The sequence below is a fragment of the Lissotriton helveticus genome, chromosome 7 (assembly GCF_964261635.1).
Source record: "Lissotriton helveticus chromosome 7, aLisHel1.1, whole genome shotgun sequence".
Taxonomy (NCBI): domain Eukaryota; kingdom Metazoa; phylum Chordata; class Amphibia; order Caudata; family Salamandridae; genus Lissotriton; species Lissotriton helveticus.
The window spans coordinates 629,922,123-630,066,301 of NC_136068.1; the positions used below are offsets into that span (position 1 = coordinate 629,922,123).

Here is a 144,179-nt window from a genome sequence, read left to right on the forward strand (position 1 = left end):
GGTCCTTCATTTCCTAATCTTGCAAGATTAGCAGTGTTCACATAAAGGTTAACTCATTTTAATAAGAGCTACCTAACGCTGCAGTAAATTGCTAAACAGCAACGGAGCACTGTTTTTAACCCTAACTCTAAAAGTGTTTACTAGGGGTAGTAGGGACAAAAAGAGCTTTCAGAGACTTGCCTGTTATTGTTGTAAATTAGGTAAAATGTGGGATATTGGAATGCATGCGGGAACGCCTGTTGTCAGTCAGACCAGGGCTATATTCAGGGCCACTGGAATTATGCAGCAAGAGAGGACGAAATTATGTGGCAGGCTTGAGTATATTATGCAGCAAGAAAATGCAAAGTATGTGACATAATTCGGCACAGTTTGTAATAGTATTGGTTTATTATTTCATCATTTTCAAACTTGGTAACACCCTGTGGGCATTGGTTGCAACTCATTAGTATGAGGTGGACATCCAAATATAGCAATAATCAACAGAAAGGTGACCAGTCCGGCTTTACAAAGAGGCTTCCACTGCGCGGCAAAACGCAAAGTGGCATTTTTAGTAACTTTTTTATCGTTTGAGCTAGAAACAAATTTTGCAGCAGATGATGGATTATGTGGCAAATACTGCGGACGTTCGATCACAATTCCAGTGGCCCTGGCTATAGTCATTGTGAGGGCCTGAGGTCGCATCATGTAGCAGATGCTAATGGATGGCATTTCTACTGACCTAAAGAAATCACCCCTAGTCTAGCGCCCCAGTGCTGCTTTAAAGTCATGCTTGGCACTGCACAGAACAGCATATAAAGCCTATCAGCTTCAGGTGCAAGATTTTGGTGACATCGTATCACAGACAGTAAGGTTTGGCCTTTTAGTTTGTGGTAAACATATCACTGCAAACCTGACTTCTGGCAAACTCTGCCTTGCCCCTTCTGTTTTCTTTTTCTGGCCTCCAATTCCTGTGTGCTGGTGAAGGAAAAAATGCAGAGCCATAGGGCAAAGAAAAGAGCATAGTGGAGACACTGGTTTACAAATTAGAGGGTCGTGAAAATGAAAGCAACAGGGGTGGCCTGTGGGCTGCACGAGAGCCCCGCAGGGAAAGCAAGGTGCTTTAATGTAGATTTGGTTGACACTAAAGAGGCTGAGACTTCAAACAGACAGCAAGCAATGTGCGCAGAGAGGGGCCCAAGAATTCCATGACAAAATAAATCCAAGCACCTTAATGCAAGCCTCGGATGCGAGGAGAGGAGAGAGGAAGGCAGGGGAGGAGGTGAGAGGAGCGGAGGAAAGCGATCTGGGTTCAGCACAGAGGCCCAAGGGTGCAGCCAAGAAAGGGCAGCATCAGAAGGGTGAATTAAGTTTTAAAAAAAAAGTCAGGTAAAAGCAAGGAGCAAAGAAGCTTGTCTCCTACCTGCCATTGCTGAAAGTGTTCTCCAGCTGCAAAAGCTCCATGTGGAAAATTCTGTGCTAAACAAAGTTCATGCTGTGCTTTACTCTCTCGACTGCCCAGGCGGGCTACATAAACAAAAATAGGCTCCTCGGCTTCCTGCTATAAATTGTGTCATGACTCGTGTGCCTGGGTTAGGTGATTACACTGAGGACGAGACACGGACTGCTAATTTGAAGAGGTCTGAGGATAGTTTGATCTCTGTCCATAATTTACAGTCTACTTGCCCTTCGGACAAAACAGTAATTAAAACTTCTTGCCCTTGCAATAAATCTTAATGTCTCGGGCGTCGGGCGATACAAATTACCCATCCCTGCGGTGTAGGCCGCTCACAATGTCAGCATCAAACAAGCAGTTTACGATGCCCTCCGGGGGACCGGGCTCAGTCCAGGGCCAGCGGCCGTTGTTGATCAACTCCAACCCGGATAGGCTAGAAATCGAGGCCCCGGCTTCCACACGATGTTAGGCCGAGAATGGGAACACGGCGTATCTTTGGCATCCGACAAGATAAAAAGCTCAGGATTACACCTTTAGAGGCAGGAATACTTCACGAACCCGGGAGACTGGTGCGAATTCAGGATTGAGAACAGGATATACGAGCTGCTGGCGGAGGTCGGCGGAGCCGGGAGCTTATGCGGCCATCTTGTTTGCTGGCGTAGCTCCTCCTCCGCCAAAAATTAGAAGATACTTGTCACACATGGCCTCCCCAAAGAAATTTGAACAGTCAGTGGGGTGGTATTTCACAGAAAAGTTTGCTCCTTGCCTACAGTTGCTCGGTATCTCACTCAGAAAAGTAATGCCACAGTGACCCGAGCAAATTCTTTAAAAAGTGATTAGCATATCAGAAATGGAGAACGATAATGTGGAATGGGCTATATACAAGTTCCTCAGGGAGTATTGAAGGTTGAGTAATTTCTATGTTCTTGTCTGATTTTCAATGTTTATTTACTCTGTGCATTTGTAGGATTATTGTATCAGCATCTGTGGTGCAGTAGGGTCGACCTCTTTTCAGGGTGAAGCACCAACAGCTCCTTGGATTAGATCTGTGTCCTTATGACTTAGCCTGAGCTGTAAATAAACAGGCGTGCATGTTCCTTAATTATTAACGTCCACCTACGAGACCTACTGCGGTCATCCAGCAACCTAACAGTATTACTCATTTTGAACATCAGCAACACTGATGCTCTTGGGCAGTGCTTGAAATGGAAATATAGAAGTGCAAGTACTCCTTGTTCCAAAGTACCAGTTTGCTTTACTCTACCATTAAAGGCATTAGAGGGGGGGGGAGGTCAGACAATAAAGTAGACATATCATGTCACATATCACAACTTATGTGAAGAAGCGCATGAGTGAGGCTTAAGGGCCAGTGAAAAGGGAAAGCAGGTGGATTGTGATGGGGTACTTAAAACACCGTTTTTTGCAAAATAACCATGTTTAAGACCTAAGAGTTTGTGTGTTTTGGTCTTAGTATTTACAAATTCCAGTTAACTCCGACAGACACCTTACCATACCCGACTGAAAGCTCCTATACCCAACTATTTATTGAATTATACATTGTTACCACTTCCACTGCCCCTAGGGCGTATGGGTACGATGCAGAATGCGATCTGTGTATGTGACCGTGGTATGGGTGCCATGCATAAATTCATGCGCAAACGGCACGTGGTCTGACATGTCAGGGGAGTAATCAACATAGAAGCAGAGTTCAAATAGAACCAATGTCACAAAACTAACGGAATACCTATTTTTACTACGTGCTAGAAATGCCGCATGTCCCTTAGCGAAATGCCACACTGGCCGAGACCCGTATGACTGGCACCTGGCCAGCCTGAGCCCCAGGAACATGGGTAGCAGCCGCCAAAAGTGTACGCCGTCTGTCAATAGTGATTAGATTGCAAGGTCCAAACATCGCCCACCCTGCTCCTAACCCCGGGTTCCTTCCCATTCTGGTCTAGCGGACTAAGCTATAACAGGCTGTCACTTCCTTATCTATACAAAACATTTCAGCTGGACCTTCAGGAAAACTCAGCCAAATCAAAAACTGGCAGCCACCCCGAGAGGGCTGTTCCAAAGGAGCACATGCGTAAGCCGCCGTAGCCTCACAGCCAAATATCACTTCGGAATTCTATGGGCTGGATCAGGATTGGCTGAGGTGCCAACAATGCTCCAATCACAGACCGTCTTACATATTGTTAGTACCGCCCATTCCTAGACTCCTCCTAGAACGAGTAAAGCCTTTCAATTGGCTGTTATTCGACCCGGAAGTTCTAAAATTATTACATCCGTTAAAACTAAAACAGATCAACACACGACGGAATTGTTAAGCTGAAATCACAGGCGGTCGTGTAAGTTGTGCAGAGGTGGTGGCCCCCCAAGTAAATACGCAGAAATACAGAGTGACTATAAGTGTCTGCCCCATGCTAGGTGGGTGGTTGAGTGCTCAATTAGGACGGGTAATGAAACCCCCAGTCGAAGAACATTTGCAGATCAGTGTGACTGAATGTTCTTAGACTGGAATAAGAAGCGAGGAAGGGCAAGATTCAAATGCAGTGACAGCTTCGGATGATCCCCAAAATTTTAATAAATGACTGTTACATTAGAATTGTATTGTGCGCTGACGGTAGTATTGTTGTTATAGTAGCCCGATTGATACAGACACTGTGATCCATTCAGAAGATTTTTTGGGGGGTGGCGTGGGTTGAGGTGCTGTAGTATTGACGTTAATTGGCTGAAATGTATACGGCGGTCAGCATGAAAAAGAACTGATTCCGCAGGGACGATATCTGTCGATTAATATTAATGTGCTGGTTTGCCGGCATACAGTTAAAATGGTATTCATTTGGTCTCGTTTGAACTCTCAGCTGAATAGGAGTCAGCGGTGGCTTGCGTTTTTGCACTAACATTGTGCCAGTTTCAAACACTCAGTTTATTTACATTATATTGGTAAACATGTAAATGTCGGGGTAAAATATTGTTTACACCTTCTCTCAGGATGTTCCACTTAAAAATGTGCTTTGAGTTGATTAAGCTGTCCGATTGCATGTTTACATTGGGTTTGCGTATTTGCGCAAACACTGTACTAGCTTTAAAACTACTTATTGGTTTTAAGATATACTGTAGACGTAATTATGTATTTTAGGGTATAATGATTGTTTGCACTTTTTCTCAGGATATGTTATTCTACGATGTTATACATAGTAAAAAAAACTCTGCAAAAAATACTAATGTTTTATGCTGCAAAATTGTTTTGGTTTTAATTAACTTAAACAATAAACTTGAACTTGTATACAGGTTTCTGATGGTGCCGTTCCAGTTATGTGCTGTTGGCAGAGCCGACCCTTGCTCAGATAGTGCCCTGGGCAGAAATAGATGTGGCGCCCTCGCTGCTGAATCATATGAGACGGAGTGGGCCCCTTTTGTGTTTACAGTTCAGTCTACAGCTATATACAGTACGGACTGGCCTTTGAACACAAACATCTTTGATACTCTGCCCCACACCCACCAAACTCCCCTAAATCACCCACTGCTTAACCCATTCATCTTGATGCCAAGTTGTTTGGGGGCGGGTGAGAGGGAGATTGTAGTGTAACAAATTGAACTGATGAAATATTTAAACAACACATGCTCCATGTTAAAATGAATCAAAGTACTTTTACACTAATTTACTTGAGCCAAGTGAAAGGGGCGCTGTTGTTTGCATGACCTTCAACAAGCCAAATCTGTTCCCCCTGTGAAGATTGGCTTCCTATTCCTGGGTCCAGCTTGCCCATAACAAAAGCCGACTCTGATTGCTGGATTGAGATGCTTGGGGGACACTAGCCCTGATAGTGTTACGATCGACCAGGCAGCACTTTATATAACTGAGTGTTTGAGGTGAAGTCCATAATCCCTTCTATAGATGTCTAATTGCTTCTCAGTCAGCACAGGCATCAATTAGGGTGAACATTTCACACCAAGGCATTACCGACACTGCTTGCTGTCCTAAATATTTCGCCTACAATTCATTTATTTAAGGTGTGTTAGTCTAATTAGTTCACTGGTAGCAAAGTAAGACTACTGCAGCCTGAATTCATTAGGTTATCTCACAAAAGTCCAGATCTGGAAATGTCTAATGACCTAGAAGCAGGTGGTCACCCTAACATTCACTGATCAACTGACTCCCACTCACGGTCTGCAGTAGTGTATAGACTCCCTCCACTCTTTGTGTTGCTAAATATCTGCTTCTCCAGTCCCTTCCATGGTGCTACATGTTGCATTATCTACCACCTTCACAGTAGTGCCTTTGCCTCATTCCATATGCACTGAGAAGACATTTGTTTGTGGTGCCAAGACACCTATGCCTTTCTCACATCTTAGCAGTGCTTAACACTTTTTTCACTCCTCATGTTCCCCGTGAGAGAAGAGAAAACAGTTTAATATGTCCTACTCGAGGGGTACCTTAAACGGCCTGCCCGTTTGACTCTGCAGCATATACGCTCCTAACACCGACTAAGGCATGTTTTGAATGACACTAATCTGCAGTGCTAGCTCAGAAGACTCCTGCACCATGGATCTTAGGAGGAGAGTACAACTGCGTCCTGGACTTGCAGCTCGATTGTTCTCACTCCCCCATCTCCCATATGATCAGACAGAATGTTTTGTGACCTGGGTGATGCTCTAGTTGTTGAAAGATGTGTGTAGGACTCTTAAACCTACCTCTCGAGTTTACTCTCTTCATTCAGTACTCCGCTATCTGTGCGACTCAACCTTGTATTGTGATCCCACATCCTGCTGGCCTTCCCAGCTGTAAAATACTATGGCCGCGTGGTGTTTGACCATGACGGCCACACCATTGACTTGCAATGAGGGTATCCCTCACCCTCCGACCCCTATGTGGCGTTTGCCCCAAGACTGTCTGGAAGATCCCATAGTCCGGGGCGCCCAGTAAACACATATCTGCAATTAATTTTCCGGCAGCGATGGCACGGCCTATAATGCGCTCCTTGAATGGGATCTCTTCAAGGTGGTCTCCTGTGGTATCTGCCTTCAAGAAATAGTAGGAGTCCGTCGTACTGTTGAAAGAACACACGGAGGCGGAACATCGTTGCCATGAGTGGGAAGCATCTAGTCGGCCTGCACTGGAACAGGCTAAGCGCCACCATGCCTACCGTTGGAGCACCTGCCGTGTTTTAACCCCACAGACTTCGCAGCTAAAACCCATATAGAGGGCGATAAATCTGGCCACCTTCTTACAAGGTTAATTCGATAGGAGCAAAGGGAGGCCCCATCCCCAAGTTGGTCTCCCCTTCAGGTATGGTCCTCCATACACAACATTATTTCAGAATTCTAAATATATTACTCCCACATCTATATAGCACCCAAGTTGATACTGGAAAGGACCGCTGACTCTTACCTTACACACCTCACTTGGCCAAATATCACTGTGGCTCAACGAGACACCTTAGATTTAATCATAACACCGGCGGATGTTAAGCGGGTAATCTAGGACCTGGCCAGGAACAAGACTCGAGACCTTGACGGCCTCCCTATAGAATATTATGCACATACGCTAATGTCTTAGCACCTCGCTTAGCTGTTGTATACAAAGAGGTCCTTCAGGAGTTTTTACTACTCCATCACCAAGCCAGATCGGGATCCTACCATACTGCTTCTCACCGCCCTATTGGGGGCAGACCGCAAAATCTTGGGTAAAATCATATCCGCCCGAATACTACCAGAACTTATTCACCCAGACCAAAATGGGTTAGTCCCAGGACGCAGCACTTCCCATAACCTTCGACACCTGTTCCACGTTCACGATTAGGTCCAGAGACCGTTCCCTTTTGCGGTGTGCCTGGAGAAGGCATTCGACTCATTGGACTGGAGCTATATTTTTCAGGTCCTGGAGCGGATGGGCATAGGCAACCGCCTTCTGTCCTACCCCGTTCCCAATACACAACCCCCCTTTTGTGAGCCTGGGTGGAACAATACATCTCCCAATGCCTTCTCAGTCGAACTCGCACACCGCAGTGGTGTCCTCTCTCTCCCTTGCTCTTTGCGATGGCCATGAAACCCCTTGCTACCTGACCGCCGAAATGATATACACTGGCGCATCTCCCTTGCGTACAGGACACACGCATTGTCAGTGTACGTTACTATCTTTTATTGTTTCTCCACGATGTCCACGTAGACCTCATCAAAAGTGAATTGTAGTAATTTGCCAGACTATCTGGCTTAATGGTCAACTTGAACAAATCCTCAATCTACCCACTTCACAAATACCTGACCCTACAAGAAATCATTCTGGGTGGCGCTTCTCTCACCTGCGGTTCGTGCTTAGGAATTTGAATATACCATGCTCTTTCTGATCTTTTCGATAGCAATCTGCACCCCATACTAGTATCGTTGAAATCCCGGACGTCTTTCTGGAAAAAAAAACACTGGCAACAACTGCGAGGATCACACTGTCAAAGATGATGATCCTACCATGACTATTGTACTATTTTACAAGTCTCCCAGTGATACCCTCTCGTAGCTTTTTTAGGGAAGTCGACACTGCTGACTGATCTTATATGGGGAACTGGTCGCCACTGGATTGGCTTGATGAAGTTATAATTGCACACAGATAGGGCGGACTTGGTGCTCCTTCCTTCAAGGCATATTGTTTAACAGTCCAACTGCAATGGCTGTCTTGGTGGATAGCGTACTGCAATCTCAGAGAAACATGCCACCACTCCCCATCACTTTCTGCCTCTGCTATTAGAAAACTCTTACTCCTGCGGTGGTCCACTGGATCCCCCTCCCACTTGCTGCAAGTACAGATAGGCTACAAATGCCTGATTTGAACCCACACTGTAACACAACATGTTCTCCCATATGCCCCAGTGTCTCTTCTGCAGAGCCTTTCCCAGTTACCTGGGGACATATATATGGCCTCAGCTTTACACAGCTGGCGAGATTGCTCTCTGCCCACAGCGATGACCTGTTTCCGGACAGCCACCTTTTTTCCTTTGAATAGCTCCAAGCAGACTTTGACCTTCTGGCTGGAAAGTTTGTCACCTGACCCTAACTTCATAATACTTGTCATATACTATGGCTGACCAGTGATGAAGAGCCCCCTACACACGCAGTACGGCATGTGCTCCTCACCTTAGTAGAAGGAGGTCATTGGATCACATGGCTCTATAGGGGGATCCGTTGCCACACCAGCATTTCCATAGGACCCCTTCACACCATGTGGGAAGAAGATATAGGGAGGATGCTAAATGACACGGAATGGACACACTCACTGGTGTTCCTTCATACTGTCTTGAAAAATGGCAGGTTTAAAAATATTCAATTTCATATCCTTCACCATGCTTATTTGATCCCGCACAACTCAACCAGTATTTTCCCACTGCAGACTGTCCCCACTGTAACTCATGAAATACATGCTATGGTTCTTTCCCACTCTGTCCAAGTACGAGCTATTCATGCCGCACATTGCGACGCCACTGAGCTCACTAATTTATACACTTGGGAGGCCTTTGGTTTTTTTGAATGCTGAAAGAAACCCACTGTCCACACTCGTTCTGCTGCCATTGCTTTGTTGGCTAAGAAAACATCATGCTGCATTAGAAGGACCTGTTTGCTCCAGGACTGTCAGCTTGGCAAGGTGCAGGACGCAAATGGGGGATGACAGTGGGAACCGCCCTCTGCTATGAAGAGGCATGCCCCAGCCGCAGATGTCCTGTACCTTCGGAATGTGACACACTTTTGACTCATTCCTGTCCTTTTTCTTCCCCATTTCACCTTATGTCCCCTGACTATCTCCCTCCATGAATCCATCACACCAACACCTCTGCTCCATGAGCCCACCACATGCACTACCCCTGTACCTGTGTACGCGACTCACCTACCCACTTGTGCTCCCCTCTAATCTCCCCCTTGCCAACACTTGCTACATAATCACACAATGGACATGCCTTCATGCTTACCCTTGCAACTCATCTATATCGTAACCAAACTACCACATGCCCTACAGCAGTCAGTACCCATTCACTGTATCAGCCTTTGAATCCACCTCTTCCCATCTAGTTAAGTGGTTTCACATTACCCTTTTCATATACTCTTTGACACTGATGAGGATTATATTATTGATTGTATCACTCGAAAAACACATTATGACTCGGTGTCTCCAAATGTACTTTGTTTTCAAGAATGTTTGTTTATTGCTTTAATTGGAAAGCTTTGTTTCACCATGCGTAATGTGGTCGTGGGCAATTAATTTAATTAATTGAGCCGACATTTTCTTCATTATCACATATGAGAGCACCTTCAAATGTGCGAGTTCAGCATGTCTGCTGTATAAAAAACTCTTTTGTATGATTTAATGGACTACACTTTCTTTCCATATATAATACAAATCTAGCCTCATACAGGATACGTTTGACCCCTGATTTGCCTCTCAGTTAATTAACAACATTTTCATCAGGGCAAGGACATGAATGTTTATCAAATCATGTTTAAAAACTATCACTTTTAATACATAAATAATCAGTCAATCAATCATGGCATTTGTAGAGCGCACTACTTACCCGTGAGGGTCTCAAGGCGCTAGGGAGTGGGGAATGCTGCTACTGCTCGAAAAGCCAGCGGCTAGGTGGGAGGACGATCTGCCGCCGGAGGTCGCTCTTCGTATGCGGAGGACTGTGGCGAGGGCGAGGTCGGCGGAGCAGAGATGGCGGGAGGGGGTGTAGAAGCTGAGTTTTCTGTTGAGGTACGCTGTCTGGTGTTGTGGGGAGACTTGTGTGCGTGGGTGAGGAGCTTGAAGGTTATCCTCTTGTTGACGGGGAGCCAGTGCAGGTCTCTCAGGTGGGGTGTGATGTGGCTGTGGCGAGGGATGTCGAGGATCAGGTGTGCAGAGGCGTTCTGGATGCGTTGCAGCCGTCTCAGGAGTTTGGCCGAGGCTCCTGCGTAGAGGGTGTTTCCGTAGTCCAATCTGCTGCTGACGAGGGCCTGGGTTATCGTTCTTATTGTTTTGGTGGGATCCACTTGTAGATCCTGCGGAACATGCGGAGGGTGTTCAAGCAAGAGGAAGAGATGGCGTTGACCTGCTTAGTCACGGAGAGGGTAGAGTCGAGGATAACCCCTAGGTTGCGTGCATGGTCAGTGGGTGTTTGAGCTGTTCCCAGTGCAGTCGGCCACCAGGAGTCGTCCCAGGCCGAGGGGGTGGATCCGAGGATTAGGTCCTCCGTCTTGTCTGAGTTCAGCTTCAGTCGGCAGTTCCTCATCCCTTCGGCCTTCATTCCTTCGTGGAGGTTACTTTTGGCGGTGAGGGGGTCTTTTGTGAGGGAGAGGATCAGCTGGGTGTCGTCGGCATAGGAGATGATGTTGAGGTCGTGCAGTCGGGCGACTTGGGCGAGTGGTGCCATGTAGATTTTGAACAGCGTTGGGCTGAGGGATGAGCCCTTAGGTACGCCGCAGATGATCTCGGTGGCTTCGGAGCAGAAGGGGGGAAGGCGGATGCTCTGTGTTCTGCCGGAGAGGAAGGAGGTGGTCCCGCCCAGGGCCTTCTTTGGGATCCTGGCGCCGTGGAGGCATGTTCGTAGTGTGCAGTGGCAGACTGTGTCGAAGGCGGCTGACAGGTCCAGAAGGATGAGGTCCGCTGTTTCTCCGTTGTCTAACAGGGTCCCGATGTCATCGGTGCCGGCGATGAGGGCAGTTTCGATGCTGTGATTGCTGCGGAACCCGGACTGGGAAGGGTCAAGGATGCTCCTCGAGGTAGTGGGTCAGTTGTTAGTTGACGGTCTTCTAGATGACCTTCGCTGGGAACGGGAGCAGGGAGATGGGCCGGAAGTTCTTGAGGTCCCTGGGGTCCAGGCTTGGGTTTCTTGAGTAAGGTGTTGATCTCTGCGAGCTTCCAGCTCTCCAGGAAGGTTGCTGTTTCGAAGGAGATGTTAATGACTTTCTGGAGATGGAGTGCGATGGCTGTGCTGGCTTTGTTGAAAATGTGGTGTGCGCATGGGTCTGACGGAGATCCGGAGTGGATGGTGTTCATGATCTTGATGGTGTCGTCGTCGATGATGTTGGTCCAGGCGAACAGGTGGTTGGTGCGGATGGTGGTCGTGGGGGGGGAGGTCTCGGTGGTAGTCGGGGCAGTCGTGTCGTTGAAGCTGTCGTGGATGTCTGCAATCTTGCGGTGGAAGAAGGTGGCCAGCGAGTCGAACAGGTCTTGCGAAGGTGGGGCGTCATTGGTGTTGGAGCTGGGGTTGGAGAGTTCCTAAAGCATTAAGTGATAGCCCACTGTCATTTGTAATCAGCAGATTTTACATTGAAATGGCCACAAACGTTCCAACTGGCATGCAGTTTACTGATAAAACTATATTTAGGGCCTTATTACGATTTTGGCCAGAAAAGCTCAGAACGGCATTTAGATTTTCCCAATCCGAGTCGGAACCCATGTTTCTGACCGACTCGGAATCATTTCCGACCCGTTGATTACAATGGTAGATAACCGTTCGGTCTGTCTGACTCTGTTCCGGCTGGCATTCGGAGACTTCTAGTCAGTCGGAGCAGAATCGTACAGCTCTACGGACCGTTCTTCCGACCAACCTATTATGATGTCGAATTCGGACATCCTTTCCGACTCTGTTTGTCTGACACACCTGGAGGCCTCCAGTTGGGGCCCCTAGGGGGTACCCATGGGACCTCTCTTTTCAACCATGCATAGTGTGTCAAGCACCATGGGGTGCCAGGTGCAAGGTTTTCTGCAACCACTCCTTACTTCAATGGGAGCCTGTGTTGTTGGTCGGAACACAGGCTTCTATAGAAGCCAATGGGAGTCCGACCGAACAGCGTTCATAGCGGTCGGTTGGACTCCCCGAACCTGAGTTGGTCGTAAAAGATTCCGACAAGGAACCAACATTGTAATGAGGTCCATAGTGTGCAAACAATAATTTTTGGTAATAGTTTCTGCAAATATGTGTCATTTACGCATCACCAAATAAAGTGTTCTGATTTGTTTTGCTCCTATTTAACTCTTTGTTTGCATCACACTTCTTAATTACAAAAAAGTGCTTTTGTAATTCCTGATATATTTTGAAATATTTGTAATATTATTTCACAGGATATTTATTGAAAAATTGTGTCAGCGAACAACTGATATCTTCAGAGAGCTCACTTGACCAAAATCTCTAACTTTAGTGAGAGAGAAAAATAAGCATAATTTTCCAATCAGCAATTAGTAAAAAGACAAACTGACATTTGCCCGTTTTCCTTAAACAGACAGCAAATGTGTCAAGATAAAAACAAGATTTAATGGTATCTTTATCGCTTATTCACTTTCTGAATGAACAGAACACCTGCTCCTTTCCAGCCTAAGTTTACTCGCCGGATGGGATTGGTAGGTCCTAAAAATAACTTGACCTGATAAAATTGTACTCACAATTGCGAGTGGGCGAGAAGATTTTTCAAGGCCCGATGATATTGGTTGCGATACCAACTTGTCCAAGTCCTGTGTTATTTCCTGTTGCTCTAAAATCTCCTGAATGTGCTCAATCCATATCAACAATATGGCTCTTGGCATTATCCCTCCATTTCCGTATTTAGAGGTGGTTTTCGTCAGTCATTTATTGTGGTTAACTTGAGTTTCAGCCTGGCACATGACTGCCAATCCAATGGTTACCTTAATAGGCAGTAAGCCATTTGTTCCACTCTTGCAAATATAGAAGTGCCAGTGTGTAACAATTGCTACATTTTGTGCTGGGGTTTTGAGACTCACTAAAATCAAATTTTTTTACAATTAAAAGTTACTAAATTTTGGCGCTATTTGCTGTTATTACCCGTGAGTTCCTCCCATTGTTTTTGTCACTAGGAGTTGGGTCTAGGGTACTTAGATGGTCAAATTACAGTGGCTCCTTCTATTATCGATTTCCATCTGGTCCAACCCCAACACTATATTTAACCACTGGATTATCCTAGATTGCTTCGAGATTGAGCACTGTATGAAGACCCCCTTACCATATTGCAAACTGCAGTGGAATCGAACCATATCTCTTGTCTGATCATTCAGAGGAAATCTTGCTCTTGGCTAGATATCAAATTGGCACGATTTCAACTTCTGTGCTTCCCTTTAGGTCAGTATTGTACTCAAATACGGGTGTCCCAATGATTAGGGCTCCGTTCAGTCTCTTTCATAGTTTTTTAGGTCTCGCTGGCGAAAGCGCAAAGCGCGTTCTCGCTGTGAGAACTATAGTTGTCGGCTCAGCTTACAACGAGCCAAAGTGGAGACAGGAGATGGGCACGCGCAGCATTTGGTCGCGTGCATGAGCTTGTACCGTAGACAGCATGGCAGAATCAGATTACGACGCGCGCCTTGTTTCATTTCCGCGTTCTCCATTAGTTACCTAGCTCTTTGTCCCTTCACAGTTAACCACGTCGCTTGCATTTTTCTTTATTGAAAAGAGGTCACACTCGAGGACAAAGCACAACAAACCGGTCCGTCTTAAAATGAAAAACAAAAATCCCCAGTGACCTAGTTGTGTGGCCCCTCCTCTTTCGTGAACAGGCAGAAGCCATAGGAGCCCGTTGGGAGGGATATGCCAACGCCCCTTCTACCACCATTCTCTCTTCTCGAAACCTAATCACCACCACATCGTTTTCGCTTCTGTTTTTGTTCAGTCGAAAAAGATAAACGACGCTGCTCCCTTGCGCACCGACGGCCGCCCCCTCTCCAAGTGGCGTAATGGAATTGAGCCCCCCCTTGCAAGGTACATGCTCCGAACTAAACTAGGAGCGCACCACCCGTGCACAGCGCCGGAGGGGGCCGCCTGGAGCTCGGCCCCACGTAAATCGGCGGCTATCGTTACGCCAGGTCGATGTATCCCCTGCCCCTTAACAGTTTCTCTGATTTCAAACGCGACCGTGCCCGGACGCGGCTAACTGAGGTCTTAACAGGCAGTGGCACCGCACTTCCGGTATTTTGCTCCACCCCGTGGGCGTGGCTAGAAACACTCGTAGGTGTGGGAGGATAGACATCTCGGGGTGAAAACCTTAGCATGTAAGTGCCGTGGAGCTGGAGAGAGAAGCAGTGCTCGCGGTAAGTAGCTGCTAAGTTTCCAGACAGCTAATGTGTGACATTTCCATATTTTTCATATGTTTATGTGTCCGATTCAAAAGCCTTTTGAGGGATACTTTAGCACAAAAGTGAATGCCCATGCAATGGACACATTTCAGAAAAAATGTTGTGTGACACTTTCAGCCATTACTTATGTTTTGTTAGATGACAGCAAAGTTGAACCCTGCGATTTGAAGTTTTGTTCTTAGAAACAAAACAAAAAAAAACAATCTGAAAGTGGGACACATGACAGCAACTGGAGTACATTTTTCTTTCCTTTTAGTCCAGACAATGTGAGGGGAACGATAACAAGTTAATTAGGCGGAACTTGCTCGGTGCTTGTGAAGTCAGAAGACCAAAGGGATAATGTTTTTAACCCTGCATATTGCTGATTTACTACTGCTGCCTATAGTGTTGGCATTTATAAATGAGTTGTTGATAGTCACTGTAAAATTGAGTGTACAAGAATATTTCCACTCTGATGGTAGTTTGCGTAGACATATGCACATACATAAAATACTTCCAGCAGTGCGCCATGATTTGTGTCTAATAACTACCAAACTGGATGAAGCGGCATAACATATTACAAATATGCTATATGTGAACTGTGAGCAGATTAAAAAAATACCTAATAAAACGAAGTCAGCAACATGTGTTTTTATTGAAACGGACAAGAAAAAAACCAACGAGGAACACAGTTACCTCATGACTTAAATGTAGTAGTGGAAAGCAGGGAGACTGACAAGCCCGCAGCAACAAACACGGGGCGCGCTCCTACCATCTCAGCACGCCTCCACCCTAAACCAGCAATCTTGGTACTGGCCGTTTCGCTTTTGTGCTTGAAAGCCCCTAGTAGAAATGTGAAGGCAGAGAGAGGTGCCACTGAATTGGCGTGACATTAAATTTCAGTGCAGTGATGAAGCAATATGCACTGAAATGCGTTAGTCTGACATCCAGTGCGTGGCTCTTGGTAGGGCTGAGCTTTGGTGATGACAGCAAGGCACCAAACGTCACCTGAACAGGAGTGAGAAAAGAGTCCAGCAGAGGCAAAAGATCCAGAGAGAGAAGATCCTCAATGAATTAAAAAGCCTTGAAGAAAAAGATAGCAAGATTGTTGAACCCTAGGTAGAAAATGACAGACCAAAGATGGGGAAATTCACAAAGAACAAAATCCAAATAGTCACGGAACAAATCTGGTACACAAGTGAATAAGAAGTGTACGTACAGAGCGATGAAAAATCAAGAAATTGCATTTTTTGAAATGCATCATGCATTTCTGTCAGAACCCCTATCAGAGGGCCATGGGGCAAGCAGGAGCTCCTAGGCCCAACCATAGAGACTGAGGCCTTTAACTCCTGCTGTCATGGGGCCCGACTTACTATGGGCCCCGAGTAACTGGGCCAAGTACCTCTTCAGCATGTGACTCTCAGTAGTAGTGTGCGTCTAGCAGTCCAAGGCTGCTCGGATAGAGGTAGATTAAGGGGTGAACACAGGCTCACAACTCAAAGAACATTCAGTAGCAGCACTAAATGATTGTCCAGTCAAATACTTTCTTTTATGAAAAAGAGTAATTATATACGCGCACAAAGTAAAATATAGCATACACAAGCAATACGCACAGCCCCCCCAGGTTGGGGCGCTAATGTTTCGAAAGGCAGGTCCCTCGAGTCCATCTCCCCTCTCACTAATGGTAGTAATTATTCCCTATAAACTATGATCAACATACAGGTTAAGCAACTAGTCTCAGGAGTCCCACTCCGACTCTTCCAAAGTCAAAAGTGTACTTGTGCCCGAAACCCTATGCGTCAGAACGATTTCTCCCAGGGACTTCTGGCCCTGTGATCAGTCTTATCCATTCCTGCAGGAGTTGCACAATTGGAGTCCCTGGTAGTGTTACACTCTCAGATGTTGCGGATGGCTGAAACCATTGTTGACAGTGAGTAGCCCTTGCGATTCTGCAGGGGCAGTGGCTGGGCATCCATGGCGCTTCCTCAGGCAAGACAGTAAGTTCCCCTGATCCTTTTCACATGTGGGGATTGATTGCTTTAGTTTTGATCCTCAGCCTGAGCTTGGGAACGCATGTCACCACAGCATCCTCTCCTCTCGACAACCACACAACCAGGCAATATTCCTTGTCCTTCCAGATGGCCCTCTCTGGCATAGAGGGTCACTGACCTTACTACCCACACCAGTGATGGCTTGCTTGGCTCAGCAGTAAGCTCCTGTTCATGGTGGCCCCCTCTGGTATAGGTCACCATCCTCACTCTGTACCCAGGCTACGGGCTGTTAGGCACAGCAGTCATGCAATCTTCAAGACCGCCCCCTCAGGCATACTACAAGATCGTCAAATTCACTCCGCTCACTGATTATGGTCCGATCAACATGGCAGTCACGCTATCTTTTCCAGCAGCTCCCTCTGAACACAGACCACAACCTGATCGGTGCACCAACTTTCTCCTCACCTCGCTACGGTTATCCACTCACCAGGATTCTTCCATTGACCTCACTCCCTCCAGGCTCTCCTCTACTTCACATGGTACACTGGTCTGGGCAAGCAGGCAGACATTGGTGCTCCAGAGGCATGTGGTCTTGGATTTTCCTGGGTGATGACCCGCACACAGCTGGGGGACTGGCAGACCTTAGCCGGGTCACAAGCAGAAGTCTTGCACAGTTTCTCCTCCTCAACACAGAGCCCGATTGTCTGCTTGACATTTGACAATTTTGGGGGCCTTAAGCTCCGCTTTATATAGTACATTCCCAGACACCAAATGTGATTCAGGGTATGAGTCTTTTGGCATTGTAAATGACAAAGCTATTAATTTCGCTATTTTCAAAACCAACACATAAATACAAAATTTGTCATTTACAATACCAATAGCTCAAACTTTCCTAATGCGAGACCTATTGCATTGCAAATGCTTGTTAAAATATATTATTCTTTCATTACCAAAATGTTGTTAATGCTAGTTCTTAGGAAATGCAATTTTACCAAATGCATTTCGGCATTCTGTTATTAACAAATTTCTGATTGACACTTGTCTTGCTGTTGGATCATTTTTAGAACTGGCAGTGCGTGCTCGCAATACCATGATGTTTTAAGCAGCTGTGTATTTGTGTTGTGTGACTTTTAGGATTATTTTAGTATAATCAAATACATTTTTTATCTATATATAATGTCCATTGCGCTTTTACAATGGCAATGCTATTCTCCACATCCTCCATAGGGCTATGCCAATCACTTAAATACAATACTTCAAAGAGCAGCAGGATTGATCTCCAAGCAAAATAAATCTTACCACAATTACCAAATACTACTCTTCCCTCCTGTGGGTTGCCTATCACTGCTGAATCAGACTAAATATTGTCCCCTTTTTATGGCTTCCTTGTGTAACCTTCTGGGCCAGTGTCTACTCACATTAAATCTGCCTCATCTTTCCCCCTTTTTTTGCATTCCCTTCCCTACGACCTCAAATCAGTCATATACTGTTATTTTAATTGCACAGGTTGCAAAATTTTATGCCCAGCATCTCTTCCCTTTGCACTTAGTAGAAGGTTCAAATACACTTTATTCAGATGACATCGTATCCATAAAAGCACAAAAAACAACAGCAAACAAATAAAAAAGTGTAGGTTAAAAAGTCGTAATAATCATTAAAACCACAACAGCATACAATGTACAATTATTTTATGATTCATTCATAAAAGGCATAAAACTTAGGGATTGGACATCGTTTGTCATGCTCGAGCTGAAATTCTCAAAAAAGTGCCAGTGCGAAAAAGCAACTCTTCATTGTCCCAGTTAAGTAATTTTAAATAGGCAGACTGTTCCAGACTGATGGGTGTACGTTTTTTTAAAATAGGGAGTTAAGAACCACTTAATATATTGTAAATAATAATTGCAGAAGAACAGAAAGTGCTGGATAGATTGTCCGCTCTGACCATCGCACGGGCATGGAATATGATCAAGGTCATGGTGGTAACCAAGAGGGAAACATAATTCAAATTTAATGGTACCAGCCCTTAAGCGAAACAGGAGGATTCTCTCCCAATGGCTCATTGGTAGTCTGATATAATTAGCCAACTGGTGTGCACAATCCGCAATGGCCATTTAGCTATGGACAAGAGGTTTATTGTATTCCTTCTCATATCTTTCTTTTCTATATAATGAGCAGAGCGCGCTCCTGAGCTCACTTTTATTTGCGTCCATCGCTGTACTAGGGTCTGTGTAAAGGCTTTTCTTATTGACACTACAAAGGCTCTGGTGCACCCCTGACAGCTATGGTATGTCTTTACTTAGTAGAATGTTTTCCAGCACTGTCGTTTATTGACTACAATTAATTTCTGATTCTTCTGAATCAGATATACAGTGGCCAGGCCAGTGCAGGCTAACTCTTTCGTGCTTGGTTCTAACTAGTAGGCCAGGAGGGTGAAAGTCAAGATGTAGCTGCACGCACTGATCAATCAATTGAAGTGTAGCTGTTGATAAGAATGAGCACAGGGGCTTTTATTTTCAATGATATTTCAGGGTGAATCTGTTCAAATACGCTATTCAGTATTCTGACAGTTGGTCAAATGGGGATGGGGGAGGTGGGGTGTGAGGAGATGATTCATCGGTATTGTACCTGGCAGAGCTGGAGCAACTGGTTTGGGATTGAGCACTATGTGGGATCCCGCTTCCACGACAGACATCTGAAATAAAAGTCACGTAGGAGGTACCTGCAGTCAGCAGGGCACAGGAGATGTGAGGAGAGGAACATACAGAGAGAGGGTGGTTCGCAAGTGGTGGTACTTGATACCACATGCCGCAACGTTTCCAGTCGCAGTTGCAGGAACACATATTTTGGATGAACGAAACTGTCCTGTTTGTTGGGAATAAATGGATTAGGGAAATTGTGCATCTTTAGACTTATCAAAAGATTCAGTGCGAGTCTGTGCTGATTCCTTGGTAAATAGTCAAAGATAATAGCCATCGTAAAGCTGGGCCAGATATCTTACTCTCTGGTGAAAATAGAAACCTGCTGCTCCTTATCTGGCAGAGTTTGGAACTCTGAATAGCAACACTTTGAACTGGGCACACTATTAGTTTCTGCCATTGTAGCCCACAGAATGAAAAAGTAATAAGGTAGCTGCCGGCACAGACAAATAGTTAAAAGTGCAACTAATTCCTAGCCAGTGATCGTGGATAAATAGTAAGACACCAATATTGGGTGTCACACATATCCAGCCAATGAAAGGGAAACATTAACACTCGCCCAATAATCATGAGATAAGTAATACTCCGTGATGGAGTCAATGATATGAAACTCCTTACAGGATCAGTAGTTCACAAGAAGTAATGTGCGAGCAATAATACCACGCTAATAACAGATGAATTCTACTCAATATTTGGGATCTCTTATACCAAATAATATATATGTAGCAAAGATGAAGAGTTATAATAGCAACACGTTGGACAGTGAAAGGGATTAGCTGTACCCATCAATAACAGCATTTTGTAATGCCCACTCTATATCAGGCTTTCGGTAAGAAAAAATTTATAGTTGTCACCCCCAGTAAATTAAGAGGAGGATAATAACTCCGTCCGATCAATAATAGTAACAGTAATACATAATAAAATAATAGCTTGATCAATAATAGTTAAAAGATTTTATTCTGACAAATGACAGGTGATCCTTAATGACTAGCTAATGACAGAGGATCAAAATAACGATCCACTGCTGATGTATGAATTGTTTAAACATAACAGCACTCTTTTCAGCCTCATTTTGTCATTCACTGTTTGTCCTGTAATAAGAACACCCCGCCCTTACTGGCTGTTTCTATAGCCTACTAGTGCTAAGCATAACCCTGCTTCCTGTTCCTCGAGTATCTGAGCTTCCCTTAGGGGAGTTGTTCGGCATATTTGCTGCATGCGACTGATAAGAGTATCTTGTTGTAACAGATGGCAAGAATTACTGCCCGCCTGCCTCATGACACAATTCGCACACGTCAGTTTGTGTTTACTGCGCCACCCCTGCAATAGTTTCTTATGGACTCCTCATGTTAGCAGTATTTGACTGAACAGTAAAGGTGCATGCCTGAAGGAAGATCATTGGAAGAGCGGGACCTGAAGGTGGCTGTGACTGGTAGTAGTGGTGCAGGCTGTTGTATGCTGAGACTCTTAGACGTCAGTTGGTGTGCAGTTGCTCCTTCTTGCTTTGGTCAGGCTAGTACATGCTGCTATGTTAATTCCTTGCTTAGGGATACTACTCGCAGAGCCTGGTGTGCAGAGTTGGATATGTTTCCAAGAAACACTCGTATAGGTCCCTGAGGCTTGCATCCCTCACTCCACATTTGCCTTGAACATTCCATCATGTCCTTGGTAGTCTTTGCCCTCATGTCTCTCTCTATTTCAGGTAAGGCGTGTCCACAGTGAGAAGGCGGACCATGTCTAAACGCAAAGTAACCTTTGAGGAAGCAGCCGTAGATGAGCAGCTGGAGGGCCTACACCTACCCAAGAAAAAGGTAAGGGATTAAGTGTTGGAAATAAGTGGGCGGCATTCTTGATCAGAGTTTTTTTTTTAAACTCCATGATCACCTCTATCTTAAGCTTGGGACACAATGGGCAGCAAGGTGCTGTCCACTTGATTTGTTTACACCATGGATATGAGATTTGAGCAGTCTTTGGATTTGCCCTAAATGTATCTTCTTGCGTCTCTAAAAGACCATCTATATATGGAGACTGTGACTTAGTATGCTTGGTAACTTCCTGATGTGGGGGAGCATGGTAGAGAAAGCTTATCAAAATAAGCACCCCTCATCCAAAATCAACCACCGTAGCACCTTACACTTGACTCCTTAAGAAAATTGGGGTGCACTTGCATTTGAAACAGAAAGGAAGGGTGCCAGGATATCTCTGCCTCCCACTGGGGCTAGTCCCTGAGTGCTGGGTAGCTCTCTTTTAGGATCAACTCTGTTTACTATTTTGGCTTAAATTATAGACAGTCAAACAAGGACCAGCTTTGTCTACAACCCAGAGGCTAGCAGCGTTACATCAAAAGTATATATTGTGCCCCAGGCCCAAAACCCAAACTTCCCTCCACCCCCCCCCCTTCCTGCACTTAATGCCAAATATATTGTTTATTGTCTCTGACTCGCCAAGACCCACACAGGTGTCTTCCCACTCCACTCCATTTTTCGGCAGGGCTGCGCGTAGCAGCTGCTTTACCAGTGCGGTGGGGACCAATTGCACCATCTTGATATATTGAGGACAGGTGAGCTCATTGAACTTGGATACGAAGAGTGCTATGAAAGAGGGGCCCATAACTCTTGATACAAATTAAATGTATTCTTTAAAGTTAGGGTGGGATTTTCTATACTAAGTGGGTGCCATATTTGCTGGAGCCAAGCAGTGTCATCAGGGACTGTGAGTTCCCCATAAGGACAACATTGCCTGTTGTGCTGCTCCCAGGGCCAGCGCTATATGTCGGCCTTCCCAGGATCGCATGAATACTTCAGTGGATTGGGCAAGCCCAACAGCACATATGCTGGAAATTATGGGATTTGTGTGTCCAAGAATTTGTCCACATCATCCTGGACCCTTCCTTAATACCTGATCAGTTTAGGGAAGTACTTAAGTAGGTGTTCCAGTGCGCCTGTACCCCCACAACTTCTCCAACAAGTCTTGCTTCGTTCGGGACCCCATTTCATTAACCTAGTGGGGGGTCCAATACCAATATGTGGCTATTTTTACTGCAGTTTCTGTGCCTGGTGCATTGTGTAGCGTCTCATTCTGTAGTAGATATCTTCCCTTTCTTTGGATATTCGCTCTCCCTATTTCTGCTTCTCACCTTTTCTACCCCTGGTGTTTCTCACGTTGCAAAGGTTTGGCTAGTAGGGAGTTTAGCTTGTAGATTTGTTGCATGTCTCTATCCTTCAAAAATATCTATCTTTCGAACGATTTTGGGGCCCTGTGAATCTGCAGTTTAACTGTGGAGTGCAGCACCCAGTGTCTTATCTGTAAGTAGTGTGTCCATTCTCACTCTGAAAGCTTGTAGTCCATTTGCAACTGGTCAAATGAGATAATTTTAACGTCATCAAAGAGGTTCCTGGCTCTTTTACACCTGCCCCTTGCCAAGGCATGAATTGGTTGGGATGCATGCCTGGGTTGAAATTTGAGTTGGCCAATATAGGGGTAATCGGAGAGGGAAATGGAGTCCCAAACCGCAAGGGTAGCTCAGGTTATGGGAAGGAATATATGCCCTATGCCCTCTGTTTCATTGACAACCAGGGTACTTTCCAAATATAGGTACCTGCCACTGCCTGGTCCATGAAGCACCCAAGTTTTCTGAAGATGCCGACCCCACTCCACAATGTATGTGAGTTGTGCCGCTTGGTAATATTGTGATATGTAAGGCACCCCCAACCCACCCTGAACGGGTGGTCTGTATGTTTGGAGGTGATGCATGCGGGGTCTCCTCCCTTCCCACACAAAAATCAGTTGACCTCAGTATGTAGAGTCTTAAGAGTGCTGTTGGGAGGGGTGTTAGCGGAAGTACTTGAAACATGAACAGCACCCTTGGCAAAATAGTATTCTGAATGGCCGCAATCCTTCCTATCTATGCGTGTCTGTAATGACACCACATTGGCAGGTTATTTTTCACTTGTTTGATTAGCTCCTGATAGTTGATGTCTGCCGTGCTAGATGTTGTGGGTGCTACCTGAATCCTCTGATATGATATGGATGCTTCTGCCCAGGTCACCGGATGGCTAGCACTCAGGTGATTTTGGTGCACCGGCAACACTGTCAAGTTGAGCACCTGAGATTTCTGTAAGTTGATTCAAAACCTCAACACCTCCCCAAGTCCAAATCTCAACGTTTTTTGGCAGTAATGGTCAAATCCCCACCACACCGCTGTATTATTATAAAATAAAATACAATTAGGTTCCTAAAGCCTAGGGTCGAACTGCCTTACAGCCCTATTATTCACGTGTAAAAATGCCTCATAAAGGAAGCACTCATTCAGTTAAGTATAATATCTCATCTATTCTGGATTTATTGAAATGAATTAATCCCAGTAATTATTTCAAGAAGAGAAGCCGCCCACCTCTATGGCATCCAATAAGGAGACCAAGATGGCGAAAATTAAGTATTTTCCAACCTTTAGTGCTCGTCACCGCTCCCTTAAAATCAAACAATCTGCAGCCCAGGCAACATGTTCCTCCTCACTGCAAGACTTCATCACGGCTGTCAAGAGGTAAGGAATTTGGAGTAATCCCACTGGAACATTATCTTGCATCTTGAAGTGCCAGTTTGTATGGCCACTCCAAAATGTTGATTTAAAAGGCACACTTTATTCTTTCCAATATTGACTTTTTATTTGAGGGAGATTGGTACCGACAGATATAGGAAACAGGCATGGAATCTAGGTTTGCTCCTGTTATGCAAACCTCTTTATGAGGTGGTTTAAGAGGAGGGCACGCCTGATCAGGTGAGGTGTGGCGCCGCGGCTAGGGCGACTGACTCCGGAATCTGGGGATCACGGTTCGATCCCCGGGGCCGGCGGCATATTAGCCCAGCACCATGTGACTCTGGGCAATAGCTTGCTTAATCTTCCCGACGGCCCCCTAGTGCCTAGAGACCCTTATGGGTGATTGTGCGCTTTACAAATGTGGATTATCACCAAAAGCAGGAGAATGGTCCTAATATATATACTTTTGGGGTCACTTCATAGGTGTTCTAATGCCAGAGGAATGGACAAGCCTGTGTTTACGTTTGTGGTCCTTTTTAGTCTTCGCCATTCTGGGGAGTACATAATGCACGTACGCTACACTAATGGCCCCGGGGTTTGCCGCCTCTTGGGGGTGTGTTGGTGTGCAGTGTCTCTGTGGCTAGTGGTGCTTGCAGTCGCACTATGCTCTTTGGTGGCCCCCCTAGCAGGGGGTTGATGGCTGCTCACACCCTGGGTGGAATCTATTGCTTGCCTCCCCGTATTTTCCCACTCATCGTGGTCCGCTCTGGGGTGTATTATTCATAGGCCAAAGACCTGGACCCTGTAGTCACCTCTTATGTTACCTATGGGGGGCATTCTGACATGGCTTCCCATCTCCGGCAGTGCCCAGGGAAGTCTGCTGGCGAGTCTCAGAGTAGGTATGTTGTTTATAGGCCAGGGACCTGGGCTCTATATTCACCGCTCGTGATTCCTGTAAGGGGGGGGGCTTTGGGTTGATCCCCTCTCCCCGACAGGGCCCAGGGAAGTTTTGCTGGCAGGTCTCGGTGTCTTACCACTGTGTCGGGAGGCGCATACTCACTGTGCTCTGGGTTGGCCAGAATGCGCCTGCGTTTATGCTATTGCAGGCAGCAGGGCTGAGAACTCTAACCCCCCCCCACCCCTTGGGTGCAGTCTTGGCCCCTTCTATAATTGATCTGGGATCATACCCCCGGTTGGTTGTTGTTACTTGGTCAGGGCCTCAGCGCCATCTTGTGAGTGCTGTAGCCCGTTCTCTCACTTGTCTGACGGCGATCTGTACCATCCTCTGCTGGCTGCCTGAGCAATGGAACATCCTGGGTCTCAGCACAGTGGGGGTCGGTAAGCGCACTAGAATAACTTATTGCTCACTGGAAAAAGGTGCAGCAGGGTGGAGGAGCGAGAAGTGTCTTACGCGGCCGCCATCTTACGCACGCCTCCTGTTAGCTCTCTTTTAAACTCAATGTTCCTACTCATCCCTCTCCGTTCCAAATAATTAGGGAACATTGTCTATTGTGTGCTAAACCAGTTGTCAGAAGGAACCCCATGATTGTCATCTTTCTGCACCCCTCCAGCTAAACGTTGAATAAATCCTGACCCATCCCCTTTCATTTGTGGTTTTTCTTTACTTGCATCCTCAAGTTTGTCTCCCAGGACCTTGCCCTCTCGTAAGTGTAATGAGATCACAGTGCTGTGTGGGTCTGTTGTGTTAAATTCAGAAATCTGCACAGACAGTGGTTTATAGCCAATGGGGGCTATGAGGTGAATGCACTTTTCAAAACTGTGCCTGAAGTGTACAAACTCACAAAGAGTAATAAGAAGGGTCTGACCCGACCCAACACTGGTTAAACACTGCTGCCTAGGGCGGTATATTTTTTGGACTATCCTTTGTTGAAAATAGAATTTCAGTGAATTGGTTAGGAAAGGACCTGGGCTCTGGCAAACTAGAGATTAAGATCATGGCAGATGATAGGAGTCACAGTTGTGGAAACAGCTCCGTGATCCAAAGAGGGGCTAGGAGATCCCCGGGAGAGCACGTCTAATGGATGCAAGAGACTTGATGAAGTCTTTCAATGGTTGTGGTGCAGATGGTCCAAATCCAGCTCTGTTGAGAGCTGACACGACTTAAATCGAAAAGGTTACGAATAGTTTTAATGTTGGAGCAGGAAAAAAATATAGTTCTTGTGAACTTCCAGGGATGTGGTATAACAAAAACTGAGCTATCCTACTTCTGTATCAAAAACGACTTTAGAAGAATTAATGTCCCCGCACACCCATTCCAGAAATAGTATGGCATTGCTGTTCTTCTAGGTGGTTGTGAGGTTTTAAGCTCAGACCTAATTCTGATCCCGTTTTTGGAAATGGGCTCGTGTGGCGTGAATATTGATCTATCATATAGTCCCTGATTTCTGTATGATAGCAGCAGCTCTTGTCCTACCGTTAGCCTGTGTGGACAATGCAGTCATACTTGCCACAATGAAAAATCTCTACTGCACCTCATTTAAACCTTCCATCTATTTTCCCTGGCAAGAGACCTAGTTGAAAGCTGCTTCTAATCATAAGAAATGTTTATCAGCGATGTTAAACCACATTGTCTGTTCCACATCAAACAGGAACAATTTCGCAAAGGCCACCATTTTAATATCCTGGCCTTAATTTTTCATCTAATTCCAAATGGTTCAAATATCTAAAGTTATTTACAGCACATGAACCTAATTCAGACTCTTCTTTTCTCTGGCAGTATGGTTATCTTCCTGTGGAGCCGCTGCTTGGGGCTGACAGTGGCAAAGTCGATGGCACTATGACTTATGAAATTAAAATATAGTGATACTCTGCCAAGTTTGCAAATAATAGAAAATGTGTTTCTCAAATCTGTTATCTTTCCCAAAAGGTACATGACCTTCTTTCGCCTGGGTAGAAGTAATCATGAACGGTATGACATTAAAACAGCATGAAGCCAAGGCATTGCCCTGTCTGAGTTTTGTTTAAAACGGCATGAAGCAGAGACATCGCCCTGTCTGGGTTTTAAATAGTTTCTATCCATTGAACTGGTAAAACGTTCTCCTTGTTTAGTAGGAGTTTGAGGCGGCTTTAGGTGTCTCGCCATGTCAACGTTGTGTATAAACCCCTGTCACCTTACTCTTGGAGCAGGTCTGCTGGCACTTAAATCTTCAGGTAGTGGCACACCAAAGAAAAGACTGGGCTTGTTCTTTCTGTAACAGGGCATCTTCTTTCTATTCCTAAATTGGAGAATGTATTAGACCTGCTTGAATATCTTACCTTACGTAAGTTGTATATTGGCCTGAACTTCGTTATGTTTAATGATGTTGGAGGCAGTTGCCTAATACTGCTTTAACATGACTGGGGTTTTTAGATGAAGTAGAATCATTGTTTCATGTCACGATGGAGTGACCATTTCCAGGAGCATTTGATATTAAATTCCCCTTCTTAATATAGAAGGAAAACTGTGATAGCCACTCTATTTAGGTTTCTCTTTTGAGCCGCTAGTATTAGGGTGGGCATTGGCATCCCCTCTTTACTTCTCTTGGGATTAAAAGCTTGCTGTAATTTCTTAGTACGTGTATATGAAATCTGGCATTCAGCAAGACCGTTTGATTTTACCAGTTCATCCAGAACTCTTCTTTCCTTGGTCTGTTATGGTCATCAACATTTTTCTTCCACCCACTGCACCACACAGGATAGAGAAATGGGTTGGCCCACTTCAGCCATTAGCTAATTCACTGTGAGGGACCACATTCTGCCCTTTTAGAAAGAACATTTCTTCCCTTCAGCTGCCGTTTTGCACCTTGACCATTCGAACAGGGTGCTGAACAGATGACGTTTTAAAGCATGTCCTTACCTGCTTTGCTATGTTGTCTGAAGTGTGCCAAGCTGCTGGTCCTGATGTGCATCATGCCAGTACTTTCCTGGTGGCATTGTAGTATGACTGGTGTACCTGTGAAATTTGGAGTTCCGTCCTCCCCCCTGCTCCACATTGTGGCCGGAACTAGCACACTAACACTGGAGCCAAGTGACAGTACCAGTTATGGGGTGCAGGAGGGTTGTTCTTGAACACATACCAGAAGGCATTTAAAGATACCCCTGAGTCACAAAACTTGACACTCAAAAGTCTGCACTTGGAGTTAATTGGCTACAGTACCTTTTTGCGAAATATGCCCATTCTAAAGATCTGTAAATCTGCTACATTAAGCTGTATATGTGAGAAAAATTGGGTCAAGCGTGCACCATCCTGAATTTCAATAACAAAACAGTGATGTAATAGTCACAATAATCTTAAACATATGCCATACAGCACATTTGAATAGAAGCAATGTCTATTTGTTGGAGCCACGCCACTACATGGAGGTATCTTTCCTTGACATAAGTTCCATGATATTTACTATGTAGCATGGAGCTGTTCTGAATACTACCAGGATTACTTTTTGTCTTGGACACCGCAAACGCTGGATAGCTTACAATTTTAAAGACGTTGTCCTTATTGTTGCGGCTCACCATAAATAGTTTACCTGTGGTGAATTTGGTTGGAGTGTCTTTTCCACCATTGCACGCACCACTGTCCTGCCACCGCAACACGCAACTCATCAGGTGACGGTGACCTAAACAGTGATAAGTTCGATTTAAAGTTTGCGACCTTGAGACACTCTGGTCTTGTGGCCACACTGAAATAGGACGTCTACTTTTCCCTATTCTTATCTCCTCACTACACTCCAGTATCCTTATCAGCCTTGAGGAAGTTGTGGTACCTATCAGCACTAAACGAAACACGTGTCTGCTGTTTCCATCTTGATGTTATAAGGAACTTGTGAATAAACGGAACAACGATTTCCAAATATAAGAACATTTATTTGATTTTCCTGTCTCCAACAAATAGACATTGCTTCTATTCAAATGTACTGTATGGCATATGTTTAAGATTATTGTGACTATTACATCACAGTTTTGATATTGAAATTCAGGATGGTGCACGCTTGACCCAATTTTTCTCATGTATTTGTTAAATCTCTGGATTTAACGTTTAGTCACCCCTGGTAGTGAGTGACGTGGGTTGTTTTGGCACTCCGTTGATATTATTATATCATTTCTATATTATGGTCCTGTAATATACATCTTATGTGATTGTGCGATCAGACCTCTTTGGGGAACACCACTACCGCTCTCTTTTTCTTAAGCTGTGTATATGCTCACTGAAAATACTAGAGCAGATATTCAGTTGCAAGAATTCAAAGATTTGACAAGCAGCGCTGAAGAATGTTTTCAAAACTGCTGAAACCCTAATGCTTCTACATAATTTTTAGACAGTATCTGAATCCGTAATTTGTTTGTGGTGCATATACTGCGACTTACCTGTAATAGCTTGTTTTTGTAAAGTTCAGGTTCACTGTGGTTTTCTTGAAGCTAATTAACGTATGTTTGTTAACCAACACCACAGTACTTATTTTATCAACCCCTGGAGGATGAACGACTAAATTGACCTGTCATCATTGAAACCTGTGACCACGTGGTGAAACATAGATCCTTGCCGTGGATGCATTGTCCACTGAGTCACCAAAAGGTCGCCCCGTTTCAACTTCCGCCACCTTAACAACTGGCTAGATGGTACCCGGAACAGAGACAAACCGTTCCTGAGACGGCAGAAAAAGCGTTCGATGACATTCATTGGCCCTTTCTGAAATCGGTACACGAGAGGTATGGCTTTGGGCCCCATTACCAAGCCTGGATTGATTGACTTTATACAGATCCGATCGCCAGAGTGCGACTGAATGGCGAAAGGGGCACGAGGCAGGGTTGTACATTATCCCATTACTATTTACTTTAGCACCAGAACCCCTGACGGTTAATAATACATGCGAATCCTAATATCACGGGCGTCCCGGAAAGGGAAGAGATACCCGAGGATGAAAGGATATCCCTCTACCCGGATGATATCCTCCTATATGTGACAAACCTGTGGAGAACCCTACCCTTCTTGTTCAAAGCCTTTGAGACTTACCAGACACATAAAGGATACAGGATACAAATGGACAAAGCAAGTGTATTCACAGCAGGTCACAAGTTAGATCAAGCTGATATTCCAGGGTGTTTGACAATAACCCAGGATAGTTTTAACTATCCGGGCATGTACATTACCTTGAATATGTAAGTGAGCTTACATCATAATATATATAGTGGTGGCGAACTTTCAAAATGAAGTGGACCAATGGAAAACGCTACCACTGAAGCTCCTCGGCAAAGCAGCTATGTATAAGACAACACTACCGAAGCACTTGTACATGCTTCATAACACATACCATAAACTGGCAGATGAAGTGTTAAATAAGGTAGAGGGGATAGTCCAGATGTTTATTTAGGTTGAGGCAACCCCTAGAGCGGTGCTCTGCACACTGCAGAGAAATCAATACAATGGAGGCATATCCCTCCCTGATATTAGAGCCTATTACTAGGCGGCGCACCTCGTTGTTATCTGTGACTGGATACACGCCCCAAGTGACCATCCCGCATATGCACTGGAGCAAACTCAGTTTGGTTCCTTCTCTCACAGATATAGTACTGACTCAAGTCTATAACTTCATTGTGTGCACAACTGATCTAGCCTTAGGACCTTTGTTTTCTACAACAAGTTGTCCGCCCATGGTCCGAAGGTATCCATTGGGTTCCCTTGTTCTAATTAAAAAGCCTACTCTCACAGTCAGCATCTCTAAGTGGAGATAGGCACGAAGAGGTTACTCCTGGCAACGTAAGTGGTGATAGATATATGGCAAAAAGCAGAAAAGGGAATGCACTGGGATAACCGTGTGACACAGGAGACCCTACTATGGACTGGAACGTGTTTAATGGAATTTGTAAAGCTGCATGGTTTCAAGCACTGGGATACGTTGGGATCTCAAAGGTGGGAGATATACTGGAGGGAGGGGCCCTTACTTTGTTTAACTTTTTATGAAAAGAGTTTGAACTATCCCCCACACAGTACTATAAATACTTACAGATTACTCACGCCCGGAGGCGATGCCTGAATATGCACCGTTGGAGGGGAGACTTTTTATGGGGGAAATTGGAGAAAAGGCGTTCTCCTGGACCTATAAGGCCCTAATCATCAACCAAACCTGCCTCTGCTTGATACAATTTAAGATCCTACATAGGACTTATTACGATAGGGCCCGGCTACACAGTTCTGGAATGGCAGCAACACCTCAATACCTTCGATGCCACACTGAAAGGGGAACATATCTTCATATGGCAATGTAGGGTAATTGCAGCTTACTGGTCCGCCCTCACCAAAGAACTTAGCCACATACTGGATGCACAATACCAATGGACCCCAAATATTTATTTCTAGAAATACCTACAGAGCGAGATCTTCCCAGAGCCAAATAACTTTTTGGAAATTTGGGACTAATGTTAGGAAAAAGAGACTTAGCAAAACACTGGAGGACACAGACTCCTCCCACATTACCTGAAGGGAAAAGGGGGATGGACCTCTATATGACAGCAGAGAAAGTGATGTACAATGCGCAAGGATGTCCGAGGAAATTTGAGTGAATATGGGGCCCATGGCGGAGACACCATGGAATTACAAATGCAGGAGGGGATGTGACTACATCGGGAGGTTCAAATGATACCCATTAACAGAGTGACTGTTTATCCCAATGATTATGTCTGATACGCCCACTCTACGTTTGTAACAAAACGATGTATGTATCTACTGATGTTCTCAAATAATACACCCCCTGCTATACTTGTGTGTGTGATGTTCTCAAATAATACACCCCCTGCTATACTTGTGTGTGTGATGTTCTCAAATAATACACCCCTTGCTATACTTGTGTGTGTGATGTTCTCAAATAATACACCCCCTGCTATACTTGTGTGTGTGATGTTCTCAAATAATACACCCCCTGCTATACTTGTGTGTGTGATGTTCTCAAATAATACACCCCTTGCTATACTTGTGTGTGTGATGTTCTCAAATATTACACCCCCTGCTATACTTGTGTGTGTGATGTTCTCAAATAATACACCCCCTGCTATACTTGTGTGTGTGATGTTCTCAAATAATACACCCCCTGCTATACTTGTGTGTTTGATGTTCTCAAATAATACACCCCTTGCTATACTTGTATGTGTGATGTTCTCAAATAATACACCCCTTGCTATACTTGTATGTGTGATGTTCTCAAATAATACACCCCCTGCTGTACTTGTCGCACACAATGAGACAGTTGTATGAGAGAAAATGTAATAAAAAATATATTAAAAAATAGTATGAATTTGAGTTTCCTTTCTGGGCTCCTCCCAGCGGTGGGGGTGGTTTCGGTTGATTGCTCTCTGACTGTTCACATAACAAGGTGCTGATTTGCAGGGAAACATTCCTCTGTGGACGTTAGTTTGTTTGATAGTCTGAGTTCATGTATCGGGGGGCCTGCTGTACACCATGCATGGATGTAACGGGGATAAGGTTGATGAGGGATCCGTTACACATGTGGGAACTTGCAGGGTGCTGCAATGCAGCTATTGTGCACGAGAAAGGGTTGTAAGGGCGAGCGACTGCTATTTAATTAAATGCTCGGCACATTTCATACATGACATACGGCTTCCTAACTAGCAAACATCCCTTTAGTTTAAGCATGGGTGCGACAGAAACAGAACACTATAAACCAATATTAGTGCTGCAAATTGTAACGTGTGCTTCCATTAATTGTGTGAAAATGATTTCCCAGGGATCCCCTCTTCCCTTTTCTTTTTTATGTGCAACCAGCTCTTTGAATAAGTCTAACCTCACTTTTATCCGAGTCCCTTCTATCCTTCACATGTCGAAACAACTGGACAAAACTGAGAACCTTGAGCATTAGGGGGCACTGAGATGGGGGTCTTAGCATTGTGGCAGGGGCATTGACACTGGTACAAGGACACAGGAACTGTCTTATGCACTAGCACAGAGGCGCCAACAACTGCACGGGTATAAAAGAGCCTTGCCAATGATACAGGGTCACTGACACTCGCGCAAAGATGCAAGCACTAAGGCACTGATTGCAGGGACACTGATCTGGGACACTTGTACACTGGTCTTGGGACACTGACAGGGGATCACTTACCTACTGACACACATTGGCAGTGAAGACTAGGATACAGGGACAACAGAGCACTGATGCATCGTCATTAACACACTGGTACAGGCACAGGGACTCTGGCAAAGCACAACCTGTGTCACAAGGACAGTGACTTCACGACTCTTGTATCAGAACACTGATACAGAAGCCAGAGATCAGGAGATTGGTAATCCAAAACTGGTGCACAGTGACCATGGGATGTTGGACCGAGAGGCGCTGAATGAGGACATGGACCTTTTCAAGGACACAGGGAGCCATGCATAAAGGGAATGACCATCAGCACTAAGGCTATGGGCCTGGCTAAAGAATACAATCGTATAACAGAACAGCAGTCATACCTGTACAGCCAGCTCTCATGTTATCATCCTGAATATGCTTGTACTCCAATGGATTTCAGCACCATCGTAAAATAAAATAGTGACAATGGCAATATCACTGGCTAATGTCTCGGCCCTGGAGGATAGGGGCTTCGATTTTTTTGTGGCTAGAGTACGCGCTACACATCCCGTAGTGTAGGAGAGAGAGATAGGCTGACCCTGCATTACGGATTTTGTTAATCTGAGGTTCTTTGTTTGACCTGTGCTGTGGAAGCCATCTTCAGCTAGTTCAAAAAGCTGTGATTTTTCAGCCAGTGCTCACAAGAGGAAAATGAAATCACACACTTCATAGAGTTGTAAAAAAAAAATAAAAAAAAAATAGACCTGCTGTAGGTGACCCTCATGTCAGTTGGAAGCTGTGTCCGCTCCTTCACAGAGCTTTTGGCAGGAAACTAATAAAAATATGCAACTCTGCTGAGATAACGGCGTAATGTGACCTTAGGAAAGCGCAGATTCGCCCCAAATTATGGGCATCATGCCGCTTTAATTTCTGTCAGTTTGTGGTGCTGTTGTGGCACAGACAGGGAATTAAATTAACGAAAGGAATATTCGTTATGAAACATGGTGTGTAAGAGTAACTGTTGTAATCGAGAAGTTTAATGTTACTAGTTTTGTCTTATTGACTAAAACATTTGATGTGTCCTGTTATTTATTTTTCGAAGTATTTCATTAAATGTATTGACTCTTTTCACTTTGTCAATTTAAAAAGTGTAATTTCTTTCGTTTAACCAACTACTGTGCAAGAACCCATTTCACCTCCCAAAAATCCCTTTTGCACTGTTGTCATTACCAGTGACGGTAGTCACCAAAACCTATGTTTTGGAAGGAGAATTTGACACTAGAACCGTCATTTCCTCTAGTGTAGTGTTTGGACCGGGAGGCGTCCGGTGTGGAAGAAGCAGCGGTCACTGTGGCAAGGGCCATCCTTCCACGAGTGGAAGGCCATTCCACACAAGGTTATGCTATTAGTGTTGGTAGGATATTTTATTCAGCAAGGGGAAATGTGTAGAGAGGTGAATAAATAATAATGTGTGAATACTGTCTTTGCTATGCCTGGCACATCACAAAAATAGTCCGGCTAATGTGTTCAGAACTAGGCGGCAAGTACTGCCTGACATGTGCATGTTGTCAAAATAAGTTTATTCGATTCAATCGAATCATAAAAGTTTGCATACATACATTAAAAAAGCAAGACAGAATATACATAGGACACATTTTGTGCATAGATTAAATATACAGTACACCTATTTTCTTTCCTAGGTCATATTATGCCTGACATGTGCATGTTCTTTTTCTCCCCCTCACTCTTAGTTCGAGCAGACCACTGGGGTGAGTGGACCCGGCAGCCGCTTCAAGGTGAAGCACTCCCTGGACAGTGACGAAGAGGATGATGAGGATGAGGGTGGCGACAACTCCACTAAGTATGATATCCTAAATGCAGAGGATGTGGATGGTGAGTATATGTATGCCACACGCAGAGCAAGAGCTGGCCAAAGATTTCACCTGGAGCCAATGTAACTGGTGTTCTGTCCTGTAGAGGACTTGAGTTCGGAAATATGGCAGGGCAATGCTTCCTGCAGAAACCAAATAAAAATGCAAAACTGATTGGACCCCCAGAACAAGACTTGCAGTATTTGATACCGCATAGGAAGAAGCACGGCATGTAATGCTTCAGACTAAAAGGGGACACTCATAGTACTGCCTTCATTGCTCATCTCTCTGTTCATGCCACATGTTGGTAGGTTTGCATTCAGTATTGCCCAGGGGAACAGGCTGAGCCTATGGGGTTGGTGATCTCTTTTGTGACCCTGCTCCAATCCAAGTGAGAACTGGAGATTTTGATCCCCCTTACTCCGCCACTGCACGCTCCAAAGGCACGGCTAACAGTGGAAAATTCTTGGTAGGAGGGGTACCTGTTTAACAGACCCTCTCCCCATTTTCTTCTCCCTCTCCACTGGATGCGATTTTTCATTGGGCACCTATTGGAGAAGTAAAGTCCCAATTATTGGAGAACAAGCACTTCCATGGTTCAGGGGCCAAGTTGAATCCAAATTCATATGCGTAGAAGTAATAGGTGATCTGGAGGCCCACGAGAAATGTATTCTCTCTAGATAAAACCTGCAAAAAATGACATACATATATAATGATCTTTGTGCTTCCTTCTTATTTTCACTGAATGTCTCATTTTCCACTACATCTGTTACACTTGTCTCTCCCACTTTCTTTTTTCTTCCAAATGTCTGTTTCGCTGTTATTTCAGTATCTCTTCCTTGGTCTTACTCTGACATTTTCCCATTTCCCATTTTTCTCTTGGGTCTCAATTTGCCCATGTTTTTCCTCTTGCTCACATTTTACCTGATCTATACCACACATTCTCTTCTCACACCTTATTGCCACCCTTCCCAATGACTGTCTCTCCATTCACTTCCTTTCAACCTGGTCTTGCTTTTTCTGTAGGCCAGGAGTCGGCCACCGTGGACTTTGAGGATGGAGTGAGAATCACACCCTTTAACTTAAAAGAAGAGATGGAGGAAGGCCACTTCGACTCAGAGGGTAACTACTTTGTGAACAAGGAGACCCTAATTCGCGACAACTGGCTGGATAATATAGATTGGGTGAGTATAGCCCTAGCACTCCACCTCATTTTCCACCTAACCTCTGCCTCTTTACTACGGTGCTCGTTGAAGACTGCAACCTAGGTGGTTCTGTACTAGTATCATTGTCCGCACTTTGTTTTTGACTACTTTTTATGTTCTTTCCCACAAGGTGAGGGTAAAAGACCAGGGTGTTGGACAGCGAAAAACGATCCTTGTGAAAGAGGGAGATGAGGAAACAAAGGATGAAGATGATGATGATGACATGGATACCAAAGGGAGGACTCCATTGGAAAAGAAGGCCCTGCTGGAAGGGTTGTTGGAGATGCTACAGCCTGGAGAGACAGTGGCTAAGGCTATACGGCGGCTGGGTGTTCGTGGGGCCAAAGAGTTGGCTTTACCTCGCAAGTGGAAGCCCCGCAAACCAAAGGAAGGGGGACCACCCGTAGAGGTGATGGAGGAGGAGCCAGTGGATGAAGCAGAGATGCTACGCAAGGGTCAACTAGAGCGTCTGTCTGGCTTAGCTGATCAGATGGTGGCCCGGGGTGTATATGAGATTTACCAGGACACCAGTGAAAAACTGGCCTACCGGCTGAAAGTGCTGACTGCTGTGCCGACACCTGTCCCCGTTACACCAGCTGCTACGGATGAGCCGCTTGACATGTTTGCGGATGAGATAGATGAAACCAAGCTGAGCAATACCCAGGAAAAAAAACAGGAAGAAAAAGAGGAAAGAGAGATGGAAAAAGGTAAGCTGAGGCCATACTAAATTGATAGTGGTTTAATACATGATGAGAGGAGCTTTGGTTACAGATGGTGCCACTCGAGTGTGAGTTTCTGCAGTGAGCTACATGTGGGATCTCGTGGACTAGAAAGCCTACAGATTCTTCTCAATTTCTGAAACAAAACAGGTACACATTACTTCGAAATTAAAGTTTCCTGAGGTTATTCCTTCTGTGAATAGCTAGAAAGCAGTTTCCATTACAAAGCTTAGTGATTAACATTGTAAGAAATTAAGCACTTAGGAATGTATTAGCAGGCACCTAAGACTGAGCTTCATGGAGATTATATGGAAAGAGATTAATATTTAGGAAAACCATTTTTTGGGATAGACATTTCGAGAACCGACATGTCTTTACGGTGTTGGAGTGTCCTTATGTGACTGTTATATTGAGGAATACTGAAATGAGAATATGTGTGATGCACTGCTAAAAACCCCAAAAGACTGTGCTACCTTGCTCCTGCAAGTATGGCATTTTTCAGCTTATCAGAGACGACAGGGCAGCCTCTTCAAATAACAAGTGGTCATGCACTTTGTCTTTGTATTCTTGCCTCCAAAAGTTGCTGGGCTTCATTTTAAATGATTATCTTCATAAGTACTTATCTGAACTTAATAGAAGTCAAATTCCGTGCTGGATCTTTTTCTCCTTGGGACTTGTTGCTTCTTTCATTAAGGGTAATTGGGGCTCTCCCTCTGTTTAGTCAGGAGAAGTGCTGGATTTACAGTGATACTGCCGCTGGCTCTGCCAATGTCCCTTCACTGTCTGTCAGATGCCCATCTGGTTGTAGTGGTATTCGCCCTGCCCTTTTTAGGCAGGGTCGACCATTTCTCATTTTCCATACCTGGAGCCACTGTGCAATGCATGGCCGTCTCAGGTAGGGGAAAAGCACATTGTTCCCCATTCACAGGGAGAAAACTCCATTTGCTTCTGTATTCTGTATTTTTTGTTTATTGAAAACTAGCTCCTGCTTTAGTAATTAGTTTTCAGAAAATAGAAAATAAACATTTTGCCAAAGGGGTGTATCAAACATGGCTTCCATCTAGCAAAACTTCAGGTTGTCCATCAGAACCACCACAGAGCCACTTCTGCTGAACACACAGATCCCACCTACCCAACGAGAATCTTTAAATATGGTGGTCGGCCCTATGCCAAGTGGTGAGAAGGCATTACCTTCACTGACATGGCAGACCTACTGTTGTATCCTTAATGACACCCTTAGATTGATTCTTCAAATCCTTTTCAAGCTCTCTTTTTCTAAATGTGGGCTTTTCTATGTAATTTGTAGAGTGCACATGTTCTTGTTGACTGATTACGTGCACACTTCTCCAAGCAGTCTACGAACGGTGGTCCTTCCTTTAGTGCAGGCAGTGGGGTTTTTACAGTCTTCATGCATCGAAGTCACCCTTGATAGGTAAATCTCAGGTTTCATGCCTGGATTTATTTCCTGAGGCGGTCAAATGGCTGCATTGTTTATCTTTATTTTAGCAGATGGTTTTCAAAATTTCTTAGGTTGTCAGAAAGGAAGGCAAATGCAATCCAGTAGCTCCAGAGGATTATTCTTCCATGGACTATGATGCCCAAAGGTTAAAAAGTACAGACAAATTCCAAGAACGCAAATAGTAATTCATAGGTCTTTCCAGAGGCTTCCTTTGGCACCACCTGCTACTGTGAAATGTGAATGGAATTTTCATTTGTTTTCCATGAGATTGTTTCGGAGGGGCACCGGTTCCGGAGCAATACTTAAGTTTCAAGTGAACCAGCAATGAGTTTTGCCTTATTTATTCCTCAGTGACCAAACAAGGCTTAATTTCCAACAATTATTTGTCTGCTGTGTGAGGAAATATACCAGATACCTGCTTTAATGCAGCCGAACCTGCTGTAGTAAGTCAAGGCATCTATAAGTCATCTGACCAATTATTTTCACTTCTTTCAAACTGCTCTGTAAGAGCAAGAAGATTATTTTCTTGTCTGAGATAACATTCGCGGAAGTTTTCTGCTTTCTTTGAGCCTGAAGCTCGTGATTGTGGGAAAAGCAAAAGAACAAAGGGATGGCTGTAGAAGCTCTCCTACTCATTCCAAAAACTACTTACAATTCTTAATCTACTTTCCAACTTTTTACTCCTTATTCCTGTCCAAGCAAAGCTTAAAGGTAAAAGAATGGCAGTGCTTCAATCTTTAGCAGTAGAACAGTCATTGAAAGTTATTATCAGGTTTATTACTTCAAAAGCACTTTAGGAATCTGGGCAGTTTATGCTGTTGTGGGATTCTCTTTGACTGCATTTGGTGCTCTGTTTATATTGTATTTGGCTATGTTTGTATACTTTTCTTTAGATGTTAACCCTGTTGGATAGTGGCCAGCAAGCTTGGAGTAGTGTATAATAGTATTTTATGTTAGGATACATTGGATAGTTGCCGGCTAGATTTGGGTTAGGATTTGGGTAGGGCATGGGTGGCTGTCTGCCAACCAAAGTTGCTGTTTCATTTTGCTGTGGTGTACGTTTGTCCATTGCTTGGCTTGGTGGTTGTGCTAATTGAAGACACCCTTCCCCAATTTGGCTTTGACTCTTTGTGTTTGTAGGTGTAGGATTTATGTGACTGGATATCCCACTGAAGCGGCAAGTACTTAGCCAAGTAGATGGGTTTGAGCCTTATGTATATGTTGGTGCCAATAATTATGTAATGCATTCTGCTTGGAGGTTGCTTAGTGTTAAGTAATGCTGGGCCCCATGACAGCCATTGAGGATACATCTGAACTGTCATTGGTATCTATGAGTGTGTTCTGTTGTGGTGCAATCTGTGGGCATGCTATTATTCTGATACAGAGAATATGGTGGACATCCCACCTTTCAAACTAAAGTACATCACTATACAGATACAGCTTGTACCTCTTGCGTATGTTACTGTTAAGTTCGAGCAAATATTGGATCTGGTGTGCTGATCCTTCTAGGCATGACACCATACATGTATAGCAACTGCAGGATCAAAGTCAGTTTCACAGGCTTGATGCCATGCAGATAAAAGTTCTGTATCTTCAACTGTTAGTTTTGGCACTAGAGGGCTTTCTTAACTTGACTGCTCTTTTCGTATAGTTGGTTTGTTGATGTTTAGAGAGGGAGGGAAGAGGGAAAGGGAGAACGTTTGTTTGTGTGTCTCTCTCTCAAATTGAAGGTAGTCTTTTTTATTTAATATTTTATTGAAAAACAAAAAGCAGAGTCATCATCCAATAATCAGTCCATACAATACAGAATCAGATATAATGGGCAATACAGAAAGAATATTGCATTAAGGATCATTACAACGTCTAGGTCCAGCCTTATCCATAGCCATATCCACAGTGGGGTAAGTACAGATCTCACCTCTATATACATTCCAGTGTCCCCACTTTTGTCCCATTTCTTGGGGCATCCCCTGATCTTAAAAATTGAAGGTAGTCTGTTAGCGGGATATTAGGCACAAAAGAGTCTTAGGGAATAGCTGATTCTACCTCGCTCTCTCTCCTCTTCTCTGGCAGTGTCTACATTCAGCCCGCACAAACTGCAGCTGTTAATCGAGCTAGAAAAATCTATTTGATTGACTGTAGACAAAGTGGTTGAGTACCCTAATAAAGTTCCTCGATCAACAATGTCTCAGACCATTTTTCCTTGAAGGTTTATTACAAATGTATATCTATGTTAATTTTTAAATGGGCCAAAATTATTCCACTCTTAATTGTCATCATGTAAACAATGATGTTGTGGCAAAGCCCATCAGATGTCTGGGGCTGCTTCGGACATGAATGACATTGTTCCATCTGTCTCGCTTTGAGATGCAGGATTAACACATCAGTAATTCTGCTGCAGCTCAACGAATATATGATGTTACCACGAATACAAGTTCCACGCATGGCAATACCACGCGAATTTTAGTTCGCAAGTGGTTTTACCACGCTGGAATTTGCAACGAAGGATTATACCACGCATTTTAACCTTCGTTTAAACACAAATAATAAAGAATATTTTCTTACCTGACACCTTCCCGTCTTTCACGAGCAGCCCGTACTTCCATCCACCATCGAAACAAGCGTCAAAACACGTCTGCCAAAATTAAAAAAGGACTACTATTTTGACGTAACGGCACGTCTTTGGGGGAGGCACTTTCCTTTTACCTCGGTGGTACTGAAGTGCGTTTTTTTTTAATTTAATTAACCCGCTCCTTTGTTTATTTTTGGGGGGGAGACCCCCCCCAGCCCCTCCCCCAGCCGACCCCCGCCAACCCCCCAATCCCACGCTGAACGACTGGAAGGAATTCCACGCCTCCCCCTAGCCAGAACGTATATGCGTGGTAAAGACTGTCGTTGAAGGCATACGCGTGGAAAAGACGTTTGCGAGGTAAGTGCCTCGTAGTAAACGTCACGCGTAGAAAAGCCTTCGTTGAAAATGATGTTTCCCCAGCTCAACTTGTCTTCACAGGTGTTCCTGACATGTGACGCAGTGTTATCAACTCTACGTATCTTTGTCATTAATCTGACATTTGCCTCTGGAAGGCAGGTCGGGTTGTTCAAGTCTGTCACGTAACTGACTCTTAACCAGCCCTATTGGCTTTTTATGACGAATCTGTGTATTGAATATTAGATAAACAGTCATCAACATACAAAGCATAAGACAGTGAAGTGTTACTGGGAAGCTGTGAGGCCTCGTACATTAGTGGTGGCATGAACGTTTGACAAATGCATTGTATCTCAAGGCATAGAGAAAAGTGAAACTCCTAAAACAACTGGGGAGGCGAAATGGAGAGAGTGTAGAAAACGTTAGTGTGGGAGAGTGGGAGGACCCCTGGGGAATATTAGCTAAGTTTTGTGTGAGCACTAGGGAGAGAGAGGTTCCTCGCTGTATCTGCAGGGTGAAGACCTAGACTGAGAGGTCCCTCTGTCGTATTGCAGGATTGCATCCTCAAAGAGTTGAAGAGCCCGTAGACGGGGGGGGGGGTATAGTGAGACTGCTTTAGCTTGGAGAAGTGATCCATTAATGGCTGCCAGCCCCATTGCCATGACCTACCAGAGACGCAGGAACCATGCAGAGATGAGGGGAGTGGGGGCGTGAAGGGCTTCTACCAATGGAGGGCATTGGGCTGTTTAGCTGCCGCCAGCATGTGTGCAATGAGGCGGCAATCGGAATGGGTCATGGCTGCGAGTTGGTGAGGCCAGATGCCCAATAGAGTAATTGTGGGGGAGCTTGGTACTGGAAACCCAGAATGTCTTTAATATGGCTCAGGACTTCTTCCAAAACACGGTCCGCATTGGGCAGGACCACCAGGTGTGAAGAAAATCCCCCAGCATTGACTGGCACCACCAGCAGAGGGGTGAAACGGCCGGGAGCATTTTCTGTAGACGTGCTGGAGTATAGTACCAACGTGTCATAAGTTTGTAGACAGATTTGTGTTGGGGAATGCTCCTGTAAATTTTGGGGCTGTCGTGCCAAAGTTGTTCCCAGCTTTCAGGGGGTATCTCATCCCCCAAGTCAGTAGACCACTGCCTCTGGTATGTGTGAGAGTGAGTGGGGGGGGGTGAGTGCTGTAATACCTGGTATGTACGGGAGATCAGGCCCCGGGTTCCATTGAATGCACGTACTAGGGCTTCAAAGGCGGTGAGCGGTCTGTCGTAAAGCTCCTATAAAAAGTATTCAGAATCTGCGCGTTTTTACATCATACACTGAAGGATTGGTGTCTGACTGATTCTGGACACCCCCACCAGGTATGTTGGCTTTATGTACCAACTAGCTCACAGTGCCACTAGAATCTCCTCTTACCAAGGAAAGAATAGTTCTTGGGAACTATCGAACTTGACAACCCTGATCCCTCAGGACCGTGGAAACAATATACTACTTTTTGCTCAGTCACTCGTGCTTACTTACCTTCGTCTCAGAGAGATATACAGAATAAACAGGCTGGGCGTTTTCAATAAGTATTTATTGAAAAGTTGTTATTCTGGTGTAGAATAGATGAGCCCGTCCTGGTCTTGAGTTGGACACCCCACAAGGGATGTTAGACCATTGCGAGCTGGAGTGTCTGCATGCAGGAACCTCAGCATCTCTGGTCAGTGTATCATCTGGGAAGTCTTGGTCTCCTCTCCCTATCTCAGCAAGATGCGATGTATATATACCCATAGGTCTCCCCAGGGGTCCTACCTCGCTGTATTACTGTGTCTGCCTAAGGATGACGTCAGACATGAACTTTATACATATATATATACTATACAGGAGATGGTAGTCCTGCTGTGCTTCCAAGAACTCTCATGCATAATGTATGAGATTTCGAACTAGAGAAAACCCGCGTTCTGAATGCGGTGTCGTATCTAGGTAAAAGGTCAGTCCCAGTAAACTGTTACAAGTGTAATGTAGGGAAGAATACAGGTGAAGGATAATGAAGTTACCCAAGCCTATATTATGACACCTATATGAAATATAACAGGTCTAGTTGCTCTCTGTGTGTAAATTGGCGTGAACAACCAATGTCAGAGTTGGTAATATTGTAGCCTGGATGAGTCCGTAAGGTGTAAGGCTTTCTTACATTGCTCAAAGGTTTTAAAGGTGTCTCCCTCAAATAGTTCCAGAATCATGCAGCATTCACCCTCCCCGTGTTGAAAATGAGTGTGGGTTGCAGGGCTGGTGGGAAGGTACAATTATGGGCCACTGGGGTATTAGGGGAGGGAAAAAATGTGAGGACCTTAGGAATTTTTATTTTTTCCCAAATGTTGAGGACCGTTTTCGTGGGAGTAGCAATATATGTGCTACGGGGCAGGGCTATTCTGGGGAGCCAGGCCAGGTCCCAGAGGGGTCTACAGGCAATAGCGCTGTCCATATGGAAGCAGTCTTTTTCGCTTTCGTGAACGACCTATTCTGATATGTAGCGGAGGTGGGATGCCCAATAGTATTCCAAAAGGTTGGGGCAGGCTAGACCCCCACTGTCTCCGGACCCCTCAGTCTATCTATCTCAGTAGCCCCTTTCCCTTGATGAAGGAGTTTAGATTGCATTGGAGTTGTTGGAAATGTACTTGGGAAATTGGCATGGGCAAGGTTTGGGATAGGTACAATACTTTTGGTAAAATGGACATTTTGACTGTGTTGAGGTGACCAGGCCAAGATATTGGAAGCTTTTTCCAACATCGTAGGTCTTGCAAATCGTCCCGTCTGCACAATGGCCAATTAGCCTGGGGCCAAGAGGACACGGAAGGGTGGGGTCAAGTTTAGACCCAGATATTGGATTGAATGGGTGGCCCAGGGTAGTGGGACAAGGGCTTGGAGATAATGTGTTCTGTTTGGATGTGGCCCAGGTGCCGTCTGCTTTTCTCACCTTCAAGATGTGAGCTTTAGCTGAGTGGGTGCGGAGACGGCGGGCCAAGCATGATCCCACCTTCTCTCCCCTGTCGTAGAATTTCTGTTTTAATGTAATAAGTGACTGTTCTGCTTTATTTTTCTGGTGGACCTTCAGCTGCATCAGAGTATGGCTAGATGTTTCTTATGCTGCCTGGAGGGTGCGTGTGGTCCAACCGCTCTAATGCCTTAACGTCCTCAGCCAGGCCTGTTTTGACCAGGTGTGCTTCCGTGGATCGGGCAATGGCAATAGAGGAGATGACTCTCCGAATGGTTGCCTTGAAGGCATCCCAGAGGGTGTGCTCTGGGATTTCGGGAAGCACGTTTGTTAAAAAAAAAAATATGCTTTGATCTCCCATCGTATCTTGGAAAGATCGACAGGGTCACGCAGGATGTGGGGTGGGAGGAGCCATGGCCCCCACCAGGGAACCACAGGACCAGCGTTAGATGAGCATGGTCCGATATGGAGATATCCGAGGTGTAGGCTGATTCCACGAACCGTGCCAGGGAGAGAAAACAGTAATCAATACATGAGTATGAGCGATGGACATGGGAGAAGAAGGAATAGTCCCGGGCATCTGGGTATTGGTAATGCCAAGCTTCTATGTGCCCCAAGTCTCACTTAAGGGCTGCGGACATTGTGCCTGTGTCCTGGTAGGAGGTAGCGCTACGATCTATGTCTGGGTCCCAAACCAAGTTAAAATCTCCTAGGATCACATGCTCCTCAGGTTATGTTAGCTGCTCCTTCAGTAGGGATCTCAAGAAAATGTCTTGCAATTGGTTAGGTGCTTAGACCTTGAGTAGAGTTAAGGGCCGGGCATCTAGTTGTATTTGAACCTTCAAGTAGCGGCCCTCGCCATTCTGCACCACCCGTGACCTTACCAATCCAAATCTGGATTTACATAGAATTGCAACCCCGGCTGATTTAGATGGAGAGAATACCCAGAATTGGCATGGTAACGAGGTGGGCCATGTGGGGTGTTTTGGAGGGTAGTAGGTGAATTTCATGTAAGATGATGTCAGGGTCTTGTATGAGCAGGTAACGCCACACCTGGCGCCTTTTGTTGGGGAGTTTGAGGGACAGGCATTTAACATGAGGGGCCTCAGCCATTTTGGTCGGTAAAGAGGTCTGATGCGATCTCGGCGATGAGGTTAGGGCAGTTCGCCACGTGGCAGAGGTGGAGTGGAGGAGGGACGCGGGCTGTAGTATAAGGGGACACAGCCTATGTCCCAGCGAGCAGGGAGTTCCCTCAGTGTAAAGTAGGCAGAGGGCAGGACTCAGGAGGCTCCCTCTTGTCAAGTCAGACCCTCCCCGGGTAAGGGAACAGGGGTGGGGAGGCTGGGGTATGGTAAGGTTAAGCAAGGTGGCCGTCAGGGCCTACGAGTTCTGGCATTGACCTGGAACGGCCCAGAAGTCGAAACGGGGCCATTCTGAAGAAGTCACTCTTCAAAAGGACAACATGAACGTAGGGGGCGTGGAAGAAGGTCATATCCATGGACCGGCCTCCGCGCCCCGCAGCAGGGCTCAAACAGGCAAATGAGGAGCGCCAGCCACGGGCCTCTCAAGCAGAGAGGGAGACATACCGCCAAGTCTTTATTCGCGAAAGGGTGGCTCGGTGTGAGGAGGGCCCTTGCATGGGGAGTCCAAGTTGGAATTGGCAGACTTTGGGGAGGTGAGATGGCCACTCGGTGTGCTCCATGTGTCAAGGCCAGAGTGACCCTGCTCCTAGGTGGGGGTGCCAAGCAATTCCTGGTCGATTCCAGTATGATGTGGAATGTCGTTACTCGGAGGCCACGGGGGATCGAGCTGGTGATTAAGACTCAGCCATGGCACGGATGTGTTTGGTAATGCCCTGCTTCGCTTGAGAAGAAGCTTGCTCTATCATGTAAGCGCTGTGCTGTGGGGCAGAGAGCATAGACCATTCAGGCCGTATAGATTCTCTGAGGGAGGCATGGGGAGGGGCTAGTGTCTCTGGGCGATGTTGGGAGTTGTACATTTTGTTTCCTGTCTCGCAGGAAGCGAAGGGCCTGACGTTTGACCTCCCAGGTGAAGATCAGTACACAAGGGTGGCCCCATTGGTACTTGATGTTGAGGTCACTGGGTTAATCAGTAACTGGCTTAAAGTCTTTAAGTCTGCGTAGAGTTACTGGGGCAATGTCCCGAGAAATCTGAATAGGATAGCCATTTTAGACCAAGTCCTTTGCGCCTCGCACCTTCTGCAGGATGGCTTCCTATTCAGTGAAGAAGAGGACTTGCTTGAGAATGTCAGGGGTGAAATCTGGGCGGCACCAGGTTGCAGCGACGGGATGGGCTCTGTCCAGCGCCAGAGGGTAGGCATCACTTCGCTCCTAATCGACTGGAGTAGGTCTGCAGGGAAGGTCATGATGTCCGGTCCTTATGCTCCGCGGAGGACCCCTCTGATAGGGATGTTACTTCTGCTCCTATTTTAAGTCCTCCTGTTTCAGTTGAATGTCAATATGCTGGTATTCCAGGGCTGCCATTGAAGGCCATAGATTCTCGTGGTCTTCCGATCGTGCGTCTGTCGAGTGCTCAAGGTTGTCAACTTGACCCCCAATTTCTGCAACATCCTGCAGAAGTTCGTGAAGGCAGGCTTTAAACTAAGTTTTGAGGGATTCAATTTCCGTTTTTATCTCCTGCAGGAAGACTTTCATGTAGGCCTGTGGGAGGATGGCTGGTGCAGAATCTCCAGCAGCCATTGCCCCTGTGTGTTCTGAGGTGGCTGGCGGGGGAGGGTTAGACTTAAGCCACAGATAGGTCGCAATTTTCACCCCGAGTGGGCTGGGTATGCTCAGACGTGAGTCCCAGGCTCTCCACACCACTGGAGTCAAGCTATCCAGGCTGATGAAGGCTGATAGCCAGAAACCGGTCCTTGGATGCTTGATTCCGGTCTGGGAAAGACATGGCTTGGTAGTTCGGACTGGACTGTTCCCATGAGGCACAGGGTCAGAGCTGATTTGCATATAGCCAGTGTCTAACCCAGGGTGGTGTGGAGTGCAAAAAAACGATGGATTTAGGCCCAGATCCTTGTACTGGGGTGAATGTATGACATTGTTCTACATTCTGTCCATCAACTGTGTTTTTTGCAATTTTCACCCCGAGTGGGCTGGGTATGCTCAGACGTGAGTCCCAGGCTCTCCACACCACTGGAGTCAAGCTATCCAGGCTGATAAAGGCTGATAGCCAGAAACCGGTCCTTGGATGCTTGATTCCGGTCTGGGAAAGACATGGCTTGGTAGTTCGGACTGGACTGTTCCCATGAGGCACAGGGTCAGAGCTGATTAGCATATAGCCAGTGTCTAACCCAGGGTGGTGTGGAGTGCAAAAAAACGATGGATTTAGGCCCAGATCCTTGTACTGGGGTGAATGTATGACATTGTTCTACATTCTGTCCATCAACTGTGTTTTTTGCAATTTTCACCCCGAGTGGGCTGGGTATGCTCAGACGTGAGTCCCAGGCTCTCCACACCACTGGAGTCAAGCTATCCAGGCTGATGAAGGCTGATAGCCAGAAACCGGTCCTTGGATGCTTGATTCTGGTCTGGGAAAGACATGGCTTGGTAGTTCGGACTGGACTGTTCCCATGAGGCACAGGGTCAGAGCTGATTTGCATATAGCCAGTGTCTAACCCAGGGTGGTGTGGAGTGCAAAAAAACGATGGATTTAGGCCCAGATCCTTGTACTGGGGTGAATGTATGACATTGTTCTACATTCTGTCCATCAACTGTGTTTTTTGCAATTTTCACCCCGAGTGGGCTGGGTATGCTCAGACGTGAGTCCCAGGCTCTCCACACTACTGGAGTCAAGCTATCCAGGCTGATGAAGGCTGATAGCCAGAAACCGGTCCTTGGATGCTTGATTCCGGTCTGGGAAAGACATGGCTTGGTAGTTCGGACTGGACTGTTCCCATGAGGCACAGGGTCAGAGCTGATTTGCATATAGGCAGTGTCTAACCCAGGGTGGTGTGGAGTGCAAAAAACCGATTAATTTAGGCCCAGATCCTTGTACTGGGGTGAATGTATGACATTGTTCTACATTCTGTCCATCAACTGTGTTTTTTGCAATTTTCACCCCGAGTGGGCTGGGTATGCTCAGACGTGAGTCCCAGGCTCTCCACACCACTGGAGTCAAGCTATCCAGGCTGATGAAGTCTGATAGCCAGAAACCGGTCCTTGGATGCTTGATTCCGGTCTGGGAAAGACATGGCTTGGTAGTTCGGACTGGACTGTTCCCATGAGGCACAGGGTCAGAGCTGATTTGCATATAGCCAGTGTCTAACCCAGGGTGGTGTGGAGTGCAAAAAAACGATGGATTTAGGCCCAGATCCTTGTACTGGGGTGAATGTATGACATTGTTCTACATTCTGTCCATCAACTGTGTTTTTTGCAATTTTCACCCCGAGTGGGCTGGGTATGCTCAGACGTGAGTCCCAGGCTCTCCACACCACTGGAGTCAAGCTATCCAGGCTGATGAAGGCTGATAGCCAGAAACCGGTCCTTGGATGCTTGATTCCGGTCTGGGAAAGACATGGCTTGGTAGTTCGGACTGGACTGTTCCCATGAGGCACAGGGTCAGAGCTGATTTGCATATAGCTAGTGTCTAACCCAGGGTGGTGTGGAGTGCAAAAAAACGATGGATTTAGGCCCAGATCCTTGTACTGGGGTGAATGTATGACATTGTTCTACATTCTGTCCATCAACTGTGTTTTTTGCAATTTTCACCCGAGTGGGCTGGGTATGCTCAGACGTGAGTCCCAGGCTCTCCACACTACTGGAGTCAAGCTATCCAGGCTGATGAAGGCTGATAGCCAGAAACCGGTCCTTGGATGCTTGATTCCGGTCTGGGAAAGACATGGCTTGGTAGTTCGGACTGGACTGTTCCCATGAGGCACAGGGTCAGAGCTGATTTGCATATAGCCAGTGTCTAACCCAGGGTGGTGTGGAGTGCAAAAAAACGATGGATTTAGGCCCAGATCCTTGTACTGGGGTGAATGTATGACATTGTTCTACATTCTGTCCATCAACTGTGTTTTTTGCAATTTTCACCCCGAGTGGGCTGGGTATGCTCAGACGTGAGTCCCAGGCTCTCCACACCACTGGAGTCAAGCTATCCAGGCTGATAAAGGCTGATAGCCAGAAACCGGTCCTTGGATGCTTGATTCCGGTCTGGGAAAGACATGGCTTGGTAGTTCGGACTGGACTGTTCCCATGAGGCACAGGGTCAGAGCTGATTAGCATATAGCCAGTGTCTAACCCAGGGTGGTGTGGAGTGCAAAAAAACGATGGATTTAGGCCCAGATCCTTGTACTGGGGTGAATGTATGACATTGTTCTACATTCTGTCCATCAACTGTGTTTTTTGCAATTTTCACCCCGAGTGGGCTGGGTATGCTCAGACGTGAGTCCCAGGCTCTCCACACCACTGGAGTCAAGCTATCCAGGCTGATAAAGGCTGATAGCCAGAAACCGGTCCTTGGATGCTTGATTCCGGTCTGGGAAAGACATGGCTTGGTAGTTCGGACTGGACTGTTCCCATGAGGCACAGGGTCAGAGCTGATTAGCATATAGCCAGTGTCTAACCCAGGGTGGTGTGGAGTGCAAAAAAAGATGGATTTAGGCCCAGATCCTTGTACTGGGGTGAATGTATGACATTGTTCTACATTCTGTCCATCAACTGTGTTTTTTGCAATTTTCACCCCGAGTGGGCTGGGTATGCTCAGACGTGAGTCCCAGGCTCTCCACACCACTGGAGTCAAGCTATCCAGGCTGATGAAGGCTGATAGCCAGAAACCGGTCCTTGGATGCTTGATTCCGGTCTGGGAAAGACATGGCTTGGTAGTTCGGACTGGACTGTTCCCATGAGGCACAGGGTCAGAGCTAATTTGCATATAGCCAGTGTCTAACCCAGGGTGGTGTGGAGTGCAAAAAAACTATGGATTTAGGCCCAGATCCTTGTACTGGGGTGAATGTATGACATTGTTCTACATTCTGTCCATCAACTGTGTTTTTTGCAGAATCTCCATCAGCCATTGCCCCTGTGTGTTCTGAGGTGGCTGGCGGGGGAGGGTTAGACTTAAGCCACAGATAGGTCACAAGGTTGTTTTTGGCCAGGGTGGGCAAGATACCTCTGCCACCCTTGGTACGTGCAAAAAGAACAATTGATGGGCAGAATGTTGAGCAGTGTCAAACTATCACCCCAGTACAGAGATCTGGGCCTAAATCCATCGTTTTTTGCTCCCCAAGCCATTCCAGTTTGAACCCAGCCATATGCAAATGAGTCTTGACCCGGTTCCCCATGGGAACAGTCCAGCCTGAACTGCCAGGCCAGGTCAGGTCCTCTGTGGACTGGAAACAAGCATCCTGGGATGGGTTTTGGGGTTTCACCCCTCATCAGCCAGGCTAGCTTGACTCCTGTGGCATGGATAGCATGGTCTCACGTCTGGGCATTCCAGTCCCACTTGGGGTGACAAATGCAAAGAAAAACAATTGATAGACAGAATGTTGAACAATGTCAAACATTCAGCCCAGTACAGAGATCTTGGTCCAAATCCATCGTGTTTTGCTCCCCATGCTATTCCTGTTTGAATCCAGCCATATGCAAATCAGTCTTGACCCAGTTCTCCATGGGAACAGTCCAGCCCGAACTGCCACGCCAGGTCTTTCCTGGACTGGAAACAAGTATCCTGGGACCGGCTTCGGGGTTTCACCCATCATCAGCCTGGCTAGCTAGACTCCAGTGGCATGGAGAGCAAGAGACCCACGTCTGGGCATACACCAATGCTGCTTTTGTAATAGATTCTGTTCCAAGCTATCCTCTCTTTGAGATGATCAATACCAGAGATTGCTGTGCTACCACGTTGAAACATGTCAAGTGTAGCAACCATCAGCCAGTCTAGCTTTCCTTTACCGGGAGAACTCTATCTTGGTGCCTCCAGGGCTGCAATCAAAATGGACACTGGTGCCTACTCTGTGGGAATGCCCAGGCTTGAGCTTCATAGAATGGGTGACGGGACAATCAATTAACTTGTCAGCACGAGTGGTATATTTGGATAAATGGGGGAGTAGAAAGTACCTAAGTATTCCCCTTGTGTTTTGCAATGTGGCATTGACGGTGGCTGGGAGGAATATTATGCAGCTATAGGGCAGTGGGATAGTACCCTGAATGATTCAATGGCTGTGTAATATGGATTGGTGCTAGCAAGCGGAGAGAACTGTGTACCAAGCACACAGGCGCCCGAGAAATACGATAAAATATGGACCCATGGAGACGTGTGAACTGGAGGATTAAAAGGGGCTATAGGGAACTGGATCTCATCGTAATGAACAAATGAGAGGGTATGGTGGGCCACCGAGTTGAAGTCCTGCCCGGTCAGATGAGACGTGGGTTGGGTTTGGGTAGACAGATGCATTCTTGTTCTGGAGATATCCCAGATATTTCAGTTTATTTACCACGCTTATGTATGACACGCTGTTGTGTACTGCCAAAACTAATAAAATGTTTAAAAAAAGAGCCACTCTGGGTTTGTGGAACACACATGAAGCATGGAAGAGACTTAGTGCTTCCAGCAGTTAGGAAATCTCTCTACAGATCCAGGCCCCTGTAGGGTTATGAATTGTGTCCCCTACGTGCCGGTAAATTAACAACTGCACAGACAGTCACACCTGGACGCCAGTGGGAGACTTTATGGTTTGGGATTTTGCGACTTCCAATGTAACCATTTAATGCTGCATCACATGTCTTCTGGTCCTTTGAGGTTCTGATTGGAGACACGCCATGAGCCTAATTAAAAGACTTGGAAGTAGCAATCAAGTGTTTCTACCATAAGTAACTCGAAGGTTTTGAAGTAATCTGGCCCTAAACAGTTTAGGTTTTATGCTTTTTAGGTTTCGCCTCGCCGAAACCTGCGAAAGCAGACTTTCGCGCAAGGCGAAAACTTTTGTTTACCATTATGGACAAAAGTCCCGCCTCTCAATTCCATTGGCTAGGTCCATAAATGGAGGCTAGCCATTGGAAGTGAGATCTGTCAATCATGGTCCGAGGCGATTCGTGGGCGTTCCGGGGATGTTTTTCTCATCCTGCCCCTTTTAGCACGTCATGCGGCTGTGGGCGGATGTGTTTTTTTTTTTTCGACGTTATGTTTTGATCATTTGCCGGATTAATGTCCAGGTGAGTGCGCCCCCCTCCCGCTGTCCGTTTGCCCGTTCCCGCTGTCCATTTGCCCCCCCCTTTCCCCCCTGTCTGTTTGCTCGTTCCGGCCCCCCCCCCCTCCCGCTGTTCGTGTGCCGCCCGCGCCACTGTACCCCCCCCCCCCCGCCCCCCACCCCCCCCGCCACCGTCCCGGCTGCAATACATTTGACGGCCAGTCGCGCCATGCAAATTCAGTTACCGAAAGTGCACCCAAGACTGACTGGAGTCACAAGCGTTGTAGCGCAGCCAGAGTCACGCTCCAAGTGAAGTTGGCGTGATAGATGGCAGCCTAAATCATTTCCTTCAGGCTCGGAAACGCAGAGCTCTGTTCTTCCAGGAGCCGCATATATTCACTCACCAATAAGAACAAAGCAGTGAGTCGAAAGGAAGTAGGTGGATTGTACCTGCTGGTGCGTCGCCTGTTTCTGCAAATGGGAAGCATTTTTAAACGGGCAGCGGATACATTAAAGCTGGGGTGGAGCACTCATCGTCTCAGAGTACTTTAGGGGTCAGGCGCTTGTCACAAGCATCTTCTGGCATTGAAATGCGGGCTTGTGTGTCCTTGCTCCTGGAATGGACTGAACTGATATAATTAGTAGGTTCCGTTGCAGCCACTGGATTCAGCACAACTCTAAAAGGGAGTGTCGCATTTGCAATTTCAGAATTAAATGAGAAATGTTATTCATGGAAAAAGTAATATTTTTAGCTATTGTAAGGGAATAATGCCATGGCTTTTACTTTTCACATAAATTAGGGAAACGTTCCCAGTGAAAGAACCCCTCCGATGCCTTACTGAGACATGACTTGATTTAAAACAAGTTCAATATATCACAAGAATCCAAGCCACATTTTCCAGGCTTCTTTCAGCTTCGCTGATGCTCTCATATAACTTGATATAATAATGCAAATAAACTTAATACAGCTGCCAAAACAAGACCATCTCTACAGGCAGATAAAAACAAGAACATTAACCCCTGCCTCCTAATCGCTTTTGTAGAGCTGCTGCTTGGCTGAGAGATTGTTCTCTCTGAAAGGGGCATCCTCTGAAGAGAAACAAACAGGCCTCTCCTCCACCCCTAACCGACACCACCAGTAAGCATTCCAAAATGTTCTTTCTTTGACGTCTGCTTGGATGTTGATACCTATTGTGACATCATTCACTAGATGGCTCACACCCTTTAATGAATGGTCTTTGGTAGCTCACACAGTACAATTCAGACAATCTTGACATGCAAATGGGTGTAATGTCTGATATTTATATGTTTCCCTCGTCGTCAATGCTGCTCTCCAGAAAGTGTCACTCATAGTCGTTAAAATATCACTCATAATTGCACTGAAATTATGAAAATGTCCCTCTATGAATCTGATACCTTGGCAGCTATGCTTTGCTTGTTGTTTTTCTCGCTAAACTTTTCCTATTGCACCGTGTGAGACTTGCAGTAAGCTCAGCTGTGGAAATGTAAAGTCAAGGTTTCTAAGTCGATGCAGAGACCATGTGGTAAAAAGGAGGGAGCCTCATGACTGAGGCATCCCTTCATACTCCCTTAGTCCCCTGTCCTTTACACAATTATGGACACACATTATGGATAAAAGTCCCGCCTCTCACTTCCATTGGCTATCTCCATAAATGGAGGCTAGCCATTGGAAGTGAGATCTATCGTTCAAACAGCAAGAAGTGAGATGTGGGCTGCCCTGCCTCTGGGTGGGTGTGTGTGGCTCTGGTTGGGTGTGTGTGTGGGGGGGGGCTCTGGGTGGGTGTGTGTGTGTGTGTGTGTGTGGCTTTGGGTTTGTGTGTGTGGGGGGGCTCTGTGTGTGTGTGTGGGGGCTCTGGGTGTGTGTGTGTGGGGGGGCTCTGGGTGTGTGTGTGTCTCTGGGTGTGTGTGTGTGTGGCTCTGGGTGTGTGTGTGGGTCTGGGTGTGTGTGGCTCTGGGTGTGTGTGTGTGGTAGTAATTGCTGTCTGCTGAGCTCGTCCGTAGGGTACAATAGGTCTCACATTGCGAGAGATTAAGCTAATGGCAATGTAAATGACAAAACCAACACATAAATACAAAGTTTGTCATTTACAATGCCAATAGCTCTAACTTTTCCAAAGGCGAAACCATTGCATTGTAAATGCTTGTTTGTGTGTGTTTTACACAGCTTTTATTCAGTAGACTGGTTGCATCTTGTAGTAGAAGTTCATAGCAAGGGTGAAATATTCTATTTGACTGCTAGATGTGTAACTGCTACGACTGGATATGAACATTCTTCATAGTGCTAGCCCCACTGCCCATTGGAGTAAAGATTACTTGGGTGTATTTCAACTTTCCAACTTTCAAATCTTTGGGCTGTTGTTTCTGGCCATGATAACATTCATGGGTCTTTGTTGCTTTTGTGATTGCATTCAGGCGGACAGTAATCTTTTGCAATCAGCCATGCAGCATAGCTATATATTGCTCAGGGTTTACATTCAGTACACAATCCTTATAGGCTGTGCCACACAAGATGGCTACAACTGAGTTTAGCTAGCTGATAGTGACTTACATTAAACATGCTAATGTGCCTTATCATGAAATAGATCATACATTCTTTTGAAGTTCATTTATGTGTACTAGAATTCTCCCTTTGCTCTACCGCATTTTTTGTCCTGTGTCTGTTTTCTACTCGTGTACATGCACATGGGATGACTGTAGTCTAAAATATTGGTTACATCTCAAAGTATCTATCTGGGTGGCTTGCTTTTGTTAAACTTGCACGCAAAAAGTTTTTAAAGACCAAGCCCTCAGCAATATTTTAACCCTTCTGTAGGTTCTCTGTATCAACGGAGCACCTGTAGTCTAGGGAACAAAACATTTGTATTGACAAGAGCACTGAGGTCTTGAAAGTTTCCCCTCCCAAGCTCAGTTTATTAAGACTCTAGAAATCCAGGTACCTTAAAGTGTCTCTATATTCCACTTTGACATGAAGGTGGTTGAGGCGCCATAAAAGCAAGACTGAACTGGGTTATAATTAATCCCCTCCTGGCAGCTAGACCATCCCCACCTTCTTGCACCATCATTTGTCCTTATGGTAAAATTGTTTAACGTGCCCCATCTGTTTCTCTTAGAATTTTTAATAAGGCTTACCTTCGTGCAAATACCTTTGATACCTTTTTGATCGGGGTCTGTGCCATTAATAATGATTCCATTTGAGTACAGTCGTTACTTATGGTTCAGGGAGACTCTCAGAACTGTTTCACAGTGACCCTCAACTGAGAACTCACTGATAAACATGTGTTTTCCAGAGTGATCATTGTTGAGCCGGAGTAGTTACTCTGCAGATTTAGTTCCCACCGATCTTTGCTTTCCTGTTCACCTAACTTTTTCCTTAGAGATTATTTGGTTTATTGCTGGTACATGTCCGCCTCACTGCTTTGGGGTGCAAGTAGGACACTGATTTAGAGCTTCTCTACGCTCAGATGTGTCTCCCTCGGCAACATGTCTGTTACATTTATGTTTTAAGTAAGAAAATTAAAAGTTCTAAGAGAAGAACGTTGAATGTCCACAGACGCATGTACCCACGAAAGAGCAAAAAGTTCAGCAGTCCAAAACTATTTGAGTTGTTAGGTATTGAAACCTTGGAAATAAATAAAATGTTATTTTCTACATTGACAGTAGGCTGAGCTTATAGGTCTTGCTGACATCAACTGTAAGTGTACAATACCCCATTATGAGTCTGCCATCTTCAGATTAATATTTCTGCCTACGGGTTTGAAAGTGAGATGTAGAGCTGTGCGAGTCTGTGGTCAAAACGGAGAGGGTTATGTTAGTTTCACCCATGGAGCATGTAAACCACAGCTGTAGACAATGCGTTTGTGGTGGTTGCAGTTAAAATAACACTTTTTTATGTATTTGTTTTGGGCTGTCGGTGTTCCGCGTCAGAGAATTAATCTTTCTGTGGGAATTATTTTTGGTATTTGTTTCTAACGTAAGTGTGCAGCTGCTGATGAGCACAGGCTTTATATATTCATGCCCTTCAATTATCCATGTGGGGGTTCTGTGTAGGGATCTTTGTTTTAAACTAAAACTGTAGAAAACAGAGAAACAATTATGAGAACCAGCATGTGCCTAAAATCGACTCCCCCTATGGCACAATGTAAATTGTCAACCATGGCAGATATGGGCCTTTTCGAATAGAAATGCTCACATTGTCTTGAAGACAGGAATTAAAACATCCACTATTAAGATGTGGGATAAAGGGCATCCTAGAGTATATACATTCTTTAATTGGATGCTAAAAGATATTATGTCAATCAAAAAAGCATTCACAGCTGAGAATTTAAGATTATTGAATTAAAATGTTCTCCTTGATGTCAAAACACTTGATAGTTGAGAAGGGTTTATAGAAAAGGGTATACAGAAAAGGTCGTACAGTTGAAGCAAAAAAACACTTGTAGGGACAATCACCACCAGTTTGATAGTCGATAGACCTAGAATACAAGGAGAACAAAGCTCCTACCCCGAAGATAAAGGGATACTCTCTGGTGTGAAAAGGTCTCGCAGTCCTTTGGCATTGCAGCAGAAAAAATGAACGAGAGCTGAAATAGCTTCCCTTTCGCAAAAGAAAAAAAAAACATTTGAGTCATTAAACTCATGGGAAATTTCAATAATAAAAGGACCTAAAATTCCTAGAGAGGAACTGTTGGAAACATATGGAGGTCAGTCACACTAGCACCAGAATCTGCTGAGGAGGAAAGGAAAGGCCCGGGGCAAGAAGATGCTAATTGCCTCAACCAAAGGACAGTAATATACAGGAAGATCTTGATGATGACACATGTAGCACAATATAGAAATATGTTCACCACAGGAGAAGGTTAAACAAAACCCTTCAAGGCCTTCACCTCCGGATACCCTAGCAATTAATCATTTCATTATAAAAGCAGGTGGCACTTAAGGCGGTGCAGTTGGAAAAAAGGAGAAATCAAGCTTTGTATTGTAACCCCCCGCCCCCCATCATTTTATTACGTTTTTTGGAGAACCACATTTTATTGCTTTTATCAACTTTAAAGACACACAACGTGAGTGATACACAGTAGGTATTTTCCCATTAGACATTCATGAAGGTCCCGCATCCAAAACATGGTATTCCCACCACTTGTCCAGATCTTCTTATGTTTTGGGGGGCAGCACTGTGCCTCATACGCCGGTTGCTGCTGCTGGGCACACCAGTCTACTTCTCACCTCCATTCAACCATCTGCAGGGGTTTTGAGGATTTTCAGTTTGCGCAATATCTTGTTTGGCCACCTGTGTTGCCACCCCACTAAAGGTATGCTCCATCTTCTTCCAACCCACCTCTTCCAATAAGCCTAGCACGGCGACTCTGAGGGTGAGATCCATCTGGCGGCCCAGAACCATGGAGGGTTCATCCCTGTACCTTTTCCCAAAAGGGTGCCAGATGTGGACACGCCCATACCATGTGGATAATGTCCCCCTTCGCCAAGGAGCGGTATGCACACTGGGCCTGGGAAACACTGCTGCCTTGGTGAAGTTGCCAGGGGTCAAATAGGCGAGATGGTGGTAATTAAGCTGAATCATGCAGAGGCACGAGGAGGTAGCCATTTCTCTAGGGGCCAGTCTGGTTGTGAATGAATGGGAACACGTGGAGAGAGATCACCCTACGTAGGCCCTAGAGCGCACACAGGTCATTAAACACCAGTACACACATTACATATATGGGGGCAGAGGGGCTGCACAACTCCTTCCAGCGACATGGATCGTCCTAGCGGCATGGAAGCAATCGGAAAGACAGATGAAATGGAGCGGCCGGGTCACTAGGGAGACCCCGCTACAGGTGGGCAATCGCCTGCCGGAAATTAAGAAACTGCGTCGTTTTAGGAAATGGGATCTGCTGGGCATCTCACAACTTGAAGACATACTGTATCGCAAAGAGTTAGTCACTTTTACACGTCTTCAGACTGAATACGACATGAACACTACCCAATATTACAAATACTTACAGTTGACATATGCCTGGTGGGTGCAGGGATTAGACACTGACGACATCCCCAAATATGCACCCTTAGAGGGACGGCTCTTGATGGGGGAAACGGGGAACAACCTTTACAACGCAACTTTTACAACGCACTACCATTACAACAAAACTTTTACAACGCAACATTCATTACATCGCATGCCATTACAACGCAACCATTACAACGCATGACACTACAACGCATGACACTACAACGCATGACACTACAACGCATGACACTACAACGCATGACACTACAACGCATGACACTACAACGCATGACACTACAACGCATGACACTACAACGCATGACACTACAACGCATGACACTACAACGCATGACACTACAACGCATGACACTACAACGCATGACACTACAACGCATGACACTACAACGCATGACACTACAACGCATGACACTACAACGCATGTCACTACAACGCATGTCATTACAACGCATAACATTACAACGCATAGTACCCTTACATTACCATCACTTACCCTACTGTTGCACCCCCTGGAGTTAGAATAGTAATTTTTACCCCTACACCATCCAACACTTACCCTACTGTTGCACCCCCCTGGAGTTAGAATAGTCATTTTTACCCCTACACTATCCAATACTTACTATACATGCAATGTAATGTTATGCGTTGTAATGGTATGCGTTGTAAAGGTAGTATGCGTTGTAATGGAATGCGTTGTAAAGGTAGTTTTTAAAAATTTGTTGTAATGACATGCGTTGTAATGGAATGCGTTGTAATGGATGTTGCGTTGTAAAAAATGTGTTGTAAAGGTATGCGTTGTAAAAGTATGCGTTGTTTCGGGGAAATAGCGGAAAAAGTGGTCTCTTGGATGTATTAAACAATAATAAACAATAAACCAGATAACCTGTTGAAATTAGGACGAAATTAGGCCACAGAACAGAGACGGCGGGACATGCACCCGCCTTGGGCCAATTGCGTGCTGTCTTTCTTCGAATTTTTTTTTCTTCAATATAAGGAGTTAGGTCCTGGGACGTGCAGTTGGATGGACCATCATTAAATACTTATACAAAGAATTACCAGCTGCACATTTCTTTCATGTCTCACATTTAAGAACTACAAACCAATATCAATTGGAGTTTGTAAGGTATACTTTGTTCATACCTATTTTATTTCATTATTTTTAAATGTTTCTGTATTGTTTCAACTAAGAAAAAACACTATACATACATATTTACAATTTGTACAAAACAACATATATATTCTACATTAAACAACATATAGAGATAGAATTCATCACATAGAGACAATTTCATCAACAGACATCAATTATTGTGGGGTGCCCTATCTTGACACCAAGTTCATTTGTTATCCATAACAACTTAAGGCAAGGGAAAAAGTAAAAAATACTCTAAGCAACAAATCGCTCTATAAGACCACACATGAATTAATTAGTCTAAAGGACTTCCAAGTCAATTGCTTCTCAATGTGCAGACGCGTTTCGAACCCTCTCACGTCAATTTTCGGGTTCTCATCAGGGCTCTGTTCTTAACTTGTCTGTAGGATGTATATAAAGACAACATTGTTTTAATTAACTACTCTTCCTAATAGTGTCCCATATCTATGCTTCGCTCTTTGTGGTTATACCTGTTTTCCAGCAACAGTCGATCCACAGATTCGCTTTCTTTTCTATGAGGGAAGGGTGTCCTTCTATTCTGCTACCTACAATGAAAGTGTGAGGTATCGTCACTCTATGTAGGGGCTAGCAGTGTAACAGATGCCAATGCATTTTCTTGGACGTACCTGCCTTTGGTGTCTCTTACACAGGCAGTCCTCTTATTGCGTGTCCTCGCACCTTTTATTTTCTTATTCTGGGGTTATTTTTCTTATCCTGTAATTAACAAGTTCTTTTGTTGAGTATCTTCACTAAATTTTGCATTCCTAGCACAATTACACTGGTAAAAGCATACCTGTACGTTCTTTAGTTGAGTGCTCACTAATCATTTCCTGGTTATTCAGCCTGTTTTAGGTATTCCTTACAACATTGGGCCGCCGGTTTTGCCAACATCTAAATTTGAAAACAATGCAGGATTGTTTTAAGGAAAATAATCCTATTTTTAAAAAACTGATTCTGTCATGTTTGCGTTTGCCCTGACCACGGTACATACCTGGCGGTGGATTCACGGAATACGCCGATACTTCGTGTTAATTGACGCGCAATTGTCAGCGTCTTTTTCATGGGGCCATTATCTGTAAAAAGGATATTATTTTAAGATAAAGCGGGTCTACGCTCTAAGTTTTTAGGTAAAGGGAGGCAGTTCTGGCAGCAGCTTACCTGTTTTCACAGCTTCTTAGGGCTCTCTGACTCTATCTCTAGGCGTGGCGGCCATCTTTTAGTGTCTATTTATACATACAGATTTTCTATCAAGTGTGTCGGCCATCTTTGAACGTGGTTCTTTGTGTTAAATGTCTACTGGGCGCGGTGGCCATCTTTTAGTGTCTATTTATACATACAGATTTTCTATCAGGTGTGTCGGCCATCTTTGAACGTGGTTTGTGTTAAATTTCTACTGAAGGGGGTTCAAATTGACACAGTCTGCATTTACAGTCGTGAAATTTCAGACAGAGCATTGAGACCACTCATTGCACTGTCGAACTTCAAGATTAAGTACGCTTCTTTTTTTAGAAGTGTTTTTTCGACATCGGCAGAACTTTGTTGCTGGCTTATTGTAAACAAAACTGTCCACTTGAAATCATTATCGCCATGTTGTTTCTCCACAAAATGGTCAACCATCGGGGCAGATGTTACTTTATTCTTAATGCGAGATCGATGTTGAGTAATGCGTGTATTCACTTGCTGATTTGTTTTGCCGATGTATAACTTCAGGCAAGGACACACGATTGCGTACACGACATTGCGTGTTCTACAATTCGTGAAACCCACGTGTTTCCATTTGACATTTCTGTGTAGGAATTCTTTTCCCTCGATTGTATTTACACAGGAGATACAATTGCCGCACTTATGGTGCCCTTCAATTGGTTTCAAGCCCCATTGTGACAATAAGTCACTTTTTGTTTTGGGCAGGGCTATGTCTGCTCTCACCACTTCTTGGCCAATACTTCTGTTCTTTTTGTATGCGAATAGGGGACGAGGGAAAGGACATTCTAAATTCTCCAACAGGTGCCAATTTCTTAACACCATTTGTCTCAATTTATGAGTGTCAGGACCAAAAGTGTCACACACACCATACGGTCCAATGGTTTCTTGTCCTTTGTTTCTAGCAAACATTCGCGCGGTGTATAGCGCGCCCTCTTATGGGAATGTTTGAGCAATTTTTTGGAATACCCTCTATCCTGCATTTCGTCACAGAATCTATGTGCATGATGTTCAAAATCTGCCATTTCGGTGCAGTTTCTCCGTATTCGGAGCAATTGGCCATATGGCAAGTTTGTCTTTAGGCTCCTTGGGTGTGCGCTCCGATTGTGTAAAATGATGTTTCTATCCGTTTTCTTCTTGAAAAGGGAAGATTTCAACACTCCTTCATTACAAGTTACTTCGACATCTAGGAATGTCATTTTGGCACAGCTAGACTCAATTGAAAATTTGATGTCTTGCATTAAGCCACATGTGAAACTCCATTAGTTCAGTGTGGCTCCCCTGCCACAGGAGCCACACGTCATCAATGTAACGGTACCATTTTTTTATGTGGGTTACATATGGATTGTTGTTATCGATGAATCTTTTTTCATACTCTGCCATGAACAGCACTGCCATCTCTGGGGCATAAGGGCATCCCATCGCGGTGCCCTTTATTTGCATAAAGAACTGTTCATTAAATCTGAAGTAGTTCTTTTTTAATGCCACCTCCGCTAATTTCAGAATGAATGTTGTGGGGACCCTGTGTGGCCTTTCTCTTGCCTCTAGGTAAAGCTCCATTACCTCGATTGCTTCGTCCTGAGGTATCTGGGTATATAAGGACGTAACGTCCATTGTTACCATTATTTGACATTCCGGATCAAACTTGGTTCCCTCAACTTTAATTAAAAAGTCTGTCGTATCTCTCAGGAATGATTTCACATTACTAATATGTGGTTTTAAAAAGAAGTCCACCTATTTAGCAATTGGCTCCAAGCAAGAGTCACACCCAGAGACAATAGGCCGTCCTGGGGGATCTCTTGAGTTTTTATGGATTTTGGGGAGGAAATATAGTATGGGAGTCCTTGGGAATTGTTTCACCAAAAACTCACTTTCTTTGAGGCCCACAAACCCTTCTTTTCTCCCTTGACTGATGATTTCTATGATAGTCCCTTGTATTTCCTTAACTGGATCTTCTTTTAGTTTCCTATACCAGACTTGATTTTCAACTTGGGAAAGTGCTTCAATCATATATTTGTCCCTCGGCCAGAGCACTACCGCACCGCCTTTATCGGCCTGTTTAACCACAATTGTGGAATCTTCTTTAAGATTTTTAAGCGCCGCTCTTTGTCCACTACTAATGTTCTGTTGTACATATTTTTGGCTCTTTTCCAATTTATTTAATGATGACAACATTGTTTGTTCAAAGGCGTGTACCTGTTTGGGAATGCCCTGGTTAGGAACAAAGTTAGACCTATTGCGTAGACCCGTTGTTTCATTGTCTATACTTGGTGGTTGATTTGAAAAGAAGACCTTAAGTCTTATTTTCCGACAAAATTCAATTATTTCCAATTTGATTTTTGTAAAGTCGGTATAGTGACTAGGGACAAATTTGAGTCCAAGGTTTAGTACAGACTCTTCATATTTTGTTAGTTTTTTGGGGCTTAGGTTTACTACAGTAGTTGGGCTTTTCATGATTTGTAAAAGTTCTTTCTTGTCCGCATCTCCCATGGTGTTTTGAACCTTGCTTTTTGTTGTTGGCCCTTCTCTAAAAAAGAAACCTGTTTTTTATTAGTATTCCCTCGAGTGTCTGAACCGGATGAATCTGATGATGAGGTCTGAGAAGCAATTGACTTGGAAGTCCTAGACTAATTAATTCATGTGTGGTCTTATAGAGCGATTTGTTGCTTAGAGTATTTTTTACTTTTTCCCTTGCCTTAAGTTGTTATGGATAGCAAATGAACTTGGTGTCAAGATAGGGCACCCCACAATAATTGATGTCTGTTGATGAAATTGTCTCTATGTGATGAATTCTATCTCTATATATTGTTTAATGTTGTAGAATATATATGTTGTTTTGTACAAATTGTAAATATGTATGTATAGTGTTTTTTCTTAGTTGAAACAATACAGAAACATTTAAAAATAATTAAATAAAATGGGTATGAACAAAGTATACCTTACAAACTCCATATGATATTGGTTTGTAGTTCTTAAATGTGAGACATGAAAGAAATGTGCAGCTGGTAATTCTTTGTATAAGTCTTTCTTAGAAAGGCGCATGCAAAGCCCAATAGCAAGTGATAAAAAAAGCACACGCACGACCGTGTGTTTGGAGTTTAAAAGACCTCATAAATGCCTTGCAGAGCAGCGCATGCGCGCTGGCTCGGGCGATCCCTAAAAATGCATCAATAAAGTCAATTATCTATCTAAAAATTAACTACGCAATGCACTCCTTGCGTTTTTAGCGCTGGATACTGCGTGTCTAATACCTGCTCCCCACTTGAAGTTTGTCGAATCAGGACAGAGAGAAATAAACACGATTTGCCCAGGATCACACAATGTTGTTGCACAGGAAAACATGTTTAAAACCCTGGATCCCAGATTGCATAAACTGCAAAGTAGCCTTGACAAATGTTTGAGAGCACGTTCCATGTGCATTAATGCACAAACAGGTCATCTTCAGCACAAATGACACCCCAGCTCACGGTAATCACCACGGACACGCCAGAGCCGCATGACCCATAAAACCGCTTTTATCGTGAGCAATTTAAAAGAGACGGAACCCTGCCCTGACACCCAAACAAATACGCCATGCAGCTGGAAGGGGTATTTATTCTTTACAGTACATGCCGGTAATAAAGAGTGCACAGATGCTGCCATTTCCACAGCAAACACTTTAATGTGAACTATATGAGGCCGAATGGGAGGGCAAGCGCAGGGTACCTGAGGAAAACACAATGGGTCAAAGTATATGAGAGAGGGCTATATATAGGAAACAAAACACCGTGTGCGAGGGGCATCCGGGGCCATGCGTGTCATCCCAGTAACTACCCAGGAAAACAAGCTGTCCAGGAACAATACTGTACAGAGCGAGACTGCGGGCACTGCACCCCTGAGCCACATGGCGAGCAGGTTCCAACGTCAGCTCTTTGACATTACACTTTTATTTATTTCAAAGTTTTATATAGCGCGAACAAGATCTTCACAGATATCAGAGCGCTTTACATAGAGGGGTACATGAGGGAACATAGTCAAACAATAAATCACTAGATCATACAGTACAAATAGGTGGCTACAAAGCCCATCACGAGAGTAATAAGACAGCTCATACAAATAAGTAAATGGGTCAAGAATGTAGTGCAGATCGGTGCAGGGTGTTAACAGAGTTCGAGATAGTAGATCAAGTGTATTTAGCCATGAGGATAGCTTTTACTTCCTTTTTAAATAGTGTAGTGGAGGAGATAAGCCTGGTTTCGGGAGGGAGTGAGTTCCAAATCCTAGGCGCCAAACCTGAGAAGGAGCGCTTGTATGTTTTTTCCTTCCTGAATCTTCGAGGTTTCAGCAGAAGATTGTTTGTGCCTCTCGTGTTTCTAATTCCCCCAGACATTGTCAGTTTCTGAGCGAGGTAGCCGGGTGAGTTTAGGTGTACCGCCTTGTGTGTCATGCAGGCGATTTTCAGATGTATTCTGGCTTCAAAAGGCAGCCAGTTCAGGGATTTCAAGTCGGGGGTAATGTGGGAGTGCTTTTTTGACCCAGTGATGAGTCTCGCTGCAGCATTCAGAGAAGCTCTTAGTGGTGCGGTAGTAGTTAGGGGGAGTCCGCAGAGGGCGGTGCTGCCGTATTCAATACGTGGGATGACTAGCGCTTGTACTGCTGTTTGGAAGTCTTTGGCTGGGAGGTAGGGTTTAAGTTTCCTCAGAGTATTGATCTGAAAGTTCGCTCCCTTTGTTGCCTTGCTGATATGTTGCTGCATGTTGAGGTTGGTGTCAAGTGTTATGCCTAAGGATTTTGCTGAATCCACTATGGTCGGTTGGACATTGAGTGCTGTTAGGTGCTTAAGCCATGTTTGTGTGGTAGATATTTTCGTGGGAGGTGAGATCAGAAGGAACTCAGTCTTCATAGCGTTGAGTTTGAGGTGGTTATCAGCCAGCCAAGATTGGGTGCTTCTGATCGTTGAGTTCAGACGCAAGATGTCTTTGGGGGATTGTAGCTTGAGATATAGCTGAGTGTCATCGGCGTACATGTGAAAGTTTACGTTGGATGCATGTAGCAAGGAGGTGAGAGGTTCCATGACTAGGTTGAACAAAGTTGGGGATAGAGAGGATCCTTGGGGGACGCCTAGCGTTACAGGTATTGGCGAGGACATCAGGTTGTTGCTCTTGAATTTCTGCGACCTGTTGTGAAGAAAGGAAGTGAACCACTTGAGAACAGTTCCAGATAAACCCATTCTTGTGTTTAGTAGTTCTAGTAGATTCTCATGTTTAACGGTGTCGAATGCTGAAGAGAGATCTAGAAGGATTAGGAGGCAGGTGTCGTTTTGGTCTAGCATTTGAAGTGCGTCGTCAACTATGTGAGTCATGGCAGTTTCTGTGCTGTGTCCTGCTCGGAAGCCTGACTGGTGGGTGTTGAGGAGATCAAATTGCTCAATGTGTTTAGTCAATTGTAGTTGTACGCATTTTTCCAACAGTTTGGCGAGAGTAGGAATATTGGTGATGGGACGGTAATTGTTGAGATCAGAGGGGTCGGCTGTAGGTTTTTTTAGTAGAGGTGTGACCTGACCAACTTTGAGGGAGTCGGGTATGCTTCCTTGTTGGAGAGAGCTGTTGATAATTTTAGTCCAGAGAGGGAGAAGCAAAGGGGTAAAGTCTTTTACTGCGGAGGCAGGGAGGGGGTCCGTGAGGTGATTGGATGGTTTCAGGGTGCTGAGCAGTTTGCCAATTTCTTCTTCCGAGTATGTGCCGAAGGTTGACCATGTAGCATTGTTTTTTGGTTCAGTGGGTGCTAGGCATTGGGGTTTGGAGTAGAGGCTTGCGTCCATGAGGAGATCGCTTTTTATTTTGTCAGTTTTTTGGATAAAGAAAGCAGCGAAGTCTTCACAGGAGGGTGCCTCATGCCCAGTGTTGAGCGGTTGGGGTTGTTCCTTGGATTGTGTTCTGATTAGCTCAAACAGTTTTCTTGGGCGTTTTTTTGCTTGGTCGAGTTGGAGGCTGAAGAAGTCTGATTTTGAGCGTTTTATTTTCCTGAAGTAGGCGTTTCTCTTTTTCTTCAGCTCTTTTAGGTGCATTGCAGAGGGAGCTGATCTCCAGGTACGCTCTGCCATTCGCATGTCTCGTCTATCCTCATTGAGACTCCCGTCGTACCATGGTTTGGAGATTTTAGTAGAGACTCTTTTCAGCTCCATAGGAGCAGCCTCATTGATTATAGAGGTCATAGCGTTGAGGTAGTGGTCAGTCAGAGTTTGTACGTCCGTAGCGCCTGTCGGTAGTAGTAGGAGGTTGCAACTGTTGGGGGGCAAAGAGCCTGGGTTGAGCTTTTTCGAGTCTCTTTTCCAGACTTTGGGCTTGGAGAGTTGAGCCGGGTTAACTTTGACTTTTTCATTGATAAAAAATGTGACAATATGATGATCTGACCAGTCACAGGGTTGGATGGACTCGAGTTGGATAGAGTCCTCTTTGGAGATGATCAGGTCGAGGGTAGAACCTTTCTCGTGGGTCGGGCTGTTGCATATTTGGGTGAGGTTAAGGGCATCGAGGACATTTTTTAGACTATTTACCACTGCGTCGTTGCGATCGTTCCAGTGGAGGTTGAAGTCACCAAGGTATATTTGGGTGAGTTGCCGTCCGGAATTAGTTGAGATCAACTCCATTATTTCTTGGGAAAAGGTTAAGTTGTCCCTGGGTGGGTGGTAAATGCTGTGAAGCGAGCATATCGGCTTGCCCTCACTAATAATGTCAAGGCATATGTATTCCCAGGATGTTGGGGATGGTAGGGAGGTGGAATTGACTTTCTGAACAGAGAGGTTGTTCCTGTAGATGCATGCGATTCCACCACCTATTTTGCCTGTTCTGTCGAGCCTGATAATGTGGTAGTCGGGAGGAACCAAGATGTCCATTATAGGTGTCGAAGATTCAGTTAGCCAGGTTTCAGTCAAGATGATTAGGTCAAGGTCCCGCGATAAGAGGAGGTCAGCAATGGCGGCGGAATGTTTCTTGGCTGATCTGCAGTTGAGAAGAGTGCATTTGAGACGGGGTGTGTTGGGGGTGGTAGATGGTTCTAGAGAGAGAGGGATTTTTCTCAGGTTATTGGGGATGGAGAATCTGCTGTTTAGTGTGGGCGGTCTAAGGGGATTTGAGTGTATCGAGGGAATGTTGAGGTGTGGGGTGGTTGTGTTATTTTGGGGGGTTGGGTCATCGGAGCGGAGAAGGGTGAGTGTGTCGAGGTCAGAAGAAGAGTTGTGGGTGCGACGAGGGCGGTTGTTGCGATTACGACCTGGGATTGAGGTCAGATTGGGGGATAGCTGAGTGAGAGAGTTAGTCGGAAGGGTGGGGGATAAGTTGGGCGGGGAGGTGTAGTTGCGTGAGACGTTGCGGGGGTGATGCGGGGGCCGAGGGCAGTTGCTGCGCCTATGAGCGGGGATTGACGCCCGGTGTGGGGCGTGTTGAGTGCGGGAGTCAGCCGGCGGAGTAGGGGACAATTTGGGAGGGAATGTTGAGGTGGGTGAGAGGTGTATAGGGTGTGTAGAGAGTAGTTCTTTGATGATGTGTATATCTTCTTTGATCTGATTGAGGGTGGCCATGATGTATTCCATCGTGGGGGAGGTGGTGGGGGTGGATGTGGCAGTCAGGAGTGATTGGCTGACAAGGGAATTCGTGTGCAGGTGGGAGAGAGGGCTGGTGTTCGAGCAGGTCTCGTTGTGTTGGTGTGCCGGCTGGAGTTAGGGGGGCGAGATGTTTTGGGCGGGAGGGGTGTGGATGAGGTAGGGAGGACGTTGGTGGTATGAGTGAGGGCATTGGTGGTAGGCGGGGGGGTCAGGGTGTATTCTGTGAGACTGATAGCCGTGGTGGGGGTGTGGGTAGGATTGTGGGGGCTGGGAGTAGGAAGGGAATCGGCCTTGGAGATGGTCCTGTTGAGGGGAGGGGGAGTTAAATTAAGGGAGGAGGTATGTTCTGTGTAGTTGGTTAGAGGGTAATGGGGACTGAGAATAGGGGGGGATAGAGGGGGGGATTTGTCGGGGTGCGTGTTCTGGTGCTGGACAAATTTTGGTGTGTTAAGGGTGGGAGCTGTGCTGTCAGCGGTGAGCGGGGTGTTAATGCTCGCTGTAGGTGTGATAGGAGTGTTGAAGGTATGTGTGGAGGTCCGCGAGTTGGTAGAAGGGGCGGTGGTGTGAGTGGTGTATGGGGGGGAGCGATCTGTGTCTGTGCTTGAGAGCTGAATTGGGATAGTGGGGTTGTGGGTGGGGGATGGGAGGTCAGGGGTGGTAGGTGTGGTAGGTGTGCCCCTGATTGAGGAGTGTGTGGCTGTGAGGTCATGGTTGGTAGGACTGGAGGAGATATGAGTGTTGGTCCGTGGATTGGAGAGGTGTTCTTTGAAAGTGGGGAACAAGTTGTCTAGCAGTTCCAGGTTCCTGTCTGTAGCTTGTGCTAGGACAATCCCGTTATTGTAGATAGTGATGGTGGCTCTGCCTGGAAAGACTAGGGATGGTGTGATGGAGAGAGTTAGGCTATGAGGGGATTTTCTGGTGGAGGAGACGGTGAGTAGGATGAGGAACGCTTTTCTCCATTGAGCTCTGCGTGTGGTGTGGAAGATGATATCAGTGTTCAGGGATCCATTGACCGGTGAGAAGTAGGTGTCAACAAAGGGAGTTTCAGGGTGTGCCCTAAGGAGGTTGTGTTTAAAGCGTTTGGCGGCTATTTTGGTGAGTGATGGTGGGTAGTTGATTTTGTATGTGTGTTTGCCGATAGGATCCATGTTGCGGTGATGGATTAGGTGGGTGTGGGGGGAGTGCGCTAATGCCCTATAGTGGTACACATGTGCAGAGAAACAAATGCATACAGTAGGTTACACAGTAGTAAGTTATAAAATACGAAAGTGGCACTAGTGATCAACCAGCCTCACTAGGATATAAGAGGGGAGGGGGATATAAGGGCAGGATATAAATGCAAGCAGCAGTTTACACGAGTCAAAAATCACAAATCAATGTGTCAGTAATTAGCAACCAAAGTACAAGGTGTGAGTGTAGGTATAATACTGATAGTATATAAGGGCAGGATACAAATGCAAACAGCAATATACATGAGTCAAAAATCACAAATCAGAGTGACATTAATTAGCAACCAGTAAATATGAGGTAGCAATCTGTGCATATTGTATGTGAGGTAGCAGTCGGTGCGTAACAGGTGAGAAGAGTAGGAATGGGTGCATGTAGAGGAAATGTGCAGAATAGTGCAGAATACAGGAGAAAGTATAATACTGATGAGAGCAAGATACAAATGCAAACCACAATTTACATGAGTCAAAAATCAAAAATCAAAAATCACCATTAGTTAGCATCCAGAATATATGATAAAAAATAAAAAATCACCATTAGTTAGCATCCAGAATATATGAGGTAGCAGTCCGCGCATTACACAAGTTCAAAATACAGGCAGAAGTGACACTAGAGGGCAACCAGAGATATATGAGGTCTAAGAGGTAGCAGTCGGATTAATAGAGTATATGAACAGAGTACAGATGTACAGGGTACAATAATGTATATGAATCAAAAATCAGAATCAAGGAATCGAAAGTGACATTAGTTAGCAACCAACATATATGAGGTAGCAATCTGTGCATTACAAATGTACAGAATATAAGTAGAATTATAATACTGCACTAATAGGCAGAGGTTCTTTCAAATATGAGGTAGCAATCTGCACTACAAATGTACAAAATATAGATAGGATTATAATACTGCAATAATAGGCAGACCTTCTTTCATGTGAGAGGTAGCCATCGGTGCATTACAGAAGTTTAAAATACAGGTAGAGGTATAGTATTGCCATAATCGACAAATATCCTTTCACAAGATGATGTGAATACATGACTGAGCACAGTAATTGGTAGTTGAGATTAGTCTAAAATGCTAGGTTCTTAGTGACTGTTCAGATAAAGATGCCCGCCCGAGAGAGACTAGTCAAAAATGGCCGCCAAATAGCTGGGTTAGAGACAGTAGTCCTCTGTTTGTTGCTGTTGCTTAGCTAGCAGGGAAGAGCAGTTTCCCTTCCCCTTCATGAAAGCAGGGGAGGTGGAGGTGTTAGTCCTCTGTCTGCTGCTATTGCTTAGATCATAGGGGAAGGAATTTCACTTTCAATCTAAGCCAGCAATGCTCCAGTTCGCTGGGTGGAATGCTTATCTCTGTGTGGGGGAGTTAATCTGAGGAGCCTCGTGGACAGAGGTACCGGAGGGGATTTATTGTTACAGGTTTATGGCTCCAGCCATTTTGAACAAAGGTGGTGTTTCAAAAGTGGGCAGGCGGGTAGGAGAAGTAGGAGAAGTAAATACCTTAAGTCTCTGCGTGCTTTTTGAGTCTGCCAGCAGAATTTTCAAAAGCAATGATTTAAACCACAACGTGTCTCAGTCTTTTCCGATTTGCCGAAATATGTAACTTGTGTGTAATTAAACTCCAAAGATTAGGTCATGGCTCCATGTCTGTATTACCGTGAGGGCAGCGCAGGTAATTACACGGTATCCAACCGAGCCGAAGGGGGCAGGCTCCGGTCTTCTGTCGCATCTATTGCTCTTGTTGTTGGTCTCAGGGCTCCCTTCAGTCGATCCTCTGGGTGGCGGCGGCGCCACAACCTCCGATCGCAACCCTCTCCTGAGCCCGTGTCCTGTCTCCGGTGGTGCGGTGCGTCCCTTTGCACCCCCGACGTAGCAGCCGGTGTCCTCCACCGTGGACTGGACCGGCGGGGGGGGGGGGGGGGGCGGGGGGGGAACTTAACAATCCTCCGGCGTCGCTGTGGCTCCTTTGTTGTGGCGCGGCCGGCTTTACTCAGCTTTCTTAAAAAACTCCCGAGACTCGGCTGCGGTGGGTCGGGCGGGCGGTGCCGGCTCAGCAGGCTCACGGAGCTTTAGCCGCCTCTGCGGGGGTGTTCTCCAAAGCTGGCGGGGGTGCTCTCTTATGCTGCCGTGTATGCTGCTGAGGGAGGATTCCGCCACCGCGCTCCCGTACCCTACTCCGCAGTGTGACAGGCGGAGGTGGGGGGGGGGGATCTCTCCCAGTCCTCCGGTGTCTTCGAGCGGTCGGGGCCAGTCTCCCTGAGCTTCAGCCGCTCCTGCGACGCGCCGGGGGTGCCCTCTTATGCCGCCTTGAGTCCGATGCTGGGCTGGTGGGAGGATGAACCGCAGTGTCGGCTCGGCAGGCTCCAGGAGCGCAAGTCCGATCGTAGGGCTTTTCAGGCTCCAGCCTCCGTTGAACCGTTCAGCAGGCAGTCCAGTAGGCAATCCCGAAGGCAATCCAGTTACTCTTTCTGCTTTTCTTTCCGCCCCGGAGGCTCCCGGAGCGTAAGTCCGATCGTAGGGCTTTACAGGCTCCAGCCTCCGTTGGACCGTTCAGCAGGCAATCCAGTTACTCTTTCTGCTTTCTTTCCGCCGTGCTGGTGGGTGCTAACAGGGATAATGCCCGAAATGGGATCCCAAGCACGGGGAGCTCTTCACAGGAGCTCCTACCAGCCGGCCATCTTGCCACAGTGTTATCACTTTTATCGCACACTTTTATCGCACACTTTTATCGCACACTTTTATCACTGCATGCAGTGCTCTGTGACATCAAAGCTTCCATCTCTGTGTGTCTAATCTGTGACAAGCACTTACACCACTGTATGTATTGTCCTATGGCATCAATCGATTGGAGACGGCAACATGTTCGAGGAAAAACACATTTGGCAAGTAATGCAATTCAGCGGTATGCTTTGTATATGTACGGGGGAGGCTGCAAAGTGTGGTTTTGTTTGGTCCCACTGCGGAAAAACACATAGATGAATTTGCAAATGATTGTTGAATTCTAAAACATATAGGGGTCACCTATAGAGAGAGTACATCACCAGTGGTACATCCAGACATCCAAAGGCAAGGCGCTTCAAGTGTGTGAAAAAATAGATTAACATTTTTTCTCACGGAAACAACGGTTCCGTGATTTTACCATACAGTGCTTTTTGGAATTGCACAAGTGTTTAACTGAAGATAGACTCACACATGCTCTCATTACAGCCCTGAAAACAAAGGTTTCTACATTGATTTTACGTAAGCAGCATCACCATCTAACTGACGAAAAAAGACAAGGCAATAAATCAATAACCAAGCAAAACCAAAAGCACGGACCGTTGTGTGTAACCTGACCCACGAGGAATGGGGGCTGCCATCCTGCATGCCCGCCACTGCTCGCTCACGAGAGCAAAACTCTGTGGGAGTGAACATTAAAAAAGAAGGTGGGACATGCACCCGCCTTTAGCCATTTGTGTGCTTTCATTAGTGAAAGACACACGCAAAAGCCAATCCTATGTGTGGGAGGAGTCAGACCCACACGGAGTAGTTTAGAGTGCTCACAAGAAGCCTCGCATGCGTGCTGGCTCAGGCTCTACCTAAAAAGGAAAAGACTGGATACAGTGGGGAAGAATGTTGCAATGAAGAATCACTTTTCTTCAAGGATTGCCTAATCGAAGAACAGGCCAACATAGCAACAGAACAAGGTTGCAACCATCAACAGAGTAATAACATAGCGTATATCAAAACAGTCCTTTTGAAGAATGAAGGTCATGACACAGGGCAGAGCTCAAGAGATTCAGGACGAACTAATAAGTGACTTCATCTCTTGGTACCCAAATCGCCACTGGTAGGTGGGGGTAGACTGATAATATATTATCTAAAATAACGGTAAACAATTACCTCAGATGAATGGTTGTTTAATGCAACAAAACATGGGTAATACATAGAGGTAACCTGGAAACCTTCTACAAGCTAGAAAATTGTAAAAAGAATTACAATCCTCCATTCTATAAGGAAGTTAAAGAACTGATGATCAGGGGAGCGTTAGAAAGAATACCATAAAAAGAGAAATAAAGGTGTTCAGTTGGTGTGCAACTTCTGATACTAAAGCAAACTTAACATAGCATTCAATTCTCAACTTGTGTTTTTTAAACAATTAGTGAATAGACTGATTCCAGATGACAATATTGCAAATTGTCCTCCCCTTGCTGGATCAAGATGATTTTCTCCCTACCATAAACTATAAGGATGTCTACTTCTGCTTTCCCCTGCATCAGAATCATTCAAAATATCTCTGTTTTTTGAGGGCGAAATTCATCATCATATCAAAGTGTTCCAGTGAATCTAATTAGCCCAAGAGCGATGCCAGAACATTATGAATAGTCATAACACTTGTATACTAATTTGGATTCATAGTGAACTTGAAAAATGTCCTCCACCATCCTAGTAAAAAGTATTCTTAGGAGCGTGATCGAACACAGCTGCAGCAAGGCAGCACTGACTTTCAGACGATCACTGGCTTAGCAGGATAAGGTTTTCAATTACCATTAGTCTCTTAGCAGTTAAAACTGTGAGGACTTTTAGGGATGATGGCATCAAACAATCAATTGATACTTCAGTCACAACTGACCAACTGGCTGACATAGGAGTGTACAGACGGCCTTTGATTGGCTGTAGGACTTTCTGGGTGGTCGCTACCTGGTGGTCTCCGTTACATTTTATGAATCCATGACAGCTTATAATATCTTTGGCATACCTAAGGTATCCTCCCTGACCCCTACACTCTATAACATCTATATATGCCCCTCTGGCGCAAAAGTGTTTGGACTTTAGAGAATGTCCTGTGCAGATGATGCTCAGTTGGTGCTGTCTTTTGTCCAGGAGACAGAGCATACTAAGATTATATTTGGGGAACTGCATGGGTGCCATAGCTATGTGGATAAAACTTACTTTTATACAATTGAAGGGGGAGAAAACTGAAATGATACCTTTTGGAAAAGCTTCTAAGGCTTGGTCTGAGGACTCGTGACCTTGAGAAATAGGCATCCCACCCTGCCTTAAAAAGGTAGCGATAAATCTCAGCTTCGCAATGGATGACAAGCGTTCGATGGAAACTCATGTCAAGGCCACAAGTGGTGCCTGCTTTGACATACTTCACCTTCTCAGGAAGGTGTTCTCGTGGCTACATTTGGATTGGATTTTAAGAAGACTGTGACCCAGGCACTTGTAACTAGTCACCTGAATTATGGAAATGCCTTGCTGGTGGATATGAATTTGTCCCTGATGACATGCCATCAGATGGTTCACAATTCGGCAGTCTGCTGGATCTGCCACCAGCAGTAGGAGCTTAAATAAATTCAGACTAAGTTCTTTGCATTGGCTTCCACTGAGAAACATTTTCATTTTTAAGCTTCTCTGACACTCTTATAAGGCCATGCAAAGGCCATGCAAGGGGCTGATCTGCCAAATCTCACTCCAGTATCAGATTTTATCATCCAGTCAGACTTCTGAGATCAGCCAATTTCGCTTTAGGTGCCCCTTCAGGATTCAAACTACTTGTAACGGTGGACACATCTTTTCGTATCTTGCCTCTGACTACTGGAACAAGTTGCTGGTTCCCAACCGCTCCTGCAGTACCCTTCCACTTTTTACAAAGCTTTTTAATCTTCTTTCTGAGAATCTAGTTGAGTTTGCCTCCTCTTCAGAAGGCTGCAGCACCAGGATACTCCATATTGAATGAGCTGTCTTAGCACTATACCAAATATCTAAAGCGTAACGTAACTGCACATGCAACCTGTACAAAAAGGAAAGTGCTCAAAACAAGATAAAATGGTGACAACTGTGACAACGTGACAAGGAAAGAGAATTCATACCAAGTAACAATTAAGGATGCTGTATTTATTATAGGGTGGGAGAGACATCTCTGCAACCTTCAAGTAGAGCGCTATTGGACGTTGATATAGTCAAACATATTAAAGTTCTACAGTACAAGGCAGTTCTGCGCACTAAAAGGATTTCAGGGTCAAATACAGGTCAAGGTAAAAGTAAAAGTCCACATTTGTAAAGCGCACAATCACCCGTAAGGGTCTCTAGGCGCTGGGGGCCGTCGGGAAGATTAAGCGAGCTATTGCCTAGAGTCACATGGTGCTGGGCTAACCTGCCGCCGGAGCCGGGGATCGAACCGTGGTCCCCAGATTCCAGCGTCAGTCGTCCTGGCCGCGGCGTCACACCTCTTCCACAAGGTACTGCTTTAAACCTCCTGAAACATACATTGACATTTTGCATAAGCAGAGAGGAACAAAATAATGTAACGTGTCAAACTTGGCACAGAACATTCGTCACTGGTCGGTTCAGTTCCAGATTTTGCTGGTACCAGCCAACTAGAATGTCGAAACAGACTTATTACACAGATGGATGAGTATTTCTTATGAGTGGGAGCCTGATCAAAACGTTTTTAATTTCTTGACACTTAGAGGACTCCTGACAGACCGGGTTGTTCTAGCGTCAACATTCCCCTAGCCTCACTGTTTTAAATGAGCCATCCATCCATTCATTGAATGTTACCATATGTTTCAAAACCATCATCAAAGAAAGCAACCGTCTAGAATGCTTATTGGTGCCGATTGTTAGTAATGCAGGGGTGGGTAAAATGAACAATTATTTTCGATTTCACTGGGTTGTCTCATTTAGGGGAATACATTGTTACTGAAGGGGTATGGGATATTGATGTACACTTTTCCACCACCACTATTAATCCCTCCAGTCCTCAACAGGTGCCCAATAAGACCATCTTCTTCCAATACAATGAACTTGACAAACATGGTATCTCACCTCATTACCATCACCAAAAGGAGATGTTAATGCTGCTATCGTTACCAGTGGTGTTGACAATAAAAAGAGGGAAGCTATTTTTTTCCTGTTCCGAACCGAAAAGCTTGGCTCCTAAAGTCAAGAAGCTTGGTAATCTTAACCCACCACAAGAATGTATGAATGTCAAAAAGAGTACTCAAAGGTCAGCAACATGTGTTATGCGACAAAAAGGACATGCTTTGTACAGTGACATCAAGACCATCAATTTCAAGCACAACATGCCCAAGCGAGGCTTGTAATGAATGTCATGCATTAGCTATGCAACAAATTATGGTAAGCCTCTTAAAATTCTTCAGGTATTGCTGCTTTCACAAGGGATAGTAACATGTAATAAGCTATTTATACTACGAGCTATCAAGAGGTTCTTGCGTGAGCACATTGAATGTATCCAGCACATGCTGCTCCAATAACAATTTAGAGTTTGAAATTTGTCGTAAGTAGTGTTATGAGATCTCCTTTTGAACAAGTGCATAGGACAGTCTTGAAACATTGGACTTGAACTTTTTTCTTTTTAATTTACAGTACTTCATTATGCAAGATTAGTGGAAATCTAAATTAGTAAAAGAGCCTACCTCACAAAATCATAAAGATAAGACAGCTATGCGCACAAATCCTACATTTATCGCCAAGTTAATATCTAACTTTCATATCCGTCAAGCAGTACTCTTGCCCTCTTTCTTTTATGTCCAGCTCTGCCAGCTGAAACGGCTTTACATTTCCTAGACTGTTAGAATGGCCATCTTGTATTGCCTAAAGGATACAAGGTTAGCAACAGTTCTTTGTTGCTTGTGCACGCAGGATTAAGGAGAAGCAGTTACAAAGCTAAATGTATAAATAAGGATTGTATAAATGATTCACCCACGACAATCCTTAACTGGTAGAGTTCTGGACAAAAACACAGTCATATTCCAGTGGGAAGAAAGGGCCAACTTTAACATACACTGTTAGTGTTCCCATTAACAACATTTGTTCAACAGCAATCTAGTCCTCCATACTCATTTGTATGGGACACCACTGTTGCAAAGTGAAAACCTGGTAAGTCAGATACCCTTAACACACATACTTTTCATTACCCAGACTTCTCACCCTTCTCCACAGGAGCAAAGCAGTTACATAATTGATGCACAGCAGATGAATCTAGAAGGATTTCATGCTGCAAAAGAAACTGTTTACCTGAAGCAATAGTTTTGCACCTGGAAATGTTTTAGATTGACATGTGACCCGCCCTCGACCCAGTGGAGGAGAGGAGCTAGTGCTCAAAGATACGAGCTATGTCTTAACTCTACCCTCCCAGACATGTTTACTTTCTTCTGAAATTCCTGGTTGCATCTTTATTATTTTGCACATGTCTAATAATAGTTTAATGTACACATTGCAAATCTCTGGATAGCTCTGGGTACCCCCCCCCCCCACTGCTACCCTGCCCTCGAGGTACCCTTCAACCCCTAAGCTCCTGTTCTCAGCCCCAGTGTGTTTCAGCCTCTTCTCGACACCTGAGCTGCATTGCTTTGATATTTGCTTTGATATTTGCTTTTATTTATTGAAAAGGAAAGTCAATATAAAATATTGTTTTGTGTGGAGCTGTATCAGGTAAAAAATGTGACAATGGACATGTGAATCTTTCTTAACCTGCTGAAATCTTCAATGCGTCTCTCCTTTTTCCCGCAGCTATGTTGGATGACACAATGTGGGAATACAAGTGGGAAAATAACGACAAAGCTGAGCTGTACGGTCCTTTCAGCAGTGCACAGATGCAGGTGAGTCCTGGGCAGCAGACTGCTTCCATCTAGTTTGTCAGCAGTTCTATGTCAATCCCTTTCCTCCTGCTCATCCACTGGTTGTTTGAAGTCTGTCCTTAGTCACACCCACCCATTGAGGCCGGCGTTAGCAGTTGCTGTGCACCCCTCTCCATACCTCCAGTCCTGATATGACATTTTCTCAGCATTGTCAGACACATGCTGATCAAGTCCTCCTTTGACATTTGCCACTCTTGTATCCTTTGTCTGAGGCCTATTATAGCAAACCTTTCTTTTTAAAGCATATCTTTATTTTGCTTTCCTGCTGAGCACCTCCTCGCCTTCATCTCCAGTTTGAGATCTCGTTGGCAAACGACAAATGTGCATATATTTTTGGCTAAGAGTGCTGGGAAAAATCTGTATTGTACAACATATTGAGTCCTGATCTAGCAGCACCAATCTGTTGTTCACTCTCTTGTCTCAGAGTCTCTTATTTTAATAAACACATGGGTAGCTTTCTTTCTGCTTGGAGTTCATAAAACACTGAAAACGTGTGTGATCTGTGAGGCAATGCAGGCTGTTTGACACCAACAGTGTATTATTGACTGGATGTCTAGAAAGTGAAGGAAACAACATTGCCAATCAGGGGAAGTGGAATTTTATTAAATGCCTAATATTCCAAAAATATGCATGTCCCATTTGGTGCCAAACAGTGATGTGTCAAATGATGGTAGTGTCATCGGTATAGCGAAGCTTTGATCAGACTAGCTCATATTACGGCATGGTCTGGATTTTAGCAGTGCTCTGATAATGCCACTTCTCAGTTTATACCAGAGCTGTTTTTATGTCTGCTGTTTGAATATTTGCATTCTCTTCATTGATCTGCCATATTTATTGTAAAGCATTCAGTACATTTTACAAAATGTACTGTAAATAAATTCAGATTGTACTTTAGATCCAGTGCCTCGGTTATTAATTATCAAGATACCACTTGTAGTCTGGCCATGAAGTGTAATCTTGGGCGAATTAATTGTTTTGCTCTGCCTCACTTCCCTTGTTTGCTCACATTGTGAGCAATAATCACAATTTGGTTGCTGCACAAATGAATTTGGCAAGATAATAAATGCAAAAAAGTGATGGGTGGGATGCTTGATTAATCTCAGCCACTGGTTACTACTCTTGGCTGCATCCCTGTTCCTGTTTTTTTCCCATCATGCCACCTCAGATTAGAACCAGCCATACGCAAATTAGCCTTGTTCCAGCACCTATGGGAACAGACCAGCATGAACTACAAACCCAGGTCCTCTCTGAACCAGAACACAAGCAACTCAAGACTGGATTCGGACTTTTTGGACCTGTTCAGCCTAGTGCAGCTTGGCCCCAGTGGCTCAGTGAGCAATTAACCCACAATGTTGGAATATCCATGATACGTAGGGCGTCACAAGAAATACAGAACAGTGATAGAATGCTTGAATTCATCTCAGCCACTGTTTATTGCATGGGGTCGTAATCCAGTCCATTGTTTTTGTATTGCCCACTATGCCGCCTGAGATTAGCCCCCACATATGCAAATCAGCCTTGGCCCTGCACCAATAGGAACAGTCTAGCCCAAACTGCAAATCCATGGACTCTGAACTGGAATACAGCACATCCAAGGCCAGTTTTGGCCCCTTAGATTGGGGGCAACTTAGTTCCAGTGGCACATGGCCCACATTTATCCCATTGGACCCAGCCATCGACCTCTTCACCACCACAGAAACCGCAAAATGCAGACGCTTTGCCTCCAGGTATCCAGATCCACAGTCCAAGGGCAGTGCAATATGGAAGAGTTTGTGAGGGATATTTGGCTGTGCTTTTTCTCTTCTCCTATCACACTCATTCTGTACGTGATGAGGAAGTTGAGGCAGATGTCTATGACCCTCCTCTTAGTGGCTCCAACAGCCCTAGTACTCAATGCTCCTGAAGATGGTTAGCAGTCCTGATAAGAAGCTACTGATGAGGCCACATCTTCATTCGCCACAACACTAACAAATTGGGCACCCAGATCCCAGACAGCTTGTACTGGCAGTTTGGCGCCTGAGGTCTTAGTTTGCTTACCTAAACCTCCCGGATGAGTGTATGGCCATGCTGGGTGAAGCACTAAAACTCATGCAAGCCATGCAGCCAAGATTAGTCCACTACTGCATCTTGAAGCAAATAGATCAATTTAAAGTCTGGGTCCAAGACATCATTTGTCACCTTTCACACATATAGAAGGCGTATCTTTCTTATACTGCCATACGTCTTCACATGGCTGCTGTCACAGCATGTATGCAGAACATTAAAAAAAAATCCCTGCAATTAAGGCATTTATGGAGGGGCTTAAATGGGCAGTACCCCCAAGTAGACCCCCAGTTACAGTGTGGAACCATAACAGTTCTCACAAGGCTTATGGGTATACCTTTTGAATCCTTAGTCTTGCAATCTGCGCTTTCTATTTTGGAAAGTGGCGTCTTTAGTAGCCATAAATGCACTCTGGTGCATCATCGAGTTACACACGCTCACCATTTAAAAACCATTAATTGAGCTAAACAAGGACAGGGTGGCCCACAGAACGAATCCAAAGTTCCTGGTCAAGGTACCTTTCCATACTAACCAGACTGTTGAGCTGCCTATATTCTTTCCTCAACCAGATTCTATAGCTGAAAGGGCGTTACACACCTTTGACGTCAAGCAGGCGCTCATGTACAATATTGACAGGTCTAAGTCCTTCAGCAAAACTAACCAGCTCTTTGCGGCTTTTGCTGTCAAAAGGGTAAGTTTAGTTGGCCAAATGGTGTTAAGAATATTATTCCAAATAGCTGTATCATTTGCTCACTTAGAAACTGCGTTACAGTCCTTGCATAGCATGTGTATCTACAGCCACATATGCTATGAAAGGAAAATGTTTCTTGCCTTGTAATCATCTGTTCAAAGCATGTAGTGATGTAGACTTACAGCAAAGTCTGCTCCCAATTCCCCGTCTCTCCTCTCCTCAGACACCGGAACTCAAGGAATCAAGTGGCACGGCTCCATAAGAATAGCATTTTCTCCTTATTTTTGTTAAGCCAATATACAGGCTAAAAAGAGAAAGACCAACGTGATGTAGTCATAGCCTTCCACAGGGTGATAAAGTATATGGACAGATTCACATGCACTTACCCTTCTCCCTGGAAGGTAACAATGATTGCAAATGTTCGCTTATTTCATACTTTCCTTTTTCAATACTTTATAATGCATCCGGCACATCACATTGCATCGGTCTTACTTAACACCACTTTTTGCCACTGAACAGATAACGATCTTGTACGGCATCAGTACCCATGCACATTGTGGACTAAGTGAGGAGTCGAGCACATCCTGTCTCTCGCAGCGTCTTCAAACAAAAAACAAGTTGTAATATTTGAGCCCAACACTAGATAGAAGAATGCAGAGCATGTGAATATACAGCACTACACACTACGAACAGATGCTTACAGGGTCTGTAACATTTTTCTTTCCTTGTGTAGAAAAGGTAATTATCTAGGGCTCGGATGATTTTCACATGAGCAGTTATACACATTTATGTTTGGTCAAGTGAAAATGGAATGTACAACTTTTTGCTAGGTTTATCCCCGGAAAATACGACTGTAACAGCTTACTTCTGGCAACGTTTCAGGATTCCTGAAAGCCAGAAATCGGTACACTTGGGACGTCCGAGACGTGCAGGTGCCTCCTCTCTCGGATGTGAAAGGGGATCTCAGGACATTTACCCAGTGTCAGTGCGTTCGAGGCATGTGGGCTGCTGAATTCATATCTATAGCCTAGTGTTGGGTCCGGATGATTGCACATTGTTGTCCTGGAAGAGTCTTCGAAGTATCACGAGATAGGTGGCTCCTCCCCTGGACTACAGTGCGCATGGGCATCGACTCCATCCCCAGATTGTTTTTTTCCGCCATTGGGTTCGGATGTATATTCGTTCTCTCCAGTTCGGAATCAATATAAACTTTTCTTAAGGCCTGAAGGCCTTTTTCCTATACCGTCGGTATTGTTTTGCGCTCGGTGCCCAGCTCTGCTCCGGCTCAGTTCCCGAGTCAGACATCCCGAGGAGTCGCGTGGCTCTTCGGTGCTCGAGGCCCAGTCGACGCGGCAAGACTTTCGACGACACATCATGGAACGGAGCCCGTTCAAGAAATGTCCTGTGTGTGGATCGAAGTATCCCCACATCGACGTCCACCCGGTGTGCAACAAGTGCCTGTCGCCGGACCACGATGAAGGAGGCCCAGCAGTCGGCCCCGGCACCGGTGGACATCTTCGAGAGAGAAGAAGCAGACGAACAAGAAGTTCATTTGCAGATTTCGCCTCCAGCGGAGGAGATCGACTACGACGCGGACGTCGAAGCGGTCGATGCAGAAGAAGTCGTCGACGAGGTAGGAGACGACAATGAGGCCTATGGGGCCATGGAAGATAGCTCGGGCGAAGAGCTATGCCCCGTTCGAACAATCACTAAGGCTCAGGTCGCAGGATCGCCACACGGCCTTACCCAAGACCTTCCACCCAAATCCACGGCCTCGCCTACGGGCCCGGCTACGGACACTTCTGCGGAGCCGCCGTTAGTCAAACCGAAAATGAAACCTTCGGTGTCGACGAAAACGAAAGTGATGGAGACGCCATCGAAACAGAAGACGTCTGTCCCTCTGGCCGCCTCCTCGTCTTCCGATACGTCGGGGCAGCCGAAACCGAAGAAAATTGTCGACCCGGTGAAGTCGAACAAAGGCGTCGAGCCAAAGTTGGGCAAGGGCGTCGATCCAAAATCTAGCAAGGGTGTCGGGCCGAAGACTGGGGCCCCAAACCCAGGAGTCAAGGCCGCCGACTCGAAGTCGTCGGCGCCGAAGGACATCGATGCGGATGTTGGACACGGCGCACCTAAGAGGGCTGATCCTGCACCTCGGCAGGAAAATCCAAAGACATCGACGCTCGAGTCTTCACACGCTGGTGGACTGAGGACGTCTGTCGGGTCGACGAAACCGTCCGCTTCCTTTACGAAGCAGGTGTCGGACTCACTGCAACGCATCAGGAACAAGGCTTCCGCGGTCGATCCAAAGGATGCCACAACCCCAAAGCAGGCTGCCAAAACGCCAAAGTCTTCGACGCCACTCCTGTTTACGGTGCCGCCGAAGGTGGTACGAAGGCCTTCGCACCAAGGTCGGTCGCCAAAGCGCCCGTGCAAGAGGCTGCAGGGTCGAAGCCTTCTTAGCAGCTTGGAAGCTTAAAGCATCGACAACCCTTGATGGAGGAGCAGTCGGAACACTTTATCGACGCCGACACCGGTAAACTTACCCTCTACAAGAGAAAGATCACGGCGACACAGCCTTTGGAGTCCTACACGATTCCTTTGAAGCGCAAGAAGCCTTCTACGGATTCCCCGGTTCTGGTTGAGCCACTTGCTCCACGGACTCCAAGAGTTGCTACACCCTCACCCACTTATTCAGATGTGGAGGCTGGGGAAGGTGATGACGAGGAGTATAACTTTCCTGCCAACACTGATCCTGAGGATCACCAGGACTCTTGGGCAGATGCAGGGGACCCAGGGGATCCGCAAACTGCCCCGGACACTCAGGTGTACAATGTCAAACCCTCTCCTACTGAGGATTCTGCGGCATTTAATGCTCTAATTGAGAGGGCGGCAAAGAACCACGACGTGGAGCTACACGCTGACCCTATTGACGTGGACTTCCTTTTTGATACCTTTTCCACGGCACAAAAAACTGTCAAAACTCTCCCAATGTTGAAAGGGGTTCTGAAACATGCTGCAGACATTTTTAAGGAACCCACACGTGCCAGGGTGATCAACCCTAGAATTGAGAAGAAATATAAGCCGGCACCTGGCGACCCTACCCACACCAAGGGCCAGTTGCCATTGGACTCTCTGGTCGTTTCTAATGCCCGGAAGAGGGCGAATTCGCAAACCACTGGTGATGCTCCTCCCCCTGACAAGGAATCTAAAGTGCTGGAGGCATCAGGGAAGAGGGTGGCGGCTCAAGCAGCCAATATCTGGCGTATCTCAAACACTCAGGCACTCTTGGCCAGATATGACAGGGCGCACTATGACACACTAGAGACCCTGTTACAACATCTACCAGATCAGTATAAAGAGGCGGCGGAAATGCTCATTCAGGAAGGGAAGCTCATCTCCAACGCTTCTATTAAATGTGCACTGGACGTGGCGGACACCGCGGCCAGGGCCATTAACACCAGTGTGATGTTGAGACGTCAGGCATGGCTCAGAATCTCCGGTTTCAAGCCGGAGATACAAACCACTATCCTCAATCAGCCGCTAAACCCCGATAGGTTATTTGGTCCTGAGGTGGATACCACACTGGAAAAAATAAAGAAGGATACCGAGACTGCAAAGTCCATGGGAGCTCTCCAGTCCCAACAGTTAGGGGCAGCACTTTTCGTCGCTCAGGCAAGAGGTGTTCCAGAGGCCAAATGTCCCAGCAAACGCAATACACTAAAGGGGGGGCGCAGTCCTCTTACACTAAGCAGAGTAGAGGCGGCTATCGGGGCAACCGTTCCAAGGGCAGAGGCCGTGGGAATAACAACTCCCGTTCCTCTGCCACCAACAAACAGTGACGCCCTGCCACTGCCCCCCGACCATACCACACCTGTCGGGGGGGAGACTCCAGCAGTTCCTGCCAGACTGGAAATCCATCACCACAGACAGGTGGGTCAGGAAACATATCCAGTTCGGTTATTGTCTGGAGTTAACATCCACTCCACCCAACATACCACCAAAACACCGTCCTATGTCCACAGAGCATTTGCACTTATTGCAGCAGGAGGTACTTGTCATGCTGCAAAAGGGAGCAATCGAGCTCGTGCCGGTGGAGGAAGAAGGCACAGGAGTGTATTCCCTGTACTTCTTAATCCCGAAGAAGGACGGGTCCCTCAGACCCATACTGGACCTCAGACCCCTAAACCAGTATATTCTCTCAGAACACTTTCACATGCTGACGCTGCAGCAAGTTCTTCCGTTGCTCAACCAGGGAGACTTCCTCGCAACCTTGGATCTCAAGGATGCATATTTTCAAATTCTACTACATCCATCACACAGAAAATACCTCAGATTCACCATTCAGGGTCGGCATTATCAGTTCAAAGTCCTACCTTTCGGGGTGACCACAGAGCCCAGGGTGTTCACGAAATGCCTGGCGACAGTGGCTGCGCACCTCAGGAGGCAGAACGTTCACGTTTACCTTTATGTGGACGACTGGCTTGTCCAAGCAAAGTCGGCCCAGCAGTGCGCCGCCAACATGTACCACACCATTCACCTTCTTCACGATCTGGGATTCTCACTAAATTATCCCAAATCGCACCTTCAGCCAGCCCATGTGCGGCAGTATCTGGGCGCGACAATAGATACTCTGGCGGCCACGGCTTAGCCGAATTCTGTGAGGATCGACAGCATTCAGTCGCTGATCCGAAAGTTCAGACCGCAACACTCGCTTCCAGCGAGAGTGTTCATGCAGTTGATGGGCATGATGGCCTCCTGCATCTTCATAGTCCCACACGCGAGGCTACATATGCGTCCGCTTCAAGAGTGCTTGGCACGTCAGTGGAATCAGGCTCAAGGACAGTTAAAAGACCTAGTGTTGGTGACCGGTCGGGCATACAACTCTCTGCATTGGTGGAATCCACACAACCTTTGCAAGGGCCGACCGTTCCAAGAGCCTGAGCCACAAATTATCCTGACGACGGACGCATCTCTCCAGGGTTGGGGAGCTCATGTACTCCACTACACGGTGCAGGGACTATGGACAACGCAGCAACAGAAGATGCACATCAACTACCTAGAACTGATGGCAATCTTCATGGCAATGAAGGCATTCAAAGTACATCTGTGCAACCAAGTAGTGTTGATCCGGACGGACAACATGACAGCCATGTACTACATTCAAAAGCAGGGAGGTACACACTCTCCACAGTTGTCTCATCTGGCTCAGAGCATGTGGAAGTGGGCCATTCAGAGGAACATCTTCCTCATGGCGGAACACCTCCCAGGCAAGGACAATCAGATGGCGGATCTGCTCAGCAGGTACAGCCACCAAATGCACGAGTGGGAGATACATCCATCAGTACTCCACCCTTACTTCCAGCAGTGGGGTCATCCAGAGATAGACCTGTTTGCCACAAGGGAAAACGCAAAATGCCAACACTTTGCCGCCAGGTTCCCTCAGCCACAGTCGCAGGGCAATGCGATATGGATGAACTGGTCAGGCAGATTTGCGTACGCTTTTCCCCCAGCACCTCTAAAACCGCTGGTGGCAAGAAAGCTAAAGCAACACTCGATGACGCTCATCCTGGTTGCTCCAACGTGGGCACGCCAACCATGGTACACCACGTTTCTAGAACTCTCAGTGGTACCGCATCAAAGGCTGCACCTCACGCCCAGACTTTTGACGCAGAGCCATGGCGACATTCAGCACCCAGACCCGCAACAGCTCAACCTGGCGATCTGGCTCCTGAAGTCTTAGAATTTGGCTACCTTATCTTACCTCCGACTGCATGGATATCATACGGGAGGCAAGAAAGCCCACCACCAGAGCCTGCTATGCAGCAAAATGGAAGCAGTTTGTCATTTACTGTACAGAACACAACATCAACCCGCTAGATGCATCCACTCACAACATCATCTGTTATTTGTTACATCTTTACAAATGCAATTTGGCATATGCTTCCATTCGGATACACTTATCCGCCATAGCGGCTTATTTCCAAAACAGGCAGCATCTCTCCGCTTTCAGAGTGCCTGCCATTAAAGCCTTCCTAGAAGGACTGAAACGGGTCATCCCTCCCAGGACCCCGCCAGCTCCTGTATGGAACCTTAATGTGATCCTCACCAGGCTGATGGGCCCACCTTTTGAGCCTCTGCATTCATGCGAGGTTCAGTTTTTAACATGGAAAGTGGCTTTTCTAATAGCCATTACGTCTCTGCGACGTGTTAGTGAGCTCCAGGCGCTCACTGTACAAGAGCCTTTCATACAAATTCACTCCAACAGGGTGGTGCTGCGCACTAACCCTAAATTTCTTCCTAAGGTGGATTCACAGTTCCATGTCAATCAGACCATTGAACTGCCCGCGTTCTTTCAAAACCCAGAGACAGTAGCCGAAAGAATGCTCCACACTCTTGACGTCAAACGAGCTTTGATGTACTACATCGATAGGACCAAAGAGTTTAGGAAGACACAACAACTCTTCGTTGCCTTTTCAGCCCAGCACAAAGGCAACCCCATTTCCAAAGCAGGTATAGCCAGGTGGATCGTTAAGTGTATTCAAATTTGCTATCACAAGGCTAAGCGCACTTTAACGGTCCCCCCCAGAGCCCACTCCACCCGCAAGTTGGGGGCCTCCATGGCTTTCCTTGGTAATATCCCTTTGGAAGACATTTGTAGAGCAGCCACATGGTCTACACCACACACATTTACTAAACACTACTGTGTAGATGTGCACTCCAAGCAGCAAGCAGCTGTAGGACAGGCTGTTCTTAAGACACTTTTTCAAACGTCTGCAGCTGGCACAGGCGGCGCCGTTAATGGAGGGACTGCTATATATTCTATGCTATAGATATGAATTCAGCAGCCCACATGCCTCGAACTGAATATGCTACTTACCAGTATGCATCTGTTCTTGGCATGTAGGGCTGCTGACATTCATATCGCCCACCCTCCTCCCCGGCGCCTGTAGCGGCTGCAGAATTCACACTTACTCTTAGCATGGTCATCGCTCACACTGTTACACTCCATCTTCGCCACAATGGCTAAAAACAATCTAGGGATGGAGTCGATGCCCATGCGCACTGTAGTCCAGGGGAAGAGCCACCTATCTCGTGATACTTCGAAGACTCTTCCAGGACAACAATATGCAATCATCCGGACCCCAACTCTAGGCGGCGATCTATGCTATAGATATGAATGTCAGCAGCCCTACATGCCAAGAACAGATGCATACTGGTAAGTAGCATATTCATTACTACAGTCAGGAGAATGACAGTGGTGGCTGAGTGAGGTGACAGCAGAGTCTACAGCTTCAGCATACGTCCTTACTTTGCACCCCGGTGCTGCAAGAATTACTGCTCTAACCATGTGTTGCTGAATCCCCTTTCCCCTACATATTATCATCCCCCACCCCAATATGTGCAAACCATCAATCTACCTCATTCCCATGTCTGGACCAGGCTTGTTCCTGTGTCCCCAGTTAACTTGCTCATACAACCCCGTGTGTCGGTGGAAACATCCTTCACTCTTCCTGTGTGCCAGAGTTTAGGTCTGAACGCAGTGAGTCATTCATTACATGGTTAGCGATAGGCAAGCACTTTGTCTTGTCTTCATGGCACCCTGGTTGCAGGGTGAGATAAAAGAGCGGGCCAGAGGCTGAGTGAACTCTTGATCACGCTAGACTCAAACATTTGGCCTTGAGAAAAAAAGGCCTATTAGTCAGGTAGTCCTGGAAAAAGCATACTTAGCCTTACAGATGTCGTAGCCCAGCAATATCCATACAGAGTGAGTCTTGCAGATCTAACCAACTATACAAAATGAAGCTTGTCACCCAGGAGTAATCTCCGCATGAGACCAAACACTGAGCTTGAGACTAAAACAGAGTAATGTGTCAGCTGCCAAAGCCCAATAACATTCACAATAGTGGCAGCATGGAGATCTTCAAGGCGTGAATCAAAGCATGAGAACAAAGGCTGGTTTGGAAATTAAACAGTGGCTGTTGTCCTTTATAAGAGCCCATTATTAATCAAACAGAGTGAGACCTGAGATGTTAGTAAGCATAGAACATGAAACCTTTCTGCCCTTTCTTGTGAGCTTTCTGCCTCTGTAACCCGTGCTCCTAATGAGACATTAGTGGCATCCCCGTGGGCACTCAATCCTCCCTCAATATGAAATGAGGGTTCTCCACACAATTTTCATTTCCAAAATGTACCATGTTTTATTCACATGACGTTTCTTTGAAAAAACATTTGTTGTATTCTTCTATATTTTTGTGTTATCCATTCATTTCCTTATTTAACATGTGGCATTAGTCAAATCCAATGCATTTCGGGCACATTATAATGCCCTTCATCAGGGAACAATACTAAAAGGAAAAGAAAACCATAATAAGCATGTATCATATGTTCCTCAATCTGTTGATGGCATAGTAATGACATATTCACCTGTATTACTGTGAAAATGCAGTGCCATGGTGTAAAATAAAGCATGATCCCAAAGAAATTCCAAATATGTGCTCTAAGTGACGTGGTATTAAAAAACCTAATAGGCATAAAACATCTTCTCCGTGAGCTAACATGCGTCACCTTAAACCACCTTACAGCCCGTGCAATGCTAAGGCTATGCGATTTTGCTTACACTCACATGCCGATTCTATCAAACTGAAACCTTCGATTGACCAAACGCTAACAAAAGACAAGAAAACAACAATCAGTGTTTAGTGATCCGATTTCATTCTAAAAGTTTACTATCATAGTCTATAAGGGTCCTACCCTGACCCAACTAACCTGTTTTGTACTCGTAACAAGACTTCATCAACTTTACGTCGGCTCCAAACATAGCGAGCACCATTACTCCTTGTTTATGAGATTCCCGAGTAGACACTGATTGGCTGAAGCTCCGATCACGTGATGGATCGAGCTAAAGAAAATATTCTTACTGCTGGATGATAGCGTTCTGAAACGAGCGCGTGAAAACTTACTAAATTATTCTATTAGTGGTTAGGTCATGTTAATGTGCCGCATAATAATAGTGTGCCCAAAGTAAGCCGATAATCAAAAAGAAACTAAACCAAGGATCAGTAATGGACGGCCCCGGGATACGAACCCTGCGCTGTCTATACTGTGTATAAAAAAGTGTAAAACTAACGTGGTGAGTTGTCATAGAAGCTAGAGTGACTGAGCCTGTAGTGCCTGAAGTACAAACAAGCAAGGGTGAGAACACATTCAATACTTGTCATGCAAATATCATGGTTAAAAAACAACATAAAATCAAGATGATCATTGTTTCGCAAGAGACCCCATAGGGACCAGGGAACATATTATAAGTTCATAAGTAACATGATAGTTCTATACGGTCATTAAGACCATTGGGCTTGTGTGAGGATAATTTTTGTATCCAGAAATTCTCCCGTTGTAGAAGGTGTTTGGTATTGTCCCTTCCTTCTTTTTTGTCCACAGTCTAAAGTACGATGTATTTTAACTGCGATATGTTGTGTTGTTCCTCAATAAAATGCACAGCTATAGCAGATTTCATGTTTTTTGTGCGTATATTAGATTTATGTTCTGTGAGTCTTGTTTTTATGCGCCTTTCAGTCTTTACAATATATAGTTTTCCGCAAGGACATTTCAAAGCGTAAATGACATTTGCTGTGTCGCACGTGGCTTTAACCTTAAGCTTTATTTCATGACCTTTCATGGGGTGATTGATCCTACTCCCCTTGATGATACTGTTGCAATTTCCACAGTTCAAACATGGTTTTGTTTCTTTGAAGATCTGGAGCATTAGGAGCAGGGTTTCAGTATAATTTTAAGCGTCTCAGGACGTCAGACGCTTCCTGTGGAGCACCTAGAATTTGGAAAAAAAACTATTACAAGCAATCAAACATTTTGAAAAAGCGGTGCACCGGCCTCAATACATCCCTTTCTGCCTCCTGTGCCACTCGTTTCCCCCTGTTTTTTTTTGTGACCTTTCTGCCCTTTCTTGTGAGCTTTCTGCCTCTGTGCCACTCGTTTCCCCCCCATTTTTTGTGACCTTTCTGCCCTTTCTTGGGACCTTTCTGCCTCCTGTGCCACTCGTCCCCCCGTGATTTGTGACATTTATGCCCTTTCTTGTGACCTTTCTGCCTCTGTGCCACTCGTTTCCCCCCATTTTTGTGACCTTTTCTGCCCTTTCTTGTGACCTTTGACCCTGCTCGCAGGCAGGTCACCGCCACGCCACTGCTAGTCACCTGACTGCCTGGTTCCTGTGTCCCTGCTGCCTCCTTGTTCCCTGGGTTTTTCCCTCCCCTCTGCCCTGTGCGCCAATTCCCCCTGCCCCCCCCGCCGCTCCGGCCCTTTCCCGCCGCTGCTTCCCTGCGGCCCCGCCCCCCCCCGCACACCCATTTGCCTCCCCGCTCCTCCCTCCCAAGCCACCTCATATGCAGGCCGAGAAGCGGCGGAGAAGCTGCCTAAGGCAAGCCCGTCTGCGCCCGTCCGCACCTGGACCGCACCCAGCGCCAGGACCCCGCGAACGCCACGACACCAGAATCCACTACGATGCCAGCACCCTCCACGCACTCAATGCCAGCCGAAACCACACCTGCTTCCAGGCCGCCCCGAAACTGACCCACGGACCCTTCTGCCACACCTGCGGCTTCACCTGCGACAGAACCACCAAACCTCCAAGGACTGGACCCAACCACCTCCGCTGCATACTCCTCAACACCCGCTCTGCACGCAAACACGCCATAGAGCTCTGGGATCTGCTCGACACCTCTGCCCCAGATGTGGCCTTCCTGACCGAGACCTGGTGGAATGACTCTTCAGCGCCCGACATCGCCATAGCCATCCCAGACGGCTACAAGATCACCCGCAGGGATCGCGCCAACGGAATCGGAGGAGGAATAGCCATCGTCCACAAGTCCACCCTCAAGGTCGCCACCGACGCAGATGACACCCTCAACACTGCCGAACACCTGCACTTCTGGATCCACACCGACCCCAACACCACCCTCAGAGGAACACTCAGCTACAGACCCCCCTGGACCCCGGGCTCACTTCAGCGACTCCATCGCCGACCTCGCCAGCACCCATGCACTCGCCTTCATGGACTACATCCTCCTCGGGGACCTGAACTTCCACCTCGGGAACAACGACGACGCCAACTCCGCCACCCTGATTGACAACCTCGCCAACCTCGGCCTCAGACAACTCGTCACCGCACCCACCCACGCCGCCGGCCACACGCTGGATCCCGTCTTCTCCACAGGCTCCCACATCGCCTTCGGCCACACCACCGAACTCCACTGGACCGACCACCGCTGCATCCATGTCACCTTCAAGAAACCAACCACCGCACCCAACAGCTGCCTCGCCGCTGCTGTAGCAAAGTCACCGAAGACCAGCTGATCACCTCCCTCGCCAAGAACCCACCCACCGAACCCACCAACCCAGACGCCGCAGCCCGAAACCTCAGACAGTGGATCGACTACTGCGCCAACACCCTAGCCCCGCTCAAGAAACCCTCCAACAGCCACGCCAACAGGAGAGCCACCTGGTTCACCGTCGAGCTCCAGACCTCTAAACGCACATGCAGGAAACTGGAGAAGACATGGCTCCACTTACGCACACCGGACAACCACGCAGCCCACAAGGACGCCACTTGCAGACACCACCACCTCATCAGATTAGCCAAGAGATCCTCCTTCAAAGACCGGTTGGATAAAAACGCACATGACAGCAAAAAGCTCTTCAGCATCGTAAAGGAACTCTCCAACCCCAGCGCCAACGATATCCCGCCCTCACAAGAACTGTGCGACTCACTAGCCATCTTCTTCCACCGCAAGATCGCTGACATCCACGACAGCTTCAACACCACGACCGCCCCGACTACGGCAGACTCCACCTCCCCTGTGAACACCACCAGCGCCAACCGCCTGACCTCCTGGTCCAACATCAACGACGACGAGACACGCAAGGTCATGAACTCCATCCACTCAGGATCTCTGTCTGACACGTGCCCACACCAGGTATTCAACAAAGCAGACGTAGCCATTGCACCCCAACGACGGAAGGTCATCAACATCTCCTTCGAAACAGCGACATTTCCGGAAAGCTGGAAGCACGCCGAAATCAACGCCCTCCTCAAGAAGCCCAAAGCGGACCCCAAGGACCTCAAGAACTTCCGGCCCTGCTCCCGTTCCCGGCAAAGGTCATCGAGAAAATTGTTAACATGCAACAGGCCCGCCACATGGAAGACAACAACATCTTGGACCCGTCCCAGTCCAGATTCAGACGAAGCCACAGCACCGAGACCGCCCTCATCGCCGCCACAGACGACATCAGGCGCCAAGTAGACAACGGCGAAACATCAGCCCTTATCCTCCTGGACCTGTCAGCCGCCTTCGACACAGTCTGCCATCGCACTCTAAAGACACGCCTCCTAGAAGCTGAATATCCAAGAGAAGGTTTTTGACTGGACCACGTCCTTCCTCTCCGGCAGAACCCAGAGCGTCCGCCTCCCACCCTTCCGATCCGAAGCCACCGACATCATCTGCGGCGTCCCCCAGGGCTCATCCCTCAGCCCAACGCTGTTCAATGTCTACATGGCCCTCCTCGCACAAGTGGCCCGCCATCACGACCTCAACATCATCTACGCTGGCGACACCCAGCTCATCCTCTCCTTTACCAAGGACCCACACACCGCCAAAACCAACCTCCACGAAGGAATGAAGGCCGTCGCCGACTGGATGAAGGAGCAGCCGTCTGAAGCTGAACTCGGACCAGACGGAGGTCCTCATCCTCGGACACACCCCCTCAGCCTGGGACGACTCCTGGTGGCCGACCACACTGGGAACAGCACCAACACCCACCGACCATGCACGCAATCTGGGATTCATCCTCGCCTCCTCCCTCTCCATGTCTAAGCAGGTTAACGCCATCTCCTCCTCCTGCTACAACACCCTCCGCATGCTCCGCAGGATCTACAAGTGGATCCCGACCGAAACAAGAAGAACGGTGACACAGGCCCTCGTCAGCAACAGACTGGACTACGGCAACGCACTCTACGCAGGAATCCCAGCCAAACACCTATGACGACTACAACGCATGCAAAACGCCTCCGTCCGACTGATCGTCAATGTCCCCCGCCGCAGCCACATCACCCCCACCTGAGAGACCTACACTGGCTCCCCATCGACAAGAGGATCACCTTCAAGCTCCTCACTCACGCACACAAAGCACTCCACAACGACGGACCAGCCTACCTGAACAGCAGACTCAGCTTCCACACACCCACCCGCCCCGCTCAGCCAGCCTGGCCCTTGCCGCTGTCCCCCGCATCCAACGAACGACCTCCGGCGGCAGATCCTTCTCCTACCTCGCCGCCAAGACCTGGAACACCCTCCCTACCCACATACGGCAGACCCAAGACCTACTCGCCTTCAGAAGACTCCTCAAGACCTGGCTCTTAGAGCAGTAGCTGCACTTCAGCGCCTTGGGACCCTCACGGGTAAGTAGCGCGCTTTACAAGTACTCTGATTGATTGATTGAAACTCCTCACTGGAAATAATCGCAGCATGAGAGCAAGAGAGAGCTGGAGACTAAATAGAATGTAATCTTTGTTCTCAGTACCAAGCAATGTCTATGCAGTGAAATGCCTGGCCTCTCAAAGAGCTCATAACATAAAAAGAATTTTATGGGAGTTATACTAAGAGAACAAAGTCTGGGGTGTTAATTGAGAGTCAAAGATAGGATGCCACATTGCATCAAGCATCTGTGCAAAGTGTACATGTATCTCGAGCACACAAGACAAAAGAGCTGCTGAATAATAGTCTGATTATCTGTTATTGACTTGATGTGAGGTCTAGTTATCAGAAGAATCCCAGCATATACCAAGAACCACAAGAGGAGCAAAGACAGCCTGTGTGCTAAGTTTCTACTGCCCAGCTGTTAAGCATCACTGCAGCAAACATTTTGTATTCTGTGAAATCCTTGGAGCCCTGAACATACATACTTGTGATATGGAAGTAATCCTGTTGTGAGAACATAATTCAAAGCTGTAGTGTAAGAGCACAGCAAAATTGCACAATAGAGGCTTGGAGCTGATACAGAACACACACCATATGAACTCATTATGTTGGAGCAATCCAAGTAAAAGCAAAGACAATTGGGAGACCCAGAAGAGTGCATGGTCAGCCATGATAAATCACTAACATCCACACTAAGTGCAGTCTGTAAAGTGAATGTTCCTGCCGCTAGATACCATTACAGTGACACCAAAGATGGTGGAATAAAACTAATGTACATGGAATTTATGGCTGTAGACACATATGATGTGCATACTTTCGCCATATAGTGTTGGGCTCGGACTTGTACAGTTAGTTTTTCTTGAAGGAAGTCTTTTAGAGTCACAAGACCTAGTGACTCCACCTATTAGTGGTAATGGTCATGGGAGTAGCTCCATTCTTTGATTGTTTTTTCTTCCATGTCTAGTTCACACATTTCGATGTGAGCTCCGGTTCGATGCTGCTTTGTGTACTCGCAGGGCCTTCAGATCCATTAATCGTTAGTTGAGGAAACAATCACACTTACTTGTCAGTTTTTCTCGCAGCATAATTTTCTATTGCGTTTCGGTCAACCACCTTTTGGAATACCATCACTTCGGTCGAGGATTTCCCCATGATGGAAAAGTCTCCATTTCGGTTCTGCCCTACTTGCCACGCCAGGTATCCGAGGCAACCCTTCACGAAGTCTGCAGCCTGTGTTTGTCCCCCGAACACCTTGAAGACTCCTGTTCGATGTGTTGCGCTTCGGAACAAAAAGATCCTTAGAAACTGAAGAGCTTGCCACATTGCTTCGGCCCCCATGGCACACAGAAATGAGGGTGGATCACATCCAACCTCTTCGGGGAGAGGGAGAAGTCTGATGTTAAGCAGTTGAACGCTTCATCTGATGAAGTCGAGAGGGCTTTTTCACTAGAAAGTGTTGGCTCTGAGGTGGACCTCCTCGCTCCACCTGACGAAGACTAGAGGGATTACCATCTCCTCTTCCACTCACCAAAGAGAGGCACCAGCCTGGACATCTCGGACAACCTCTGAGACCTCCGATGCACCACTGCCTTCTGGCCATGGTCTACATTGTTATTCTGCACTGGTACTGGCACTCTCACCCCACTCGGTGCTGAAGTCCTTCTTTAACCCTCGAGCATCCGCATTGACCACCGCTTCGGCGCTAGATCCGAGGACACAGGCTCGGCCACCCTCCACTCGAAATGGGCGGAACTGAAGCATTTTGAGCCGAGACACACCACTCCGAAGTATTCGAGGCTGGGGACACCTACCCTGAGGCATTCGGATCTGAGATCGACTTTGAAGCCGCCTGGATGTCGTACCTCTTTGACTTCATCCAGACTACTATCTGCCGCTGCGTCCTCCGCTGCTTCTGAGGAATCCGATCAACTGTGATGTGCCTGCTGGGAAAGATGGAGTGTTGCATAACCGCTCCCACATTACTCGAAAGACACTCCTGAGGCAAAGTAGCCGGGAGCACTTTGAATTTTAAATTTGTGTTGATACTGTGTTTTTACTCTGTTCCTCACTTTAAAGCCTATTTTGCACAAACTTTTTGTTTTCTTCCTGGTCGGCGCAGGGAAGCAGATTGCTTGCTTTCCCCGCCCTGACCCGAGTCTCGCCGCCATTCCCTGCGTGAGGGACACGCCCTCATCGGGTGGCCACGCCCCCCCCCTCCCACTCCTCACCTTCCTATAAAACATGAGCACCAGCCGGAAGCGCAGCGGACGGGCGCAGCGGGCGCGCCGTCGGCGCGCCGAAGGCGCGCCAAAGGCAAGCCCGTCTGGGCCTGTCCGGGCCCAGACGGCCGTAGGCCTAGCCACTATGCCCGATCTGCTAAAGCGCATCTCATACCCCAGAGACTCACTGCTTGCCTTGAACCCGGGAAAACATCCCCAGTGCAAATACATCCACATGGAGGACACCCCCTATGTAGGATGTAGCATCTGCAATAAATCTGAGGAAGCGGAACGCCACCAAGGACTACGGCTTGGCCTTCTGAATTGCAGATCCTTAGTAAAGCATGCCCACGAAATTAACATCCTCGTCCAAGATTCGCTGCTAGATCTTTTGTTTCTTACGGAAACCTGGCTGACCCCGCACAGTGACTTTGATGTTGCCACTGCCATCCCCCCCGGTTTCCAAATATGCTTTCTAAATAGGCCAATCGGTAGAGGCGGTGGCCTAGCTATAATCTACAAAGATCACCTCAAATGTAGAATCGAGACCGGAACTGCTAAAAACTGCGAGAACTGCCACTTCTCAATTCAGATCACGCCATCCACTTCCCTTTCGGGACTGCTTGTGTATCGTCCTCCAGGCCCTCTAGGCGAATTCACTAGTACACTGATGGACCACATCCTACTGAAGACTATCTCAGTCTCTAACTTTCTCCTCTTAGGGGATTTTAATATGCACTTTCTGGATCCTATGGACAATACCGCAGCAAACTTGCTCGCGGATCTTACCACAGCTGACCTCCTTCTGCAAAACCCCAAAGCAACCCATGAGAAAGGTCAACTCCTAGACCCTATCTTTTCCAACATTGGGAACCTGTGTGCCCAGGACCCCACCCCCCTGCCTTGGACAGACCATATGCTGATTCCTATGCACTGGTCACTCGACACGACACCAGCGCCCAAACAAAAAACAAGGGTACAAGCCAGACGTTGGCACAAGTTAGCACCAGAAGAATGGGAGGCCAAACTTCGCGATACCATCACCCCCTTGTCCATGGACCCAAACAGCGCAGATAGAGAATTCATGAATTGGCTACTCCGACCCCTAGATAGCTCCATTCCGCTGACCAGTACGCTAAAACACGCGAAAAGAACCGGCCACTCCCCTTGGTACACACCTGCCCTTACAGCCCTTAAAAAACAATGTAAAAAGACAGAACGCTCGTGGAGGAAAAACAAGTCAACAGAAGAGAAAAGCGCCTACTACCGCTCCATGAAAGCCTACAAACTAGCTTTGCATGACACCAAAAGGACTTATTATGAGGAAAAGATAAAAACTTCCGCCTGCTCATCCAAGGAGACTTTCTCCATTCTCAAAGAACTCCTCCACGTCCCGGAACCCCCACAGAAACCCATGGACCCCAATGAAGCCGAGGAAAAATGCGTCAAGCTGGCCACCTTCTTTGACGACAAAATAAAAAAAATTCTCATTTCCCTCCCACCTCCCAACTCTGACTCCTTGGTGAGAGCCAAAGAGCAGACACCCCCCGACGACAAACCCTCCCTGGAGGCACTTGGCCCAGTCTCAGAAGAAGAAGTGAGAGTCATACTTACCTCAACTAAGAGCGGTGCCCCTAGCGACCCAGTTCCCATACGTTTCGCTAAAAACATCACGCATACTATAGTGCCCCAATTGACAGCCCTGATCAATATCTCACTGGAACAGGGAGAGGTTCCATCTAACTGGAAGGAAGCTGTCGTCAAAGCGCTGCTCAAAAAACCGTCGCTTGACCCCACAGACCTCTCCAACTACAGACCTATCTCACTTCTACCTTGGATAGGTAAAGTCGTCGAAAAGTTGGTAAATAAAAAGCTGTCACACTACCTCGAGTCAAACCATCTTCTCAACGACTCGCAGACAGGCTTTAGACCAGGTCAGGGCACGGACACCGCCCTCCTCGTGGCAGTAGAAAGAACCAGGGAAATCATCGATACAGGAGGATCAGTGGCAGTGGTCCTCCTAGACCTCAGTGCGGCCTTTGACACGGTCAGTCACCAGGTCCTAATCCACCGTCTTGGGACTGTTGGGGTTAAAGGCAGAGCTCAGAGGTGGCTTGCGTCCTTTCTCTCCCGCCGCTCCTACCAAGTTTGGGAAGGCGAAAGCCGCTCCCCCTCCATCCCCCTCCAGTGTGGCGTGCCTCAGGGCTCCTCCCTGAGCCCCACGTTGTTTAACGTTTACATGGCCCCACTGGAGGGACTCGTCTCACCCTTTGGAGTCACTATCGTCAGCTACGCCGACGATACACAACTGGTGGTGACACTCTCCCACCCCAAGCTTGAGCCCTCCAATCTCCACGACTGCCTTACCAACGTATATCAGTGGATGAGTGACTCTGCTTTGAAGCTAAATGGCTCCAAAACAGAGATTCTGCTCCTTGGACAAAAAACCGCGAACCTCCCCTCTCACATGTGGCCCGCCTGCATGGGCGAACCCCCCACTCCCAAGAAGGAGGTCAAAAGTCTTGGAGTGTGGCTGGAGACTGACCTCACCTTCAGGACCCAGGCTAGAAAGACGGCCGGCACCTGCTACGGTTTACTTAAATCTTGCAGGAAGGTAATTCCACTTCTACCTTTTCAGTCGCGTCTCATGCTGATCCAGGGCTTAATTCTATCGAGGCTGGATTACAGCAATGCTATCTACCTGGGCGCCCCAGAATCCACCCTTCAAACTCTTCAGAAGGTTCAAAATGCCGCCGCCCGACTCCTCACAAACACCCCGGCCAGATCATCTGCAAAGCCTGCGCTCAGGAAGCTGCACTGGCTCCCGATTAGGGAAAGGGTCATTTTTAAGGCCCTCTGCCTTGCTCACAAGACTCTTCATAACACTGGCCCTCCTATACTAAACAACTGGATCACCCCCTATAGACCCACCAGAGCGCTCCGCTCGGAGCACGGAAACCTTATCACGATCCCTAAAGTGAAAAAGGTCCGCACAGGTGGCCGCCGCTTCTCAGTTAACACTGGAAAGAAGTGGAATGCACTCCCCCTGAGCCTTAGGACAGAACCTAACCTCCTTCGGTTCAGAAAAGCACTCAAAACTCTTCTCTTCCCCTAAAACTGTCACTTTCCCGGACTACACCCCCTCGTGAGTAATATGGTTTCAGCGCTGGGATACCCACTGGGTGACTACGCGCTCTACAAATCCCCTAAATAAATAAATAACCATAGTTCCTCACGCCAGATTGCACATGAGCTTGTTGCAAGAGTACTTAGTGGCACAATGGCCTCAAGCGGTGGGTCATCAAGAGGATCTATTGTTGGTTTGGGTGCGCACACATCGCTCTCTACAGTGGTTGAACGCAAACAACCTATTACAGGGGTGGTCCTTCATATACCTGGTCCTGCAAGAGACCATCACCATGGATGCCTCGCTCACTGGCTCGATGCACGTTTCAATCACTTTACCACACAGGGGAAGTGGACATCTGGCCAGCAATATCTCCAGATCAATCCCTTCGTGTTGCTAGCTATCCATCTCGCTCTCTGGGTCTTCCATCCTCTCTCATGCAGGACAAAACAGTCTTAGTCAGAATGGACAACATGACTGAAATGTTTTACTTACAGAAAAAAGGGGCCTCACACACCACAGTTGTCGACTGTAGTCAAGAGCATTTAGCAGTGTGCTCAACCAATACATTCTTGGAGTGGACAACGATCTGGCAGACCAACTCAGAAGGATGCATCAACAAGTCCACCAATAGGAACTCCACCCCTAAGTCCTACTCCCATATTTTTTCGGCATTGGAGGCTTCCGGAAAATGGACCTTTTCGCCTCTGCCAGAAAGGCAAAATGCCCAAACTTTGGCGCCAGGCTACCAAACCCATAGTCAATGCAGTATGTAAGAATTGGTCAGAATTATTTGCCTACACTTCACCCACTTCTACCGTTTATGGTCTGGAAGCTTAGGCAAACATCTCTCACTCTCATCTTGGTGACACCAAACTGGGTACAGCAACCATGGTACACCAACTTGCTCAAACTCTCGAGATCCCCGCACAAAGCTCTCCAACAGACCTGGACCTTCTCACTCAACACCATGACACTCTCAGGCACCCCAACCGTCATCAGCTCAACCTAGCTTCTGAGGTCTTGGAGTTTAGTTAGCTGAACCTACCATTTATTCTCAAGGAGGCCCTCAAGCCCACTTCCAGAGCCTGCTACGAAGCCAAAGGGAAACGGTACATACACTACTGTCTCTCTAAACATATCAGTCCTCTCACAGCATCTGTACAGGACATTGTTCGTTACCTCTTTCACCTACAAAGGTTAGACCTCACCAACAATTCCAATTGATTACATGTGGCTTCCTTAGCCGCCTACTTACAGAAGAAAACATCATATTTCATTATTCAAAACACCAGTCATTAAGGCTTCCATGGAAGACCTCAAACAGATTATCCCACCCTGAACGACTGCTGCTCCTGTGTGGAGTCTTAATATAGTTCCCACAAGACTCATGGGCCCTCCTTTTGAACCTCTACCCTTTTGCCTAATGCACTTCCTTTTCTGGAAGGTGGACTTCCTTGTAGCCACCATTTCTCTCAGGCGAGTCAGTGAGATACAGGCTCTTACCTTGGAAGAGCATTTTTTTTTAAAAAGAACTTTATTTTTCATTTTATCAACATATAACCCCGCAGTCAGTACATGAGTAGTCATAGCATGCCAATACAGTTCTAACATGAGAAGGTCAACCAAAAAACATTCAATATTCTCATATGTACAGATCTGCTTCCCTGTTCTTGCGGAGGTTGCCAAGGAGTCCCCTTCCCCCATCTGCAAAGGTACCTTTTAATAACTATGTTGACCACCTACTGCTACTCTGTTATTGGAATCCGAATTTATGCCCAAGTCTGTTGTTGCCCTGGAATCAGGAGCTAGAAGTTTGTAAGGGCCCGCCAGGTGTTTAGCACATTCTCACTTTGTCCTCCCTCCTGCTACGTCGTGTATGCGTCTCCTTAGCTAGGGCCCACTCGGCCACACCTGTCAGAGTGCTATTGTCAGGGCTCGCTTGGACATCCATGTAATTGCAATTCTGCATCGTGCCAGTACCAGTTGACTAAACATATACGTTATTTTATGACCCTTCAGGCTTCTAAAAAAGCCCAGTAAACAGCATTGGGGTATCACCTCAATGGGTAGTTGAGTGGCACACACCATTTCTTCCACTACTAGTTGCCAGAATCTGTGCACTGCATCGCATGACCAGGCTAAGTGTAAAAAGTCTTCCCACCTAGTATTACAATGAGAACATGTATCCAGTCTGAACTCAGTCATATGATGGAGATCTTTAGGCTTTAAGTATGTTCTTTGCAAAGAATTGTAATGTATCAGTGGAAAGTGTGCATTACTATAGACTGTTCGTGTTAGTTCAATTACCCGTTGCGAGTCCACTTCTCCTATTGGGATATCAAAGTCTAAATTACAGGCCACATGGTATGGTGCCTACTGTATTGAGCGCATTGCTCTGTAAAGGTGCGTAATCCGGTATCTACCCGAACCATGGGTCGGCAGTATCTCAAGGGTACGAGTAGGTTGCGGTGCTTCAGGATACCACGGCTTGGTGTGTTTATCCGTTTCTGCTAGTCCCGCATGTTGCAACAGTTGCCCCCTGGTCTAGAACAAACTCTTCACAGGCATTTTCAAATGAGATGAAAGACCCTTCTCGGTACAGGTCGCCCCATATGTCTCATTCCCCCTCTCTCCATATCTGGAAGGACATACTGATTGCCATCTGCCTGACTAGTTTTCATATCCAAATTGCAAGTTCCCTGTGGATCGGTGTACTCTTAAGTACTGCCGCTACAAACCGTTGCCACACTCTGGCTGCCTGTCGTACAATATACGGAGTATCTCTTGGTGTACCCGCCCCCTCCATTAGCAGTACAGGAATACGCCCGGCGTGCGCCATTCCTGCCAAGAGCTGTCTCTCCCAACTAAGGTTTGTGTCCAGCCATCATGCTGTGAGTTGTAATTGAGCGGCATAAAAATAGAGATCCACATGTGGGACCTCCAATCCACCCACTGCATAAGGCTTGGTTAATGTGGCCACTGCTACTCTAGTATGCCCACTGGCCCATAGGAGCGAGATAAGGAGCAAATTCAGCTGTTGAAATACTTGTGCCGGGATTGGGCACAACATGCTCTGGAGTAAGTACAGACACTTGGGCAAGAGTCCATCCTAGAAATGGCTAATCTGCCCATCCGGGACAGGGAAAGCGTATTCCAGAAGGCCGCCTAGTTTTTGCTAGAGTCAAGCACTGTATCCATATTAACCTGCAGTTGTTGTGCTCTGGTGTGAGCTACCTGTATTACTAATGATACCAGTCCCTAAGGCAAATCCAGGGCGGGGAGATGTTCGACCGGAGTCCCAACCAGGGATGCCAGAGCGAATATCAGAGATTTGGACTGGTTAATTCGGTGTTTTCCGATATGTCTCCCAATTCCTCCAGGAGATGCAAGAGTCACTGGCGTTGCAATTCGGGCAAAGAGACATAAAATAATACATAATTTGCATGCAACAAGATAGTATGGTGTACGTCTCCCAATTGTATTCTGAAGGTACACAGTTGCTGTCCCACTCAAATCCCCAGTGCGAACTGGAGTGGGCACCCCTGTCTGGCTTCCTGGCTCAATGTCCTCGTCTCTGAGTGAGCCTGTTCCACGCACACCCTGGGGACCGTGTACAGCGATTTAATCCAACCTCGGAATTGCGGTCTAAATCCTACTGCCCGCAGTACTTCCAACAAATAGCCCCAGTCAACTGTATCGAACGCTTTCGCTAGGTCAATGGAGACCAGTGTCCTCTCACCATCATGACCCTGCGTCTTGTGGACCAAGTGTACACGTCTTCTCAAATTTATACCTATGCCGGCCAAGAACAAAACCGCACTAGTCCTCATGAACCTTGCCTGACATTTGAGGAGCTAGCCGATTTGGCAGCAGTTTGCACAAAATGTTCATGTCTGAATTGATCATCGTGATTGTCTTATAAACCACTGTTAGTTTAGCCTTTTCTTGGTTATAGTAACATGCAGATTTCACCCTCCCGCATAGTTGGTGGGAGTTACCTATGTGTCCTGCGCTTAGTGAAAATCTTCTAGGAGGCGTTGAGTGGTTTCCACAGCGTGGGCCTGATAAAATTAGTCCCGGAAACCATCCCCTCCCGGATCCTTTGAGTGTGGAAGCATGCTCAACGCTGCTCTGAGTTCCTTAAACGCCAGCGGGGCTTCCAGCACCTCATTTGCTCCTTCAGGAAGCTATGGAGAGCCTTTCTTTCAAGTCCATCATGATAGGGTGTTTCTCAAAACCAATCCCAAATTCTTCCAGTTTTCACCTTAATTAGACAATTGAGCTCCCAGTCTTCTTTCTGCACCCAGAGACTAGCGTAATGTGCTCTACATACTTTAGATGTCAAGAGAGCACTAATGTACTATAGTGACATGACAAAACTCATCCGTAAGCCAGAAAAGCTTTTTTTGTCCCACTCCAAGCATCACCAAGGGCTTGCTATTTCCAAGGCATGTGTGGCATGTTGGCTGGTAAATGACACACAGACTTGCTATGCTAAAGCTAAAAGAACCCTGCCTGTCTCCCCAAGACCTCATTCTACTCAGGGAAAAAATGGGCCAGCAATGTCTTTCCTGGGTAACATACCACTAGCTGACATATGTAAAGCAGCTACTTGGTGCACCCTTCATACCTTTACCAAACACTGATGTGTGGATGTCCTGGTCAGCCAGCTTGTCAAGGTTGGCCAGGATCTCCTACATACTCTTTTTCCAGTCTTCTGCAACATCCTCAGGCTAAGCCACCGCCTTTGGGAGGACTGCTTTACAGTTCATGCACAGCATGTGTATCCACAGCCACACATGCATCGATCGTGAAATGTTACTTATCCTGTAAGCATCTGTTCATTGCATGTAGTGCTGTAGATTCACATGCACCCGCTTTCCTACCTGGCCACCTATGGTTCTTGCAGATATTCTTTTCATTTGTTATGTTTAATACTTTGCTTTGCATGGCCATCTTTACTGTATCTCTATGCTCCATATCCCGTCTCGCCCTCCGTATGGGAAAACAAAATCTACAACAGGGTATCGCAGCCGATGGCCATGCGAATTACCACTAATAGGTGGAGTCACTATATCCTATGACTCAAATACTTCCTTTGAAGAAAAACAAGTTGTACACATCAGAACCCAACACTAGATGGTGAAGTATGTACAGAATGTGAATCTACAGCACTGCATGCCACAAAAAGATGCTAACAACATTTTCCTTTCTATGGTCCGTCAGGATTAGCCAGCAACATTTATTTAAAGTGCCGCCTGGGAAACTTGAGGGATGGTGGAGAGCAGAGAATGCAGGAAGACAATCATACATTCAGAGCGGAGGCCTAACTGAATACTAAATAGAGCAGCATTAGCACAATTTTAGGCTTGGGTAATTCCCAGGATGCACGCAATAAAGCTAATCACAGTGGAGCCAATGATTCAGAGCAAAACAAGAGACTCAATTTACAAAAATGTTTACGCACGTAAATTCACAAGTGCAAATTCGTGACCATTTGACTGCTAGGCTGTATGAAAAATGTGACCCAGCAGTCATAAATGAGTTTACTCCCGTTTAATATTGACCACCGGCAATGTGAATTTAGGTGTGGAGTGGAAAGTCAAAGGTTGTTCATCCATGACAGTTTGTGAATGTGTGCAGACACCATCTCTCATGCCTTTAAACATGACCCAAATACATGTATCACTCCCTTTTGGGTAACTCGGCTACTTTTGAATTAAAATGTTTTCTTTTCCATATCCAGAAAATACAATTTACAAAAATACCGATCAACTAGTCGGGTCATAAAGCAATTGATACAGTAAACAAGAATAAAATCAGCTAAGCAGATCATAAAACAGTTAATACAGTACAAAACAATTAAGAGAAGCAGGAACATCTTTTAACACCGAATCCAGATTAAGAACAATTGCTAAAATCACATTTGAGCAGCTTTGGAATTTTAAGAGTTAAAACAAAAAGGAAAATCCTGAAATTTTACAAATCATTCTTAAGATAACCAGCTCTTAGGATTGTGCAAAAATGCAAGAACAAGTACTACCTTTAGAAAAATACTCGCCATGGAAACCTGAACCGGCATGCATTTACAATTTGCGGTCCCTAGGTTAACCCCTGGCCAGATAGTGGGATACTTCAACCCTTTAGGACACAAAGCTTCTTCAAACCCTTTACTTCTTGCTCTCCAGGAACATTCTACTGATGAACCCTTTCATCTTCTTTCCTTCAATCACCTGGCTTCTCTGCTCCATTTAGTAATAAGTGCCCATATTTTCCTCCCCCGGATTCTAGCCTGCCTGCCCCTGCAGGCATACAAAGCCGTCTCTTGATTATATACCCTGAGAAGCCTAGCTAGCCACATATGAAATGTCGGAGGTTCTACATCCTTCCACCTGACGGCTAATATTATCCTAAATATCGCTGTCCCCAAGAACAGGCAATATTCCTGTGCAGTGTTGAGGCCCAAGGAGCTATCATATCCTAAAATCAGCAGTGTAGGGGGCAGTTCCAATCTAATGTCAAATAATCCCTCCCAAAAACCAAGCAACCCTTCTTTCAATAAAGACAATTTATCACAATCATATGTATCAAAGTGGCTGGTCCTGCCCCACATCTGTGACATTTATCATCCAGCCTTTTCGTCCACATAAATAATTTAGAAGTCGTAAAATATACATTTTAATTGTTAATGAGCATAGCTGCTCAACGGGATAATGCCATGCAAAGTAGATTTCTACCCCTCAAGGCCATGCGCTATTGAAAATGATCTTTAAAAATTACTCTGAACCTTCTGCCACTCACCCACGCTTCTCCTTCCTAATTTCAGAAGATATCAGAGAAAGTCTCCAGGAACTTCATAAGCTTTCCACTCTTGAAAGCTATTTCACTGGTTGCAAATCCAGAAAATCATCTGGGGTTTACTCCATGTGCTTAATTCACCCGTCAAACAGGAAAGAGCCCTGTCTTCGACTTGTACATCTTGACTTAATTTCTCGCAGTTGACACATTTTGTTTCGATTCAGTAAGCTTTATTCGATTATTAGAAACAATCATAAAAGCACAGAGAACATTTAAAACATATGCAGTACATAGGTATAATATAACAGCAGTCGGGGCAACAAATATTAAAATAACATACTTTTTCTAACCCCAATTGATTTTAGAATATACCTTGCAGTAAAAAAGCAGATTTCTGGCTCATGTAATAAAAACAGCAAACTCATAGTAGTTTTCACAGATAAGGTGCTGTATTTTTTAAAAAGAGGTTTAAGAAAAGCAATACGGAGGTGCAAGTATAAATCAAAGATGAGGAGAAAGTGCATAGTGCTCTGTTTAGAAATTCCGTCACATGGACATGGGACAGTAGGATACTTTTTAATACATGGAAATGCCACCAGGTGATGTACAATACCTAATCTCATTCTAGTGAGTACAAACCGGTGCGATGTTCTAGTAACCGTGGTTAGGTATTGTTGGAAGCCATCAGTATCCGCATGAGAAAAATAAAACTTAAAGGTTAATAACTGCCCACTAGTACTTTGACGGTCAAGAACTTTCTTCCTCAAATAAGTATTTTTAAATTCTCTCTTGGGGATATCAGTCGCACTGCTGGGGTTTTCCATGATATTTATATTAAATATATCCTTAAATGTTGACACTACATATTTGAGCCAAGGTATCTGTAAACATTTGTCCAGGCGAAGGCAGTCATTAATAATGCTTCTATTAAAAGTAGTTTCTTCCTTCAGCCATATAGATCGCCACACCATCAATGGTCTTAGCGTTATTAAATCCGTCAAGTATTCCATCTCCACTTCATTATGTATAAGCTCGGAGGAGGCTGACATAGGTAAACAGAGTAGCTTTTAAAAAACCTGTTTTCCTCTATTTGTAGCTCTACATGGCGGCAGTAGCCCCAGACCCCAGCTCCGTAGAGTGCTATCGATACGCATCTGGTTTGGTAGATATGTAACATATCGTAGATGCGGCGATCCCCGAGTTTAGCAGCAAATTAAAAAACCCTGTACGCACTTTTGGCCAGTTTGGCCCTGACGTTCGTTACCTCCTGTGTCCACATTCCATTACTGGAAAAGATTATACCCAAGTAGCAGAACTTCTCAACCGTTAAAATTTTTTGATCATCTATATAAAAGGGTTTCGTTTTTCCTGCTCTGTGGCCACAGATCAAAGCATATGTTTCAGTATTATTAATCTGCAGCTTTCTGCCCGTAATAAAATCTGTGAACTTATCCATTAATCTCTGGAGGCCTAATGGTGTCCTTGAGAGGAGGACCGCGTCGTCTGCGTATAACAGCACCGGTACATCCTGGCCCTCCACCTGTGGTGCATCACATTTAACCACATCGATGCTCGATGAGTTCCAGCCCTGTGCTGGAATATGCAAAAACCCATTATTCATGACGAGCTGGGCTCGTCATGAGCGTGCTGGGAGGCTACTGCATGACGAGCCCAGCTCGTCATGAGTGTGGAAGGGGTTAACCATTTTAAGTTCAGCATCAATAGCGTTAATAATTTCATATGGCAAGGTCACACTGGCAAAAACACTGATGGTGTTGCGTAAAGGGTACTGATTTCCATTTGTTGTGGTCCAAGATGACAGACTACCTTTGTATTCCCAGAAAGAAAGAACAACCATCGTTTTTCAGAAGTACCTATTTGTTATTGAGCAGAATTAAAACAGAGGTCTCTTTTTCAGACTCCTGGCCTATTGCATACATTTGCTTCCTCTGTCCATCTTAGACTGCTGCCTTAGAGCACCATCTGACTCTTCATTCGGGACAAAGTTGAGAGACAAAGTTGTGAAATATTCCCCCCCCCCTGCCCCCTAGAGAGATTCTGGGCTTTTGGTCCAGGTACCTTTAAGCAGCTAACCTTCAAGGAAAATCACTTTAAGCCACCTTTCTTGTCAGTCGTGATGACAATCAAACAACTGTTCTCAGGATGGGTGGCGAACCTATTTGCTGGCCTGTAATTCAATTAGTGTAAAGCACGCTTTGCAGGTGGCTTCATTCATTGTGGTTAGACAATTGTTGTACTCAACTTCCTTCTTCTCCCTTGTTCAGGGACAAATTGTCTGTATACTTGGATAAACCAGCTATGATCTTTTTGAAGCAGCAGGAGACAGACTAATTCCCTCTGCTAGCTCACCGTTGAGCTGCTAAACTGGGCACCAGGTACTGCAAAACGACATTTTCTATAGGCTTTCACTCCGGAGGAGAACATATGCAGGCAGACCATGGTTCTTACGGTAGCAGATGAATCAGTTGATCCTTTGACCAATCTTCTGCAAATGGAGATTTCCTGAACTAGACCTATTCACAACCATAAATAACAACCAAACCCATCCATTTACCTTTTGTAAGGGAGTGTTTGGAAATGTGCGTTATGTGGATCGCCATGAAAACTCCTGTGTAGTTTTCAACCAACACCACTAGTTCAGAAGTTTGAAGATAATCCTCATAGCTCCCTCATCTAGTTTAGTAATACTTAGTTTTCCAAACTGATTATGCTGTCTAGCAACAACTTTTTGATGCTTCTCAAAATTATTTATCTCTTGGTTCAGTAGACGGAAACTGGTTCTCCATTGTTTCCTATCTTTATTTGTATTAACACTGGACAGTAATGTTTGCATCCGTACAAATTCCACTGGGCCTGCACATAACAGCTAATAGTTTTGCTATTGCCACTGATCTCTTGAGCATCGCCAAATCCATTTCCAGCTGACCTAGATGTATTGACTTTGCTGACTACCTTAGATGAGTCATGAACCCTGCTAGACCATATTTAATAGCGCTTGAGGCCATTTCCTCCTGATATATTGGGAATGTAGAAGACTTCTCTAGCTACATCATTCTGTCAGACACCTTGCTGCACTATGGGATTTCAATTAAGTCCTTGTCTCTTGCACTTGCCATCTGGAGTTCCTACCTCTTCACCTTATTGGCCTGACACTTTTCTCTAGCCCTTTATTTAAACCTGTAATCACTGCTGCATCAGGTCCTCATTACATGTCGCCTTGAGAGAACTCTCTGGTGTTAAATTGACTTCTAAAGCCAAACCTTCCTCTTTGAGGCTTCTGTGTTGCTCCAGCCGGACGTTGTAAGACATACACTGTGGCTAGTCGTACAATGCCTGGGACTAGTTACAGGACATCAGACTAAACCGATCTCGGTCTACCACACACTATTTCCTTTTCTACATTATTGAGCCCATGCTGCCAGTCTGTTGGTGAGTCCATTCCATCTATAGAGCATAGTCACAGTAGTGCCATCCAAGTACAGATGGAGCCTTCCGCTGTTGGGACCACTCCATAAGTGCTCTCTATAATAAATCTAAATCTGATGCATACTTCACCAAAACATATTGAAGGTATTCTTCTTTGCCTCAAAGGCTTTCTTTCAGTGGTTAGGTCCAAGGTTGTAATGATACAAATCTCTTCTGCATCAGGGATTGGGATGTTCATTTCTCGCAGTTCTGCTAGCTGTGGATGGATTTATGAACCTTTTCAAGGATCTATTCTTCCTTGACTCTCGTGTTGCAGGTGTACTCTGCATTGGAGCAGACAGCTTGCCTTCCTGCCTAGGCTCAGACAGTCCTTTCTGATGTTTGAGGCCTGGGGTGACCACAGACAGATGCATTTGCAACACGTGTGAACATGGAACGTTCCAACGTTGCTTCCTTGGTGGGCAGATGTACTTGATTCCCTCCTGGATAGTTACATGCTGGACTGGTCAGCATGTGTATTATTCCACCCCCCTCCTCATTCCAGTGGTCATTCATTGTTTTAAGGAGGGCACTGGTTTTCTGACTTCCTGATAGTGTTCCTTTTGGTATTCTAATAATCTGAGGCGTGAATCCACCCATGGACAACTTTTGGATGCTCCTTGCGTCCGTACCGTTACTTCACTGGAGCAAAATCTTTACCAAAGGGGCCTCTCCGCTGATAACTGATTCTGGTGGTCACTATACAATCCAATCATCCAGTCCCACTACAGGAGGAAGTCATTGAGGTTTTGCCATTGTGTCTTTTGCAAGCGAACATTTGTGAGCTGTATTTGGAGGCACACAGAAATATGCAAGGGGAATCGTTTCTCTCAACAAGCCCATCAAAGTCATCCAATGGGCAGGCTCTATTTTTTCACCCCAATGAGATTGCATATGGTTAATGGACTAGATTCAGTTCCTGCGATGCTTGGTGCATAAGCCGATCTGAAAGAGAGACGTTAGTGATAGATTCCTTACCTTAGAATATCCCCAGGCGTCAGACTGGATCCGGAAGTTTTTCTTAGCAGTACCCCTGCGCGTCAGTAAGTGGCGTCCTGCGGGTCCGCGTCCGTCACTGGCATCGGCAGCGCCGAGATGACATCACAGAGAGTACTTAGGTGCCACCGATGCGCGCTGACGTCAGTTCTTTCTTTTTCCGCGCCAGCAAGCGCAGATCCGGATTAAGCAAGTACCATAGTCACTTTTTGACTACTCTTTTTGAGACTTTTGTCTCCACTTTTATCTCCTGGTGCACGTAGAGATGCCCGCCTTCAAATCTCGTGGGACGTGCCGCCGAAATATGTTGGTGGCGGACCCCCACAATGTGTGCCTCTACTGCCTGGAGTCAGATCACGACGCCCAGGCCTGCCGGGACTGTCGAGCCATGGCCCGAAAGCCTTGCGGGAGCGGCATCGGAAATTGCTGGAGGTTCAGAATTCGTCACACCGCCATCTGGGTCCAGGGGTCGTTCCCTCGACTGCTCGCGGGACCGGAGACGTCGCTCCTCGGGCTCCAATTCTTCGCCTTCGGAATCCGGTAAGCGACGCCATAAAAAGAAGTCGTAAGCGTGTTCGCCCTCCAACGTGCCCTTGTCGCTCCTCGGAGGTGGACGACGGGGACAGGAGCTCTGCCCCTGTGGCTCCTCCAGAGCCTGGGTCCGTCGGCGACTCCCAAACAGATGCTAGAGTTCCTTGCTGCCATGGACCGCCTTTTTAGGACCCGGGCACCAGCTGGCACGCCTTCGGGCCCCGTGGTCCCGTGTCCAGATCCTGCTGGTCCGGCGGCTCCTCCACCGGCGCCACAGGATCCTATGCTGCCCGACGCCACGAGGTGCAACGCTGCTGGCTCCGGTGCCACCCTCTGCTCCACCCCCGGCGATGCACTGGGTGCCGTTTATCCCACCCCTGCCCCCGTTCCTGGACCATTTTGTCCCGGCCTGGAATCCGATTTGGGAGGCGGCTCCGGCCCGGCCCCGGCCATTGCTGTTTTTGGCGCCGTTCCCGACGCCGTTTGTCCCTGCTCTGGCGTTGCCGCCGTGACCGGCTCCCTCTACGCCAGAGCTGGACAACTACTGGGACGGGTTCGAGGCCCCTATTGCCCAGCAATGTGACTCCGAGCATGATTGGGTGGACGACCTGAAAGACGCGGGCGAACTCGATGTGTCTTCTGACCAGGGGTTTGCCTCTCCTCCGCCTACTATGGAGGAGGGTGCTTCCTACACCGGTTGTGCTCCGTCGTGCTGCGGAGACTCTCAATCTCGACCTCGCTACAGTGGCCCTCAAAACTAACCTCCTTACAGAGGTGCTCCAGACGGCGTCTGCATCGTCAGAGCCGCTGCTCCCTTTCAATGAGGCCCTTACCGAAATCCTTTTGGGCACTAGATTGCGGCCGGCCACGGGGGTGCCGGTGGATAAAAATTTTGCCAGGCTTCATCGCCCGGCGCCTGATGATCCAGCCTTCCTCACCACTTGCCCTACGCCTGAGAGCCTGGTCATTCAAGCATCTACGTCGCAGAGTGCCTTTCCCACGGCTCCACCGGATAAGAACTCTTAAGAGTCTGGAACAATTTGGTAAGAGGTTGTTCTCATCGGCCAGCTTAGGGCTGCGGTTGGTTAACACCGCCTGTTTGTTTGGCCGTTACTCTCACGCAGTGTGGGATTCGGTTACTCATGTGTTGCCTCAGTGTTCTGAGGAGGTCCAGGCTGTCCTTTCCCAAGCGATTGCTGAAGGGAAGGATGCTGCTAAGTTTGCCATCAGGTGTGGTTTGGACACCGCTGAGTCGTTGGGCAGGGTAATTTCCACGACTGTGGCGTTGCGGCGCCCCGCCTGGTTGCGTTCAACTGGGTTCTCGCCCGATGTCCAGAGCTCGCTCATGGACATGCCCTTTGATGGCTCCCACCTGTTTGGCGTTAAAGCCGACAATGCACTGGAGTTCTTTAAGGACTCACGTTCTACGGCCAAGTCCTTGGGCCTTTCTATGAAGAACCCTGCCACTCCTGGGTTTCGTTCCTTTCGTGGCCAGGGCAGGGGCACCCAGGCACGCTCCTCCAGCAAGCCTGTGCAGAACCAGCCTCAGTGCGGTCGCAGCCGTGGCTTCCGCAGGGGCGGGTTTGGGAACCAGCGAGCGGGTCAGTCCACCTCTACCCCCGCTGCTTCTGCCTCCAAGCCTTCCTAGTCCGAGCTTCAGAGAGCACCCACGCCAATGGATGGCAGGGTCCGCCACCACCTCCACCACTGGCGCGAGATTACATCCGACAAGTGGGTGCTCTAGATAATCTGCAAAGGTTACTCCCTTCCTCTTCAGTCCTCCCCTCCAGCCATGCCGCCTCGGTGCCACAGCATGTCGGGGATCATTTGAACCATCTCTGACAGGAAGTTACAGCACTCATGGCCAAGGGGGCCATCAAGTACGTTCCGGAGCAGGAAGTAGGGATTGGTTGTTGTTCCCACTACTTTCTGGTCCCCAAGAAGGACAAGGGGGGACTACACCCCATCTTGGACCTCTAGGACGGAGAATTTCAAAATGCTGATTCTGGCTCAGGTCCTTTCTGCCATCGACCCTGGAGACTGGATGGTAGCATTGGACTTGCAGGACGCTTATTTTCACATTCCTGTCTTGCCTGCCCACCGGCGCTACCTGCGGTTCACGGTAGGCCAGGAGCATTCTCAGTTTGCCGTGCTCCCCTTCGGCCTCACCAGTGCCCCTCGGGTGTTCACGGAGGTGATGGCGGTGGTCGCAGCTCACCTGCGCAGGTCAGGGGTGTGAGTCTTCCCCTACCTCGATGACTGGTTGTTAAAGGCGGGCTCGCTCCAGGCAATCGTCAACGGGCGACCTCCTGCATTTGCTGGGGTTCTCCATCAACATGCCGAAGTCGCACCTGAGTCCCTCTCAGAAGCTCCCCTTCATCGGAGCAGTTCTGGATTTAACTCTGTTTCTGGTTTATCCTCCTGAGCAGCGAGCCCGGGATATTCAGGCTATGATTCAGACCTTTCAGCCTCTATCCCGGGTTTCGGTCAGGATGACCCTCCGGCTTTTGGGCCTGATGTCCTCCTGCATCCTGCTGGTGACACATGCCAGATGGCATATGTGGGCTCTGCAGTGGGACTCGAAGTTTCAGTGGGCACAACATCAGGGCAACCTGGCCGATCATGTTCAGATCTCTGAAGGTACTGCATGGCAATTGCAGTGGTGGCTCACGAATCGTGATTGGGTCGGTGGCAGATCCCTCTCCCTTCCCTAACCAGAGCACACTGTGGTGACGGATGCGTCCCTCCTGGGATGGGTGGGCCACTTGGGAGAGGCGGAGATCAGAGGCCTCTGGTCTCCGGCGGAGTCACGGCTCCAAATCAACCGTTTGGAGCTGCGGGCGATCCGACTTGCACTGAAGGCATTCCTCAACTCTGTTCGGGGGAGTGTGGTGCAGGTGTTCACGGACAACACCACCGCCATGTGGTATTGCAACAAACGGGGCGGGTGGGGTCCTGGACCCTATGTCAAGAGGCTCTGCACCTCTGGACATGGCTGGAACATCAGGGCATTACCTTGGTGGTTCAACACTTGGCAGGTTCTCTAAATGCCAGGGCAGATGAACTCAGCCGCCGGAGCATGATGTATCACGAATGGCTTCTGAACTCTGACGTGGCGCAAGGTCTCTTTCTGCAGTGGGAAGAGCCTTGGTTAGATCCGTTTGCCACCTAAGTGAACGTGCAATGTCTTCAGTTCTGGGTGTTGGAATTTCTAAGGCGGCACTCGCTCGGAGACGCTTTTCGTCGCGAGTGGAGTTGCGGTCTGTTGTACGTCTTTCCGCCTATACCACTTCTGCCCAGAGTGCTGAAGAAGATCAGGCGCGACTGGGCCAAAGTCATTCTTGTGGCTCCGGACTGGGCTCGAAGAGTATGGTATCCAGAGCTACTCAGTATGAGCGTCGACCCCCCTGATCCATCTGCCTCTTCAGGAGGATCTTCTGTCGCAGCAGCAGGGGACGGTTCTCCACCCGAACCTGTCCACCCTCCACCTCCATGCGTGGAGGTTGAGCGGCGACAGTTGACGGCTTTCTACCTTCCTCCCGAAGTCTGTAATGTCATTCTGGCAGCCAGGCGTCCCACCACTAAAATGGTATACGCCTGCAGGTGGAGCAAATTTGTGGCATGGTGCACAGCGAAGGCTGTGGATCCCCTTTCTGCCCCTCTTTGAGGTTCTTCTGTTTCTTCTGTCTTTGGAACAGCAGGGCTCTGCTTTGGGCACTATCAAATGTTATCTTTCTGCCATCTCCGCCTTTCTAAGGCTTTCTGATCAGCCTTCTCTTTTTAAGTCCCCGGTTGTTAACCGTTTCCTCAAAGGCATTACACACGTTTCCTCCCGTGCCCTTCATAATGCCTCAGTGGGATATGAATCTTGTCTTGACTTATTTGATGTGTGCTCCCTTTGAGCCCCTTCATAACTGTCCCTTACGTCTTCTCACCTTAAAGACGGCTTTCCTGGTAGCTATCACCTCTGCCAGAAGAGTGAGTGAGCTCCAGGCTCTTTCTTCCAAACCTCCTTTCCTTTCAGTTTATCCGGACAAGGTGGTTCAAAGGACCCGTCCTTCTTTCTTGACAAAGGTTGTCACGCCCTTCCACATCGGGTAGACCATCACTTTGCCCACCTTCTTTCCGCCTCCGCATCCTTCCAAGGAGGAGGAGAGGCTCCACTGTCTGGACCCAAAACGTGCGCTCGCATTCTCTCTGCAGCGTACCCAACAGTTCCGGGTGGATGATCAGCTCTTTGTTGGCTACGTGGGCGCCACAAAAGGTCGGGCTGTGCACAAAAGGACCATCTCCTGGTGGGTCGTTCTGTGCATCAAAGCATGTTACTCCTTGGCCAAGAAGTAGCCTCCTGTGGGGCTGCATGCCCATTCGACCAGGGCAACTGACGCCACTACTGCCTTGGGACGCAGCGTCCCCTTGCAGGACATTTGTCAGGCAGCTACGTGGGCCTTGTTGCACACGTTTACAAAGCACTACTGCCTGGACAGTCAGGTCCGGAGAGACGGCTTCTTTGGCCGTTCTGTGCTCTGTGACTTTCTGGTGTAATCCTGTTCGCATACCCACCTTCGGGGTTGGTATTGCTGGGGTATCTATTCTAAGGTAAGGAATCTATCACTAACGTGTCTCTTTCAGATGCACAAGTTACGACTATATCTGTAAGAGACATTAGTTAGTGATAGATTCCTTACCGCCCCACCCATCCGCCCCCGTTCTGTGGACTGATTACTAGGGTTAAGGTCATCCCTTTCAGGGCCCCAGTTTTATGCACCAATGGCCGGTATCTTGCATGGCACTGTGTTCCTGGCGCGGAAAGTTGTGTACAGAACTGACGTTAGCGCCCATGGGTGGCACCTAAGTACTCTCCGTGGCGTCATCTCGGCACTGACGACGCCAGTGATTGACGCGGAGCCGCAGGACGCCACCTAGTGACGCGAGGGGTACGGCTAAGCAAAATTTTCCGGATCCAGTCTGACGCCTGGGGATATTCTAAGGTAAGGAATCAATCACTAACTAATGTGTCTTACAGATATATTGTTACACAAGTAGTAACTTGTGCTTCAAGCTGATGACTTTGTGTGACATTATGCTGCTCTCATAACAATCACACTTCTTCTAGATGCACATTTGTTTTAAAGGCCTCCCATACGTCGGAGACCTTTCATTAGGTAGCACTCAAACACTTGCTCCCTTTTATTTAATCCCCCAAAAAGTCTGAATTCCATTTGAATAATGTGATTTACCAACTAATTTTCTCTCAGTACTCTCACAATGCATAATATAATCAGAAACTCTTCAATGAAATCTATACTGATTTCGGTACCTGAATACTTCTACTTTTTTGTCACATATACTGTTGCTGATGAAGGCATGGATGAAAAATAATCCTTACAGGGGATATCCCTAACATCGAATGGCCTTGGCACTAGAGGCATGCCAGTTTACGTTGCTTTCTTTTTGTGCTTCCGCCTGTTTTCTATTATCTTTCAGTCTAATGTCCTCACAGTTTGCTAATAGGAGACAAAGGACGCAGTAGCCAGATTGTTAGCTTTTATATACGCTCAGATACCTGCACAGGATAAGTAGACATGGAATCGCACTGCAAGGTTGTAAAGATGCAGTTTTCATTACCTCCACTAGATGGAAGGCTACCCACTGGTTTTTAGGTCTCGGCTAGCGCAGGCTGCACACATGTGCAGTCTCGCTAGCAAGATTTAATGACTTGGAGTAGCGAGGTTAAGCCCCGTCCCTCTTCTCCTTTGGCTAGCCTCCTAAACGGCGGCCAGCCATTGGAGAAGAGGTCCCAGTGACGTTCTTCTTTTGATCTAAGCCCCGTCCTTTTCGGATTGGGGGGAGTGTTTTTGACTTTCTTTCTACCTAGTGACGTTCTCAGTCAAAAACATGCGCCCAGTCTGAAAAGGACGGGGCTTACAGACAAAAGTGGTCCTGTAAAAGTGTAAGGCGTGTGCTTTACATTGTTGCGTTTTCTAGTTATCTTTCCTACTGGCTGCAAACATGCCGCTACCACCGGCAGCCGCGTGGACCTGAGGAGCCGTGGTGTTCAACAAGACCAGCTGCCCGTACTGCCACAAGGTGCACGGGGTCTGGCGGGAGAGGGGCCGGGGAACGGGTTACTTGCTGGGACACAGGCCGGTGTGGAGGGCCCCGGAGCGGGGCATGAACTTACTGCCGGTGTACCAAGGGAGGAGCGGACAGGAAGAGCAGGGAAGTCTGGGAAGTGCTCCTCAGGCCGGGGGCATGCGGCGCTCCTGCTCGTGACTGAAAGGCTCGTTGGCGGGTGACATTCCTGTCAGAGCTCAGGCCGTCTTCCCCGCCATTTGCACCCCCCCCTCTTCCTCCTCTGTTGATGTGCCCGACTGGTGAGTCTGAAGATCCTCGGCGGCAGTCACCATAGGCAGGCTGTCTTCCCCGCCATTTGCGCCCCCCACCCTCCTCCTCCTCTGTTAATGAGCCCGACTGGTGAGTCTGAAGACCCTCGCCCGCAGTCACCATAGACAGGCCCTCTTCCCTGCCATTTGCGCCCCCTCCTCCTCCTCTTGTTAATGTGCCCGACTGGTGAGTCTGAAGATCCTTGCCCGCAGTCACCATAGGCAGGCCGTCTTCCCCGCCATTTGCACCCCCCCTCCTCCTCTGTTAATGTGCCCGACTAGTGAGTCTGAAGATCCTCGCCCGCAGTCACCATAAGCAGGCCGTCTTCCCCGCCATTTGTGCCCCCCCTCCTCCTCTGTTAATGTGCCCGACTGGTGAGTCTGAAGATCCTCGCTCGCAGTCACCATAGGCAGGCCGTCTTCGCTGCCATTTGCGCCCCGCACCCTCCTCCTCCTCTGTTAATGTGCTCGACTGGTGAGTCTGAAGATCCTCGCCCGCTGTCACCATAGACAGGCCGTCTTTCTTCCATTTGCGCCCCCCTCCTCCTCCTCTGTTAATGTGCCCGACTGGTGAGTCTGAAGATCCTTGCCCGCAGTCAACATAGGCAGGCCGTCTTCCCCGCCATTTGCGCCCCCCCCTCCTCCTCTGTTAATGTGCCTGACTGGTGAGTCTAAAGATCCTCGCCCGCAATCACCATAGGGCCCCAGCCGTCCTCCTGTGTGTAGTTCTTGTGTAATCCTCTGCACTTTCCTGCTTAAGCGTGCCCTTTCGCCGCAAATCGTTACTCAATCCTTTCTTCCGTAGTTTGCGCCATGCCTAGTAGTATGTCACTCCCTCATCACACCTTCGGGTAATGTTCGCGCTATATACAATCGCATTCAATTATAATTAAATCCTACTTTAGAACGCGCCGCGAGTGGTCTAGGAAGAAGGAACCAGGGAAAGTGTACATCCCTAGGAACTAGGGAGCAGTCATGGGGTCACGGTATGTTGCTCTATGAACGATGTGCCGGGGACAGCGTTGCTGCCATAGGGAGTAGAGGGCAGTACAGCGTGCTTCTCCTTGAGTGGCTGCCAGATATAGCGTGCTAACCTAGAAGTCGGCGCTAGACGAAGAGGGCCTTCTCAGACGGAGGTGTCCAGGGAAATGAGCTCCTCTAGGAGGTAGGATTAATAACAAAGCTCGCCTGCTCTGTAAGGTGAAGCAGGCAGTGGATTAAGGGCTAGAGTGGCTGACGGTGACGCTGGGGAACCTGGTTCGAGTCTGGTGGGAGACTCAGGCATCCTGTGATTCTGGGCAAATCACTTAATATCCTTGTCCCTGCAAGAAAAATAATATACAAAAAAATGAATGTTTCCCTCTGTAGTGCAACTGGCGCTCGTGTAAAGCGCTCTGAAACTTTTGAGTTCACTCTATATAAAACTGCCAAAAAATAAATGAAATGTAGAGTAGCCAGCACTGCTGGGTGTGTGTGTGTGTGTGTGTGTGGCTCTGTGTGTGTGTGTGTGTGGCTCTGTGTGTGTGTGTGTGTGTGGCTCTGTGTGTGTGTGTGTGGCTCTGTGTGTGTGGCTCTGTGTGTGTGTGTGGCTCTGTGTGTGTGTGTGTGTGTGTGGCTCTGTGTATGTGTGGCTCTGTGTGTGTGTGTGGCTCTGTGTGCGTGTGTGGCACTCTGTGTGTGTGGCACTCTGTGTGTGTGGCGCTCTGTGTGTGTGGCTCTGTGTGTGTGTGTGTGTGTGTGGCTCTGTGTGTGTGTGTGTGTGTGTGGCTCTGTGTGTGTGTGTGTGTGTGTGGCTCTGTGTGTGTGTGTGTGTGTGTGGCTCTGTGTGTGTGTGGCTCTGTGTGTGTGTGGCCCTGTGTGTGTGTGGCCCTGTGTGTGTGTGGCCCTGTGTGTGTGTGGCCCTGTGTGTGTGTGGCCCTGTGTGTGTGTGGCCCTGTGTGTGTGTGGCCCTGTGTGTGTGTGGCCCTGTGTGTGTGTGGCCCTGTGTGTGTCTGGCTCTGTGTGTGTGTGGCTCTGTGTGTGTGTGGCTCTGTGTGTGTGTGGCTCTCTCTGTGTGTGTGTGTGTGTGTGTGTGTGTGTGTGCGTGGCTCTGTGTGCGTGGCTCTGTGTGCGTGGCTCTGTGTGTGTGTGTGTGGCTCTGTGTGTGTGGCTCTGTGTGTGTGAGACTGTGTGTGTGTGTGTGTGTGTGTGACTCTGTGTGTGTGACTCTGTGTGACTCTGTGTGTGTGTGTGACTGTGTGTGTGGCTCTGTGTGTGTGTGGCTCTGTGTGTGGCTCTGTGTGTGTGTGTGACTCTGTGTGTGGCTCTGTGTGTGTGTGGCTCTGTGTGTGTGTGTGGCTCTGTGTATGTGTGTGGCTCTGTGTATGTGTGTGGCTCTGTCTGTGGGTGCAAATGCAATAGGTCTCCTATTTGCGAGAAATTAAGCTATTGGGATTGTAAATGACAATGCCATTTATATATCTGTTTTCAAAACACATAAATAAAAAGTTGGTCATTTACAATGTCAATAGCTCTAACTTTTTCGAAGGCGAGACCATTGCATTGTAAATGCTTGTTATAAGAGACGGCCTCCAGATTGGGTGATACAGCCACCAGAAAGGTAGCTTTATATATTTTGCTCTTGATGCAAGTTTCGTTTCAAAGTGTAAAGGAGCGATACCATGATTCTCCCAAAGTAACATTTTAGCAACTGGGCTAGGTTTTCACATGTCTCATTCAACCTTCTCAGGAAGCAAATGTGGCACACCCTCAAAGCTGCTGTCAAAGCCTAATGGCACAACTGTGGTGTTGAACCCAAGTCTGATTGTAATTCTTTCAATGTCATCTGGTGCTGGGTTCAGAACTTGCCTTTAACCATGTACTGGGTATTTTGTGAAACTGTTTTAAACTAAATAAGGGGCAAGGAAGGATTAAAAATAACTTTCCGGGGTGCAGTAGCCACATTACAGGTAAGCAGCTGTTTCAATGTTGTGGTCCTTTGACCTTTTCCTGGTCTCTCGTCAGTTGCAGTAATACCACATCTTTAACACTTTCCCTCTCTTTGCCTTGTAGGACTGGGTGGATCAAGGCTACTTTGAGGAGGGTGTCTACTGCCGGAAGGTGCTGAACTCTGGTGGGCAGTTCTACAACTCCAGGCGCATTGACTTTGACCTGTACACGTGATGTGATCTTGCTGCCTGGGGGTGATGGGTGAAGTAGTCCCCTCAGCTCATCTTCATCGTGCCTGCTGCAAGGACAGTTCATCTAATTTTTCTTCCTTTCTGAGTCCCTCCTTTTCATCATCAGACAAAGTCTACACTTCCATTGGGAGGCAGAGCGGCAGAATACATGGACAGAACGAAGGATGAAACTACTACCAAGATGGACATAGGGGAGGGGCGATTACGCTCCAAAGAGCATGGGCTTGTATTGCTCTGTCCACCTGCCACACCATCTGAGCATAAATAAATGATGCAGAAATTGGGCTTTTGGCTTGCTTTTGGACTTGTGTTAGCAAGCTCTTGGTGAAGTAGGTCCTGGACAGTGTCTGGCAGAGGACCTCTTGGCCATTGCGCTTTTGGAGATGGCAAACACCCTCTTTCCCTCAAACCAAGAATTCTTTGCTGAGAGTTTTTGTGTGTTTCGTTTGTTTTTATTTAGTTTTTTCATGTAAACAGTCTAAAAACTTAAAAGACTTAAAACACTAATTCTCGAACCATCGCTGTGATTTTTCCTGTGGTGTATTGCCCCTTGAGAGTTGCATGGTGAATGATGAAAACTTAAAAAATATATCTTTTTATTGAGTTTTGACATCTGAAACACTACTGCTGTGGTAACCGCAAACAAAAAATGTATCTACAAATTAACCTTTGTTTAAAGGAGCCTGGTTCAGTCATTGTACCAACCTTTTCATTTCCTGAGACGCATATAAACAAACACCTGCATATGTAAATGTGAATATTATTTGGCAGGTGTACTCACCAGCAGGAAAATACATTGGAAAGACCGACTCTACTCCTTGACCCTAACATTCCCCGCACCTCAGTCCACACCCTCTGCCAGGGCTTCCCGAAAAGTCCCATAAGCCCATACAAACCGCCGCCTGCCATGGGCCACAGATTTTATTTAATTTTTGGGACATTCTCTTGCCTGGTACCCCTGTTTCTCGGCCCTTATGCACCATTTAATACTGGTCACTCATTCCTGCACTGTTGGGACCACAGCACTTCCCCATCTCCTGATTGGGTCATGCCGCGCCATCATCTGGCCCACATTACCAAAGAGGAGCACGTAGCGATTCAGAGTCTGGCCCCCTCAAACGCCCACGGCCCCCAGTCGTGGAGTGAGGTCTACTCTTATGTCAAGTGTTGCTGAGATTCTTTCCCCCACCCCCTCTCAGAAGCCCCAGATTTTCGGGCATCCCCACATCGTGTGTAGTTGTGTACCTCTTTGTCCACATCATTGTATACAGAGGTCAGTCTCCGATCTACCCATATGAAACAACCTGGTCCTGGTGACGTACGCCCGGTGCAATGAAAGATTAAACTTGAACGCACACATACCACTCTCAAACTATGCTGGTAATACTTTTTGGACCATATTAATGATTCATCATAGATGCTGCCATGGAGCCATCCTAAAGCTTTGTGTGTCGGTCACTGAATCCTCCCACCATGATTCAGCTGTTTCTCTTCTATTATGGGTACTATAAGTGAGCACCCCTTTGACTTTCTTATTGAATGTAAGGGTGGTCTCCATCTCAGTGCAAGTCAAAGAAAGGACATAGGTTTTTAATACTCGCCTCCCTGTCCTGGGCAGCATGGCAGATCTAGAATAGCACAACCACAAAGTTCTCTATTGTATTAGGACCACTTTTTCCCCTGTATCTAGACTCTGATGAAAGCCGTCCCAGAGCTTGCTAGATGAAACTCCAGTGGCACATTAGAAATGTAAAATGATTTAATTATGCTCATACATTGCACAAAATTACGTCCTAGAGTAAAAACTTGAAGGACAGACAAATGCATCCCACCAAAGCACCTCATATGTGAAAGACTTGCAACCCTGTATGTTAGCAGGGAAACAGTGTGGTACATGTTAAACTAATTGTATTTCTTTTCCTTTTTGTTGTGACAAAAAAGCATTTTTCTAGTAGGTGACAAAAGTTACTGTAAAAGTTCTTTTCTCAACATTTTAAGAAGCGTTTTACAAAATTCTCCTTTTTCGTTTGTTTTTTTTAAACACATTTTATTGCCAATTTGCACCAAAGTCGCAGGGCTCTGTACCCCAGAGCCACTGCAGCAGCAATGTTACAGGCAGTCCAAACAGCCCAAGCAACCAAAGAAATGACCCAAGTAACCCTTTTTCGGTTTTTAAAGTTTTGTTTTTGTCTTAAACCTAAACTCAAGAGAAACTTATAAGAATCAAGTCATGAATAGCAATAAAATCTCAAATATCATGTTCCTTATAACTTTCACTACAGCTTAAAGGTAAGAAATAAACAACTTATGTACAGTCAGTTAGTGCACAAGAAACCACCAATTTATTTTTAAAGTACAAGAAACCCCTCATTTATTTTTAAAGTTGTTTAAACACATTTTTAGTCTAAATATTTAAAGATGGGACCGAAAATGCATTATGGAGGATTACATAAAGCACAAATATAGGAATGTCATATAAAAATATAAACTAGTTGTTTTATATAAAGAAATATCACTACATCTGGTAGACCTTTCAAGCACCTTGTAATGTGTGAAAACACTTTGAGGCAATGCATTGTTTTTCTTTATCAGATCAAAGTGAAATGTGTCTGACGTGTAGGTCTTTATGTTTAGTCCTTGGGTGCATCTCTGGTAGTTACCCAAGATATCTTAGCTATTTCTCCATGGCTACTGGAGCTCATTGGGGATGATGAGCCTTGTGCTCACTCTACTTTGGGTCATTTGTAAACTAAACCTACCTCCCAAAAAAGCCCCTTTACAGTGGCTTCTAATTAATACATTTTAATGGCAGTGACTCTGACCTTCTTGGACATAGGTTTGTCTGGCTGGGTCAAAAAATACATACCCAGATTCCTAGTGACCTCCAATACTCTCTGGCATCCCAAAACGTTGTCCCTTCCACAATGTCCCCATCCTCCCTCTGCTGGGCTCACTGAGATACCCATTGATCATTGAGCTGGCTTGTGCTATCAGAAGCCACCCTTCCCATATCCTCCACTTCTTTCAGGGCTCTGCTGTGGATCAGATAGTTTCTATTCCTAGCCTTGTTACATGGAATTGTGTACAGTGATCATGGGTGGGAACTTGATATTGATTAAAACATGTTCGAGGCATATGAGCTGCAGATTGCACACTATGCATAGATTGCCACCTAGTGTTGAGCCTGGATGTTTGCAGTTTGTTTTGTGGAAAAGTCTTTGGAAGTCACGGGATAGGTGACTCCTCCTTTGGATGATACTGCGCATGGTCATCGGCTCCATCCCCAGATTGTTTTTTTCCGCTACCGGGCTCGGATGTGTTTCCAGCGCTTCGTGTTGAAATCGAATTCCTTCGGCGCGCAATCCTCACCAACTTTCAGAAAATAGGTTTCGAACACTTCTCCACTCGACGCTACTCTTCAACGTCGAATACCTCCATTCCGGTCGTCGTCGACGGCCTTCGGGCCTAGCTAGGCCTCGACTCCAGCTCATGGAAAGGACTCCCTTCAAAAAGTGTCCTCAATGTGGGTCGAAGTTTCCCCACACCGACCTTCACTAGGTGTGTAACGTCTGCCTTTCTCCGGAGCAAGAGGCAAAGGACTGCTCAGTTTGTGCCTCTTTTCGCTCCAAAAAGACTATCCGGGACAGAAGAGCGAGAAGAACTATGGCTCGATCTTCAACTTCCTTTCCGGACGACATCTTTGAGGAAGGCGTCAACGTCCCAGAACAACAAGACGTCGACAGCGGTTCCGAACAGGAAGAAGATTCCGATGTTGAGGACATTACTCCAGCGCAGCGGGTCGTAAGTAAGACCGTCGACCCCAACCCTTCCTCGACACCCCCAAAGAAGGAACCGGTCACACCCTCGCCCTCGGGCTCAGGTGCACACCGACACTCCGCTTCTACTGCCCCACCTTCGGGCCCGGCGAAAAAGACAATTAAGCCTTCAGGCGACTCGGGCTCGAGTCAGGCTTCGCATGGTGCCGGCGCCAACTTACCGGCACCAAAAAAGACATAGAGGCCGGCTTTGCCGATGCCCAAACCATCGGCACCGAAACACACAACTCCTTCGGCACCGAAACCCAGGTCGGAACCAAGTAAACCTTTGGATTCCAAAAAACAATCGGAACTGAAAAAAGCATCGGATCCGAAGAAACGACCAGATCCGAAAACAACACCCGACCCGAAAAAACATCCGGACCCGAAAAAACATTCGGAGCCGAGAAAACATTCGGAGCCGAGAAAGACTCCGTCCTCCCCGGTAAAGGACGTAGTCAAAAAGTCAAAGCAAGCCGCTTCGGTGCCGAAACATTCTCCAGCACCTACCGATCGGCCTCCGGCAGAAGACTTATATTATCCAGACCCTGCTCAAAAGACCCAATCACTGGACAGTTGATTTTGGCAACGAAAAAAAGCGACCACTGGACAAACCAGCCCCAGCTCCGCATCCAAAGAGAAAGGACATGGCTGCCTCACCTTTAAGACCGCCTACCCCTTCTCCTCCACCTATGCCATCACCACAAACTCCCATACCTCAGCATTCCCCAGCATCCTCTCATAGGGATGATAGTTCTGATGATATGGGGGGTAACATGCCTGATCCAGACACACCTGCAGGATCACCCGACCCATGGAATGATTACACCACTCCAGATGTCCCAAATGTCCCTCAGGATGACTTATACCCCTCACGGCCTTCCCCACCAGAAGATACCATAGGGTTTAACGAATTGATACACAGGGCTGGACAATATCACGGGGTAGACATACACACAGACCCTGTAGACGAAGACTTCCTGATGGATACTCTTGATAACGCACAAAGGTCTACATTCATCTTACCAATGCTCAAAGGAGTAATTAAACACACTTCTGAAGTCTTCAAAGATCCAGTCAGAACTAGAATCACTAATCCTCGTATAGAGAAGAAATATAAAGCCGCCCCTTCAGATCCAACATACATTAAGGGACCAGTACGATTAGACTCGCTTGTAGTTTCCAATGCACGCAAGAGAGCTAACTCGCAAACATCAGGTGATGCTGCTTCACCAGATAAGGATTCTAAGTTATTAGACGCATCAGGAAAGAGAATTGCGTCTCAAGCAGCAAACATGTGGCATATCGCCAACACACAGGCATTGTTAGCTAGATATGATAGAGCACATTATGACGAATTAAAGTCAATAATGACACACCTCCCTGATAAGTACAGGGATAGGGCACACAAACTCATCCAAGAGGGTAAAAACATTACAAATACCTCCATCAGGTGTGCCCTCGACGCAGCAGATACTGCGTCTAGAGCAGTCAACACCAGCGTCTTACTACGCAGACACGCCTGGCTACGTATATCAGGATTCAAACCTGAGGTACAAACTGCCATTCTTCATCAACCTTTCGATGAGCAATACCTATTTGGACCCAATGTGGATGTATCTCTCGGAAAAATGAAAAAAAATACAGATACCGCCAAATCTATGGGAGCCCTGCAGTCGCAGGCTCCCAGACATTCATTTTGTCACTCATCCTGTAGAAGTGCCTCCAGAGGATACTCCTCAGACACAGCCTCATACAAAGCCCCTACACAATCCACTTATGGCAAGGGCTACCAAAGGGGTGGGTACAGGGGTAACAACAACAAGGGCAGAGGTAAAAATAACAATTCCCGCTCTGCCTCTACCCCTGCCCAATGACTCCCTTCCTCTTTCCCGCCCCACTCCACTCCTGTCGGGGGAAGACTCCAACAATACCTACCAGCCTGGGACAACATCACATCAGACAGGTGGGTGTTACAAATTATTCAATCAGGTTATTGTCTGGAACTAAAATCTACCCCCCCAAACATACCGCCCAGGCAGCGCCCAATGTCACAGGAACATTTAACATTGCTCAGACAAGAAGTAATATCCCTCCTGCAGAAAAATGCAATAGAGATAGTTCCAGAGCACCACAAAAACAATGTATACTCCCTGTATTTCCTGATACCAAAAAAGGACCGATCACTAAGACCCATCCTAGACCTTAGACCTCTAAACTTCTACATTCAGTCGGACCATTTCCATATGGTCACACTTCAACAGGTTCTTCCACTACTGGTGCTCAACGACTTCCTTGCCACTTTAGATCTCAAGGACGCCTACTTCCATATTCCCATCCACGCGGCGCACAGAAAATATCTCAGATTCGTGCTAGACGGGCAGCACTACCAGTTCAAAGTGCTCCCATTCGGAGTCACAACAGCGCCAAAGGTGTTTAACAAATGCCTAGCAGTAGTAGCAGCACACTTAAGAAGACAGCACATACATGTCTTCCCATATCTGGATGACTGGCTCATAAAAGCCAGGTCATACAACCAGTGTGTACAACACACCCACGCTACCATTCAACTGCTTCACAACTTGGGATTCACAATAAATCACACCAAGTCGCATCTACAACCCTCACACATGCAACAGTATCTCGGCGCTACAATAAACACCCAACTAACACTAGCGTATCCCTCTCCAGCAAGGGTAACAAGTGTACAAACTCTTCTAACAAAATTCAAGCCGCAACACTCACTACCAGCTCGAGTGTTCATGCAGCTCATAGGAATGATGGCATCTTGCATATTCGTAGTTCCGCACGCAAGATTGCAAATGCGTCCACTGCAAGTGTGCCTAGCACGACAATGGAACCAGGCTCAAGGTCAACTAACAGACCTAGTGTTGGTAGACGGTCGGACTCCTCGTTCTCTGCAATGGTGAAACACCAAAAACCTTTCCAAAGGGCGACCGTTTCTAGAGCCAGTTCCTCAAATAGTCTTAACAGCAGACGCATCGCTCTCCGGCTGGGGAGCCCACCTCCTGCATTACACCATGCAAGGCAGGTGGACACCGCAACAAAAACTATTGCACATCAACCACCTAGAGTTACTAGCTGTGTTTCTAGCCCCTAAAAGCTTTTCAAACTCAAGTGTCAGGCAAAGCTGTCTTAGTCCGCACAGACAATATGACAGCTATGTATTACATAAACAAACAAGGAGGGACACTCTCTGCAGCTCTCTCAGCACAGCAGATATGGAGATGGGCTATACCACTAAACATCTTCCTATTAGCCCAACACGTCCCAGGAGTACAAAATACCATTGGCACTACATTGGCATGACATGTAGGAAAGCTAAACAAAGGATCGTAGAGCACAGGAGCAACGTCAAATGTAAAAAAACCACAACCAAGATGGCTAGTCATTTTCTGGAGGAAAACCACACAGTGGATGACCTTAACTGGGTCATCCTTGAAACTCTGGACATAAAGGACAGCAATGCAGAGAGAATCCTCTTTGAGAAAGAGCAACGCTGGGTCCACCGTTTGGGGACAGATACAAGAGGGCTGAATGATAATATTCCGTGGCTGAGCGTGTTGAAATAATGAAACTGTTTCCCAAAACTAACATCAGCAAAATTTACACATTCCCTGTAGGCTTCACCCTAGAATGCGGTCTGCCTCAAGAGACCTAATGAAAGATATCCATAAGTTGCACTGTGAGAAGCACCAGTGATCAACTCAGTGCTTAAATTCAATAAATCTGCAACAAACTGTTTGCCCACGATTTTACAAACCATTTTGTATGACCTCGCAACTGATCATCATATTTCTTTCTAATTTTCATTTTTATTTTTATTTTTCATTAACATTATCCTAATATTCGGAATGTCCACCTCTCTTCATAATGAAGCATTAGAATCATTTCTTTGGGAATACGAATGACCACAGGCTTCTATAACACGTATTTTCCACTTTGTGATATTGTAAACACGAAGAGGCGCCCAGTCCCCTTTCTATTGCCGTGAACGGAGACCTGCAAAAAGGGACCCGGAAGCGCAGTCCTGTTACTTCCGGGTCCCAAGAGGCAGCTGCAGCGCAACGCGAGGCGAGGAGCGTTAGGTATCAGCTCGAGACAATTCTGCTACAAAACCGCAAGTATACTAAGAACCGCTTCGCGCTAATGCTTAGCTGTCCCCCTTTTATCTAGCCCCCTCGAAGCCCTTGTCACACCCGAAGGAGGTGTAACTGATGTGCATTTCAGGTACGATATTAGCGCACAGAGCACATCGGTATGAAAGTTTTTCACTATTTACTTTGGGCAACCATTATCATGATCAAGACTATAGAAACGGCACATGTTTATTAATAGTTTTGCATGTCAAATGATCACGTGGTAATCGATTGCCACATATTTGACCCACCACAATAGTTATCCGAGTGGTGGGGTATTTTCAAACCCTATACACTCGTTTTGCATAAAAGTATGATTTACCACCTATAAACCACTTTTTGCATGAAATAGCTTGCTGGAGAAAGAGAGAGTTGACACTGCCATTTACTGGGGGCTATGAAGTATTGCCATTTTAAGTTGCTACAATTTGTATTGTCCAGTAGTGAATTCACTACGCTATGTGTCTCCCTTACCCTTGTTTTCCCTTTGTGTATGTTTCTATTATGTTTGAACTATAGGTACATCGTGACCTCGAGAAGAAGAAACAGGTTGAAAATTTCCCTTTTCTACACACTTGCTTGCTATAATTTAGTAAACTAGTATCACTTTCACCTTTCACCACGGGTCCTGAAGAAAGCCCTAAAGTCCGACTCCCGGCATAGAGGGCTGAAACATGTTGGCCATTTTAAATCATTTTGAATGCTAGTGCGTCCTGAGAACCTAACATTTTCAATAGAGCGCACGCCACTTGAGCATTCCCCTAATGGGATCCACCCGAACCCAGACCTAATAAAATTCCTACCACTGGGTCTCCGGGGGATTTTGAATTGTTCTACACTCCCTCCACATCACTGGGTCACTACTGTTTTTACCGAGGGTAAGATCCTCCTGGTGGAGGCTGCATACCGAAAACTAACCCGATGATTATGCACACACGTGTTCGAAGAGCGGAGAACCAAGATATACCGCTTACCACGCTACCCAACACGTGCATGAGGGTTTTTATTTGGAGACACCGTTGTTCGATCTCCTGCATACCCTGGTTCACGCAGGACAAGTGATCCCTCCCCTTCTGATTATTTGTACAAAATACCATGGCAGATCTACTAAGTCGACAAACTCAACAAATCCACGAATGGGAACTTCATCCACAAGTTCTTCATCCGTTCTTTCAGATGTGGGGACAACCTCAGATAGACCTCTTTGCCACCCACGAAAACGCAAAATGCCCAAACTTTGCCGCCAGATACCCACACCCATTGTCCAAAGGCAATGCAATATGGATGAACTGGTCAGAACTATTTGCGTACACTTTTCCTCCTCTCCCACTACTTCCGTTAGTGGTACGCAAACTGCATCAACACTCCCTGACGCTCATCCTAGTCGCTCCAACTTGGGCCAGACAACCGTGGTACACCACACTGTTGCAGATGTCTGTAGTACCACACCAAAAACGAAACCTATCTCTACGCTTATTAAAACAGAACCATGGAGAGATCAGACACCCGGACCTAGCTCAGCTCAACCTAGCGATCTGGCTCCTGAGGTCATATAGTTTGGTTACCTCAACCTTCCCCCTGAATGTATGAACGTTATTAAAGAAGCTAGACGTCCCACCACTAGAGCATACTACGCTGCTAAGTGGAAAAGGTTAGTCATATACTGCCAAAACAACCAAATTAATTCCTTAGATGTGTCTATTCAACACATCATTGGATATTTATTGCACCTTCAAAAGTGTAACATAGCCTACACGTCTATCAGGTTACACCTTGTAGCCATTGCAGCATATTTGCAAAATAGACAACATCTATCTCTTTTTAGAGTGCCAGCTATTAAAGCTTTTATGGAAGGACTCAAAAGAATAATTCCTCCTAGAACTCCACCTGCACCAGCGCGGAATCATGTGGTTCTCGCAAGGTTAATGGGACCTCCCTTTGAACCATTACATAAATGTGAATTGCAATTTCTAACCTGGAAAGTAGCTTTCCTAGAAGCCATTACTTCCCTCAGAAGGGTTAGTGAACTACAAGCATTTACCATTCAAGAACCCTTTCTACACATGCATCATAACAAAGTGGTTCTTCCTACTAATCCAAAATTCCTTCCAAAAGTCATTTCACCATTTCATCTAAATCAATCTGTGGAGCTGCCCGTATTTTTCTCGCAGCCTCAAATAGTCGCAGAAAGAGCTCTACACACTTTAGATGTCAAGAGAGCATTGCTGTACTACATTGAAAGGACACAAGCTTTTCGTAAAACAAAACAACTTTTTGTGTCTTTCTCACCGCCACATAAAGGCAATCCCATATCAAAATCAGGGATCGCTAGGTGGATTGTTAAATGTATACAAAAATGTTATCAAAAAGCCAAGCGTACATTAACAATACCACCAAAAGCCCATTTTACCAGAAAGATAGGGGCTTCAATGGCATTCTTAGGGAACATTCCCCTAGATGATATATGCAAAGCAGCTACATGGTCTACAGAACACATTCACAAAGCACTACTGTGTAGATGTACAAACTAAACAACAAGCCACTGTGGGCCAGGCTGTACTAAAAACTCTGTTTCAAACACCTGCAACAGATACTGGTGGTCGCCGCTAGGTGTGGGAACTGCTATGTAATCTATGCATAGTGTGCAATCTGCAGCTCATATGCCTTGAACGGAAAATGCTACTTACCAGTATGCATCTGTTCTTGGCATGTAGAGCTGCAGAGCTGCACACGCCCACCTGCCTCCCCGGCTACCTTTATCTGTTCCAGTATTATCTTACTTAGATACATATCACATGGACATCACTATCTCTTATACAGCTCCATCACTTCCCTAATGGCGAAAAATCTGGGGATGGAGCCGATGACCATGCGCAGTATCATCCAAAGGAGGAGTCACCTATCCCGTGACTTCCAAAGACTTTTCTACAAAACAAACTGCAAATATCCGGACCCAACACTAGGTGGCAATCTATGCATAGTGTGCAACTCTGCAGCTCTACATGCCAAGAACAGATGCATACTGGTAAGTAGCATTTTCCTTCTCCCACGTTTAGTTTTCAGTTGTGCATGGTACTTACGAAAGACGGGGTTAGTAAATTCTATTCTGAAGACTGGTTTTTCGCATCCCTACTGCGTGGCCTAATAGTAAAACAAAATTGCATAATTTGTGCAGTCCATTATATTGAGGTCCAGGGCACTGCACCAAAAAACACAACATCAAGCACTATTGAGATTTTGGACTGCTCCAAACCTCCGCTTCCATGGCAGCTGGTAGATGTTCATATACTATTGCATCCGATAGAGACATCTAGCTGCAGATTCCTTAACTTAGAATATCCCCAGGCGTCAGACTGGATCCGGAATTTTTTTTGCAGCAGCGCCTCTAACCGCCGGGGGACGGGGCCGTATGGCTCCACCCTGACGTCGTCCACGGATGTGACGTCAGCGGAGCCATGTAAGTCCCTCCCGGTGTGCTGACGTCAGTGTTTCTTCTTTTCCGCGTCCCAACCCGGATCCAGAAAAACTAGTGGCTCCTTGGCCTGTTTTTCAGGCCATCTCGATGCCTTTGGCGTCATGGAACAGTGTGCGATGCCTTTGGGCTTAAAAGCTTGTGAGACCTGTACGCTGCAGATGTCTGTCACAGATCCACACGCAATATGTATGTGGTGCCTGGGAGTGCACCACGACTCCAAAGAGTGCGACGCCTGTCTGCTGATGAAACCGAAGTCCCTGAAGGAGCATCGTATGAAGCTGCTGGCCGCACGCATGTCCGGTCCTGCGCCTTCATGCCGCCGACCTCCTTCTTGGGATCGGGCCCGGTCATGAGGTTGTTCCAGCGGACGTCGTTCAGAGACGGGTAAGCACAAGCATAAGTCACGGAAGTCGTCCTCTCTAAACGTGGCGCTGTGGCCAGCTGCTCTCGGTCTTTGCCAGGCACAGGTGCCCAGGAGTCTGCTCCCCATACCCACCCTTTCCGTGTTTCTGAGCGACTCTGACCCAGATGGAGGCCTGTTTCGAAGGCCTCTGGCCCCTTCGGGTCCCACAGAGGAGGTAGGCACTCATGTCGGGTCTTCGTGGCGGATTCGTCCTGGGTGCCGGCTTTGTGCCTTGACTCCGGTTCCGGAGTCGATATGACATCGGGACATGGCCTAGAGGGGCATCCCAGTCGTCCGTCCAGCGCACCCGTCCAGTCGATGCATAGCCCTGTGCGGCTTCCTGCGCTGATGTCGGCTGCGGCACCGAGTTCGACGCCCAGTGGACCTCTTTCCTCCCCGCAGGTGGAGGTCGAGTCGTCGTCGGTCCGCATCCAGCATGAGGAGGTTCTCGACATCGAAGCGACGCCGGTGCCTACGGCTCCTCTTTTACAGGAGGATGAAATCCCTCTGGGCTCACCGTGCCCAGGGTCATTTCGGTGCCTAGCATTCCATAGCCTTTGGATCGGCCTCCGGCTCCTCCACCTTTACTGTCTGGTGGACGAGTTAGCTTCCAACCTCCCCGACCGATGTTTTATTGTCGCCCCCCAGAATGGCGACAGATGCTAGTGCGGATTTCATGAGGGCTGTTCGCAGGGCTGCGGATATTCTTCACTTGCAGCCCCCTGTGGTTTTCTTGCCCTCTGATCCTTTACTGGATCTCCTCCACCTGGAGCCTGTGGACGTGGAGCCTTTGCTGCCCCTTGGTGGGTCTTTGTTTGACATCCTGCTTGGTACCTAGGCACGGCCCTCCTTTGGTGACCCTGTTGATCGGGCCATTGCACGCTGGCATCACCCGGCTCCAGACGATCCTGTCTGCTTGTCCATTCACCCTAGAGCTCAGGGTCTGGTTGTCCAGGCAGCTTTCACCTTGCAGCCTTCTTCCGCTCCGCCGTTACTACCTCCCACTAGAGAGTCTCGTGGCTGGAGACATGTGGTCGCCACATTTTTGCGCCCGCCAGTATGGGCATCCCTGCCCTAAACACGTCTTGCGTGTTTGCACGTGCTTCCTTTGCCCTTTGGGACTTGGTTGAGCTTCTTCTTCCTTCCCTCCCAGAAGGGCCCCGGGCTGACTTACATCGCCTTCTTCTTGGTGGCCGTGTGTCAGGTACCCCACAAGACTCACCTGGGCTTGTGAAGTAATTCTGCAGAGACGACAAAAACCACAGCCCCTGGTCCCAACAAACACCCGTGGGGAGTAACACCCGACAAGGATGAGATGGACTCAGGGATGGGGGCCAAATGAACAAAAGGAGTGGCCTTTGGTGGTAGGGATGTTGGGTAAGGTCTTGGCACAGCTGAGGAAACAAGAAAGACCAAATTAGGACTTGGTACTACGCTTGCGCCGAAACACCCCACAAAACACATGCAGACAGGGGCCCCTGTCTCTGGCACTCACCAAAACTCGTTGTTCGGGTTGACTCAATGAAGAGGTCAGTGACGTAGTGTCCAGGAGCCTTGATGCCTTGGCAAGGAAAACGAAAAAGAGGCGATCCTGCGCCAGAACCACCAAAGAACCAAAAGAAACAAAGGAAGGCGCTTCTGCGCGAAAGGGTGTTACAGACAGGAACTCCAGGGTAAGCGCTATTGCGCGGCCCAATGTACAGTGCTCCCACGCTTCATGCGTGAAGGTAACTAGCAGTAGCGCTCCTGCGCAACTGCCAAAACTAAAGAGGAACCAAGTACTGAATGTAGGAGCGCTCCTGCGCCACGGCCAAACAAAAGAACAAAGGCAGGAATGTAGCAGCGGAACCTCGCAGCTACCTCCTAACAGTACAATCAGCAGTGCTCCTGCGCGACTGTATCTTGTAAACAAAACACGGCAAGGAGTCACGTAACGCGTGAGGCACTGGAAGCATTACCGTGACTCGAAGAGTAGCCGCCCCTCCAGAGGAGTAGAGTAGCAGAAGACCGGTCCTCCGACGTCTGCTGGGCTAAGCGCGGCTGCTGGGCTCTGTGTGCAGTGACGAATCAGAAGCACCGATCCGGCGGGCTTCACGCATTTTAAGCGTGTTCCCCCGGAAGTGCTTGGTGAGGTGGTGAGGTGGAGGACTAGACGAGAACACCACTTCCGGCCGCAAGTGAGTATCCCGATGCCTGCATGTGTCCTGTGGCGCCCGGAACAGCGCCCGGAACAGCGGTAAGCCGCCACACGACAGTACACCCCCCTCAAAACAGAACCCCCACCCGGGAGTCAGAGAAAGGAAGCAGGGCGCGGGCTCAGGGGGTGGCTCAGATGGAAAGCTCGGACCAGAACAGGGGCTTGACGAACATGGGACCGAGGTTCCCAGGACCGTTCCTCAGGACCGTAACCCTTCCAGTCTATCAGGTAGAACTACCGCCCCCTGGTACGACGAGAACCCAGAATGGCCCTGACATCATACTCCACATGGTCCTCCACTACCACCGGTGAAGGAGAGAGGAGATGGTGCAGTCAGGATGGACCGCACGCAGAAGAGAGACATGGAAGACCGGGTGCATCTTCATGTGAGCCGGGAGCGACCGTCTCATGGCCACAGGGTTGATCACCTTTTCAATGGCAAAAGGACCCACGAACCGAGGCAGCAACTTCTTGGGACCATGCACGTTGAGATGTCGAATGGAGAGCCACACCTTGTCGCCGATGCGATACTCGGGTTCTTTTTGCCTGTGAGCGTCCGCGTGTGCTTTGTAGGCGTCCTTTGCCTTGGCCAGCTCGAACCGGGCTTGTTGCCAGAGCTGACACAGTGTCTTGTGATAAGCCTGTATCGTGGGCAAAGGACTATCCCCTGGAACGTCCCACGCCGAGGTGCGGGGGTGTTTACCTTGTAGGCAGAAAAAGGGGGACATCCCAATGGCCGAATGTTTGCTGTTGTTGTAAGCGTACTCTGCCATCCACAGCACATCGGACCATTCCCTCCCGACCATGAGCAACAAACAGCGCAGGTATTGCTCCATGGTGTGGTTGGTCCTTGCCGCTTGCCCGTCTGTCTGGGGGTGGTAGGCGGAAGAGAGACGAACGTCCATCTCCATGATTCTGCACACCGCCCTCCAGAAATGGGACACGAATTGCGACCCCCGGTCCGTTATCACCACCTCGGGAACGCCATGGAGGCGAACCACGTTGTTCACGAACACCAACGCCAGCTCTGCCGCGGTGGGGACTTTGGGCAGAGGCACGAAATGAGCCATCTTGGTGAGGTGGTCCACCACGGTTAGCACTGTGGTATGGCCGGTTTTGGTCAGTGGAAGCTCTACCACGAAATCCATGGAAATGGTGTGCCAAGGATATGGTGGTACCGGAATGGGACGAAGACGGGCCACAGGGGTTTCAGACCTGTTCTTGCCTTGTAGGCATATGGCACAACGGGAGACGTGGCTTCTTGTGTCGGTTTCTACTGTTGGCCACCAGAACTGTCTTTGTACTAGATCAAGCGTTTTTGTGGTATCCCGGATGGCCGGCGAGAACATGGTCATGACACATCTGGATCGCTTGTTGTTGACAGGGCTCCCTAGGCAGGTACAACTTGTTTCCTTTGACCAGGAATCCGTTCTCACGAATCACGCCTTCGTGTCCTTTCTCTAGGGCCGCTGGTTCTATTCCGTCCGTGTCCTTACGTAGCTGGGTCATGAAGTCCGTGGAGGCCACTACACCCTGCAAGTGTTCGTACGAAATGACGGGAACTGGTTCGGTGTTTTTTGCGGCATCCTCGGACTCATCCAACCTTGAGAGAGCATCCGCCTTGGCGTTGTCCTTGCCGGGTCGGTAGGTGATGGTGAAGTTGTATTCATTAAAGAACAGGGTCCATCGTAACTGTCGGGCGGTAAGGGCGCGTGCTGAGCGTAAGAACTGCAAGTTCCTGTGATCTGTGTAGATGGTGACCATGTGTTTTGCGTCCTTCAGGTAATGACGCCATTCTTCGAACGCCGTCTTGATTGCCAGGAGCTCCCTGTCCGACAGCGTGTACTTCTTTTCAGCCGGCTGTAGCTTCTTGGAGTAATAGGCCACCGGATGTAGCTGTCCGATGTTGCCATCCCTCTGTGATAACACGCCTCCCAAGGCGTCCTTAGAGGCGTCTGCCTCTACCACGAAAGGCTGATCGGCGTCTGGATGTATCAGCACCGGGGCTGTGGTGAACCGCCTCTTTAGTTCCTGGAACGCATTGTCTGCTTTCTGGTCCCAACAAAAGCGCTGTCCTTTGCGCAATAAGCGCGAGATAGGCGCCACCATTCCGGAGAACCCAGAGATGAAACGGCGGTAGTAGTTGGCAAACCCCAAGAACCGCTGCACCCCTTTCACGGAGTCCAGAGTGGGCCAAAGAAGGATGGCCTCTACTTTCTTGTTGTCCATCTGTATCCCTGCTGGAGTGATGACATGTCCCAGGAATTCCACGGAGGCAACATGGAAAACGCTTTTCTCCAGTTTCACGTATAGCCGGTGTTTACCTAGTTGTCGTAGAACTGAACGCACGTGCTGTACATGCTCGGTGATGGTCTGCGAGAAAATCAGGATATCGTCTGTGTACACGATACAGAAGACGTCGAGGAACTCCCTCAATACCTCATCGATGAAGTACTGGAACGCTGCGGGGGCGTTGCAGAGTCCGAAAGGCATGACCTGGTACTCAAACAGGCCGAATTTGGTCCGGAAGGCGGTCTTCCATTCGTCACCCTTCCGGACCCGGACCAGATGGTAGGCAACCCGCAGATCCAGTTTGGTATACACTGAGGCGTTCTTGACTTGGTCCAGGAGGTTGGAGATGAGTGGGAGCGGGTATCGGTTCTTGACTGTAATTGTGTTCATCGCCCTGAAATCGATGCAAGTCCTCAGGTCCCTTTCCTTCTTCGACACGAAGAAAAGGGGAGATGACACCGGGGACCTGGAGTGGCGGATGAATCCGTTGTCCAAGTACTCATCCAGATAGGAACGTAGGTGGACGTTCTCCTTTTCGGTAAGGGAATAGATCCTGCTACAGGGCAACGTAGAGCCGGGTATAAGATCGATCCGACAATCGAAGGAACGATGCGGTGGTAAGGTGTTGGCTCCCTTTTTATCGAACACTTCTGCCAGATCCCGATAGTCCTCTGGTACTTCGGCTTGGGATACCACCCCCATGCCTTTTCCTGGTAATGACTGAGCTTGTATGGAACGGATACCATGCATGTTGTCCTCATCGTAGCAGGAGCTACAGCAGTATTCGGAATCCAAACAGATAACCCGAGACACCCAGTCGAATCGGGGATTGTGGTGTACCAGCCATGGCAGGCCCAGGATGACCTTGAACTGTGGTGCGTCTGTGACGTCCAAGCTGATGGATTCGGCATGATTGTTCGTGAAGCACATGGTCATGGCTTCGGTCTGGTGCCTGATGAGACCGGATGTCAGGTCCGTGCCATCAACTGCTTTTACCGTTTCTGGTTGTTTTTTGTGCACTGTGCTCATCCCCAGGGTTCGTGAATAGGCGGTGTCAATGAAATTGCCGGTGGCTCCGGAATCAAGCATAGCGATGACCACCCAAGCAGCGCCTGTTTGGTTCCTCAAGGTCACTTCCATGCCTGTGTGGTGATTGCCATCGAAGACTGCAGAGTTCGCTGTAGTGTATGAAGAAAAACCCAGAGGACGGACCCCCGTGTCTACTGGGTTTTCTCGTTTCCCGTCTTGTTTCCTTTATCGATGGGCAAGGCGAAGGGCCGTTTGTTCCGTATGCGGCTTGGTTTCACCGGGCACTCCCTGACGAAGTGGCCGCTCTTACCGCAATAGAGGCACTGCTTTTGCTTCCTCCTTCTTTCTCTCTCTTGGCTGGTTAGGGCCCCTCTGATGCCTCCTATCTGCATTGGTTCCTGGGTGTCGCTTGGCGGAGATGCTTCCTCTTTACCTTTTTCGGAGACCCTCTCCGTGAAAGGGAGGAAACGGTTGTCGCTGTTTTTCCCTTTTTCTGTTTTCCTCTCTTGCAACCGGAAGTTCATTGTTAGACCTGGCACCTTGGCGTGAGTTTCCCTTCCACTTTTTGCTGATGTGCCTCAGATGTTTTGCTGGTGTCCGCTGCTCAGGGCACTGCGCCACGGCCAACCCGTGCCGCAGTGCAAGTGCTCCCTATGAAAAGTGTAACTGTGATTGATATTCCTGATTGGTTCATTGGATTTACTGTCAGTCCCCAGTAAAGTGCACCAGGAGTGCCAGGGCTTGTGAATGCCAATACTGCTAGTGGGCCTGCAGCGCTGGTTGCGCCACCCACAGAAGCAGCCTTAAAATGTGTCTAGGGTCTGCCATTGCAGAACCTGCGTGCAGTCTGGTACTGTCATGCTGGCTGGGCAAGTGCACACACTTGCCAGCCCCTAAACCTTCCCTTAACTTCATATTAGTCACCCCTATGGTAGGCCCAAGGGCAGGGTGCATTGTAAGTGTAAGGTAGGACATGCTCTGATGAGTGTGGCATGTCCTAATAGTGAATTACTGCCAAATTCGTTTTTCACTATTAGGCCAGATGGGCCGCTGGAATTATTACACTCTATAATCCCAGCAGGCTCAGGGAACATGGTAGAAAACAATGTTTAGTATGCCTGAACTCAGAATAATAAAATACTTCTTTTAGTAAAGTTTATTTTAATATCCTGTGTTTGCAAATGCTACTTTTAGAAAGCTAGCATTTGCTTGCCTAACCATTTCAGCCCACCTCTGCAGTATGTGTATCTGACTGTCTGGGTTGTGTGAGTGACAGGGCTGGGGGATGACAGGTGGTGAATGCGAGGATTACACCTTAGTGGGAGGTAGGAGTGCCCCGGGACTCTTAATCAGGCTGTGCTCTGCCACCACAATGATGGCTCCGCCCGCCTTGGGAGCGACTGATGACTCAGCCTGCACCTGGCCCAGGAAGGGCGAAGCACTGTCATCAAGGTACTCCTGGCTGCCCCTGGCCACACAATGCTGGCTCCACCTCCCTGTGGAGCGTCTGATGTGCCTTCCCTCACACTGAAAGCAGAAGCCAGAAGTACACCCAACAAGTGCTCAGAGACTGAAAGCAGTTATGCAAAGGCCCCCCTGGCCTGTGAGAACAAAGGAAATACAGTATAAAAGTAGGAGCCCTGCTCCTTGTAAATCAGAATCCTGTTTCCCACAAAGAACCTCTGCCCGAATAGAAGGAGAAGAAGACGCTGGAAGGACTGGCCTGCTGCTTGCCTTGCTGAGGAAGGAGAGGAGAAGACTTTTCTAAAAGACTTTGCTGACTTGTGCTTGAAACTTTTCTCCAAGGGCTTGATTGAGCTTGCCCCCTGAACTGAACCCCAGGACCAGTGGGTTCTCCTGTGCTTGGGCCCGTCTGCTATCTGAGGCCGAGTATTTCCTCCCGCCGGAGGTGAAGTTGCCCCCTCTCGCCCCCTTCTAGGGCCGTGGTACCCGGGAGCCATCCTGCCCTCTTGCCCTTGAGGGCCTCGCTCCACTCGGAGTCGCTCTCTGCCCCAGGGCTACGGCAGGCCGCTCCTCTACCCCCGCCTGCTTCAAGGAGCGCCTGAGCGTGATTTCAGCCCCTCCCGCCGGAATCCCGGGGACGCGAGCAGTCTGTAGCCTGGGTGACCGCCCGTGCATTTCCTTTGCACCCGGCCGCCCCGCTTTTGCTCTGCCCCCCAGGAGAGGCCGCGCCGCACTGAGAAGGGAGCCCCCTCGCTGTACTTTTGGTACTGAGGGCCCCCGTGCTGTGTGTCACCTCCCGGAGATCCTCCGCTTTAGAAGAGATCCCCCTGCACTGCTTGGACCGAGTCGCGCTGGCCGTGCCGACTCGGCCCCCAACGAACGAAGAGAAACGCTCCTAAGACCTCATCGGGCTCGGGGCCCGCAACTTGTTCTTTCCCCGTCCACCGGAGCTGATTTCTGCCGTGGAGTCCAAGGAGGAAGTCTGCGCGTCCTAGGAGTCCTCGCGGGTGAGTGAGAGCCGAGCGCGCCCTTCCACACTCCCCGCATGGGACCCCTACCCCCCCTTGACTGGAGCCCGGCTCTCGGAGCCTTCCTGCACCGCCGAGCCCGGCTCGCGTCTGACTCTGTCCCCGAGCCGCTGGGAAGAGCCGTACGTGGCGAAGGCGTACTCACGCCCGATGCGTGAGCCGCGGTAGGGTCCGGGTCAGTTTCCTCGGAGAGCGCTCCGGAGGCCCAGGACTGATCTAAAAATCCCCCGAACTTGGGAAGAGAACTGTCTTGAAAGCAACTGACACTAAGAGAACTATAAACAGAAGAGAAGCTTGCCTATTTACAATCTGTTGGCATACTACAATGTTATTGGTCTTGTAATAAGTCTGAACTTCTCATATATATATTTTTTTACATAAAGGAACGTATTTTTATATATTCACAGCCTGGTGTCCATTTGTGGGGGGATTGGTACATTTTACTGTGTGTGTGATTACAAATGCTTAACTGAATAACGCCTGAAGAATAGCCTTGGCTGCTCACGCCACGCACCTAGAGGGTGAGCAAGGGTAATTCTAAGGGGTCATCCTTCGCCCTGACTTAGAGGAGAGGGTCCCTGCTTGTCACAAGTGAATACTTGCGCCAACCAGAGACCCCCAATTCTAACATTCATCTTGACCACCATGTCGATAAATGGCCCTATCATGTCAGGAGGGTCGGGGTGTTGGGCTATGAGGTCCTTCAGGTCATCCCGTAACCCGCGGTAAAACACCGACACCTTTTTGTCCTCTGGCCACTGCCCCTCGATGACTAAACGGCTGAATGTCGTGATGTAGTGGAGAAGGTCACTGTTTCCTTGCCGTAATCCGAGTAACTGGTTGTCTGCGGCTTGTACGAACGTGTGACGGGCGAACATCCGTCGCATGGTCTCTTTGAACGTTGGCTAGTGGTTTAGCATGGGGTCATCGTTTTCTACCAGCGATATGGACCACTGCGCGGCGTCTCCGCCCATGTATGACAGTATGAATGCCACCTTTGATGCATCGTCAGGGAAGGCAGCTGTTCTGGCCATGAAATGCAGATGGCATTGGTGGATAAAGACGCCGTACTTGGTGCTGTCGCCATAGAAGCGTTCGGGTGGAGCCAGTTGCACCGGGTGAGGCGTGATGACTTGGATGGCCGTGTCCTGACCGGTGGCAGAGGAGGACCCCCCAAAGGTGAATGTAGGCGGTCGAAGCAACCCCTCCTGTCTAACTCTGGGACTAGGAGTGGTTCCCCAAGGTATGGCGATAACTGTCGCCACTTGGCCCTGTAGGGCCGTCATTTCCTGGCGTAAGCTGAGGTTCTCCGCTTGCATGACAGCCAGCAAGGCAGCTATGTCCTGCAGGGTAACCTCCGGTTCTCCCATGTCGTCTGGGCAGAATGTAATAACGTGGGCTTCTGATTCTGTCAGGTACCCCACAAGACTCACCTGGGCTTGTGAAGTAATTCTGCAGAGACGACAAAAACCACCGCCCCTGGTCCCAACAAACCCCCGCGGGGAGTAACACCCGACAAGGATGAGATGGACTCAGGGATGGGGGCCAAATGAACAAGAGGAGTGGCCTTTGGTGGTAGGGATGTTGGGTAGGGTCTTGGCACAGCTGAGGGAACAAGAAAGACCAAATTAAGACTTGGTACTACGCTTGCGTCGAAACACCCCACAAAACACATGCAGACAGGGGCCCCTGTCTCTGGCACTCACCAAAACTCGTTGTTCGGGTTGACTCAATGAAGAGGTCAGTGACGTAGTGTCCAGGAGCCTTGATGCCTTGGCAAGGAAAACGAAAAAGAGGCGCTCCTGCGCCAGAACCACCAAAGAACCAAAAGAAACAAAGGAAGGCGCTTCTGCGCGAAAGGGTGTTACAGACAGGAACTCCAGGGTAAGCGCTATAGCGCGGCCCAATGTACAGGGCTCCCACGCTTCATGCGTGAAGGTAACTAGCAGTAGCGCTCCTGCGCAACTGCCAAAACTAAAGAGGAACCAAGTACTGAATGTCAGAGCGCTCCTGCGCCACGGCCAAACAAAAGAACAAAGGCAGGAATGTAGCAGCGGAACCTCGCAGCTACCTCCTAACAGTACAATCAGCAGCGCTCCTGCGCGACTACATCTTGTAAACAAAACACGGCAAGGAGTCACGTAACGCGTGAGGCACTGGAAGCATTACCGTGACTCGAAGAGTAGCCGCCCCTCCAGAGGAGTAGAGTAGCAGAAGACCGGTCCTCCGACATCTGCTGGGCTAAGCGCGGCTGCTGGGCTCTGTGTGCAGTGAAGAATCAGAAGCACCGAGCCGGCGGGCTTCACGCATTTTAAGTGTGTTCCCCCGGAAGTGCTTGGTGAGTTGGTGAGGTGGAGGACTAGACCGGGACACCACTTCCGGCCGGAAGTGAGTATCCCGATGCCTGCATGTGTCCTGTGGCACCCGGAACAGCGCCCGGAACAGCGGTAAGCCGCCACACGACACCGTGGAATGCCACAATTTTCCATTTGATTCGCCCTGGACGTTACTGACTCTGTGGGTAGGGCAATGGCTTTGCGTCGCCATGCTTGCCTGCGCGATGGTCCTTTTTCCGACAATGTTCGGGAGACTCTTCGGGATCTGCCATTCAATTGTGTGGACCTTTTTGACTGTCACGCTGATTCAGCTGTCTCCCGCCTCATGTCTGGTCTCCCGTGATTGTTAGGCTCTTGCGGCCTGGCTTTCTAGTCCTTGAGGCCTATCTTTTTCATACATTGTATGACTTTGTATTGCTTTTTCTTGTGCATAGGCAGCATTGCCTTGCTTGTTTTAGACCCTGGGTTCATGACGTAATACCCAGATGGTCTGTGCGGATACTCCGCCATTTTTGCCTTTAAGTACGGCTGGTCAGCTGGTTCTGCCTTCCTTTCAGTCCTCTGTCTGTGAGCTTGTCTCAGGAGGAGCCCCCTTCCCGGGGTTAAGACTTACCCTATGTGGGGTATTTGCTGGCTATTGTGTAGCTGCCTTCCTACAAGGAAGGCTTGGTAGGCTCCTGTGGAGTCTTCCTCGCCGAGGTTCTTCTGTGGATCAGTCTGTCCTCTTTCTGCTGTTATGCGACCCACAGGTTGGCATCGCTCTATTGCACTTTCAGTTGGGGTCTACGGTTGGCCCCGTAGTACTTCCATGCATCTGTAGAGGTTCACTGCCCCGAGAATTCTGCCTCGCCTGCCTATCCCAGGGGTGTTTTTCAGCTTCACTGTGGTAGTCTTTGTCTACTGCTCTTCTTTTCGCCAGCCACTGTCCCTTGGGCCACCTTGTTCTGTTCTGTTCCGTTCCGTTCCGGCACATTTCTTCCGCGGCTGACGCCCTGCCATTGTATAGTGCCAGGGCAGAGCCTGGTTGCGTGGCACCAGATACCCAGAGCTGCGCAGCACGACTCTTCA

General features: G+C 47.2%; 1 protein-coding gene across 5 annotated transcripts; it reads left to right on the forward strand.

Moving 5' to 3' along the window:
- Nucleotides 1-3,663: 3,663 nt before the first annotated feature.
- CD2BP2 (CD2 cytoplasmic tail binding protein 2) lies at nt 3,664-121,419 on the forward strand. 5 transcript variants are annotated; one of them, XM_078652867.1, is made up of 7 exons: nt 3,664-3,780; nt 20,906-21,014; nt 34,551-34,692; nt 35,697-35,854; nt 36,006-36,582; nt 77,839-77,927; nt 120,785-121,419. In XM_078652867.1, the coding sequence occupies exons 2-7, from the start codon at nt 20,937-20,939 to the stop codon at nt 120,893-120,895; spliced, it is 1,155 nt and encodes a 384-aa protein (XP_078508993.1). In that variant the 5' UTR covers nt 3,664-3,780; nt 20,906-20,936; the 3' UTR covers nt 120,896-121,419. The 5 variants fall into 5 exon arrangements, with proteins under 5 accessions (XP_078508993.1, XP_078508994.1, XP_078508995.1 ...); XM_078652868.1 differs by having other exon boundaries at nt 3,726-3,859; XM_078652869.1 differs by lacking the exon at nt 3,664-3,780 and adding an exon at nt 20,500-20,622.
- Nucleotides 121,420-144,179: the final 22,760 nt, after the last annotated feature.

Bases quoted from the DNA above. Each gene is read 5' to 3' on its own strand.
- CD2BP2 (XM_078652867.1), top strand. From the start codon at position 20,937: ATGTCTAAACGCAAAGTAACCTTTGAGGAAGCAGCCGTAGATGAGCAG. The intron at 21,015-34,550 runs GTAAGGGATTAA...CCTCACTCTTAG, and splicing joins TACACCTACCCAAGAAAAAG to TTCGAGCAGACCACTGGGGT. The intron at 77,928-120,784 runs GTGAGTCCTGGG...TTTGCCTTGTAG, and splicing joins TCAGCAGTGCACAGATGCAG to GACTGGGTGGATCAAGGCTA.